At 42.8% G+C, this 144179-nt stretch overlaps 5 protein-coding genes and 1 long non-coding RNA gene across 9 annotated transcripts; 3 read left to right on the top strand and 3 right to left on the bottom strand.

Annotated features, from left to right (window-relative positions):
- Positions 1-16850: 16850 nt before the first annotated feature.
- Positions 16851-18271, bottom strand: LOC123995760 (troponin T, cardiac muscle isoforms-like). Its single transcript, XM_046299432.1, has one exon. It carries the CDS (start codon positions 18053-18055, stop codon positions 17201-17203), a length of 855 nt encoding a protein of 284 aa, XP_046155388.1. The 5' UTR covers positions 18056-18271; the 3' UTR covers positions 16851-17200.
- Positions 18272-40142: 21871 nt separating this feature from the next.
- Positions 40143-44143, top strand: LOC123994455 (40S ribosomal protein S16). 2 transcript variants are annotated; one of them, XM_046297060.1, is made up of 6 exons: positions 40143-40245; positions 40336-40387; positions 41275-41376; positions 43445-43541; positions 43676-43723; positions 43957-44143. In XM_046297060.1, the coding sequence occupies exons 2-6, from the start codon at positions 40340-40342 to the stop codon at positions 44100-44102; spliced, it is 441 nt and encodes a 146-aa protein (XP_046153016.1). In that variant the 5' UTR covers positions 40143-40245; positions 40336-40339; the 3' UTR covers positions 44103-44143. The 2 variants fall into 2 exon arrangements, with proteins under 2 accessions (XP_046153016.1, XP_046153015.1); XM_046297059.1 differs by lacking the exon at positions 40143-40245 and adding an exon at positions 41220-41222.
- Positions 44144-55363: 11220 nt separating this feature from the next.
- Positions 55364-65146, bottom strand: LOC123995858. 2 transcript variants are annotated; one of them, XR_006831900.1, is made up of 5 exons: positions 65087-65146; positions 60874-60985; positions 60580-60729; positions 57761-57792; positions 55364-55758 (listed from the first exon to the last, which is right to left on the bottom strand). It is a non-coding gene; the product is annotated as an uncharacterized LOC123995858 (long non-coding RNA). The 2 variants fall into 2 exon arrangements; XR_006831901.1 differs by lacking the exon at positions 57761-57792.
- A 15766-nt stretch (positions 65147-80912) lies between these two features.
- Positions 80913-82348, top strand: myf6 (myogenic factor 6). The gene is made up of 3 exons (XM_046299452.1): positions 80913-81461; positions 81660-81753; positions 81851-82348. The coding sequence occupies exons 1-3, from the start codon at positions 80949-80951 to the stop codon at positions 81958-81960; spliced, it is 717 nt and encodes a 238-aa protein (XP_046155408.1). The 5' UTR covers positions 80913-80948; the 3' UTR covers positions 81961-82348.
- Positions 82349-88870: 6522 nt separating this feature from the next.
- Positions 88871-91538, top strand: myf5 (myogenic factor 5). Its single transcript, XM_046299481.1, has 3 exons — positions 88871-89401; positions 90613-90688; positions 91036-91538. Exons 1-3 carry the CDS (start codon positions 88952-88954, stop codon positions 91227-91229), a joined length of 720 nt encoding a protein of 239 aa, XP_046155437.1. The 5' UTR covers positions 88871-88951; the 3' UTR covers positions 91230-91538.
- Positions 91539-103701: 12163 nt separating this feature from the next.
- Positions 103702-138390, bottom strand: LOC123994454 (protein lin-7 homolog A-like). 2 transcript variants are annotated; one of them, XM_046297057.1, is made up of 6 exons: positions 138208-138390; positions 124796-124914; positions 117558-117629; positions 112853-113062; positions 108184-108395; positions 103702-105661 (listed from the first exon to the last, which is right to left on the bottom strand). In XM_046297057.1, the coding sequence occupies exons 1-6, from the start codon at positions 138242-138244 to the stop codon at positions 105637-105639; spliced, it is 675 nt and encodes a 224-aa protein (XP_046153013.1). In that variant the 5' UTR covers positions 138245-138390; the 3' UTR covers positions 103702-105636. The 2 variants fall into 2 exon arrangements, with proteins under 2 accessions (XP_046153013.1, XP_046153014.1); XM_046297058.1 differs by having other exon boundaries at positions 108180-108395; positions 138208-138386.
- Between the last annotated feature and the right edge of the window lie 5789 nt (positions 138391-144179).

The following is a 144179-nucleotide window of genomic DNA, read 5'->3' as shown; positions in this document are numbered from 1 at the left end:
GGCCGAGACAGCCAGGAGGAAGGGAACAGTGCGAGTCATAGGATGCGTAAAGGGAGGAAAGTGGTGACAAAGAAGCAGAATGAGGAGACAGGAGGGAGAAGGATTTAGCAGAAGGGGGAGATGATAGAATAGAAGAGGACAGGGTAGTGGGAGAGAGAGAGCGAAGATTGCGATGGCACATGACCATCTGGGCAGGGGCTGAGTGGGTGGGGTTGGAGGAGAGAGAGTAGTGATCATTAATAGTGAACTGGAGGGGGTTGCAATGAGATTAGTAGGTGAACAGCCTCTAGTAAAGATGAGGTCAAGGATATTGCCTGCCTTGTGAGTGGGAGAGATCTGGGAAAGGGTGAGGTCAAAATAGGCAAGGAGGAGAAAGTAAGAGGTTGAAAGAAATTAATCGAAGGCAGACGTTGGGAGATTGAAGTGGCCCAGTGCGATGAGCCATCATCAGGAAATGACCTTATCAAGGTGTCAAGCTCATTGAGGAACTCTCCAGGGGCACCTGTTGGGTGATAGATGACAACAGTGTTACACTTGAGTGACAAGTGATAGTGACAGCATGGAATGCAAATGAGAACATGGACAGGTGAGTGAGGGAGGGAGGGAGAGAAGAGAAAATCTCCACCTAGGACAAATGAGTAACCTTATGCCACCACCACGCGCGACAACCGATGCTCTCCGACTATGAGAGAACACTTGGTCAAATGAAAAGAGAGCAGCTGGGTGATCCATGTCTCCGTCTGGGGGCAAAAAGTCTAGGGACTGAAGGGCAGCATAGAGTGAGATGAACTCTGCGTTCTTGACTGCAGATCAGCAGTTCTAACCAAACATTGCAAGAGACCAGGAATTATACATTGGTTGTGCTCGCAGGGTACACTAAATTAGAAGGGTTGCAGCCAAGGGTTGGGATGCATGTGTAAAGCCTACAGGAAGAGGAGTAAACAGGTATTGAAAACACACACATAGTTGACAAAGCTACAAAAGACATTTGATAATTTGAACCATACATTTGATAATCTGAACCATATATTTCATCGCTTGGAAGGAAGAAAAGCTGCAGTAATTTAACTTCCCAGCGGGAAGTCTAAAGTAAAATATAGTTTTGTATGGGTCTTTATATTTTGTATGCCTCAGTGTAATGTGAATAGCATAAACAAACATAAAAAATATAGGTTAGGTCAATGTGTAAATCACGACAAACTACAATCTCCCTTGATCAGTCTGACCAGACACAGTATTGAAGCTTCCTTACTCTTTCTCATCTCTTTCTGATGAGGATAATAAGTACACTGGGCAGAGATGTTTTGATCTCTCAGTAAGTGTACCTGATAGCTCAACTTCCTTTTGATCAACAACATGGATAAAAACAGGCTAAAGAGGGGTGGTTCCATTAGTCTCCTTGGTAATGAAAGCTACCAAGTAGCAGTGTTCTCTGGAGTGAGGTCCTTTACTTTACTAAAACCCCTGTTAGCATTTAGATGCATCGATAGTCAGCGTTGGCTAATAGCTCCACATTGGCCTATTGATGCAACATGTCATTAAAGCTTTGTCATTTCCTGAGCGTCTGATAGTTCCTGGCATTCACTCAGCAGGACTGCTGTTAGAAGAGGACTTGGAGGAGAGAGGACTGGAATAACGACAGCAAACCACCTGCTACATCAGCTTCAATTTAGGGGAAATTGCAGAGAATAAACTCATTGTGCCCTCAGATTGTTAATATTAACGAGGTAGACGGCGGGGGAAAGGAGTGTATTATCTAAATGATAAAGATACAATAGGGACGTGGCACGGTATGTCACCTGATGCTGTTCTCTCCAATAGGATGAGAAACAATACAACAAGCGGCCGTCTATTTCAGATCTGGTGATTTTCAATAAATGATTTCATAAAATATAATTCCAAATGCATCCATAGATAAACATTGCTGTTTGAATACAGTAAATCTGTGTTATGTCAAAACAGAGATTAGAATGCAATGCACACTGATTCACCAATGTCCAGGACCTATTAGTGATCTCACTGTTTTACTGATTACTGATCTCACCTATCTCACTCTTACTGACAGCTGTGGCTGCTTCGCTGTTGTCTGTGCCCAATAATGTTTGTACCATGTTGTGCTGCTGCCATATTGTGTTGCTACCATGTTGTTGTCATGTGTTGCTGCCATGCTATATTGTTGTTGTCAATGACGTGCCTACTGGGAGCGGAGTCAGATGCAGGAGAGCAGAGAGTTGTGAATAGGTCAAAAATGTGTTTAGGCAGGAGAAACCAAAAGACGGACGCCACTGCGTCGAAACCTCCATCCAATATGCCAAAGTGCAAAAATGCGCAAACAGTCACAATAATAATATACAAACAAATAAACATACCTTGTGAACATATATTGGGGAAAAACACACACCGGAAAATAGCAGTCAATAATTACACGTAGCATGAAACAATCACACACAAAGACATGAGGGGGAACAGAGGAATAAATACATGTAGTGAAAACCAGGTGTGCAGGGAACAAGACAAAATGAATGGATTAAAAAAAAATGGAGCGGCGATGGCTAGAAAGCCAGGAACGTCGACCGCAGCCCGAACAAGGAGGAGCCGACCTCGGTGCAAGTCGTGACAGTACCCCCCCCCCCTTTGACGCGCGGCTCGAGCGGCGTGCCGACACCGGCCACGGGGATAACCCGGAGGGCGAGGAGCAGGGCGATCCGGCCGACAACGGTGGAGTTCCCGCAGCAGTTCAAGGTCCAACACAACCGCCACCGGAGCCCAGCACCTCTCCTCCGGATTGTACCCCTCCCACTCCACGAGGTACTGAAGGCCCCTCGCCCGACGCCTCGAATCCAGGATGGAACGGACGGAGTACGCCGGGGCCCCCTCCAGAGGGGGCAGAGGAAGCTCTCGCACCTCAGACTCCTGGAGCGGAACAGCCACCACCGGCCTGAGGAGAGACACATGGAACGAGGGGTTAATATGGTAATTGGGTGGAAGCTGTAACCTGTAACATACCTCGTTCACTCTCCTCAGGACTTTGAATGGCCCCACAAACCGCAGACCCAGCTTCCGGCAGGGCAGGCAGAGGGGCAGGTTTCGGGTCGAGAGCCAGACCCTGTCCCCCGGTGCGAACACCGGGACCTCGCTGCGGTGACGTTCCACACTGGTCTTTTGGCGCAGCGCATCCTGCTGGAGGTGACCATGGGTGGCTTCCCATGTCTCCTCCGCGTGCCTGAACCAATCGTCCACCGCAGGATCCTCGGTCTGACTCTGATGCCACGGTGCCAGAACCGGCTGGTACCCCAATACACACTGAAAGGGGGAGAGGTTAGAGGAGGAGTGGCGGAGCGAGTTCTACGCAATCTCTGGCCAGGGCACGAAGGCCGCCCACTCCCCCGGCCGGTCCTGGCAATAGGACCGCAGAAACCTGTCCACATCCTGGTTGACTCTTTCCACCTGCCCATTACTCTCGGGGTGGAAATCCGAGGTGAGGCTGATCGAGAAGCCCAGACGCTCCATGAACGCCCTCCAGACTCTCGAAGTGAACTGGGGACCTCGATCAGACACTATATCCTCAGGCACCCCGTAGTGCCGGAAGACGTGTGTAAACAGGGCCTCTGCAATTTGTAGGGCCATAGGGAGACCGGGCAGAGGGAGGAGAGAACAGGACTTAGAGAAATGATCCACAACGACCAGGATCGTGGTGTTTCCCTGTGAGGGAGGAAGATCCGTTAGAAAATTCTCAGACAGGTGGGACCAAGGCCGTTGTGGAACGGGTAAGGGATGTAGCTTACCTCTGGGCAGGTGTCTAGGAGCCTAGCACTGGGCGCACACCGAGCAGAAGGAAACATAAACCCTCACGTCCCGAGCCAAGGTGGGCCACCAGTACTTCCCAGTCAGACAGTGCACAGTCCGACCAATCCCTGGATGACCAAAGGGTGATGTGTGGGCCCAATAGATCAATTGGTAACGGACAGCCGACAGAACGTACTGACGCCCGAAGAAGCGCACCCCGTGAATTGACTCAATCGCCGTGGTGATAAGAGGTAGCGAGCGGGTGACTGTACCTCACAGTGATCTGATTTAGGCCTTGGTAGTCAATACATGGGTGCAGAACTCCATCCTTCTTCTTCACAAAAAAGAAACTAGAGGGGGCGTGTGAAGTGGAGGACCGAATGTACCCCGGACGCAGGGATTTAGAGACATATGTCACCATAGCCACCGACTCCGCTTGCGACAGGGGATACACGTGACTCCTGGGAAGTGCAGCGTCTACCAGGAGATTTATCACACAATCCCTCCGTCGATGGGGTGGTAATTGAGTAGTCTTCTTTTTAAAGAAGGCGAGAGCCAAATCGGCATATTCTGGGGGAATGGGCACGTTGGAGACCTGGTCTGGAGACCTGGTTTTTCCACCATGGTAGCACCAACGGAAACCCCTACACACCTCTCGAGCACTCTCGCGATCACCCCGTGAGAGCCCTCTGTTGCCAGGAAATGATGACGAGCCAACCAGGGAAGGCCTAGTACAACGGGAAACGCAGGAGAGTCAATGAGGAAGAGACTGATTCTCTACTCGTGAACCCCCTGCATCTCCATGGCCAGGAAGATGGTGGCCTCCCTGATTAACCCAGACCCTAAAGGTCGACTATCCAGAGCTTGTACTGGGAAAGGTCTAACCACAGGAATAATGGGGATCCCTAAACTAAAAGGGCTAAAGCTCTGTCGATAAAGTTCCCAGCTGCACCTGAATCGACGAGCGCCTTATGCTGGGAATGCGGGGAAAACTCAGGAAAACAAACAGGTACAACCAGCTGAACAACAGAGGATTCTGGGTGAGAGTGGTGCAGACACACCTAGGGTGACGCCAGAGTGCCCTGCCTGCTGCCTCTACTCCCAGAGGGACCAACCCGGCACCGACCGGCAGTGTGCCCTCTGTGGCCACAGATGGTGCGAGTGAAGGCCCCTCCTCCAGCCTCCCTACGCGCAGCCCTTCCCAGCTCGATGGGCACCGGAGCGGGAGTGCTGGAAGATGGAACCAACAGAGCCCCCTCTGGACGTCCGCGGGTGACCAGCAGGTTATCCAACTGGATCCAACTGGATTATCCCTGCAGGCCAACTCCCGTCGGACGTCCTCGCACAGGCTGCATCGGTAGTGGACGATGATTCCATCCTGCTCCGGCGGCCAAGGTCCGGAATTCCAGTGCAAACTCCTGTGTGCTCCTCGTCCCCTGCCTCAAATGGAAGAGCCGCTCCTCCGCCGCTCTCCCTTCGGATGGATGGTCGAAGACGGCCCGGAAGCTGCAGGGAACTCCTTGAAGTGGTCCAACACCACGTCTCCTTCTCCCCATACGGTGTTTGCCCACTCCAGAGCTCTCCCCGAGAGGCATGAGACGAGGGCAGACACTCTCTCCCTTCCCGAGGGAGCTGGGTGAATGGTGGCCAGGTATAAGTCCAGTTCTAGGAGGAACTCCTGGCACTGTGCTGCAGTCCCGTCATACTCCCTGGGAAGGGAGAGACGCATCCCACTGGAACTGGATCCGGACGGGTCGACCCCAATTGCGCTGGTCTAGGCGCTGGAGAGACTTCCTGTCTCTTCCAGCGGTCCATGGTCTAGACAACACGATCCATCATGGCACCGAGTTGGTGCAGCATTGCTGAGTGTTCCTGGACACGCTCCTCGACTCCTCTGACCGCGGTACCTGCTCCTGCTAACTCCATGGTGGGTGTGAGATTCTGTCAATGGCGTGAGTACTGGGAGTGGAGTCAGATGCAGGAGAGCAGAGAGTTGTGAACAGGCGCACACTTTATTTCGTCAGGAGAAACCAACAGACAGATGCCACTGCGTCGAAACCTCCATCCAATATGCCAAAGTGCAAAAACGTGCAAACAGTCACAATAATAAAGTACAAACAAATAAACATACCTTGTGAATAATATATTGGGGAAAAACACACACCGGAAAATAGCGTGTCAAAAATGACACGTAGCAAGAAACAATCACACACAAAGACATGAGGGGGAACAGAGGAATAAATACATGTAGTGTGATTGGGGAATGAAAACCAGGTGTGCAGGGAACAAGACAAAACAAATTGATAAATGAAAAATAGAGCAGCGATGGCTAGAAAGCCGGTGGCATCGACCGCCGAACGCCTCCCGAACAAGGAGAGGAGCCGACCTCGGCAGAAGTCATGACAGTTGTCTTAGGTCTCTATGTAGTGTTGTGTTATCTCTCTTGTCGTGATGTGTTTTGTCCTATATTTTTATTTCATTTATTTGTATTTTTAATCCCAGCACCCGTCCCCGCAGGAGCCCCTTTTTCCTTTCGGTAGGCAGTCATTGTAAAAAATGATTTGTTCTTAACTGACTTGCCTAGTTAAAAAAAAATTTTTATAAGATAACTATTATATATTACTGTATATAAGAGGCAAAAGCTAGTAATGACTCTTCAGTAATAAAAAGCTCTCTATGTTGTGCAAAAATATCATTATTCTGGATGTACTCTGTGGTGGACGGCTGTTTGATTGACCAGTGAAACGGGACTAGAGGGTGAAAGGTGAACTGATAAATGACATTGGAGCAGTGACAGACAACTGGCAGTCTGCCCTCTTTTCTCAATTAGAAGAAAAAAAAACAGAACTCTACAGTGACATTATTATAAATGTGTCTTTTCTAACTTGTTTTATTATTGGAAGACATGGACATCACTTTATTTTTGTCCCCCACGATGAGGAGGGGAGGGGACTGTGTATCTGTCTGTCTTTTTGTTTTTTTTTTGTGTACGTATATGATGATTGCTCTGTGTTATTGTTGGTTTGGTCTGTATGGAAAATGTCAAATCAGATGTTTGAAAGAAAGGACCATCACAGGTAAAAGGGTTGATGATGGTTGATGCCAGACTGTTATATAAAGCCATCCCATTAAAACCCAACCAGCGTTTTATAGACGGCACTTGGGAATGGAAATTCTCAATGATCCGAGTTACGACCATCTTATATAACATGGTGTTTTGCACGGTAGTCATGACAACACAGAAGTAACAGAAGCAGGTATTTTGTTTCATTGCTGTTATAGCACTAATTTTATTATTGCAATAATGTGATATAATTCTGTATCTTGACATGTACCTTGAAGGCGGCTTAGTATTTTCCCAGACTGTTTCCCTACTTTATTACTTTCCCAGGTGTCAGTGCAATATGAATGATCTAGTCCACAAGGGTAGATATACACTGCCTTCAGAAAGTAGTCACGCCCCTCGACTTTTTCAACACTTTTTAATGTTACAGCCTGAATTTAAAATGGATTAAATTTAGTTGTTTTTGGTCACTGGCCTATACACAATCCCCATAACGTCCAAGTGTTTTAAGACATTTTTACAAATTAATAAAAAATGAAAAGCTGAAATGTCTTGAGTCAATAATTATTCAAACCCTTTGTTATGGCAAGCCCAATTAGTTTCGGGAGTAAAAATGTACTTAACAAGTCACATAATAAGTTGTATGGACTCACAATTATCTGTAAGGTCCCTCAGTCGAGCAGTGAATTTCAAACAAAGATTCAACCATAAAGACCAGGGAGGTTTTCCAATACCTTGCAAAGAAGGGCACCTGTTGGTAGATAGATCAACATAAACAAAGCAGACATTGAATATCCTTTTGAGTATGGTGATGTTATTCATTACTCTTTGGATGGTGTATCAATGCACCCATTCACTACAAAGATACAGGCATCCTTCCTAACTCAGTTGCCGGAGAGGAAGGAAACCGCTCCGGGATTTCACCATGAGGCTAATGGTGACTTTAAAACAGTTATAGAGTTAAATGGCTGTGATAAGAGAAAACTGAGGATGTATCAAAACCATTGTAGTTACTCCACAATACTAACCTAACTGTCAAAGTGAAAAGAAGGAAGCCTGTACAGAAAAAAATATTCCAAAACATGCATCCTGTTTGCAACAAGGCACTAAAGTAATACTGCAATTCACTTTTTGTCCTGAATACAAAGTGTTATGTTTGGGGCAAATCCAATACAACACATTACACATTACTGAGTACCACTCTCCTTATTTTCAAGCACAGTGGTGGCTGCATCATGTTATGGGTATGCTTGTCTTGTTAAGGACTGAGGAGTTTTTCAGGCAAAATCCTAGAGAAAAACCTGGTTCAGTCTGCTTTCCACCAGACACTGGGAGATGAATTAACCTTTCAGCAGGACAATAACCTAAAACACAAGGCCAAATCTACACTGGAGTTGCTTACCAAGAAGACAGTGAATGTTCCCAAATGGTGGAGTTACAGTTTTGATTTAAATCTACTCGAAAATCTATGACAAGACCTGAAAATGGTTGTCTAGCAATGATCAACAAGCAATTTGACAGATCTTGAAGAATTTAAAAAGAATAATGGGCAAATGTTGCACAATCCAGGTGTGGAAACCTCTTAAAGATTCTTAAAGACCCAAGAAAGACTCGCTGTAATCGCTGCCAAAGGCGATTCTGCAAAGACTCGGGGGTGTGAATACTTATGTAAATGAGCTATTTCTTTATATAATTTAAAAAATATATGTAATAACTTTGTCATTATGGGTATTGTGTGCAGATGGGTGAAAACAAATATAGATATTTAATCCATTTGAAAATAACAACTAAATGTGTATGAATGCACTGAAGGCAGTGTATATATAATATTCAGACTGGCAGACACAGGCTCATCGGTAGGAGAGACAGACACACTGCTGTTATCTGCTGAGGGATTTCCCCTGATTGCAGCTCATCTAGAACACAGCGTATTGATTTCCTATTAACACGACTCTCATATCCGTGGAAAGAGGCTGCTAGGCCTGATGATAAGGTGGGGAAAGGTGGTTAAGGAGGCGGACCGAAGTTATTAACTTCTTATTTCACCTGTATTCGTGACATTATCTTGTTTTTGGACAGTAATTGCTTCAATCTTGTATTTGTAATAAGCTTTGACAAAGATTTTATTGTACCTTTTGTATTTCTGAAGTTACATTTCAATATACATATATCATCCAGTGGATGAAAGCAACAAGAAAAAGCTGAACCGAGGGGCCTGTGGAGCTGTCAGTGTCAACCACGGCTGTTGAAACCCTTTTCTTCCACCAGCTACCGCAATCACAGGGAGGAAAGATGAAATGCTGTGGCGCAAACGTATTGATATAAGTGGCCCAAAATAGACGTTTTACCCCGCGGACAAGAGCACACTGAAATCAACTTTCATTACACTTCCCACCGCACTGATTTGCTTTGACACGAGCATCCAGTCCCATGTATAACCACGACATGTTAATTCATGTTTACTCCGGCGATGGGGATTCTGAACTACACGTCTTCAGAATGAGAGCTGCTCAAGTCTCAGCAGGGTGCCACGTATGGGCATTTGGAGACAGCAACAGAAACTGGCTGAACATTTTATAGTTGATTATGCACTGAATGCGGTTGTTATTAATTAAAGTATTCTCCTGTGTTGTGTACATTGGGGATAGGGTCAAATGGGATCAAATGGCATCCTGGGGTGAACAGGCCCCCATTAGAGAACCCAAACTATTTACTAGAAATAATTAAGAACATTTTATATCGAAAAAACAAAACAAATCTTTTCCTCCAATTCATCAATCTAGCTGGAGTATAGGTTATAATGTGCTACTATCCTAACTCCTAATTCAACTCTTGTTCTCTCTAAACAGTGTTTGGCCGTGACGCACACAGGTTTCTCTCTAGAGACCTCATCAGCCAAGGGAAAGACACAATGCCACCTGGCTGGTGTTCTGTGTACCCGTGTGCCTGAGGTACCCTGTTCCCTTGTCTCACAGTCAGTGCTTCACTAAAGCCTGTCTGAGAATGTGTCTGAGAATAGTAATTAAGGGACGTGGGAGGCCTTTTCTGTTTCTGTCGTTTAAATTGTAAACCTGAGCCATCACGGCCATCACTGTGTTATAACCGGCACAACAGGTGCAGTTTGGTGGTACACTCCTGTCACCGGCAAGTGATGATAACAGGATGGAGCTGGGATCAGAGCCCTCCACTTGTTGGGTTGATTTACATGCCGTGCAGAGATGGCGAGGCGGCATGAATCACCGGGAGAGACAGTGAGAGGACACGGTGGGAGGACATGAACGTGACCCTTAATGCAGCTGTTCATCGAGTCCATCGATTCTCGGAGAGTTACAGCTCACCTCCCGGCAGCTCACTTATCCACAAATGTCCGCAGCAACAGCTGTGCTGGGAAAACATCCCGAAAACACCACAAGCATGCAGATAAACTGACGCTGGCACTACTAGGGCACAAAAGATTCCAATGGATCCACACACTACTTACTGGGCTTAGCTAACAATGACTAGTAGATGGATAGCAATTATTCACTAATGGAAAACTATTTCTAAATGCAACTTTATCATGATGCATAACAACCACAAGTCGTACCCTGCATACCACAAGATATAGATATTTCAAAAATAATTTCTACTACAGGTTGCTATTCCTGAGCAAATCCCCTTGGGTCCTCTTCACACCAGAGTTCTAATTGCTTCCCTACATAGGGGTCCATTCATTGACGAGGCAGCCAGGTCGGTGGGCTCTGCCTTGTTCGGCTAACACCTGCGCTAGCCGAGCAGACAGCTGATGTCAGATAACCGGTATTGCAGAGGAGCTGTGTTTTCTATGAATGAGCTGCCAGACTCCCACTCCTCTAAAGTGATGAGTCATCCATCGGCCCTGTGTCCTACAGTTTGTCCGTGGGCTCAGCTGACGGTCCGCTGTTAGGTGTAATGAAATGGGTTTATATTTAGTGTACCCCCACATGCCAGGGCGCACACACACACAAACCAGAGGAGCTGGTGGGAGGGGCTATAGGATGAGAATAGTAATGGCTGGAATGGAATCAATAGAATGGTAACAAACACTTCAAACACACGTTTGACTTCGTTCCTGTCACGTGTGCTCCCTCTCCGGCCTCTAGGTCACCAGGCTCGTTATGGCGCACACCTGTCACCATCGTTATACTCATCACTCACCTGGACTCCATCACGTCTTTGATTACCTTCCCTATATATGTCACTCCCTTTGGTTCCTTCCCCAGGCGTCATTGTTTCTGTTTCATGTCTCATTTAGTTATTAAAACACTCACTCCCTGAACTTGCTTCCATACTCTCAGCTCACATCGTTACATTTCCATTGATTCCATTCCATTTCATTTCAACCATTATAATGAGCCTGTCCTCCTATAGCTTCTCCCACCAGCCTCCTCTGCTACATACACATCTACAAAAGTAGAAACAATGCAACAACACAACGTGCACTACATCCTCAGAGGTTTTAGGGCTCTGCCTTAATGAATGAGCTTAACCAAAAAATGCTCAATTCAGAATCTCTGGAACAGAATGTACTGTGCATCTGTTTGGTTTGCCACTTAAGTACCCCTCATTTGTGCACTTACACTGAGACTCACAGAGTGCTAAGTACTGTGTTAAAGCTGTTAGAGATTTTGCGTAAAGTTCACAGGGATTATCCATCATAGTACACACATGAGATCACCCCTATCATCATGCACATTATAAAGCCTCACTGTCTGCTCGGTTGAATTATAGCAGTACATTATTTCCCCCACCTGCAATACAAAGCCAGCTAACACTCCACTTGAATGTCCTCTGAAAGGCCTATGATGAGTTGGGGAAGTGGTCCTAATGGTATGCATGCTGGAGGAGTGACACCGGCTCTTTAAATGGCCAGAGGGATCAGGGCCAGAAAACTCAGAGGAGACTAGGGAGGCGTGGAAATGAATGTCCCTGTCGGAGGGGCTATCTTCTTCATACCGCTGGCTGGTAGCAGGTCCCACCTCAATTTGGAGCTGGGTGGAGATAAGCCCTAATGACACTGTCTCCCGGGCAGACTCATTTATCCACAGGCTAGAGAGAAGCCCCTCTGGCGCACACTGTTTGTGTCACTGCAGTATCTCTGTCTGTGTGTGTATAATGTACAATAAACCTTACATCCAGGTAACAACCCAACCCCATATACCTACCTCACAAGTCTCCTGATTAGTCACAATAATCTAGCAAATATAATTAGCTAGATAAGATTGTTACCTCAGTGCCTCCCTGTGGTTCTCCTAATAGCAACTAGTGGGCTCAAATCAAGCCTATATTGAGGATTCCATACACAGAGGAATGTTTGTGAGTACTTCAAACACAGGTTATTTGATTTGGGTTCAACTCGAGAAAATGTGTGTCTTTCCAAATCCACTGTAAAGAGTGGCTCCTTAGTGGATTCAGCCCACTGTTCAGTGGTTGTTGGGTCTCCATAGAGATGAAAAGATAGACTTATAAACGGCAAATGAAAGAGGGCATAGCTCAGACACATGCTGTGATCACAAGGTGTTTGAGGTTTCTCTCCTTCACCCGCATTTCAATCTCTGTCCATTTGAAATCGATGAGGCTACTTACTCTTAAAATCACTATAGGCCTGCTGATGTGTCCTTTAGTCTACCAGGGATAGTATGTACCACATTCCCCTTGAAATAACAGTTGAGTCACAGATGCAATAACACATCGGCTGTGTGAGTGGCACAGCTCATAATACTTTGTGTCTGAAATGTGGTGGGTAGCCCCGACTTTCTGAGATGCTTTCCTCACTTTACCTTTTCACCAGAGGACACAGACAGACAATAGACTCTTCTATTGCGCTAGGTGGTTGTTATGCACACTTAGCTCGACAGAAACATCGGTACAGACTGAAAAGTTCTGTTATTATAAGTAAACAAAAGGCTTCCGCGGATATTTAGCGCCAGCTCCCGATCCCCTGGAGCAGATGTGTTATTTCTCAATCAGTAACTACTTACAGGCTATCTAATCATGACTCCATTTAACCAATTAAAGGCCACTTTCCATTACTGACAATGGTAATCATTTAAAGGCAGCATGCAAAACCTGCAACACACGGGCCCTTAATGAAACTACAGGTGGATGTCTACAGTACAGTGGCATATGGCATCACCACAGCATGATATCCTTTCAACCGCCCGCCAACCTTCTCTTTCCAAGTCTAATCATGGATCAAGTCCACATTTAGAAAACAGATTTCCTGTTCATAACTAGTATCAACTAAATGCTTGCGATTCTCTGTGTGATCAAGAGATAGCCCTGCCTTATGACAAGGGTGTGTGTTGTATATGAGTGTGTTGTGTGGTGTTGTGTGTGTGTGTATGTATGTATGTGAGAGAGTGACAGCTGTCAGTCACTGTGTGCCCAGAGTGTCCTATTGCCTCCGCTGGGCCATAATGAGCAGGTGACCCTGCAGCTGCTGCCACTCCTCACACACACACACACACACACACACACACACATATGGATGCATGCTCACACACACGCACATACAAATCTAGCCTCTAATCACACAAACAGGGTCACATTTCAAGAGTGCATTCCAACACACTAACAGGAACATTTTAGGATTTGAAATGCTAACTGATGCAGAATAGCTCTGGTTAGAGCTATATTGTTTTGAAAATGCTCTTGAACAAGCATGCAAACTTTTGATTGGGAACCATTTGTCATTCTCTCAGTTGATGTGAGAATAATTGTTAAGCTAGTGTATAAGACAGTACATTTCATTTCTCATTATCCGTAATGGGCGAAGATAAATAATTAGCAGTTACAGCTTGTCAGTTGAACCCAAATACTACATGCATAATCCTTTAACCTAAACAAAGCACCTATAAATCATCATAAACATAACAATATTCAGCGACAATGGATGTTCATTCCATGAATTCAATGCTCACACACATCCCCACATGGGCTTGCTTGCTGACGGAGAGGCTAACTCAAACTGAATCTAGTAAGTAGATCAACTCCCTCTGAACTGATCCTGTCTGAGCTGTAGTCAGTCCAGACGTTTCTACACTTCCATCAATATCAACTTCCAGCCCTTTCAGCCGAGTGGGTAGGGAGGGGCCCTGATTGCAGAGTTGCCCTACCACACTGTCTCTATGGAAACCTGTTGGCATATAGCAACGCCTGGAAGGGTTTCATTTGTTCTTACGGGTTACAAGCAGCTCTCGGCAATAGTGAGGCCAACCTAAATGACAATCAAAACCACCCAGCAGAAATATTGTCCCCTATTGCAATTCCTGTTATGATGACACAGCTTTCATTTCAGTTCATTGATTTGTTGTTGCCAAGTGACAATTTGATTGTTTTTCAGAATAGTTCAGAAGTTGGGGGGAGAATTGCCAGTAGAAGCAGGTAATTGTGAAGCACAGAGATAAGGGTTCACAAGGGTAGAGGAAAATGGGAGGAAAGGAAACCTCTTACGGATGAGGTATGTACAGTACTTGTTACGTCAATGAGTGCCAAGCTATGCATCCTATAGACCGTGTAAAGAAAAGGAACAGTTGAAGTCAGAAGTTTACATACACCTTAGCCAAATACATTTAAACTCAGTTTTTCACAATTCCTTATATTTAATCCTGGTAAAGATTCCCTGTCTTAGGTCAGTTAGTATCACCACTTTACTTTAAGAATGTGAAATATCCGAATACTAGTAGAGAGAATGATTTATTTCAGCTTTCACTTCTTTCATCACATTCCCAGTGGGTCAGACGTTGACATACACTCAATTCGTATTTGGTAGCATTGCCTTTAAATAGTTTAACTTGGGTCAAACATTTCAGGTAGCCTTCTACAAGTTTCCCACAATAAGTGAATGTTTGCCCATTCCTCCTGACAGAGCTGATGTAACTGAGTCAGGTTTGTAGGCCTCCTTGCTCGCACACGCTTTTTCAGTTCTGCCCACAATTTTTATTATGGGAATGAGGTCAGGGCTTTATGGTGGCCACGCCAATACAGTGACTTTGTTGTCCTGAAGCCATTTTGCCACAACTTTGGAAGTATGCTTGGGCTCATTGTCAATTTGGAAGACCCATTTCCGACCAAGCTTTAACTTCCTGATTGATGTCTTGAGATGTTGCTTCAATATAGCCACAATTTCCCCCCTCATGATGCCATCTATGTTGTGAAGTACACCAGTGCCTCCTGCAGACAAGGACCCCGACAACATGATGCTGCCACCCCCGTGCTTCACGGTTGGGATGATGTTCTTCGGCTTGCAAGCATCCCCCTTTTTCCTCCAAACATAACGATGGTCATTATGGCCAAACAGTTCTATTTTTGTTTCATCACACCAGAGGACATTTCTCCAAAAAGTCTGCAGTTGCAAACCGTTGTCTGGCTTTTTTATGGCGGTTTTGGAGCAGTGGCGTCTTCCTTGCTGAGCGGCATTTCAGGTATATGTTGATATAGGCATCTTTTTACTGTGGATATAGATACTTTTGTACCTGTTTCCTCCAGCATCTTCACAAGGTCCTTTGCTGTTGTTCTAGGATTGATTTGCATTTTTCGCACCAAAGTACGTTAATCTCTAGGAGACAGAACGCATCTCCTTCCTGAGCGGTATTACGGCTGCATGGTCCCATGGTGATTATACTTGCGTACTATTGTTTGTACAGATGAACGTGGTACCTTTGGGCGTTTGGAAATTGCTCCCAAGGATGAACCAGACTAGTGGAGATCTACATTTTTTTCTGGGGTCTTTGCTGATTTCTTTTGATTTTTCCATGATGTCAAGCAAAGAGGCACTACTTTTGAAGGTAGAACTTGAAATACAGCCACAGGTTACACCTCCAATTGACTCAAATGTTGTCAATTAGCCTATCAGATGCTTCTAAAGCCATGACATCATTTTGTGGAATTTTCCAAGCTGTTTAAAGGCACAGTCAACTTAGTGTATGTAAACTTCTGACCCACTGGAATTGTGATACAGTGAAATAATTATAAGTGAAATAATGTCTGTAAACAATTGTTGGAAAAATGACTTGTGTCATGCACAAAATAGATGTCCTAACCGACTTGCCGAAACTATAGTTTGTTAACAAGAAATTTGTGGAGTGGTTGAAAAACAAGTTTTAATGACTCTACCTAAATGTATGTAAACTTCCGACTTCAACTGTACATTCACATGTTCAACTGCAAAACTTGTCACTTAGCGCCCTCTAGTGATTGTCCAGGCTACTGTCTCCAGTAAGTACAAAACAGCCAGCATACAACACAACTCCAGCCAAATAACATCTCAGTAGTGCAAATTCATCTGATAATAATATGTTTGTTAATACTGTTTAGCACCAAAAGTGGTTGAGTAAATTATACCGCCTCATATATTACATTGATATGTATTATCTACAGTACATCATTGCCAATGAGTACTATAGATAAATCCATTATGTCTCCTGTTGATTGAATGGGGATGGCCCCTGAGATTCCTGACTATAAACACCCAGCAATGGAATGACAGGCACAGTTAAGATGGTGGGCTCCATAGAAATAGAATTATGGATTATGGGTACACTCAATATGGCCGCCAGTCCACCCAACAGCCACCCATTGACTTGAATGGTGATACCGCTTATAGGAAGTTGAATTATATTTCTATGATGGGCTCATTTAACCCATAGTTAACTCCTTCTGGCCAAGACTGTGCAGGTCAATACAACTGCATTCCCCACCCTGAGCATGGCAGAGACTAAATGAGCTCTTTACAGTTCCATGTGTGCCACACCTGTCAGGGACGAGACACGTTTCAACCCTCAGAATTGGACCAAGACAAACAAATAAACATTCATGAGTTGTACTGTTAATGTAAAAAAAGAAACATTTTGCAATGTAGTACATTATCCTTTGTCTTGCATTTGACTGTTTCAGTAACCCTCACAGTAGAAAGAGAGGAATTTAACTAACCAGCTACAAAGACTGCTTAGATATAATAACGACCAAAACTGCATCAAACATTCACATTTTATTCGAATGATCAATCAAAACTGTATTAACATTATTCAAACATTTAGCTTTATCTGTGAATACGATATCAGTAATCATATTCCTCGTGAACCACATTAAATGTTTACATCAGACAACTATAGTCAACAAAGAAAGTTACAGCCTGTGCACAACCTGTGAATACATTATGTAGGCTGATCAGTTATAGACCTGCTTAGCTAACGTTATACTGTAGAAACCCCCAAACAAACAAACAAACAAGCAGGCCTATACCCAATAAAGCAGAAGCAGGTGATTGTACTTCAAACGGTCCAAAGACAGCTAGACTAATCTGATAATGTTGAGGTCATTGCTGTGTGACTAACGTAGCTTCTTCGCCCCGCGGGTCGCCTTGGCCACCTTGGAGCCCCTCTGGTGGTCGCTAACGCGGTTCCGCAGCACATTCACGTCGTACTTCTGCCTCTTCAGCTTCTCGGCCAGGTCAAACTTCTCAGCGTGTAGCTGGCGCAGCCACTGCCAGAGCTCGCGGGACTTCTCCGCCAGCCTCTCCTGGTTGAGGTGGTCGATGTTGAGGGGCTTGCGGCGTTCCAACAGAGCCTTGGTCTTCTTCTCGCGCCCCGTCAGCTTCTTGCCCTTCTTCACGTCCCCCTTCTGTATGTAGCCGCCGAACGCCTTATTGGAGAAGACGTTCTTCTTCCTGGCATCCTCCTCGGCGCGGAGCTTGGCCTCCTCTTCCCGTCGGGTCCGCTCCTCAGCAAGACGAGCTTGGCGCTCAATGTTCTGCTCGGCGCGCACACGCTGCTGCTCGGCACGGTCGGCACGGCGGCGCTCGATGCGGCTGCGGAGGGCTACCAGCTCTTCCTCCTCTTTCTGGCGGCTAGAGAAGTGCATCTCGATCAGGCTCTGCAGGTCATTGAAGTCCTTCTCTAGTCTCTTGCGGTGGAGGTCATCAAAGTCTAACTTCTCACCGTCGGGCAGCTTGGGAGGAGCGATGTTGGTAATGTACTTGGTCCGTGGCTTGGTCTCCCCCTCGCTCCCCTCAACGTGTTCCCTCTCCTCCTCCTCTACCTCGTCCTCCTTATCTGCCTCATCCTCCTCCTGCTCTTCTTCAGCCTCCTCTTCCACCTCAGGTGCCTCCTCTACTTCTTCCTCCTCCTCGTTCACCTCCTCTGCCTCCTCCTCGTATTCCTTCACAATATCCGCTGTGTCAGACATGATGTTAAAGCCTGCCTCTCAGACAGTCAAGGAAGAAAGACCAGTTGAGACACACACACACAATACTCAGAGACCAACTTGTGTCAAACAGTCAAGAGGGGAAGTGAAGTGAACTTTCGGGTGCGGTTGCTTGGGCTCTTTTAAAGCTTTACCCTGATCATGTGTCCAAACCCCACTGTCGAGGCAGAGATGTTCAGACAGATGGAATGGAGTCTATTTTCTCCTTCAACAAGTCTGCCCCCTCCCCTGAACCCTGACCCCAGACTCTCCCAATCATTCCTTTCTAAGGACAATCGGAGTGCCCTATTTCAGACTCACAACAGATGCACTCAGGTGCCACTCAAACCTGTGCTCTCCTTCAAGCCCACAATCGAATGTATGCATCACGGTCACAGCATGTTTGTTGTAGGTATCAAGTGAAATTCTTACTCATATACTATGGGGTTATTTATACACTTGGTCATCAAGAAGGAGAAAAAGAGTGACAGAGTATATATTAAGTACAGCATTACAAAAAAAGTCATATGTATTTATTGATAGTGGCCATTCATTATATATCTATAGATACAGTGACCATTCATTATATATATATAATGAATGGCCACTATATCAATAAATACATAATGAATGTCACTATATCAATAAATATATAATGGTCACTATATCTATAAATATATAATGAATGTCACTATATCAATAAATACATAATGAATGGTCACTATATAAATAAATATATAATGAATGTCACTATATCTATAAATATATAATGAATGTCACTATATATATAAATATATAATGAATGTCACTATATCAATAAATACATAATGAATGGTCACTATATCAATAAATACACAATGAGTGGTCACTATCTATAAATATAAAATGAATGGTCACTATATCTATAAATATATAATGAATGTCACTATATATATAAATATATAATGAATGTCACTATATCTATAAATATACAATGAGTGGTCACTATCTATAAATATAAAATGAATGGTCACTATATCTATAAATACATAAGAATGGTCACTGAATCAATAAATATATAATGAATGGTCACTGTATCAATAAATATATAATGAATGGTCACTGTATCAATAAATATATAATGAATGGTCACTGTATCAATAAATATATAATGAATGGTCACTGTATCAATAAATATATAATGAATGGTCACTGTATCAATAAATATATAATGAATGGTCACTGTATCAATAAATATATAATGAATGGTCACTGTATCAATAAATATATAATGAATGGTCACTGTATCAATAAATATATAATGAATGGTCACTGTATCAATAAATATATATTGAATGGTCACTGTATCAATAAATATATAATGAATGGTCACTATATCAATAAATATATAATGAATGGTCACTGTATCAATACATAATGAATGGTCACTGTATCAATACATAATGAATGGTCACTGTATCAATACATAATGAAGGGTCACTATATCAATAAATATATAATGAATGGTCACTGTATCAATAAATGTATATTGAATGGTCACTGTATCAATAAATGTATATTGAATGGTCACTGTATCAATACATAATGAATGGTCACTATATCAATAAATATATAATGAATGGTCACTGTATCAATACATAATGAATGGTCACTGTATCAATAAATATATAATGAATGGTCACTGTATCAATATATAATGAATGGTCACTGTATCAATACATAATGAATGGTCACTGTATCAATACATAATGAAGGGTCACTATATCAATAAATATATAATGAATGGTCACTGTATCAATACATAATGAATGGTCACTATATCAATAAATATATATTGAATGGTCACTGTATCAATACATAATGAAGGGTCACTATATCAATAAATATATAATGAATGGTCACTGTATCAATATATAATGAAGGGTCACTATATCAATAAATATATATTGAATGGTCACTGTATCAATACATAATGAATGGTCACTATATCAATAAATACATAATGAATGGTCACTGTATCAATACATAATGAATGGTCACTGTATCAATACATAATGAAGGGTCACTATATCAATAAATATATAATGAATGGTCGCTGTATCAATACATAATGAATGGTCACTGTATCAATACATAATGAATAGTCACTATATCAATAAATATATAATGAATGGTCACTGTATCAATACATAATGAATGGTCACTGTATCAATACATAATGAATAGTCACTATATCAATAAATATATAATGAATGGTCACCGTATCAATATATAATGAATGGTCACTGTATCAATACATAATGAAGGGTCACTATATCAATAAATATATAATGAATGGTCACCGTATCAATATATAATGAATGGTCACTGTATCAATACATAATGAAGGGTCACTGTATCAATACATAATGAAGGGTCACTATATCAATAAATATATAATGAATGGTCACTGTATCAATATATAATGAATGGTCACTGTATCAATATATAATGAATGGTCACTGTATCAATACATAATGAAGGGTCACTATATCAATAAATATATAATGAATGGTCACTGTATCAATATATAATGAATGATCACTGTATCAATACATAATGAAGGGTCACTGTATCAATACATAATGAAGGGTCACTATATCAATAAATATATAATGAATGGTCACTGTATCAATAAATATATAATGAATGGTCACTGTATCAATATATAATGAATGGTCACTGTATCAATATACAATGAATGGTCACTGTATCAATACATAATGAAGGGTCACTGTATCAATACATAATGAAGGGTCACTATATCAATAAATATATAATGAATGGTCACTGTATCAATAAATATATAATGAATGGTCACTGTATCAATAAATATATAATGAATGGTCACTGTATCAATATATAATGAATGGTCACTGTATCAATATACAATGAATGGTCACTGTATTAATACATAATGAAGGGTCACTATATCAATAAATATATAATGAATGGTCACTGTATCAATAAATATATAATGAATGGTCACTGTATCAATATATAATGAATGGTCACTGTATCAATACATAATGAATGGTCACTGTATCAATATACAATGAATGGTCACTATATCAATAAATATATAATGAATGGTCACTGTATCAATACATAATGAATGGTCACTGTATCAATAAATATATAATGAATGGTCACTGTATCAATACATAATGAATGGTCACTGTATCAATAAATATATAATGAATGGTCACTGTATCAATACATAATGAATGGTCACTGTATCAATACATAATGAATGGTCACTGTATCAATACATAATGAAGGGTCACTATATCAATAAATATATAATGAATGGTCACTGTATCAATAAATGTATATTGAATGGTCACTGTATCAATACATAATGAATGGTCACTATATCAATAAATATATAATGAATGGTCACTGTATCAATACATAATGAATGGTCACTGTATCAATAAATATATAATGAATGGTCACTGTATCAATATATAATGAATGGTCACTGTATCAATACATAATGAATGGTCACTGTATCAATACATAATGAAGGGTCACTATATCAATAAATATATAATGAATGGTCACTGTATCAATACATAATGAATGGTCACTATATCAATAAATATATAATGAATGGTCACTATCAATACATAATGAAGGGTCACTATATCAATAAATATATAATGAATGGTCACTGTATCAATATATAATGAAGGGTCACTATATCAATAAATATATATTGAATGGTCACTGTATCAATACATAATGAATGGTCACTATATCAATAAATATATATTGAATGGTCACTGTATCAATACATAATGAATGGTCACTGTATCAATACATAATGAAGGGTCACTATATCAATACATATATAATGAATGGTCACTGTATCAATATATAATGAATGGTCACTGTATCAATACATAATGAATAGTCACTATATCAATAAATATATAATGAATGGTCACTGTATCAATATATAATGAATGGTCACTGTATCAATACATAATGAATGGTCACTGTATCAATACATAATGAAGGGTCACTATATCAATAAATATATAATGAATGGTCACTGTATCAATAAATATATAATGAATGGTCACTGTATCAATATATAATGAATGGTCACTGTAGCAATACATAATGAATGGTCACTGTATCAATACATAATGAAGGGTCACTATATCAATAAATATATAATGAATGGTAACTGTATCAATACATAATGAAGGGTCACTATATCAATAAATATATAATGAATGGTCACTGTATCAATAAATATATATTGAATGGTCACTGTATCAATACATAATGAATGGTCACTATATCAATAAATATATAATGAATGGTCACTGTATCAATATATAATGAATGGTCACTGTATCAATACATAATGAATGGTCACTGTATCAATACATAATGAAGGGTCACTATATCAATAAATATATAATGAATGGTCACTGTATCAATACATAATGAAGGGTCACTATATCAATAAATATATAATTAATGGTCACTGTATCAATACATAATGAATGGTCACTATATCAATAAATATATAATGAATGGTCACTGTATCAATACATAATGAAGGGTCACTATATCAATAAATATATAATGAATGGTCACTGTATCAATAAATATATAATGAATGGTCACTGTATCAATACATAATGAATGGTCACTGTATCAATACATAATGAATGGTCACTGTATCAATACATAATGAAACGTCTCTTATATTCCACATATAGAGTGATATATCAAGCACATATATGGGTCATGCACCAAAGGTAGACCATTGAAAAGGCTTGTTGCTAGTTAAAGTAGCACTTCGTTGTTAGAATGTGAACACCAGACAATGTATTTGGGGTCACCTCACTTATGCCAATACGTCATAACCACCTCATCTTGACTGAAGTACATTCATCTAGAGCCTTGTTTTTCCACTGTGACTTACAGAGCTTACCGCTGAGCATATCCAAGAGCAAAGCACATCATTACAATATATGAACTACCTTTTGCAAGAACACCAAAGCTGTGTATAATATTTTCATATACCCTGAAGATTTACATCCTTCATACAACTATTTTAAATATGTTCACTTTGCTAATTGACACCTCAAATGTGTATCTCTGTCTTTGTACATCAATTTACCCTTAAAATACATTTTAATAAATAACAAAGAAACTATAAAGAAATACTTGACCACTCTTCCATTTACATGTTGCACTGTGTGAAAAAAATAAATATCTTCCAGTTTGCCAGCCAAAGACCACACTACCATAGGAAATACTTTGAGCACAAGCTTTCAACTGATCATCCTTGAGTTCTGACAGAAAACACCTGTCAAGGAAAGACGGGCCCTAAAAATACAACCTCCAACCAGAACAATTCCTAAACACTGTCTCGTCTCCACTTCGGAATGTAATTAAAACATTCTTGCAATGGAAGACTCCAGCTTTCAGGGTCGAGTGCATAACAAAGTCATTGCTTTTTTAATGTTTACTTCTCCGGCACTGACGGCAACAATAGAATATATAGTGTTCAGCACTTAAATATCCAGCCCTTGAGTAAGGAGTGCAAAAGGACAAATGTGGTTTTAGTATGAGATAATTGACAGGGATAAACAGGTGCTGTGTGTTGTCCATGGGTGTCCCCATGAACCCTGAGAATTCCAGTAAGTCACTGTGCTGTGGAAGATTGCTCCTCTTCGTGAATATGTAGCCTTTTCCTCAGAAGGGGACAGCAAAATGGCAGAGGATTTGGGGACAGAGAACGGAAAGATTTCGAAAGTGTCCCTGCACTCCACAGCCTAAGACTCACTCCTGAAGATTGCCAGCCATTACCCACAACTAAGAGTCACAGTATTAAGGCCAGTACGGAGCCTCATTAAAATAGTAATAGCATCAGAACAAGCATCGTGTGCAACACAGATGTCAGTTTAAATGGGAGAACATTTCCATCGTTTGTGGACTAAAGCCCTTCAATTTCTAGGGGAACACCCCAAGTCCTCCATACCTAACTATTTGCCAATTGACACATTTCAATGAACAAAAGAGGAACCCTCCATCCCAAAGAAAAAATGTGCCGAACAACCCTACTGACTGGTCAATTATGAGTAGCAGGTGGTGGTCTGATTTAAAATGAAGCCTTTTGGTCACTGATATCAAGGGAACAATTGTGTCTATCAATAGGAGCAAGGAGAAGCACAATTGACCAGGACTAGGCTATAAATAGCCACACTACTGCCTCCCCACTCTTCAGTATTAAGACTCGTGAAATGTGTCTTTTAATTTACAGTATTGTTAGTTGTGTTACAGTATTGTTCCTATTAAAATTAGAAGCTTACCTGTTTTTAAAACAGATTATTATCATCTATTTTGTAAGGCATTCCAGAGTAGTTCTTTGTCAGCCTCCAATTCAATTATATTATAAATAGACCCCATTTACGATTGTTGCATAGATCTGTCAGACCTAGTATGCTATATAGTATACTATATACTACATCTCCAACAGGTCAACCCAAAAAATTATTTGCACTAGACATTAGGGAAATGGTGCCCTCAAATGGTCAAACCATGTAGCTATTTTATACCAAAGTAATTGCTACATTCCAACACAGTACTGTATGACATAATAGGCCTACACAAATACAGTGATATTTTAGACTATCTTGAGGAATTGTTATTCAAATGATTAATGCTGTATCCTCTTATGTCTAATACAATCGCAGATGTCAAGGTACAGTTTTACCATTACAAACTCTTAACAAAACTGTGTCTGAAATGTTTTACATTAACAATAAAGACCATAACAAAAACGTATCAATTCCCATAGAAATCATCTTCACACTTGTGTATTGTAGTGCGCTGTGGACAGTTTAGATGCTAACTAGAACATGTAAACATAAAAAAAAGCAAGAGCACAAAAACAAAACATGGCCCTGTTTCTAACATCGAGAAACCCCTCATGTTACCCAATCAACACAATCCTTATCAAACCGCACCTTTCTGTTTCTCAACCTCAACGGACTCACACACTGGAGAATCCTGCAGTTCTTTACGGCTTACCTCTACTGGGTTTTGAATGGCCTCTCCACTACAAAAAAAACAGTGCCATGACTCTGCAAAGAATACGTAGTACCTTCAGAAAGTATTCATACCCCTTGACTTATTCCAAATTATTTTGTGTTACAGCCTGAATTCAAAATGTATTAAATGTATATATTTTATTACCCATCTACACACAATACCCCATTACGACAAGGTGAAAAAATCTTTTTTGAAGTTTTTGCAAATGTATTGAAAATGAAATACAGAAATATCTAATGTATGTAGTATTCACACCCCTGAGTCTTTCTGGGTTCATTTGCCCCTAATTATTTAAAAAAAAATGTTCAAGATCTGTCAAATTGGCTGCTATTGATGACTGCTAGACAACCATTTTCAGGTCTTGCCATAGATTTTCAAGTAGATTTTTAGTCAAAACTAACTCGGCTACTCGGGAACATCACTGTCTTCTTGATAATCAACTCCAGTGTAGATTTGTGTTTTAGGTTATTGTCCTGCTGAAAGGTGAATTAATCTCCCAGTGTCTGGTAGAAAGCAGACTGAACCAGATTTTCCTTCAGGATTGTATCTGTGCTTAGCTCTATTCTGTTACTTTTTTATCCTGACAAACTCCCCAGTCCTTAACAATTACAAGCATACTCATAACATGATGCAGCTACCACTATGCTTTAAAATATGGAGAGTGATACTCAGTAATGTGTTGTATTGCATTTGCCCCAAACATAACACTTTGTATTCAGGACAAAAATGTAATTCCATTGCACATTTTTGCAGTACTACTTTAGTGCCTTGTTGCAAACAGGATGCATGTTTTTGAATTTTTTATTATGTACATGATTTCTTCTTTTCACTCTGTCAATTAGGTTAGTATTGTGGATTAACTACAATGATGTTATCCATTCTCAATTTTCTCCTATCACAGCCATTTAACTCTGTAACTGTTTTAAAGTCACCATTGGCCTCATTGTGAAATCCCGGAGTGGTGTCCTTCCTCTATGGCGACTAAGTTAGGAAGGATGCCTGTACCTTTGTAGCGACTGGGTGTATTGATACACCATCCAAAGTGTAATTAATAACCAGCTCAAAGGGATATTACATTTCTGCTTTTAATTTTGTATTTTTTTTATCTAAATTTAATCCATTTTGAATTCAGGCTGTAACACCAAAATGTGGAACAAGTCAAGATGTGTGAATACTTTCTAAAGGCACTGTAAATATAATTTTAGACACAGCAGCAGAACATAATGATACTTGTCAATAAAGGTGTGTGTACACTGTTTGTCCTGAAGTTGCACAATGCTACCTCTCTCTCAGGGGTCCTCTGGAAAATAACGTCCAGAGAGATACAGTTCCAACGCAGAGGAAGAGGAGGAGGAAGGGGAGGAAAACCCACAAGGCTACTGGTACAATGGAGCGCTGATCAACTGCAAATAGGAAAAACAGAACCTTTACTTTCCAACAATCTACCCTTTCTTAAATATTATAAGTAACAATAATGGAACATAATTTTGTGTTGAAAACAGAGCTGGAGATATACACTGAGTGTACAAAACATTAGGAACATCTGTCCTTTCCACGACAGACTAACCAGGTGAAAGCTATGATCCCTTATTGATGTCACTTCTTAAACACACTCAAATAAGTGTATATGAAGGGGATGAGACAGGTTAAAGATGGATTTTTAAGCCTTGAGACAATTGGGACATGGCTTGTGTATGTGTGCCATTCAGAGGTTGAATGAGCAAGACAAAAGAAGTAACTGCCTTTAAAACGGGATACGGTAGTAGGTGCCAGGAGCACCGGTTTGAGTGTCAAGATCTGCAACGCTGCTGGGTTTTTCATGCTCAACAGTTTCCCATGTGCACTAAGAATGGTCTACCACCCAAAGGACATCCAGCCAACTTGACACAACTTTGGGAAGCATTGGAGTCAACATGGGCCAGCATCCGTGTGGAACGCTTTCGACACCTTGTATGTAGAGTCCATGCCCCAACGAATTGAGGCTATTCTGAGGGTAAAGGGGGGTGCAACTCAATATTAGGAAGGTGTCCCTAATGTTTTGTACGGTCAGTGTATGTTCAAGTTTTGCAGAATGTATGCTTCAAATAAATGAATAAATGTCAAGGCGGCTAAGTTACACACGTCATTACCTTTATGCACATATAGGAAACCAGATGCTGCTCCATATGAGTTGGACACCTCACAGCTGTACAGACCACTGAAGTCAGGGCCCACCTTCACTAACACCAACAAGCCCCCAGTCTCATTGAGATTTGATATATTCAGTCTAAGACAAATGTAGACGCATAGCAAAACATAGATGTTGACACTGATCCTTAGAAAATGGGTTGGGGGAAATGAAATACTGTGAACAACTGACCTCTTCCATGTGAACTCTGTTGGAGGGCGGTTGGCGTCTACTAAACACTGAAACGCCGGTGCCTGGGGTGCGCGCTCATTCATGATTTTGACCGAATTCTTTGTCTGTAGAACGGGCAAAAAGTTGTACCACATTATTTCTGTGCTGTTACTGTTGTGTCTAATATGGAGTAGAAACACTGCGGCTGTTGTCATTCAGAATACTCACAGTGTACATCTAGCTGGTAGGGGTCAGCTTCCTGCTGGCTCAGAGTGGTGTTGTTCACCAGGCACTGAACCTCCTGTTGGTGTAGGACTCTCCCTTCAGGTGGACCCTCACCGTGGCGGTGTCGTCTGGGTTCAGTGTAGTGTTGGTTGAGGTTGTCAGACTCAGTGGTTGTCTTGCACTGGCCGTGCTCCATTGTACCTCAGCGGGGGGCTTGGCGGTATCCGCTGTGCATGTGGCCAAGATGCTCTCCTGCCCCTCAGCAACCACGGGAAGTCTCCATAGCAACTGAAATCACAGGAGGAACTATTGGGGGGAAAAACACATTAAAACACATTGACAATATGAATGTACCTTTTTATATATTTTAAAACCTAACCCTTGAGTAGCAGGTAAAGGAACACCCTTAACATAATTGTATCAAATGATTCATTCCATTGGGGAAATACATGATACATAACCTCTTACTTTTGACATTGAGGTGGAGCTTTGCCTTGTACGGCCCACTGGGGAACACAGTGAAGATGCAGGTGTAGACGCCCTCATCAGTCAGGGACACATCCCCCAGTCGGACAGAGCCCACCAGTGCTGTGGTGTTCCCAATGAAGCCCACCCTATCCCCTCGCCCTTTGCCTTTGACATGTGATGGACCATAGCTAGGAGTGATGAGGAAGAAGTTGTAGTTGGCACGGTAACCCCTGGTACTCTTCTGCCATGAGATCTGGATGAGCTCGTCTGTCTCTAAGAGCTCACAGGTCAAGTCCATAGCTAGTCACTGTTGGGCGGCCATTGTAAGATATGACTCTGATACTTAAAGGAATATTAGCAAGATGCATAAGAGAGCAAATTCTCAGACTCTTCTTGATATTGTGGAGAACAAATGTTATGGGTTTGCTTTGCATCGTTCCTACACTCACCAACTCCCATCTGAGTCAGCATGAAAAATATGTTTGATTCTTCATTGGTAGGCTATCTCGTTTATGACAACTTCAAGTAAACATTCTAATCTGGTGGGGGGGGGGACAAAGTTTAGGCCTATGCATAAGCAAAATTAGAATGAAACGAGCCTGAGATGTAGACTAAGCGGCAAGATTACAACACCAGTAACCTAAACATGGGTCCAGGGGCGGAATGGAACAAGAAACCACGCCTACGCATTCTTTTCCTTGAGGCCCCCATTATTAGCTATATACTGAGAATAATAACATGCAGGCTAATAATTCAATGTTAAACTGATTGCAGCAATAGGCCGAGTTTATCATTACTCTGATTATCTTGATTCAGCATTGGATCATAATCGAAGTTTGCACAAGCCTAGAATTCTGAGCAATCTTACTAATTATTAGGACATGTAAACACCTTAAATCGGAGTTCTAGCAGTGTATTGGATCTGCGCATGTGCTAGCACCAGCTAACCTCTTTTGCGTGAGTAAAGTCGGTTCTGAAAAACTTATAAAGTATGCGTCTTAGAAATTGTTTTCACATTCAAACTTTATGTCCAAACTCAGATTGAAATAACCTTCCCAAAAAGAACATAGTCGCTGTGATAGAATCTTTATTTTGATTGCAGATGATTTTCAGCATTTATCATAGTCCCATCAGGTAGCCTGATTTCAGATATGTCCATGTAAACAGGATTATTATGGAAATCGTTCTTCTTGCAAAGCATGTAAACATTTGACTCAAACTAATATATTCATCTGCACACAAAAACAAGTTCACCAGGCCTATTTGGCTAAAAATGGACCAGCTCATCTGGCATTTGCCCAAAATGCCAAACGGCCAATCTCTCCATTATGTCTACTGGGAGAAGATTTAATAAAGTTCTGGAACTTCCGCTCACCATTGCTGTTAGCCTATATTTTGCCTTCGGTCAGAGCCGTGTCTATTGGTCTACTACAGGGTTCCCCAACTGGCGGTGGTTTTATTAGGCCCCCAAGTTTTGGTTTTGTAAACAAGTTGCAAGTTTGAAATTCCGAGGTTATTAGCCAAATATGATATCTGTTATGGATGCTTGCGGTCAATTTGCAGTCTACAAATGATTTGTAATTATGTTCTGGACCCGTGACCATCCACTCAATAAAGGTTTTTATGTGAATGAATCTACACTGAACAACATTACAATAGCAATATGCTACAATTTCAAAAAATTGAATGAGTAACAGTTCATATAAGGAAATCAGTCAATTGAAATGAATTCATTAGGCACTAATCTATGGATTTCACATGACTGGGAATACAGATATGCATCTGTTGGTCACAGATACCTTAAAAAAAGTAGGGCGTGGATCATAAAACCAGTCAGTATTTGGTGACCACCCTTTGCATCATGCAGCGTTTGCACACTGATGTCGGTGATAACGCAGAACTGCAGTCAGGTCAAGATCCTGGTGGAAATTCCTGCAGTCGTGCCAATTGCACGTTCCCTCAAAACTTGAGACATCTTTGGCATAGTGTTGTGTGACAGAACTGTAAATTTTAGAGTGGCCTTTTATTGTCCCCAGCACAAGGCATACCTGTGTAATGATCATGCTGTTTAATCAGCTTCTTGATATGCCACACGTGTCAGGTGGATGGATTATTTTGGAAAGGGAGAAATGCTCACTAACAAGGATGTAAACAAATTTGTCAACAACATTTGAGAGAAATCTGCTTTTTGTGCAGGTGAACAATTTCTGGGATATTTTATTTCAACTCATGAAACATGGGACCAACACTTACATGTTGCATTTATATTTTTGTTCAGTATAGTTGATAATCCCTGTGCTAAAGTGTAATTCCGATCCTGGCTGATATGTAGATTTGTATTTGATTGATAAAATATTTAAAAACTTCCGAAATAAATTAACAGAAATTATTAAATTAATTTCCATGACTTCTATCATTTTGCAAAACTTTTCCAGGCCTGGAAAAAGACATTTAAAAATGCCATTACTTTTCCAGGAATTTTATGACTGTACGAACCCTGAAAGATAATTTGTTCTACAACTCGTGTGGCATGATTGAATGATCATAATATATACAGTACCAGTCAAAAGTTTGGACACACCTACTCATTCAAGGGTTTTTCTTTCTTTTTTATATTTTATACATTGTAGAATAATAGTGAAGACTTCAAAACTATTAAATAACACATGAATTCATGTAGTAACCAAAAGTGTTCAATTCAAAACGTATTTTATATTTGAGATTCTTCAAAGTACCCAGCCTTTGCCTTGATGATAGCTTTGCACACGTTTGGCATTCTCTCAACCAGCTTCATGAGATAGTCACCTGGAATGCATTTAAATTAACAGGTGTGCCTGGTTAAAAGTTACATTTGTGTTATTTCTTTCCTTCTTAATGCGTGTAAGCCAATCAGTTGTGCTGTGACAAGTTAGGAGTGGTAAACAGAAGAGAAACAGGGGATAAGTTCATTAGAGTTAACTGCACCTCAGATTGCAGACCAAATTAATTCACAGAGTAACAGGCACATCTCAACATCAACTGTTCAGAGGAGACTGTGTGAATCAGGCCTTCATGGTCGAATTGCTGCAAAGAAACTAGAGGTCGACCGATTAATCGGAATGGCTGATTAATTAGGGCTGATTTCAAGTTTTCATAATAAATTGGAAATCTGTGTTTTTTTTACACCTTTATTTAATCATTATTTAACTAGGCAAGTCAGTTAAGAACACATTCTTATTTTCAATGACGGCCTAGGAACGGTGGGTTAACTGCCTCGTTCATGGGCAGAACGACAAATTTTCACCTTGTCAGCTCGGGGGATCCAATCTTGCAACCTTACAGTTAACTAGTCCAACGCAATAACGACCTGCCTCTCTCTCGTTGCACTCCACAAGGAGACTGCCTGTTACGCGAATGCAGTAAGTCAAGGTAAGTTGCTAGCTAGTTAAACTTATCTTATAAAAAACAATCAATCAATCATAATCACTAGTTAACTACACATGGTTGATGATATTACTAGATATTATCTAGCATGTCCTGCGTTGCATATCATCTGACTGAGCATACAAGTATCTAAGTATCTGACTGAGCGGTGGTAGGCTGAAGCAGGCACGTAAACATTCATTCAAACAGCACTTTCGGGCGTTTTGCCAGCAGCTCTTCGTTGTGCCTCAAACATTGCGCTGTTTATGACTTCAAGCCTATCAACTCCCGAGATGCGGCTGATGTAACCGAAGTGAAATGGCTAGCTAGATAGCGCGCGCCAATAGCATTTCAAACGTCACTCGCTCTGAGCCTTGGAGTGGTTGTTCCCCTTGCTCTGCATGGGTAATGCTGCTTCGAGGGTGGCTGTTGTCGTGTTCCTGGTTCGAGCCCAGGGAGGGGCGAGGAGAGGGACAGAAGCTATACTGTTACACTGGCAATACTAAAGTGCCTAGAAGAACATCCAAACATCCAACATCCATCCATGCATCTGTCCTCGTGCTCCTAGACCTTAGTGCTGCTTTTGATACCATCGATCACCACATTCTTTTGGAGAGATTGGAAACCCAAATTGGTCTACACGGACATGTTCTGGCCTGGTTTAGGTCTTATCTGTCGGAAAGATATCAGTTTGTCTCTGTGAATGGTTTGTCCTCTGACAAATCAACTGTACATTTCGGTGTTCCTCAAGGTTCTGTTTTAGGACCACTATTGTTTTCACTATATATTTTACCTCTTGGGGATGTTATTCGAAAACATAATGTAAACTTTCACTGCTATGCGGATGACACACAGCTGTACATTTCAATGAAACATGGTGAAGCACCAAAATTGCCCTCGCTAGAAGCATGTGTTTCAGACATAAGGAAGTGGATGGCTGCAAACTTTCTACTATTAAACTCGGACAAAACAGAGATGCTTGTTCTAGGTCCCAAGAAACAAAGAGATCTTCTGTTGAATCTGACAATTAATCTTAATGGTTGTACAGTCGTCTCAAATAAAACTGTGAAGGACCTCGGCGTTACTCTGGACCCTGATCTCTCTTTTGAAGAACACATCAAGACCATTTCGAGGATAGCTTTTTTCCATCTACGTAACATTGCAAAAATCAGAAACTTTCTGTCCAAAAATGATGCAGAAAAATTAATCCATGCTTTTGTCACTTCTAGGTTAGACTACTGCAATGCTCTATTTTCCGGCTACCCGGATAAAGCACTAAATAAACTTCAGTTAGTGCTAAATACGGCTGCTAGAATCCTGACTAGAACCAAAAAATTTGATCATATTACTCCAGTGCTAGCCTCTCTACACTGGCTTCCTGTCAAAGCAAGGGCTGATTTCAAGGTTTTACTACTAACCTACAAAGCATTACATGGGCTTGCTCCTACCTACCTCTCTGATTTGGTCCTGCCGTACATACCTATACGTACGCTACGGTCACAAGACGCAGGCCTCCTAATTGTCCCTAGAATTTCTAAGCAAACAGCTGGAGGCAGGGCTTTCTCCTATAGAGCTCCATTTTTATGGAACGGTCTGCCTACCCATGTCAGAGACGCAAACTCGGTCTCAACCTTTAAGTCTTTACTGAAGACTTATCTCTTCAGTGGGTCATATGATTGAGTGTAGTCTGGCCCAGGAGTGGGAAGGTGAACGGAAAGGCTCTGGAGCAACGAACCGCCCTTGCTGTCTCTGCCTGGCCGGTTCCCCTTTTTCCACTGGGATTCTCTGCCTCTAGCCCTGTTACGGGGCTGAGTCACTGGCTTGCTGGGGCTCTCTCGTGCCGTCCCTGGGGGGTGCGTCACCTGGGTGGGTTGATACACTGTTGTGGTCGGCCTGTCTGGGTCCCCCCTTGGGTTGTACCGTGTCGGAGATCTTTGTGGGCTATACTCGGCCTTGTCTCAGGATGGTAAGTTGGTGGTTGAAGATTTCCCTCTAGTGGTGTGGGGGCTGTGCTTTGGCAAAGTGGGTGGGGTTATATCCTTCCTGTTTGGCCCTGTCCGGGGTGTCCTCGGATGGGGCCACAGTGTCTCCTGACCCCTCCTGTCTCAGCCTCCAGTATTTATGCTGCAGTAGTTTATGTGTCGGGGGCTAGGGTCAGTTTGTTTATCTGGAGTACTTCTCCTGTCCTATTCGGTGTCCTGTGTAAATCTAAGTGTGCGTTCTCTAATTCTCTCCTTCTCTCTTTCTTTCTCTCTCTCGGAGGACCTGAGCCCTAGAACCATGCCCCAGGACTACCTGACATGATGACTCCTTGCTGTCCCCAGTCCACCTGGCCATGCTGCTGCTCCAGTTTCAACTGGCCTGGGCCCTAGGACCATGTCCCAGGACTACCTGACATGAGGACTCCTTGCTGTCCCCAGTCCACCTGGCCATGCTCCTGCTCCAGTTTCAACTGTTCTGCCTTACTATTATTCAACCATGCTGGTCATTTATGAACATTTGAACATCTTGGCCACGTTCTGTTATAATCTCCACCCGGCACAGCCGGAAGAGGACTGGCCACCCCACATATGCTCTCTCTAATTCTCTCTTTCTTTCTCTCTCTCGGAGGACCTGAGCCCTAGGACCGTGCCCCAGGACTACCTGACATGATGGCTCCTTGCTGTCCCCAGTCCACCTGACTGTGCTGCTGCTCCAGTTTCAACTGTTCTGCCTTATTATTATTTGACCATGCTGGTCATTTATGAACATTTGAACATCTTGGTCATGTTCTGTTATAATCTCTACCCGGCACAGCCAGAAGAGGACTGGCCACCCCACATAGCCCGGTTCCTCTCTAGGTTTCTTCCTAGGTTTTGGCCTTTCTAGGGAGTTTTTCCTAGCCACCGTGCTTTTACACCTGCATTGTTTGCTGTTTGGGGTTTTAGGCTGGGTTTCTGTACAGCACTTTGAGATATCAGCTGACGTACGAAGGGCTATATAAATAAATTTGATTTGATTTGATTTGATTTGAATAGGCAAAGGTTAATGAAATACAAATGGTATAGAGTTAAATAGTCCTATAATTCCAATAATAACTACAACCTAAAACTTCTTACTTTCTTATTGAAGACTCATGTTAAAAGGAACCACCAGCTTTCATATTTTCTCATGTTCTGAGCAAGGAACTTAAATGTTAGCTTTCTTACATAGCACATATTGCACTTTTACTTTCTTCTCCAACACTTTGTTTTTGCATTTGAGGCTAAATTGATTTTATTGATGTATTATATTAAAGTTAAAATAAGTGTACATTCAGTACTGTTGTAATTGTCATTATTACAAATAAATAATCAAATTAAGTAAAAATTGTCCGATTAAATGGTATCGGCGTCTTTAGTCCTCCAATAAATCGGTATCGGCGTTGAAAAATCATAATCGGTCGACCTCTAAATGAAACCACTACTAAAGCACACCAATAAGAAGATACTTTCTTGGGCCAAGTTACACGAGCAATGGACATTAGACCAGTGGAAATCTGTCCTTTGGTCTGACGAGTCCAAATTTGAGATGTTTGGTTCCAATCGCTGTGTCTTTGTGAGACGCAGAGTAGGTGAACGGATGATCACCGCATACACATGCACGGTTTCCCACTGTGAAGCATGGAGGAGAAGGTGTGATGTTGTGGGGGGGGTGCTTTGCTGGTGACACTGTCAGTGATTTATTTAGAATTCAAGGCACACAGCAATCTGCAGCGATATGCCATCCCATCTGGTATGCGCTTAGTGGGACTATCATTTATTTTTCAACAGGACAATGACCCAAGACACCTCCAGGCTGTGTAAGGGCTATTTGACCAAGAAATAGAGTGCTGCATCAGATGACCTGGCCTCCACAATCACCTGACCTCAACCCAATTGAGATGCTTTGGGATGAGTTGGACTGCAGAGTGAAGGAAAAGCAGCCAACAAGTGCTCAGCATATGTGGAAACGCCTTCAAGAATGTTGAAAAAGCATTCCAGGTGAAGCTGGTTGAGATAATGCCAAGTGTGCAAATTATTTTTTTACTTGTTTAACACTTTTTTGGTTACTACATGATTCCATATGTGTTATTTCATAGTGTTGATGTCTTCACTATTATTCTACAATGTAGAAAATAGTACAAATAAAGAAAAACCCTTGAATGAGTAGGTGTGTTAAAACGTTTGACTGGTATTCTATATTTTGTTTTACTGGACTGATGGCCCTGTGTAGCAGTGTGATGTTGTTCCCCTAGATTATGAACCAAGTTGCACACAAGGACCAATTCAAATAGGCCAGGTCAAGAGGGGATGTTAATAATTTGATGATAATAATTCAGTGTATTTTTTTTAGTTAATTACAGCTGCATAGCTAATGTTTTTCTTTGGTGTACAAACACTTTTTCATATCAATATTGTACATACATGTGATTGTAAAAGTTTTGTATATTTTGGTTTGGTTTGGCCACGCGATGGGCCAAACCAAAATATACAAAACTTTTACAATCACATGTATGTATTTCTGTATTTCCATGCCCCCTTATTGTTCTCTTTTGCCTGACCTTCAGCTAGCAAGGTGCCTGAGAGCTAGGACTGCACCAAGGGTTATCATAATGTGTGTTGTCTCTTCGTGTGCAGGGCAAATAAAAATAATTCAACGAGTAGACCTTCAGTTGTGGCAGTGTCCTAATTAAAAGTACACAATGCAGAACGAACCACCGTACAAACTGGTGCCGCAACCTGCCGACTGGACAGCCCAAGCGAACCACCGGAGCTGTGTATGTGGAGGAGATGCGCGATCTGCGCCTGCGCACATGTGTAGCATCTTGAGAAGTTGATGTCCATGGGTCAGAGCCCTTGACCTGTCCTTACACACAAGGAGCTGTGTGATAACCAGTCACTGGATCCTACCATCAGCAGAGTCGTGTTCTTTGTAGATAGAGGCCGGTGCCCATCTAGGAGAGAGCGAGTCCTTGAAGCTAAAGAAACAGTTTATACTCTAAGACAGTGGGGAAAACTCACCACGTGGTTAGGGATTCTGTATCGTGTCGCAAAACACCCAGTGAGTAAGTAGAAAATATTCCAGTATGTCGTACCTGTGTCTTTGAGAGGCCTTGTGTTGAAGGAAGTTCATGATGATGCTGGCCATCAGGGTCAGCAGCGCACATTGTGGCTCACGAGACAGCGGTTTTACTGGGAATCTATGGAGAAGGATGTCAAGGAATACATGGCCCACTGTAAGAGATGTGTGTTGAGTAAAGCACCTGAGCCTGAAGCAAGAGCTCCACTTGTCTCCATTGTGACAACGGTGCCTTTAGAACTTGTATGTATTGATTTCTGGACTGCAGAAGATTCAAACAATAAGTCTTGATGTGTTAGTAGTGACTGATCACTTTTACTAAGCTGGCCTGTGCGTATCCATGTCCAAACCTGTCTGCTAAGACTGTTGCTCGTGTTCTCTGGAATAATTTATTCTGCATTTATGAGTTCGCTGATTGTATTCATTCTGACAGGGGTGCTAACTTTGAGAGTTTCCTTATTACAGAATTACTTCAGTTATCTGGTGTTGAAAAGTCCCACACCACACCTTATCATCCCATGGGTAACGGTCAAGCAGAATGTCTGAATCACACACTGGGTGGGATTATTAGAGCTCTGCCAGTTAGGTCCAAGGCTAAATGGCCTCAGATGTTGAACACATTGACATTCTCCTATAACTGCACTGTTCACGAGACTACTGGGTTTCCGCCCTTCTTCTTGATGTTTGGACGCACCCCTAGGTTGCCAGTAGATGTTATGTTTGAAAGTGTGCTGTTGGATGGGGACACAGTAGATGTGGATAAGTATGTCCAGTCTCTGGGTGAGGATATGAGAGAGGCCATGACATTGGTCCAGCAGCATGCCAGTAAGCAACAAAAGAGACAAGCCGAGGTCTACAACAGACGGTCTAAGGGTCACTCGGTGCAGAAGGGAGACAGAGTTCTACTTGCTAACAAGGGGGAGAAGCACCTCATGCACCAATTAATGCTGTTAATCCTATGACCAGAGAAAGTTAAATAGTCCTCGATATTAAAAAAGACACGCCGCTACTAATAACAATACAAGCTTATCGAAACACTTTGCTATACTCATTCATTATAGCTGAAGTGCTGGTTGTAAGCGAGAGGAAGTAGGGAGAATGTTCAACACTAATGAGCCATAAAATGTGCAGTGTTGACAGTTAGGACTAACGACGTAAACATGAACATACTCATAAAAACTGCAGCTCTTTGCTGTAATCTTTGAGTCTCTCTCTAGTCAGTTTTAAAAGTTTTTAAAATGTCAAGTATCCATTTTGCTATTTGTTCGAGGCTTCTTTTTACAGTCTATGGCTCGAGGAAACTGAACAGACGCGGTGATCTGATCTCTGATTGGCCGGCGATAGGGCCACATAATCAAGTGCACCTACTGCCAACATCACAAAACCAAAAATAAACGCAAGGCTTTATCACAGTTTCTAAACCGAGGTGTAACATCTCCAGACTTCTGGAAACGCTTGCCAAGCAGACCAGGCCAGGGTTTGGGAAGTTAAACATTCGCCCTTCGTTTAAAAAAATAATCTAAAGACACAACCTATATTCGAGCCAGTGTCTTAAGTAGTTGAACATGTTATTACTCCAAACCCATGAAAGTGTCAAACTGACACATTTTCATCAACAACAACAACTTTATATTGAAGGAGTGCCTTTGATTTGACAGCAGTCCGGCACAAGACAAACGCTACTACACCTGATGATGTGTTTCGGCTCATTAGCAACATTGCATGATCGTGGATTTCAGGTGGCGGTGGGTTTTGCTATAGGGGAAGCAGTTTGCCTATCTTCGTACTGCTCTGCCTTTTGACTTTATCATTGGTTTTTCCCCCCAGAAATGTTTGGTGATCAACTAGGAATATGGATGCCCATTCCCGACAAAAAAAAATGTTATGTCGATCATGTCTAAAAACGGTTTGATACCAAGTTTAAATTTCGAAATACGTAAATCAAAATGTAAATATCTACTTAACGCTTGTGTCAATATTGTTTTTATTGAAACAAATGTTTATGCCAAATGCCAGTTCGCCAAACTGCTGATCTCTGCAACTTGGCCATCTAGAAATCCCTGATCAGCGTGTAGGTGATTTAATGGCACTGTTAGCTAGCTAACCTAATGCTACAAATGAATTTGAATCCGGTCTTTCTTTATACATCCCTGTTTGGATCAGTTGCAAAAACATTGACAACTTTGTATTTGTAGTCGACTTTGTTTTGAAGTTATCCTCGGTCACAGAAAAATCATGTAATTCTATTTTTAGGCCAAAAAAGCACTTAATGTTACCTTTTCTACAAGTGGTCTGTGCCAGGCGTTAGATTAAGAGCTTTTTCAAGTGAAATGGTTTTGGGAAACAGCTCGGAGATGTAACGATGCTCCTACAAAGCCTCTAATGATAAACTTGACCCTTTTTGGGAAACCCTTTTTGCGTTCCAAACACATAAGACAGACATTTCCCCTCAGCCCTCAAATTAGAGTTGACCGCCCTTGTCCGGAAATGTGCCATTCGTTCGTCCCATGGTTGTTTTCAGTGATCATGGAACTGTTGTGTGTGTGCTTTATATGCGCTACAGTCATTTGACTGCATTTCATTTCTTGGCTAGAAGACAAAGCATCCTAGCCATCCGACAATATCAGGTAAATCGAAAATTACTATGTATAAGTGAGGGAAAGTTGTATGCGCTAGATAGTTTCCAAAAGCTAACTAAACAAAAACAATTACGATACGTGTTTGTGCCATCATGTGCATTAGTAGCAACATTTCTCACTTGTTTACATTTGTTTTTACTTACACCTGTATGTTGACTTTTCCATATGGATGTTGGTTTTAAATTGTGACTGACTTTGTACATCCGTTAAGAAATCATCGCGAATTGAATTATGGGGCGTTTCAGCGTCCAGAGGGAACGGAGTTGTATGATCACGAACGAGGGCTAAGGGTCTTAGGTTGCTAATTTACCTTGCTTTGCTAATTGTTTGGACAGCAAAGACGGCCTCGGGGATTCCCCCATCGGCAAAAGGCGAGGGTAAATGGAGGAGGGTGTGTCTTAATGTGTTTGAAATGCAGCGCCTCTGTTGTGCGGAAAGTGGGAAACCAAAGAGTTAATCTACAATTTATTTCATCCTCTGAAAAACTTGTTCGTACAGTGGCCTCTTCTGGACATAAATATTTTTCAGTCAGACCGTATTTATATATTTTTAGGTATTTTTTTCTGACAGACAATGTTTAATTAATCAGCCATAATTAATTGCGACAATGTAAATTATTTGGGCCATGAATTTCTAATTGTGCAAAAATGTGAATTCATGGGCCAAATTGACATTATGAATTAATTAAACATGTAAAATACAAATATTTTACTTAAATTATCAAAATACGTGATACATTTTGTTGCTACAAAATAAAATTGAATTGTGGAGAAGTTTCAGACCAGATTATCGTCTTTTTCTCTCTGCCTGCAATTGTCGTAAATGCATTGCAAAGCCACAAACTGTCGTGCTACTGCCCCTGATTTTCGGTGTTTGAAACCCCCTTTCGGTCTTTTCGTACGGCACTAAAACTGAAGACGGTATGTTCCCGCTTGAGCTCAGTTACAAATGCAAAAACATAATCTATTAATTCTTTTTTGAAGGTAATCATTGTGATTTAATTGTTTCAGAAACATGCCGGCCAAAGGTCCTCTGCAATCTGTCCAGGTTTTCGGACGCAAAGTGAGTAAACTCTGAATTTATTCCACGTGTCGAGCCAACAAACTGACGTTAGCTAGCTAGTACAGCCATGTTAGCCAAATAGACCAGCAATTTGTATTTGACCCGCCCCCCCTCCACAAAATTATACATTTACATTTGGAAATGTAAGTGACCGTCAATTTGACAACTTTATTGTCAAGCGTCTAAATCTTCCTTGATTGCAGCCAGTGGCATATTGATATGAATGGCTACAAATGTTGCGGCCTGCTAGCTGCGTTAATCATTTAGCTAATTTTATGCCGGAAAGGATGTTCAGCTAAATCAACGCCAATTGTTTGATGTTGTGAGGTAGCTAACGTTTGTTCGCTGATTTTATTATGCCACAATACTGCATTAGTTAAACTAGAGTCGTGTTTATTTATTTTTTATTACATAGTCTTTAACTAATTGTACTGTATTTAGCGAGTTGCCATGACTTGGTCCACTCATCCCTCATGATGTACCTCAGTGTTTGGTTAATACATTGGCTGGCTAATTAGTTTTGCTTATAATAGTACTGTTAATCAGCAATCCCCTGAATGCTTTTTTGGGGGGTGTAAAACATTTGTTTGTAATGTTAATGTTCTCTGTTTAGCCACACCTGCTTCATGGAAAATAGCACGTGTAATTGGCGAAAACCTAGCAAATGGTTGTGAACATTACTGTATATTTTGGGGTGGTTCGTTTTGGGCCAGAAACTGAAAAGTTGCTGGCTCGAATCCCCGAACCGACAAGGTAGGGGGAAAAACTGTCGTTCTGCCCATAACAAGGCAGTTAACCCACTGTTCCCCGGTAGGCTGTCATTGTAAATAAGAATGTGTTCTTAACTGACTTGCCTAGTTAAATAAAGGTTACACATCTCTTTGCAGAAAACAGCCACCGCTGTTGCTCACTGCAAGAGGGGGAATGGCCTTATCAAGGTGAATGGCAGACCCCTTGAGATGATTGAGCCAGCCACACTCCAGTACAAGGTGAGTCCTTAAAGGCAGATTGAAATGGACTGTTGTTGAAAATAAGGGATTTGCTCTTCTGCTGGTATCTTTATGAGCAATGTCTTGACTTTTGATATTATCATAAAACAGTGTTGTATGGTGTGGCTATTATTAAGCTTTAGCTAATGCAGGCCTATGATAAGAAGGTGGTGCCCCAACTGACTGACAGGTGAACTTGAGGTGAGGAGCACTCAGGCCTACCAGTGTTGCCCAATGATCTAATTCTTTGTATAAAAAATATATTCTGTTTGAAAATTAATGCATAAGCCTCCTTTGCGTCTATCTGTAGATGCAGTAGCCTTTTGCCTTAAAGAAATGCATGTTGGTGTCGTAGCATGCCACTGGCATATCTCTCGCTGTCTTCTGGGGTTAGTCCTAGTTTTTTTTTAGGAATAACCCCAGTGTGTTATATGATGCCTATGCGTGCAAATCCCTGATTCATTTAGTGCTCTAATCTGCCAGCTGAACTGTGAAAGTAGCCTTAAAAACAATACAAAAAATAGTGTATAAGGTTTGGCATATGCTACAATCGAAACACAAGGAATGGTGTTTTCTCATTTGGCCAATATCCCTTGTTTATTGAAGGCGCTGGCTGTGCCAGGTCAGATCTGAATACATTTGGATGTCTGGTAAATTTAACCATTTTCCCTGGTATACTGTCCGGCTACACATTTTCATGAAGGAAACTGAAATCGCATTGTTTTTATGGAGATTTTAGAATATTCACTCCTGCGTTGTCTTTACTGTCTTGGCTATGTGACCCGTCCTGAGCCATCTGCAGCAGGTTTTCATCAAGGAACTCTGAACTTTGCTGAACTCTGAACTAGTCTCCCAGTATCTGCCGCTGAAAAACATCCCAACAGCATGATGCTGCCATAACCATGCTTTGCCATAGGGATGGTGCCAGGTTTCCTCCAGACGTGAGGCTTAGCATTAAGGCCAAAGAGTTCAATCTTGGTTTCAGACCAGATAATCTTTCTCGTGGTCTGAGTCTTTAGGTTCCTTTTTAGCAAACTCCAAGTGGACTGTCATGTGCCTTTTTACTGAGGAGTAGCTTCTGTATGGCCACTCTACTATAAGGCCTGATTGGTGGAGCACTGCAGAGATGGTTGTCCTTCTGGAGGGTTCTCCCATCTCCACAGAGGAACTCTAGATCTCTGTCAGTGACTATTGGGTTCTTGATCACCTCCCCTGACCATGGCCCTTCTCCACTGATTACTCAGTTTGACCAGGAGGCCAGCTCTAGGAACAGTCTTGGTGGTTCCAAACGTCTTCCATTTTAAGAATGATGGAGGCCACTGTGTTCTTTGCCATCTTCAATGCTGCAGATATTAGCTTTGTCATTATGGGATATTGTGTAGATTGCTGAGAATTTTATTTATCCATTTTAGAATAGGGCTGTAAATGTAACAAAATCTGGAAAAAGTCCATTTGTCTGAATACTTTCCAAAGGCACTCTATTTTAAATATTTATAAATATGGCTTCAAAATGTTTAGTCTGTTTACCTCTAGCTGATTGTTTGCAGCTGGCTCTGATCTTAGTGTAATGTGACTGGCAGGGAGAGAAGAGCTTGCCTGGTAGTCAGCGAACCCCCAACCTTCTAGCTCATAGACCTGTAGCATCGACTGTGCCACAAACCATGGTGAAGTGGCAGTCGATATCCACGTTTAGAAACACAGGGTTGTCATTTGCCGCAAACATTATTGAGTTAATTCGGGGGGGGGGGGGGGGGGGGGGGGTTGTTTATTTTACTGTACAAGTGGAGGGTCATGTGAGGGGGGAACACATTTTGTTGGTGAGGGGGTGCATTTTGACACCTTGAGTTGGACCAGTCCCCTTCTAGTGAATTTGTCCCTTAGGAAACAGTTGCTAACTATTTCATGTATGTGTAACGTGGCTTCTTATAGAGCTGCTGTTGGTTTACTAAGCCCAAGTTCAACATGGGTCTTCATTCAGCTAAATGGCTGGTTGTGTTTACTTTCTGCATGTGTGTCTGCAGGATATAGACATTGTGTGCGTCCTTGACAAAGTTTCTCTCTGTTGTAGCTGCTGGAGCCAGTGCTGTTGCTGGGCAAGGAGCGTTTTGCTGGAGTTGACATCCGAGTCAGAGTGAAGGGTGGTGGACATGTAGCACAGATCTACGGTGATTTGTTTTTACAACTGGAAGCTGCTCTACTTCACTTTAGCCAGATCATCTCAATAGAAACTGATGCCTTGATTTGAAATAACTGTACTTGACTGAATATGGCTGTCTTAAGCTGTGCCTTCTCCTTGCAGCTATTCGTCAGTCCATCTCCAAAGCCCTGGTCGCATACTACCAGAAATGTAAGAGAATAATTTTACTGTACACAAAATAATGCATAATCTTGTTTACAATGGAATATTGCCTCTGTTGATAAAATATTTGATTGTTATTTTGGACTAATTTTTGCAGGAAGCAATATTGCTATGTTGGGTTTTTATCCCTTTTGGATGATGGCGGGTGCATGATTGCTGCATTTCCATTTGGTCAAGAAAGATGGTTCACTAACTAACCCGCCCTGTTAATATCCCGCCAGATGTGGATGAGGCCTCCAAGAAGGAGATCAAGGACATCCTGATCCAGTATGACAGGACCCTGCTGGTTGCCGACCCTCGTCGCTGCGAGTCCAAGAAGTTCGGTGGACCAGGAGCCCGTGCCCGCTACCAGAAGTCTTACCGTTAACCTCTGTACATTTTCATGTAATAAAGTTGAGGGAGAAAATATTTATGGCCTGTTTCTTTAAACTTGCTTGATGTAATAGTTTCATTAATGACCATCCAGCACTACTTGTAAAGTGTTTTAACGGTAGACTGCGATAGGATGTAGATGCAGAAAGTAACCGGCATATGGGGTATATTTCCACAACCAAGAGCGTTGAAGCATGAGCCTCAGCTGTTTTGGTCCCGTGGCAACCACGCTGTGAACTGCGTGAAGTGAACCTGTGCAGATGGTGACCTATGAGGGCAGTCTTGCATCGCTTAATATCTGGTGCTGCTTCTGGCAATGCCATTTTATTGTCTACCTTTTTTAGTAGTTAAACACTAACCTCTTTGTTTCACCCAAATACATTCAATTAATTGCTAGACTAGAACTGGGTTGTTGAAATGGCTGAAGTGAATAAGCATAGCAGAAGTATGTTATGCTTGCTCTCATCCCACGTCTGCTGTGGGGAACCTTGAGCATCACTGCAAGCTTCCTGTCATCCCACGTCTTTTCAGCTTGGGGCCATTTCACTTTTATTTTACTAGGCAAGTCAGTTAAGAACAAATTATTATTTTCAATGACTGCCTAGGAACAGTGGGTTAACTGCCTGTTCAGGGGCAGAATGACAGATTTGTACCTTGTCAGCTCGGGGATTTGAACTTGCAACCTTCCGATTACTAGTACACTGCTCTAACCACTAGGCTACCCTGCCACCCCATTGTGTATTTCAGTCAAATCTTGAATTTGGAATTGTCATTCCAAAAATTATACTTAGTTCTAATCAATTTTAGAGGAGTGCATTTCAATGTCAGCATTATACTGGTCAAAACCATGAGTCTGTTCAGCTGTTGACAAAGCAAAGGACATACACTGAAGAAAAATATAAACGCAACAAAAACCATGAGTCTGTTCAGCTGTTGACAAAGCAAAGGACTTACACTGAAGAAAAATATAAACGCAACATGGTAAGTGTTGGTCTCATGATTCATGAGCTTAAATATAAGATCCCAGAATGTTCCATACCTACAGGCTCTCATTTTGTGCACAATTTTGTTTACATCCCTGTAGTGAGCATTTCTCCTTTACCAAGATAATCCATCCACCAGAAGGGTGGTGTGTATCAAGAGACTGATTAAACAGCATGATCATTACACAGGTGCACCTTGTGCTGGGGACAAACTGCCACTCTAAAATGCCGTTTTGTCACAACCCAATGCTACAGATGTCTCAAGTTTTGAGTGCAATTGGCGTGCTGACTGCAGAAATTTCCACCAGAGCTATTGCCTGAGAATTTGTTAATTTCTATACCATAAGCTGCCTCCAATATTTTAGAGAATCTTCACCTACCGGATCATCTTGAGACCAGCCACCTGGACAGCTGATGATACCGGTACACTTCTGTCTTATAAAGCCCTTTTGTGGGGTTCTGATTGGCTGTGCCTGACTCCCCTGTGAGTGGGCCTATGCCCTCCCAGGTCCACCCATGGCTGCCCACTGCCCAGTCATGTGAAATCTGTAGATTAGGCCCTAATGCATTTATTTCAATTGATTTACTTCTATGAACTGTAACTCAGTAAAATTGTTGCAGTTTGTGTTTTATATTTTTGTTCTGTGTACTTTTATTGTAAACATGTCTATTGTAGGCTCCCGGGTGGGGGCAGTGGTCTAAGACACTGCATCTCAGTGCTAGAGTTGTCACTACAGACCCTGTTTTGATTCCAGGCTGAATCACAATCGGACGTGATTGGGAGTCCCATAGAGCGGCCCACAGTTGGCCCAGCGTCGTCTTGGTTTAGGCCGTCATTGTAAATAAGAATTTGTTCTTTAACTGACTTGCCTAGTTAAATACATTCATTTTGAATGGACCAAGTTGTCTTGTTCTGCGTTCAGTGCTCAGTTTGTTTTTCTTCTCCTCCACATAGTCCTAGATTGAACAACGGCCTACCTCCAGTATATGGGGTACATATACCCCCGTCTGTAACATGTTTCTAGATTTGATACTCGTTTTTAGATTTGATACTAGTTCCTATTGTACTTGTGGAATGGATTGGACAGAAGCAGATTTGTTGGATACCTAACTTAAATTTCTCTGATTTCAACTGCTCCCTTTTCACCAGAAGAGGGTGCTGTGTGACAAAGTACGAATCCAATCACACAAACATGTTAACAGCTCAAAACCGAGGCAAAGCTTTGCCTGTTCCACACAGCACAACGTTCTTCTGTTCATTAAACTCAATTTCTCTGATCATTGATTCACTCAACTTATTTTCCTCAGTGTGAGCCTCTCACGGGGAAACTATCAGCTATCCATAAGGAGTTTTGGTGATGGAAAAATGTATCAATCAAGAGATCAGAGTATTGTTGCTCCTAAAAGTCAGTTAAATTGTCTTATTTTATATAGTCTCCACTATGGTCAACAGATAAACAGAAATGAGTTGACCATGGAGTTCTCTGTCTGGTGATGAACAAAGACCACCACAGCCACAAACATTGTGCCTGTGCAGATAAAACATACTCACTTTGGAAGGAGCAGCGTACTGCATGTGGGATTGTTTGTTTCCCCTGCCCAAGGTGTTATTAGGTCCTTCGGGTTTTGTTCATTAACACATTTGCAGGAGAAGCTGTAACATCTGTGGCTGGTTGACCATGAAGCACAACAGAGCAAAAGGCATGTGGTCTTGGTCTCGTTTTTCCTTGTTTTTCCTGATTTAAATATAGCTGGTAAACATACCGAAGGTGTAGGCCTACCTCTCTGTTTTCAGTCACTGGTTATGATACATCCTGTGCAGTCTTTTTACTGAACCATAAATAGTTTGTTCTACTGCTGCCTCCATTTAAAGTGTATACCAACCAGTGCAGATGCCCAGGTGAGCGGTGCTGAGCTGAGCCCCAGATGTGCTGTCTCTGTCTAGGCAATGAGCAGGCCTTTTTACTGCACTCCAATAATCAACCCAGCAGGGAGACCCACTGCCACTGTTGTTTACTCTCTGCTCCTGGATCCCTGGCCCTAACCTGGCCTCTACGGCCCTATCTGGCCCTGGTCGTTGACATCAGCACAGCGAGAACCCGCGGTAATATACAGTAGCTGTTAACTAGCCTAACTACCCTACTCAACAAATTGGATGCAGTCTATCACGGTGCAATCCGTTTTGTCACCAAAGCCCCATATACTACCCACCATTGCGACCTGTACGCTCTCGTTGGCTGGCCCATGCTTCATACTCGTCGCCAAACCCACTGGCTCCATGTCATCTACAAGACCATGGTAGGTAAAGTCCCCCCTTATCTCAGCTCGCTGGTCACCATAGCATCTCCCACCTGTAGCACACGCTCCAGCAGGTATATCTCTCTAGTCACCCCCAAAACCAATTCTTTCTTTGGCCGCCTCTCCTTCCAGTTCTCTGCTGCCAATGACTGGAACGAACTACAAAAATCTCTGAAACTGGAAACACTTATCTCCCTCACTAGCTTTAAGCACCAACTGTCAGAGCAGCTCACAGATTACTGCACATGTACATAGCCCACCTATAATTTAGCCCAAATAACTACCTCTTTCCCTACTGTATTTAATTAATTAATTAATTTTGCTCCTTTGCACTCCATTATTTTTATTTATACTTTGCACATTCTTCCATTGCAAATCTACCATTCCAGTGTTTTACTTGCTATATTGTATTTACTTTGCCACCATGGCCTTTTTTGCCTTTACCTCCCTTATCTCACCTCATTTGCTCACATCATATATAGACTTGTTTATACTGTATTATTGACTGTATGTTTGTTTTACTCCATGTATAACTCTGTGTCGTTGTATGTGTCGAACTGCTTTGCTTTATCTTGGCCAGGTCGCAATTGTAAATGAGAACTTGTTCTCAACTTGCCTACCTGGTTAAATAAAGGTGAAATAAAATAAAAAAATAAAGCAAATAAAAACTCCTTTTGGGATTGGGATGCAATGGCAATTATAGAATATTTACTTTGAGAGTTGTAGAATATGTAATGATATTTAATCATTAAACTTGTTATGTAAAAACCTTTGGTGTGTGTCCAAATGATGTCATTTACTTATTTTATATAGTCTCCACTATGGTCAACAGATAAACAGAAATGAGATGACCATGGAGTTCTCTGTCTGGTGATGAACAAAGACCACAGCCACAAATATTGTGCCTTTTGCTCTGTTGCTCTGTTGAGGTACAGTGTGGACCACATTGGGGTACTAAACACTTGTACACACACTGGTGCACCTGGATTTCCTCTGTTCACACCTCATTTTGCCTCCGCTAATCACACAAACAATAGAGGTGTTGGTCCAGGATGCATTTTGTCATCACACTACCCCCCCCCCCGTACACACACTTTCTCTATCAGTGGCCTACTTTGAAGAGAGAGGATAGTCATTAGCATCCCCCCCCCTTTAAGGGTTCTTTGCCCTGGGTGAGTAAATAACAATTGATCGAGCAGGGTGTCAGAGAGCCTGGGATAACAGGACAGTAGCTCGTACAAACAGATGCTGGGTTGGCTGGAGAGGAAATATAGCTTAGCCAAGCAACACGCCACTGTTTGGGCTTGGGTGTGTTATTGAGGGACGCTCCCTCCCTAGCTCCAATCGCTCTCTCCCTAGCTCCTATCGCTCCCTCCCTAGCTCCAATCGCTCTCTCCCTAGCCCCTATCAGACTGTCGCTGGGAGAGGGAGAGAAGTAGCAGGGGATGGCAGGTAGCCTAGAGGTTAAGAACATTGGGCCAGTAATCAAAAGGTGGGCAAGGCACTTAACCATAATTGCTCCTGTAAGTTGCTCTGGATAAATGACTAAAATATACAAGAGGAGAGGGGAGGCTTTATTCAGCCTGGGTACAACAGCCCTGGACACTGTTATTTTCTGGGTGGAACAGACAAAGCAGATGTCCTTTTTTCTGTTAGAGCAGGCTATTGTGATTCGGTAAGCCGTGTCGGATCATACCTGTGTGGAGCTTCCTGAAACACAGGCATGGAAAATGTTCACAGGCATGGAACATTTTTGCAATGATTAGCTTTTTTTTTACAGGCCCAGTAGAGCAGAGTAGTTGGCATTTTCTTTTGGCCTTGGCTTTTGTGAAGGAACACAGTATTTTGTGATAAACAAAATAAGCACTTGGCTGAAATGGCAGCAACCACCTGTGGTTGAATAGCATTTGCCCCCACAGACCTGCCTGAGCCCTGGCCTCCATCAGCAAAAAGCTGTGTTTTCTATTGTAGCTCCCTTCATATGGTTCCTTACTCCACTCGCCTTCACCCAGAGTCGCCGACCAATCCTTTTTAGTGGGCTTTTGAACAATAGAGCCAGAACAGAATGTTGAGCCGATGATTGATTCATCTCCACTGTTTTGTTCCAGACACAGAGTCCTGCCCTCCCATGCTCACACCAGCACATCAGGGTTGTTTTTGGGTCTGAAACCAGCCAGAATCAGGCCCGGAGTTATTGACCCTGAGCAATTAGTCACACTTTGGCTCGCCAGCATTGACTCATTCCCAATGTATTTACCCCTAGACTTGAACTAAAGTGGAATTAGTCCCACTGAACTCACACCGCTCAGCTTTTGTCTCCCATTAACGGCCCTCTCTATCGCTCCCTCCCTCTCTCAAACACACATACACACATGGTTTGGGCAGTGTGGTGGCACTGAACGTGGCCTTGGAGTGGAGCCCCATGTGTAACGAGACAGGGGGTCAGGTTGTGTTCCCCAGAGTGTGAACCCCTGACACCCGACCCAGGCTGAGGGTCACAGGGTTCCCCGTACACCCAGAATCATCCCCCATCCCCTGGGCTGGCGGGACAGAGAGGTCTGGACCTGTGATGATCCCCAAAAGCGCCAGGGCTCTTGAGGGGTCAGACAGCCTGCTCACGCCCTCTGTAGACATAACATATTGACTGGACTACACTCCACACTGCCACCAGTACCACACTAAGACAAGAGCTTTAAGTACAGAGAAACTGGAAAACACTGATCTGAAAGAATTGCTGTTTTTAACACAAACATTATGACAGTAGCATGCTCACATAATGATTGAGGATAATGGGAACACATGGGAGAAATCATCAGAATGGTATTTAGGGTTAACTGCAGAATGTCCTCATGGTGTGCTGTTGTGCCTACAGTACTGTACCAAGTGTGGTCCCTGCAGGTCCTGAGGCTCTGTGTTTATCAGGCTCTGGGCAGATAAGGGACATGCTTAATTAAACGCCCTAAAGGCTGTTGAAAGGCACCGGACGCTGCCAGCAGGAGAGGACTTGACATCCGAGTGTCCGTCTTTCACTGAGGTGGTTGTTCAACCAGGAGAGGGGGGGGCTAGGCGTGACGGGGCCCAGTTACAGCACCATGCCTGCCAGAGTCATCACAGAGCTGGGGATGGAGGGAGGAGGAGGGGAGATTTGTGGTGTAAAATGTAATGGCTTATCCAGATACTCTGCCAGCTCCTAGCCTCGCTCTCTCTCTCACTCTGTCGCTCCCCCCTCCTCTCTCTCTGTCTCTTGCTCTCTCCCTCTCTCTGTCTCTCTCTCACTTTGGCCTCGGTGTCCATGGCTCCAAGACTAGAAGAGAGCCCTGCGCCCCAGAGACCAATGGCCCCTCTTCTCCCCTCCTGCATACACACACAGACATACACATTCCTGGAGAAAGGGATGGGAGCGTGACAATCGGGAAACAACGGCTGTTAGTTACAGAAAATGCATTACACTGTGGGCTGGGGGAGAGGAGCGGAGGAGAGGAAGTGCTGGGATTAGGCAGTTTGGAGACTGAGAACGGCCCATTTTTACCATCCGGTAAACTGCTCAGATTTATAAGATCTCTGGGGACGCTGATGCCCCATCCTTGTCAGCTCCTGATTTAAAAATAAGCCTAAATCGGCGCATGGCAGTTGTCGGTAGGCCATGTGTAGGTCAGAACTATCATTCACAGGAAAAATAAAGAAAACTTAAATTCTCATCAGGTTGTAAAGGTGTTTGAATAACAATTGTTTGAATATGACATTTCAGACCCTCTACTAAAAACTTTAGTGTGTCTCAACAAGTAAATTAAGGTTGTGTTTGGATTACAATTATGTTAACAAGTCTTGCCCCTTTTACCAAGCTCTACGTGCAACTGGCCCCTCTGCCCACTTCGCTTCATTTCATTGAATGGGGTTCCGTTGTTTCATTGCCCCCAACGCGTTCAAAAGATCAGATGTTTTTGACTGAAAAGCCCTATACGGATTGACCATGCACTTAATGCTTCCAGTAGGATGCACAGACAGCTAGTTTGCATGCCCTGCCGAAGGACCCTATAATGCGGAATAGGTGGTTGGGAGTCCGTTGGTCCCCAGTGGTGGCGAGTATACCGATAGCTAGTCTGCTGGTTATGTGTCTGGTTTTGTATATTTTGAGACTCGTTATCACTATCATCGCTAGCATAGCGTTAGCCTACCTCAATACAATGCAGATTTGCATTGTAAAACATTTCAAAAAACGAAATTAGTAAGAAAACCTTTTTTCATGATTGTAATGTCGCCACATTGACTTTAGACAGCTAACTAAGATTGAAGACACCACTACATTTTAGCATGCTAACATTAGCATTACTAGCTATTTTTGACAAACTTTGCTAGTAACAGTAATGACATCTCTCTAAAGTAAATTTGACAACATCATAATATGGCAAAGTTGTTTCCTACAAATTATTTTCATACTTTAGCAATGTCATCGTATTTCCATGCATTTCTAAGTTAGTGGAATTTAGATGAAACACTGTTTCAGAAACAGTCACATTAGACTCCGAGGTGCAACCCATGTCTAGGGGAGAAATACATATTGTGGTACCAGACAACTCATTTCTGACTACAGCAGTGTACAAACTAGCAGCAACAAACTCAAACCAACCCAGGGATATAGCAAAACATGTCACAGTTGGTTGCATAGTGTGACAGCGTCTTCGGCCTGAATCTAATAGAATCCTGAGCCAGTCAGTCTACATCTGTAAAACATAGAATCAGCTTCACATCTGAAGTTAAATAGAAAGGTGAATGCAGGGATCAGGTTGGTTCCATCAAGCTAATCATAACCACCATTGATAATGTAATCAGTGTGTTTGTGTGTGATCGATCAGTATCTTTTGATAAGGGGCGAGGAGCTGATATACGCTGCTATGCCTGTCAATGGGGCGCTGCCGGGCAAAAGACCTCACCTCCAGCCGCACTTCTTGTCTGCTCACCAGTGGTCGTACATGGGGAGAACAGATTTAGGTACGCTATGTCTGACCTGTTCAGATATCACCTATCCCTAACTGCCATTGGTAATAGAACAGTGATTGTGTGTATGTGTTCACAGAGACATGAGCTGCTGGCACTTAACACACGAGGCGATTACAAATAATACAGCTGTGTGTTCACAGAAACATGAGCTGCTGGCACTTAACACACGAGGCGATTACAAATAATACAGCTGTGTGTTCACAGAAACATGAGCTGCTGGCACTTAACACACGAGGCGATTACAAATAATACAGCTGTGTGTTCACAGAAACATGAGCTGCTGGCACTTAACACACGAGGCGATTACAAATAATACAGCTGTGTGTTCACAGAAACATGAGCTGCTGGCACTTAACACACGAGGCGATTAAATCAAATCAAATCAAATTTATTTATATAGCCCTTCGTACATCAGCTGATATCTCAAAGTGCTGTACAGAAACCCAGCCTAAAACCCCAAACAGCAAACAATGCAGGTGTAAAAGCACGGTGGCTAGGAAAAACTCCCTAGAAAGGCCAAAACCTAGGAAGAAACCTAGAGAGGAACCGGGCTATGTGGGGTGGCCAGTCCTCTTCTGGCTGTGCCGGGTAGAGATTATAACAGAAAATGACCAAGATGTTCAAATGTTCATAAATGACCAGCATGGTCAAATAATAATAAGGCAGAACAGTTGAAACTGGAGCAGCAGCACAGTCAGGTGGACTGGGGACAGCAAGGAGCCATCATGTCAGGTAGTCCTGGGGCACGGTCCTAGGGCTCAGGTCCAGCATGGTTGAATAATAGTAAGGCAGAACAGTTGAAACTGGAGCAGGAGCATGGCCAGGTGGACTGGGGACAGCAAGGAGTCCTCATGTCAGGTAGTCCTGGGACATGGTCCTAGGGCCCAGGCCAGTTGAAACTGGAGCAGCAGCATGGCCAGGTGGACTGGGGACAGCAAGGAGTCATCATGTCAGGTAGTCCTGGGGCATGGTTCTAGGGCTCAGGTCCTCCGAGAGAGAGAAAGAAGGAGAGAAGGAGAGAATTAGAGAACGCACACTTAGATTTACACAGGACACCGAATAGGACAGGAGAAGTACTCCAGATAAACAAACTGACCCTAGCCCCCCGACACATAAACTACTGCAGCATAAATACTGGAGGCTGAGACAGGAGGGGTCAGGAGACACTGTGGCCCCATCCGAGGACACCCCGGACAGGGCCAAACAGGAAGGATATAACCCCACCCACTTTGCCAAAGCACAGCCCCCACACCACTAGAGGGAAATCTTCAACCACCAACTTACCATCCTGAGACAAGGCCGAGTATAGCCCACAAAGATCTCCGACACGGTACAACCCAAGGGGGGAAACCCAGACAGGCCGACCACAACAGTGAATCAACCCACCCAGGTGACGCACCCCCCCAGGGACGGCACGAGAGAGCCCCAGCAAGCCAGTGACTCAGCCCCCGTAACAGGTTTAGAGGCAGAGAATCCCAGTGGAAAAAGGGGAACCGGCCAGGCAGAGACAGCAAGGGCGGTTCGTTGCTCCAGAGCCTTTCCGTTCACCTTCCCACTCCTGGGCCAGACTACACTCAATCATATGACCCACTGAAGAGATGAGTCTTCAGTAAAGACTTAAAGGTTGAGACCGAGTTTGCGTCTCTGACATGGGTAGGCAGACCGTTCCATAAAAACGGAGCTCTATAGGAGAAAGCCCTGCCTCCAGCTGTTTGCTTAGAAATTCTAGGGACAATTAGGAGGCCTGCGTCTTGTGACCGTAGCGTACGTATAGGTATGTACGGCAGGACCAAATCAGAGAGGTAGGTAGGAGCAAGCCCATGTAATGCTTTGTAGGTTAGCAGTAAAACCTTGAAATCAGCCCTTGCTTTGACAGGAAGCCAGTGTAGAGAGGCTAGCACTGGAGTAATATGATCAAATTTTTTGGTTCTAGTCAGGATTCTAGCAGCCGTATTTAGCACTAACTGAAGTTTATTTAGTGCTTTATCCGGGTAGCCGGAAAATAGAGCATTGCAGTAGTCTAACCTAGAAGTGACAAAAGCATGGATTAATTTTTCTGCATCATTTTTGGACAGAAAGTTTCTGATTTTTGCAATGTTACGTAGATGGAAAAAAGCTGTCCTCGAAATGGTCTTGATATGTTCTTCAAAAGAGAGATCAGGGTCCAGAGTAACGCCGAGGTCCTTCACAGTTTTATTTGAGACGACTGTACAACCATTAAGATTAATTGTCATTACAAATAATACAGCTGTGTGTTCACAGAGACATGAGCTGCTGGCACTTAACACACGAGGCGATTACAAATAATACAGCTGTGTGTTCACAGAAACATGTATGGAGTCAGTACATGGAGACTTGCAAGAATGATGTGATGAAGTCTACACTGATAAATGTGCTTGATACTGATGTCCCTGAATGAAGAGAGACCTGGCATTAACATTTTACTATAAACAACTTTTACTTGTCAGTCAATATTGGGTGGGAGAAAATGTGTGTATTCTGCACCAGGATCTGGAAACTCCTGTAGTATACGGGACACCACACAGGAAGGCATGGCCACTCTGACATGTTTGCCAAAGCAGCCCCATTTACCAGACAAAATGCCAACAGGCATAGTATCTGTATCAGCTGGGAATAACGATGAAAGGTGAAAGGTGCACATTGTTATATTAGCAGAACATAATATAACAATATAGTATGGGGGGGGGGGTTGACAGATGGGTGTGTCTTGATGGTGGCAATGACACACCCAAGCAACACCCACATCAAACCACACCCCCAAGTTTGGCTTCTGTCATGGCCGCCAGCATTTAGGAAAAAGGAAAAAAACGCGGCCAAATCAGTGGGTGCATTTTCCCTTTAAAGACATCCTCCAGTGATTTAAAAAAACTTTCATGTTGTGATATCCAAAGAATAAATCAAGTAAAGTACACACACTAAAAGGTCAAAAAAGGGGTGGGGACTCAAGTGTGAGTGTTAGTTCATGAAAGTGTTTTTTTATTTAATGTATTCAGTCTTTTCTATATGAAGTGAACTCATCTCTTTCACCATCTTCCTCTGGCCCTCACAGCAATAAATAACACCACTTTCTCTGTTTCCCTCTCTCCCTACGTCCCAAAACAGCTACTGTTCAACTGATGTATGTCTTTTACTGTGACAGGCCCTCAACCACCGGATGTAGTATCTCCTGTGATCACCCCAGGCCTCGGAAGACCTCTTCAACTACAACAGGAAGCAGTCATACGACCGGGTCACGACCCCTCTTTATAACACCATGAGTCAAGCGGAGCCCACCCTGTGAGCCGCAGTGGAAGGTTCCGGTCTCACCGAGGAGCAAGGTGTGGAAGGATTGTCAGGGGAGGAGAGGGAGACCTAGTCAGCGCGTCAGAATGAGGAAAAGAAAGAGAGAGAGAGAGAGGAGGAGGAGGAGAAGAAGAGGAAACATCTGTCAGATAGCAGCCGTGTAACATCATTACACACAAGGCCCACCGGCTCACCTAACACAGCCACAGCTGGGTCTAATACAGCCTCCATCCACAGGGGAAACTACTGTGTGACCCGCCATAGTCAGAACTATGTACACATCCAGCCAGGAGGCACCAGGGAGGGGATGAGGTGATGCCTAAGCCCACAATCGAGACTCATTGGGGAAGTGTCTGTGCCAGAGCCCCAAGCTTCTCGCCTGATCATGTGGCTGACATTCAAATGTTTTTCTTTGCCCGCACTTCATTTTTTGCATTTTTTTGTATTTGAACAAGAGGAGAGAGGCAGTGACTGAGGAGTGTGAGAGAAAGATACTGAGAGAGAGAGAGAGAGAGAGAGAGAGAGAGAGAGAGAGAGAGAGAGAGAGAGAGAGCAGTGACTGAGGAGTGTGAGAGAAAGATACTGAGAGAGAGAGAGAGAGAAAACACATTTAACTGTGTTTTCTTTTAACAAGCGAGATTTACACTCATTAAACTCTTCTATGGAGAATTGGTGAATGGTGAATGATATAACGTTGCTGTGTGATGTTGATGTATTTCTCACTGGCCTTATCACACGCCGGGTAATTCTAGAACTATCTGCTCCTTTACAGCAAAAGGCATCCTTTTTAACAAATGAGCCAGGTTTCTTTTGTTGGATTTATGCCTTGCCAAACTCTGGGATTTGTCCCTGTGCCAGCTGTTTTCTTAGCTGAGGTAAATCTCGATAAATCAATAGGAGTTAATCTGCTGAGAAGACTGTGTGCTGGCCTGTTTAAAAGGCCACTTCATCTCTATTGGTTCCAGAGCATGAATCAAGCCCTCAATGAAGAATCAACCGAGAAGTGACATTCAGATAGCAGGCTCAGTGTTCCCGAGCAATGATATGGGAAACAGAGAAGTCCCATATTTTAAAGGGGTATGGTATAGTGCTGGACCCAATATCCCAGGTATGCATCATTTTTTCAGGAGGTCGTTTCAACTCTGACATAAAACCATTCTTCCTCTAGCACTGTCTCAATTAGGCAGATGGTCTATGTGTCTGTATGGTAAGCTGATCGGAATGCTATGTTATTTGACATGTAACCCTAGCTTCACCTCCACAGTGAACGAGGATGGTTTGAGGTGATATAGAGCAGGAGGTGCAAATCATTTCTATGATCGCTCGTGTGTCATGCAGGGTAAGGCCTTGGAATTCCATGCATTCTGGTTTCATACTGAAAGATTTCACCTTCCGTACATTGGCAAAATGTCACATAACCTGTCGCTGGGGGTGAGGTAAGACCAGTCTGAGTTCAGAATGGACTCCTTCAGATGTCTCCTCTCTATTGCAACATATTCAAAGACAGTCTTCGTACTGTAGAGAAAGGTCACAGGTGCTGATTTGACCTTGTGTGCATCAATCACTCCTCCATACTGTATGTCAGGGGCAGAGGGAGGAAGGGATTGGAGGAGGGCGGGACTGTGGCCCAGTGGGGTGTATGTATATAGGCTGATCTAGCTGAAATCTGATGAGGAGCAGGGAAGAAAGAGAGAAAGAGGAGGAGGAGAGGATTTCAGGTTCTCGGGGCTTGAACCCAGCACGACCCCAGTGTGTTGACACAGGTTGCCCTCCTGCCCCTTTAACCCCACACCAACACCACCACTCTCCCACCCCCATACAAATCTTAGGGAATTATGGAATAGGGTCCCTCATTGATCAAGCCAAATTGTTACCCAGTTTCAGTTGCAGCATAAGGAGACAGTTATCATTCAATCTAGTTGTATGCTGATTAAATGATAAAATAAGATAATAATAATAATATGTTTCATTTTCATTCATCATGTTCGTTTTGTTTGGTCAAATCAATGGGGTAATATTACAAAGAGACTGAAGGTAGACATAGAAGATGGTTGAGTTTGATATACACTACCGTTCAGAAGCTTGGGGTCACTTAGAAATGTCCTTGTTTTTGAAAGAAAAGCACATTTTTTTGTCCATTAAAATCACATCAAATTGATCAGAAATACAGTGTAGACATTGTTAATGTTGTAAATGACTGTTGTAGCTTAATGGAATATCTACATAGGCGTACAGAGGCCCATTATCAGCAACCACCACTCCTGTGATCCAATTGCACATTGTGTTAGCTAATCTAAATTTATCATTTTTAAAAGCTAATTGATCATTTCAAAATCAGTTTTTTTTTAGCACAGCTCAAAACTGTTGTCCTGATTAAAGAAGCAATAAAACTGGCATTCTTTAGACTAGTTGGAGCATCAGCATTTGAACAGTAGTGTAGGTTCTCTCAGATCGTGGTCCTCTACTACCACCTGATCCTCTGGGACCATGGTGGTAGCTACCCACTGGGCACAGACATCAGTTCAACGTCTAGTTTTGATTTACATTTGGTTGAGTTATCAACTAATGTGAATTCATGAAATCAACAAAAAATGTCACCATGTCATTGGATTTAGGTAAAAAGGTGAAATTCCCTTACTTTGATGACTTTTTTCAAAATTCTATCAGTTTACCCATTTTTGGGGTTGAAATTACGTGGAGCAACATTGATTCAACCAGTTTTTGCCCAGTGGGTAGTATGTGAGAAGAGGCTAGCTGTGTGGCAGTCAGAAACCTCTCATCAGGAGGTTGTTATTGAATCCAGGTCCCCTGGGGTCCACACAGTGAGATGACATCACAGGGTCTCCGTTCAATAACAACATCTACACGACCCTCCTTGAGTCTGTTTGTTGTGACGCACGTATGAGTGACGGGTCACTTGGAATAAAAGTACAATGATTCCACAGGAACCTTAAGATCTTAAACCATGACCACCTCTTTTTAGAAAACGTAACTCAAGACCTGAAGTTAGAATCGGCAAAGATACAATTGCACTTATCTGATGTATTTGACAATAAAAAATATTTAAATTGCCCATTCTCCATTCCTACACAGACCACATATGTCCAGTGTGGAGAGGCACATTCTTCTGTGGTGTTCCTCTGAAAGGCGTAGGCCCAAAAAAGTGATGATATACAAGCAGTCCGTCTGGGGCCTCGGTGTGTCCGAACTGAGAGCACAACAGGGGCACTGCAGACCTCTCCAATCCCTCCTATGTCTCATCCTCTCCTTGACCCTCATTACTTCTTCATGTGAGAACCGTGAAGAGATGACTAAAACACAAGCATTCCCCCCCCAAATGAACTCCTCACTCACTAAGAATGTCAACTGACCAGGGTGCTACAAATCACTTTAGCTCTGTCTCATAAAAACAATGTCTGAACCCGGAAAATGAACTCACGCAGACTGAGGACTGTTGTCTTTCCTCGCTGGCACTGGCAGTGTGTTGATGCACTATTTAAGCGATGTATAAGTCATAGCTTAACGTTACCGGGTTTGTGTTTTGATAATTCGGTTGGAGCCAGGGAAGAGGTTCTTTCTAGTGTGTTGGAGCCAGGGCCTGTGATCAGTGGGCACGCTGATTAGCGAGTTAGGGAGGTTGGCTACAGATGGACCCTAGCTCGCGCTACGGTTTCAGCGCACCACTGTTGTAAACTGTGGGTGGGCATGGGGATAAAACAGCCAAGGTTAAGCGTTGTTTATGCTAGGTGTCTGTGGTTTAACATTCACCACAGGGGTGTGCAGCGCCCTTATGTCTCCGTTAGCAGTAAGATGCTAGAACCACCTACATTGAAGCTAATATCCAAGTTACCATCAAAACTTTTGTTTATTCAGATTTCCCCCCTCTTAGAATAAGGTAAATATTCATATACAAAACAAGTAAGTTATTATGGCACAGGCTTGTTGCATGCTGTTGTCCCTCGTAACTCTGAGTCGTTGCGATCTTTGCCTAATCCACCTCGACAGGGTAGTCTGCTGGAGGTCTCTGGATGGCCTCCCGGGCTGGAAGTGTGGTGTGTGTGTGCGGGGGTGGGGTGGGGGGGGGGGGTGCTCCACCTGTCTCCCTGCCCCGAGCACTGAGGGTCAGCCTAGAGCCTGAGTGGTGGTCCTCCACCCCATCAACGCTAAACAGTGTGAAACAACAGACGAACTGCAGCACCACCCAGGCAAATGTCAGCTACAACAAGTGCTGGCTTTACAAACGACCTGCCACACACCCAGGATCCTGTTGTGTGGTCTCATATGAAAATACTCTGAGTATACCAAGCATTCCTAATACCCCCCCACCCCCCCCCCCCCCATTTTGCCCTCACAACAGCCTCAACTTGTTGGGGCATGGAATAGAGGCTTAAAAACCAATCTTTAACCTGTCTCCTCCCCTTGATCTATATTTATTTATTTAACTTCATCTACACTGATTGAAGGGGATTTAACAAGTGACATCAATAAGGAATCATGTCTTTCACCTGGATTCACCTTGTCAGTCTATGTCATGGAAAGAGCAGGTGCATCTATGTTGCAGTCTATCATAGTAACTGTGATCTTAGATGAACACACCCCAGCAAAGTAAAGTCAAATTTGTAATATTCATCGTACTTTAAAGATTCACATCTGAAGTTTGCAGGGGTCCTGTGACTAGGTGTCACATTCCTGACAATGCCGTTACAGATGCTTGGATACATAGCCATTGGTTGCCACATACTGGCAGTAGGTATCAGACCAATAGTGCAACCAAGCATCCCATGCCTCAAAAATGGACCATAATAGTATTTCATTGGCATGTGGTCTCATGTTTTGGTGATGTGTGTTGTTTGTATTATGACATGATGAGATGTCAGATAAGCATCTTACCCGGGGGTCCAACATGTAATGCCAGGATGTTCAAGTGACACGGTCACCTCTCTGAGAAGTTCGTGAAAGTGCATGCGTGCGTGTTTTGCTTGTGTGTGTGTGTGAGCACAAGTGAGAATATGTGTATGAATGTGTGTCTGTCAGTGTGCTCTGTGAAAATGGTGAAATCCATTGACAGGGGAGAAGAGAAGAGAGAGGGGGGGGGGGTTAGTAGGCAATGTTCTGATTCCGGAATCCTTGCTCTCCCCTCGCTACCGTTCCACACATAAATCAGGGGAGCGTGACTAAACCCACCGGTAACAGGAGCCGGGCCGGCGCTCCCCCGTGGATCCAGGGCCTGCACATCAGCATTTCAGCACGCCCTGCAGTAAGGCCCCGCCGAAGCCCCACGGGCCCCCGGAAACCCCTGGAAACCAAACAGTGAGGTCAGCATTGGGCTCAGAGAGAAAGAACACAGAGAGAGAGAGAGAACACAGAGATCCAGGGCCTGCAGGGCCACAGCCAGAGAGACTGAACCTGGGATTAAGTCATTAAGGACAGCCATCACCTTAAGCCACCGCTGGGGATCCTCTGTGAAGCTGCTGTAAAAAGATACTCTCTGTTCTCATGTATTGATTTTATCTCTGCAGAGAATTGGCTGTGACTTTCTTCTGTTTGCTCAGATGCAAGGAATATTCTTGGAGGAGTGCTGGTGCTTGAATCAGATTTTTTTGAAGATTTCTGCTACATTGCAAAACAACATTAAAACACACTTAAGTATCTTCATGTGTGAATTTCCGTTTGATAGATGACTGCTTCGGTGGAAGAACAAAATAATAAAAGAGTTGTGAACGTGCCGAGAATTATGCTTTTCCATTGTCTCTCCTCTGCACCCTGTACTGGACCCAGTATTCACTATCATAGCACTGGGAATGAAGCTTTTCCATTGTCTCTCCTCTGCACCCTGTACTGGACCCAGTATTCACTATCATAGCACTGGGAATGAAGCTTTTCCATTGTCTCTCCTCTGCACCCTGTACTGGACCCAGTATTCACTATCATAGCACTGGGAATTAAGCTTTTCCATTGTCTCTCCTCTGCACCCTGTACTGGACTCAATCCCAGTATTCACTATCATAGCACTGGGAATGAAGCTTTTCCATTGTCTCTCCTCTGCACCCTGTACTGGACTCAATCCCAGTATTCACTATCATAGCACTGGGAATGAAGCTTTTCCATTGTCTCTCCTCTGCACCCTGTACTGGACTCAATCCCAGTATTCACTATCATAGCACTGGGAATGAGGCTTTTCCATTGTCTCTCCTCTGCACCTTGGACTCAATCCCAGTATTCACTATCATAGCACTGGGAATGAGGCTTTTCCATTGTCTCTCCTCTGCACCCTGTACTGGACTCAATCCTAGTATTCACTATCATAGCACTGGGAATGAGGCTTTTCCATTGTCTCTCCTCTGCACCCTGTACTAGACCCAGTATTCACTATCATAGCACTGGGAATGAAGCTTTTCCATTGTCTCTCCTCTGCACCCTGTACTGGACCCAGTCCCAGTATTCACTATCATAGCACTGGGAATGAAGCTTTTCCATTGTCTCTCCTCTGCACCCTGTACTGGACCCAGTATTCACTATCATAGCACTGGGAATGAAGCTTTTCCATTGTCTCTCCTCTGCACCCTGTACTGGACCCAGTATTCACTATCATAGCACTGGGAATGAGGCTTTTCCATTGTCTCTCCTCTGCACCCTGTACTGGACCCAGTATTCACTATCATAGCACTGGGAATGAGGCTTTTCCATTGTCTCTCCTCTGCACCCTGTACTGGACCCAGTATTCACTATCATAGCACTGGGAATGAAGCTTTTCCATTGTCTCTCCTCTGCACCCTGTACTGGACCCAGTCCCAGTATTCACTATCATAGCACTGGGAATGAGGCTTTTCCATTGTCTCTCCTCTGCACCCTGTACTGGACCCAGTATTCACTATCATAGCACTGGGAATGAAGCTTTTCCATTGTCTCTCCTCTGCACCCTGTACTGGACCCAGTATTCACTATCATAACACTGGGAATGAAGCTTTTCCATTGTCTCTCCTCTGCACCCTGTACTGGACCCAGTATTCACTATCATAGCACTGGGAATGAGGCTTTTCCATTGTCTCTCCTCTGCACCCTGTACTGGACCCAGTATTCACTATCATAGCACTGGGAATGAAGCTTTTCCATTGTCTCTCCTCTGCACCCTGTACTGGACCCAGTCCCAGTATTCACTATCATAGCACTGGGAATGATGCTTTTCCATTGTCTCTCCTCTGCACCCTGTACTGGACCCAATCCCAGTATTCACTATCATAGCACTGGGAATGATGCTTTTCCATTGTCTCTCCTCTGCACCCTGTACTGGACCCAATCCCAGTATTCACTATCATAGCACTGGGAATGAGGCTTTTCCATTGTCTCTCCTCTGCACCCTGTACTGGACCCAGTCCCAGTATTAACTATCATAGCAGTCCTATTATCACCTGTCCATATATTTCCTTGTCGTTAATTTTCCTACACACCCTCCTGCACTTAAATTATACACAGGTATGTAACACTATATCTAATAACATCCACCACAGTAACACTAGAGCTTTTACAGTATTAAAACAGGTGGGGGTGACATCCAGGATGAGTGGAATGTGGGTGTGATGGTGCAGTGTGTTTTTGTGTGTGTGTGTGTGTGTGTGTGTGTGTGTGTGTGTGTGTGTGTGTGTGTGTGTGTGTGTGTGTGTGTGTGTGTGTGTGTGTGCGTGCGTGCGTGCGTGCGTGCGTGCGTGCGTGCGTGCGTGCGTGTGTGTGTGTCTCTAGGACAGCTAAGAGATGGGATAGCTGATCCATCCTATCCTCTCCTTATTTGTTTTCAGACTTGTTTACAAGAGGTCCTTCTTGCAGCACGTGGAGAACCTGTATGTCAACAATAACACTCACCATCCAGGAGGACCTGTCTGCCAACAACAACACTCACCATCCAGGAGAACCTGTATGCCAACAACAACACTCACCATCCAGGAGGACCTGTCTGCCAACAACAACACTCACCATCCAGGAGGACCTGTCTGCCAACAACAACACTCACCATCCAGGAGGACCTGTCTGCCAACAACAACACTCACCATCCAGGAGGACCTGTCTGCCAACAACAACACTCACCATCCAGGAGGACCTGTCTGCCAACAACAACACTCACCATCCAGGAGGACCTGTCTGCCAACAACAACACTCACCATCCAGGAGGACCTGTCTGCCAACAACAACACTCACCATCCAGGAGAACCTGTATGCCAACAACAACACTCACCATCCAGGAGAACCTGTCTGCCAACAACAACACTCACCATCCAGGAGGACCTGTCTGCCAACAACAACACTCACCATCCAGGAGGACCTGTCTGCCAACAACAACACTCACCATCCAGGAGGACCTGTCTGCCAACAACAACACTCACCATCCAGGAGGACCTGTCTGCCAACAACAACACTCACCATCCAGGAGGACCTGTCTGCCAACAACAACACTCACCATCCAGGAGGACCTGTCTGCCAACAACAACACTCACCATCCAGGAGGACCTGTCTGCCAACAACAACACTCACCATCCAGGAGAACCTGTCTGCCAACAACAACACTCACCATCCAGGAGGACCTGTCTGCCAACAACAACACTCACCACCAGGGAGGAATGCCTACCATGCCTGCTGCAGTTGGCCCTGGCTACAACACAGCATACCTCCCACAGACACACACGTGGTCAGACAGATGGACGGACAGACAGACGGACACACCGCCAGTGCAGGCAAGCACACACATGCAAGCCTGCACACACACACATACATACACACACTCCCCTCACTCACTCGCCATGCCATCATCAATACCCAATTACCACGTCCTGTGTTTGGACAGTAAACTTAGATCATGCAGGTTGGCTCCCTAGGCCCTTCCAGAGCAACCTGTTGAGTGTAATTCATGTGAGTGTCAAATGTGGGAATCCAGGGATACTCTTACTATTGGTGGACCACACATCTGGATGGGCTGGGCTTCAGCACTTAGCCATTTATCACCATTATATGGATCAATTATAACTCAGATTACATTTATAGCCATCACAAGGTAGAGCAGACCAGCATACCAGACTTTTTAGACGGGGATTTAGAGGGATCAACATCTTAGCGCAGGGTCATTTATACTTATAGACAAGTTGGTGTGCACAAGCAGCGCAATTATAGGGCAAAACAGATGGGGTTGGTTTAGAATGTTGACAGCATGCAAACTAAATTTAGTCTCCAATGTTTATTGAAAACATAAATACAAATGCACAATGAGCACTTGTCTCTCAAATACATCATTCCAGTTATTGGTTATACGTATAGCTAACACATTTTTGCCATATTAGCATTGACATGAAATCAGCCAAAACACCTCAGAACAAGACATGGAATCAAGAACAAGATGAACCGAGCCACTTACGATTCCCCACATGGCAGTTTCTTGTCATTGTTGCAAGCAGTCTGGCCATCTAGAATCACAACAACACGCTGACTTCTGCCCCATTGGGGGGTGTGTATTGATTTTGTGACGTTGTCAGTTAACCCACCTATTGGGAACTGGTCACATGTCACAGAGAGACAAATAAATCTATAAATCATGGTAAAAGTGAATAATTAACTTCCTCGTTTGATATTCATGTCATGCTTCACACCATTTTATATTTTGGTAATGGAGGCTCAAAATCAGAATTGAACAAATGTTTAAGAAGAGAATTTGGTCCAACTTAAAGATGTAATCTTCAAAGCCAGAATGCTTAGTTTGCCTTTGGGACACTGTAGAAGTCAGTCGACTCCAAATTAATGGAATACCCTGAGTGAAATATATATATTTTTTAAAGGGTTTTCTGTTTCAAAGACTTCCAACACTGCTTTAGGAGACATGACTTTGTTCTTTACCAACAGTGGCTTTATGGCTATCATATTCTAGCATCCATTCAACTAAAGCTTCATTTCTCCAACTAGCTGTTGTTTTAATGACATGGACCCAATATAACCAATTACACAAGACAGCGGTAGCCCTCTCCTCAGTCTTTAACACTGACATCTGTCAATATCCTATTAGTTTCTCTTGGAGCCTGTGAGTTTATTCTACAAAGCCTGTTGTTGCTTTTTATCCCATGCCTACATTAGGGCTGATTTTCATTGTAACCAAAACGGTATACTGGGTTACTGACTTCTAGAAGAAACTAATATTGGGGGCCATTGTCTCGGTGGTTGCTATGGTGACCGTCACACGTTCTCTGGTGATTGGATTTATTTCGGTCTTATCGCTGGCTACATCATCACCCCCCCCCCCCCCCCCCCCGGCAGAGTGATATTAATGATAGCAATGTCTCACCAGATCATTTACAGCCGTTTACATCGAAGCACCCAAGTCTCAGTAAAGTGCTCTGCTGGTGCCCTTTCTTTGAAAACTTTCTCAGTACCGTTCATGACATATTCGTTTTATGTGTTTTACACATATCGTCTCAACTGTAAGAGAGGCCAGGGTGGGGGTAGGGGGTTAACGTTTTGCCCCTCTGTCCAGATAAGGGGTCTCGTCTAGGGGTCAAGGCCAGCACCCAATGACCCCCCCCCTCTAAGTCCACATGAGTGACCGTGTCTGGATACACACAAGCCACTGGCTAACACCCACAATCCATCACTCTGCTGAATGAGGACAGAATGAATCCCCAAGGAATGTGATTTGTCCATACTAAATCAGTATTGTCTGTCAAGTGACAAGCTGTTGAGTCCTGTCCACACTGTTGAAGGAGACACAACCTGTGATGTGGATTGTAAAAAGACATGTAACACATGTCCTCCGTCCAGTAGCCTATTCTGTTCTGTTGCTTGTTATTGTTAGCCTCCATCTTCAGGGAACAAGTCTATGAGCCAGTCCATCAGTAACACACCGTTTGTGTGGGTCTGTAATGATCAGTCCATGGCCAGGTTGCAACACTCTCATGATTCAGCCTCATAATGTAATGATGTTGATTGTGAGGTCATAGAGAGTTAGCTAGCAGCGTGTAGAGCCTGCGCCAGCCTCTCTCCCTCGCTAATTGATGCACTTCAGCCGCTGGGCTCTTTCAACTGAATCCCCCGCGTCCACCCGGGAGAATGCAGATGGCATCATTATTTCCCCCTCTGCTTTGAAACTCAAGCCCCCGATGATGACCCAGAGCTCTTGGCGCTGCCACGGCCGCCAGTGAGAGGACCCGTCTGTTTGCTTTGCATTAAGAAACCGTGTGCCCTGGCCCTGCGTCGCTGGCTGCACCACTGTTGTTGCTTTCTAGTACACTTGACATGGGTCTGCGTTTGAGGGAGCCAGCCACCGTGGCTTAGGATTGTTGTTGGGAAGAGATGCTATCATCAGTAGCCACAGACGGGGCAGTAGCCCTGAGAGTCCCTGGGGGACGCTGCATCATAGCTGGGCTGGGTCAGGGAGGAGAGCCCATGTTTGTGTAGTGCTTTAGCCCCTGTGTGATAGCAGAGATGACTGGCGGTACTCCAGCTCTGGCTCCACTCTCTCGTATGAGCTGGGCAGGGCAGCTGTTACACCCTGATCCTGCCTATTCCCCTCCATTCAGAACCAGCATTAGGCTTTAAGACTAGTCCCCACACAACTGCAGCCTGGTATCTGTGCAGACCGGATTCTGAGCCTCCTAGGGGGACAGATGGGCAGGGGTTGTATCTGGGGTGAAATACATCCAGGGCTTGAGGCCATTTAGAAGAGGAGAGAACGGACTTCTACAAACATGTCCTGTCAATGAGAAGCGCTGCAACCAACGTGTCTCTGGTTTCTGTCTCCCCTGGCAACGTGAGGACAACGTATTTTAATGACAACACCTCACGGGACAGGTTTGTGATGCCGTTGACGATGTATTTGAATTATGAAACTAGGAAACTGTAAACGGTCAATGGATGAAGAGGATCGAAGGTGTATTTAAACATTATAACATCTAACTTCTACCTCACACGTCCTGGTTTACATACTGTATCCTCATTGTGAGATGGGGCCTCTTTCCCAAACATTAACGAGCCTAGTCACCAAGCCGATGGGGCTGATGACTTGGAGGTCAAAGGTTCATGACCTCAGGTGAGGCACTGTCATCGTGTCCATGACCAGGCTACTTAACCTCTCATTGACTAAGTCAAATCCCAGGTGTGACCGTGTGAGACTGCTGGGTAATATACAGTGTGTCAGTCACGCTGGGTTCTGGCTTCCTCTAAAACAGCCCAATGATTGTGTAGTCTGTCTGAGCCAGGAGGTCCGGTCAAGCAGGGAGAGAGGGGTCGGCGAGGGATGAAGTCCCCAAAGTTCATGTTAATTTTCAGGCCTGTTTATGACCCCTGTGTCAGCACCCCTCCGGATCTCTCCTTCTCACCAACTGACTGACACTCAGAGAACATACAGACCATGTGGAAACATCTTGTTAATGCCTTGACCAGCAAGGACATAAAGAGAGGGAGAGAGAGAGAGGGAGTGGGGAGGGAGGGTCGGGCCAATACAGAGAGAGAAAGGGAAAGAGAAGGGAGAGAGGGAGAGCGAGAAAAAGCGGATTTGACCAATGTAGAAAAAGAGAGAGAGCGGATTGGACCAACGGCGAGTGTAAACGTCCCACCCCAGTCATTAGTTGAGCTCTCTGCAGATTTCTCATAAATTTCCACATTAGCTGGAATGTGCCAACAGGCCCAGCTCTGGGTATTGTCATGTGTATTTATATCCACCTGTAAGGCTATCTCCTCCATGTCTTTGGTGAGGGGGCTAATACTGGGCTTATTGACCATGTTGCATAAGGAGGAAGAGGACAGCGGCACGAGGTTACTGTTAACAGCTCAACAAATGCACTAGAATATTCCAGTAACGTGACCTGGTGAAATGGAAGCATGCCTTGACAGTTGAAAGTTTCAAATCACGTTGCAGAAAGTGTGAAAATGTGAGTGCGTGCGTCCCTTAAGTAACAGTCATGTTTTCCTGTTATATGATATTCTCTCTCAGTACTCTGGGCACGTAGTGGGGGCTTTCCTGACATGTCGAGGAAGAGGCCTGTCGATGTACCTGGTCAATTATTAACCTCTGAAGAAGATGGAGTCTCTGAATGCCATGCGAGGTGAGCATTTCCCTGTACACAACACACCATACTGTAGGTTCAAGTTTATCATAGGTCAGAGAGTGGCCATGACAGACCAGGAGTAATGTTGCCCATAGACACTGATCTTGGGTCAGTATTGCATTTCCCCCACTATGGGTTAAGGTTAGGATTGGGGGAGGGGTAGTTGATCCTAGATCTGTACCAAGAGGAAACTTCACTCTGGAGCGAGTGACCAACAGTCAACTCTGGACTCAGTACATTATCTCTGTTACGTCGAGTGATGCAACACCATGCTCAGTTACAGGGCAGTTATTGGATTTTAATTCCAGAAATAGTCCGTTGACCGATTGAGGTTGAACTACAGGAGCAAAACCACCTGAAATGTCACAATGTCATCAGTTCAAAAACACAGCTTTGTAACCTTTTCACAGGATTTTCCTGAAGATTTGTTGACTTGATCGCCCCTGTTGCTTCTCTGGGTCTTGAGATTCCCGCAGTCCCTCTCGACTCCTCTCTGTATCCGTCCCCCTCCACCAGGAAAGCTAGACCCTCCCTCCCTGCGCTTTGGGTTTCTTGGCAGCGTATCCCGTGACTCTCCCTGACAGCTGAAACGTCACCCCCTTGACACTGGCGGTGATTTATGGGCATTTGCAGGATACAGGGTAGCCCTGGGGAGAGCAGGACACCGGGGTGACACCACAGTGCCAGGCCTGAGAGGATCAAGTCCCTATCTACACCATCAACATCATCTAGCAGAGAACTCTGTCTGGCACCATTTGGTCTCCGATAGACAATGAGCGGAGACTATGGAGAGAACTCAGACCTTTATGGAGGCTAGTGAAGTATCTCTGTCCTCCTGTCCTCTCCAGCCACCAAGCCACATCTGTTCCGTCCTGAGGAACAGACAGACAGGAGGCCACTGGACATGTAAATGACTGTTGCACAAGTAACTGAAACGGGTCTGTGTCCCATTATCCGCACTTGCATACTACAGTGTGTGAACCAATATCTTAAGATGAACGGACTAACTGTAAGTCGTTCTGGATAAGAACATTTGCTAAATGACTAAAATGTCAATGTGAAGTCAACTACAGGTGTCACGAATATTACAGAAGGTGACTCCCCTTCTTGTTCGGGTGGCGCTCGGCGGTCGTCGTCGCCGGTCTACTAGCTATCGCCGATCCGTTGTTCTGTGTTCGTTTAGTTTTGTCTAATTGGTAGCACCTGTTTCTAGTTTGATTGTTAGGATAGGGTATATATAGTCTGTTTAGCCCGCTTCTGTTTCGTGCGGGCTTGTTCGTCTGTTTTGTTGGTTGAGTGTATTTTGTTGTATTTTGGGTTACACGCTGTCCGGTTATATTTCTGTTCATTTGTGTTTTCACTTTGTACATGTTGTGTTTCAGGACATTAAAGCGTGTTGTTTTTCCCACATCTTTGCTCTCTGCGCCTGACTCCACACCTCTTCACTCATAACTGTGACAGAAGCCCGCACCGCGATATGGAGTCAGCAGGAGCAGCGACCACTCCTCTTCCCACTATGGAGGAGAGAGTCCAACATCACACATCCATCCTCCATCGCCTAGGATCAGCGATGGAACGGATGATGGAGAGGATGGATCGTTGGGAGAGGAATGGTTTCCCTACTACTCCACCGACCCTCCCACCAGCAACTCTACCATCTGCCCCATCTGGATCCGGTTCCAGCGCTCTGCTCATGACGCCTCCGAGGAAATACGATGGAACAGCGACAGGGTGCCAGGGATTCCTGCTGCAATTAGACCTCTACCTGTCCACCGTTCGACCGGCCCCCTGAGAGGAGGAGAGAGTAGGGGTCCTCATCACCTGCCTGTCTGGTAGAGCCCTGGAGTGGGCTAATGCGGTCTGGAACGGGCCCGACTCGGCAAGAGACAACTACTCAGAGTTCATCCGCCATTTCAGGGCCGTGTTCGATCACCCTCCAGAGGGTCGTGCGGCAGGTGAGAGATTGTTCCATCTGAGACAGGGGAAGAGGAGCGCGCAGGACTTCGTGCTGGAGTTCCGGACCTTGGCTGCGGGAGCAGGGTGGAACGACAGGGCCCTGATAGACCATTACAGGTGTAGCCTGAGAGAGGACGTCCGTAGGGAGCTGGCCTGTCGGGATACTACACTTGGCCTGGATGGACTGATAGACCTGTCGATCCGGTTGGACCATCTGCTAGCTGCTCGTGGACGTTCTGAAAGGGTCTTGTCAGTTCTACCTCCTGATCCTCCTGCCCCTATTCCGATGGAGTTAGGAGGTACCGCATCAAGGGAGATCGGAGGAGGAAGCTCCTCCTGTACCAGTTGTGGCCGGAGAGGGCACACGTCTGGTCGGTGCTGGAGGAATTCATCTGGGAATCATGAGGGCAGGCAGAATACTCATCGGTCACCCCAGGTGAGTAAGCACCACACTCTCCCAGAGTTTCCTGTTGGTCACATGTTTCTATTAATTTGTTTCCTAAATTATTCTCCTTCTCTCCAGCATAAGGCACTGGTAGATTCAAGCGCAGCTGGAAACTTTATAGATCGCGGACTCGCTCAGAGGTTGAGGATTCCGTTAGTTAAAGTAAACCCCCTTTTTCCCGTGCACTCTTTAGATAGTCGACCATTAGGGTCAGGGCTGGTGAAGAAAGCCACAATTTCGTTGGAGATGATTACGCAGAGGAATCACAAGGAGCGAATTAGTTTGTTCCTTATCTATTCACCTGCGTTTCCAGTTATTCCGGGGATTCCCTGGTTGGCTATTCATAATCCTACGATTTCGTGGAAACAGGGAACTCTACAGGGGTGGTCTGATGAGTGTTCAGGCAGGTGTGTAGGGGTTTCCATCGGTGCTACAACGGTGGAGAGTCCAGACCAGGTTTCCACCGTGCGCATTCCAGCTGAGTATGATGATTTGGCTATCGTTTTCTGTAAAAAGAAAGCGACCCAATTACCACCCCATAGGCAGGGGGATTGCGTGATAAATCTCCAGGTTAACGCTGCACTTCCCAGGAGTCATGTGTATCCTTTGTCTCAGGAGGAGAAGGTGGCTATGGAAAATTATATCACCGAGGCTAAGAAACTCGGGCCAGCGGAGCGGAATTATGTTGTGGGGGATAGGGAGTTGTTGGCTATGGTTAAGGCCCTGAAGGTGTGGAGACATTGGCTTGAGGGCGCTAAGCACCCTTTCCTTATCTGGACTGACCATCGTAACCTGGAGTATATCCGATCAGCTAGGAGAATGAATCCTCGTCAGGCAAGGTGGGCCATGTTTTTCACCAGATTTAATTTCACTGTCTCATATAGACCAGGTTCCCTCAACACTAAGGCTGACACGCTGTCAAGACTTTACGACACTGAGGACAGGTCCATCGATCCTACTCCCATCATTCCGGCAGCTAAGCTGGTGGCACCGGTAGTATGGGATGTGGACGCGGACATCGAGCGGGCACTAAGGGGGGAACCTACGCCTCCACAGTGTCCGGAGGGTCGTAGGTACGTGCCGCTGGCTGTTCGTGATCAATTGATTCGATGGGCTCATTGTCTACCCTCGTCGGGTCACCCAGGTGTTTATAGGACCGTGAGAGGTCTTGAGAGGAAGTACTGGTGGCCCACTTTGAGGAGGGATGTGCGATTCTATGTTTCCTCCTGTTCGGTGTGCGCCCAGAGTAAGGCTCCTAGACACCTGCCAAGAGGTAAATTACAACCTCTTCCCATTCCACAACGGCCATGGACCCATCTTTCGGTGGATTAGTTTGACTCCACACCTCTTCACTCATAACTGTGACAACAGGGTCTGAACATAGTTTTTATTCACCCAATTATCTGGAAACAGCTCAGCAAGATATATTTTGTTTATTGTCTTTGCATGTACATTGATAAAGGATACTAGAGTCTCGTGGCTCAACTAACATCATGTTGATTGAAACTCCTACTTGTGTTTTAGATGCGGGAATTGTGATTTGTTTTTGTTTTTCTAGAATGGAAATGTTACAGTTTCACTCAACCAAGAAAGTTTTAACTTGTATTAAGGCCTCCCAAGTGGCGCAGTGGTCTAAGACAATGAGTCACTACAGACCCGGGTTCTATCCCGGGCTGTATTGCAGCCGGCCGCGGCCGGGAGATCCATGAGGTGGCGCACAATTGGCCCAGCGTCGTTCGGGTTAGGGGAAGGTTTGGCTGGCCGGGATGTCCTTGTCCTTGTCCCATCGCGCTCTAGCGACTCCTTGTGGCGGGCCGGGCGCATGCACGCTGACTTTGGTCGCCAGCTGTATTGAGTTTCCTCCGACACATTGGTGCTTCTGGGTTCCGGGTTAAGCGAGCAGTGTGTCAAGAAACGGCTTGGCAGTGTCGTGTTTCGGAGGATGCATGGCTCTCAAGCTTTGCCTCTCCCGAATCCGTAGGGGAGTTGCAAAGATGAGACAAGACTAACTACCAATTGGGGAGAAAAAATGGGTAAAAGTAAAATCATGATTTGTATGGTAATTAAAACCTCTTAAGAAAGCTGCGAATTTTCAGCTTTTTGTTAAAAATCGCGCAACATTTCAGCGCCCTGCTACTCATGCCAGGAATATAGTATATGCATATGATTAGTATGTGTGGATAGAAAACACTCAGACATTTCTAAAACTGGTTGAATCACGGCTGTGACTATAACAGAACGTGCGTTTCATCGAAAAGTGCAGGAAAATCTGATCACTGAAAATGGAAAAATATATCCATGCGCAACTTCAATCAATTGTTAAAAGTGACCCCCATTAAATGGAGCCGAGGTTTCAATACCTACAGCTTCCACACGATGTCAACAGTCTTGTCATTTGCCTACTATTTTTTTCTTGGTCAAACAGACACAGGGCAGAGCAGTTCTTCCGGTCTCCGACCGGATATTTTGGTTGAGATTTACCCGGACATTATTTCCAGACGCACAGCTATAGAATATAATTCGCCTCGTGATCAATTTGATCGCTTATTAACGTTTACTAATACCTAAAGTTGCATTACAAAAGTATTTCGAAGTGTTTTGTGAAAGTTTATCGTCGACTTTTTTAATTAAAAAAAAATGTCGTTACGTTAAAAAACGCTATTTTTTCCGTTGATCACACACTCTTCATAGATCGATATCTAGGCTATATATATGGACCGATTTAATCGGAAAAAAAGACCCAATAGTGATTATGGGACATCTAGGAGTGCCAACAAAGAAGATGGTCAAAGGTAATGAATGTTTTATATTTTATTGTGCGGTTTGTGTAGCGCCGACTATGCTAATTATTTTGTTTACGTCCCCTGCGGGTCTTTTGGGGTGTTACATGCTATCAGATAATAGCTTCTCATGCTTTCGTCGAAAAGCATTTTACAAATCTGACTTGGTGGATAGATTCACAACGAGTGTAGCTTTAATTCACTACCTTGAATGTGTATTTTAATGAAAGTTTAATGACAGTTTGAGTTTTATCAAAAACTATAGGTGGCGCTCTGAAACTCCGCTGAGTGATGTTCCTGCCAGGGAACTGTATTCTGTACATCCTTAAGAAGTTTTAACAGTCAAATGAATGATGTGAAATTATGTGGAATCAGCTAATTTTCCCCAGCTGAAAAGTACGTTCCCCTTTTACAAAATGGCGTTTTCAAATTGGTATTATTGTGTGCAGTCTATCTTGTCACGGCTCCTCCTCTGCATTGCAGGGGTGGTTCCTCCTGCAGGCAGAGGAGGGTCGTTAGTGATTGGAGTCACCTGGGATCAGAGTATTTAAACTGTCACTAATCACCTTTCTCTCTCTCCGCTCCTCCAGGTATGAACCTGTTTTGTTTGTTATTTTGTAGTTTTGCATAGTTTTCACTCAGTCATTCACACACACAGTTTCACAAATCCATACACTTTACATTATGATACTTCCACACCTCATTTCTTTTTCTTAGTTTAGGGTTAATCGTTTTGTTTACAATAAAGATCATTTTAAAAATTGGCCTAGACCTGTTGTTCGCGTCCCTCATTTTTGCCACAGGCTATGAGCCGGCCTGTGACAATCTCTTCAGAGAAACTGTCCTCAAGTACAAGACAGAAACCAATATGATCTGGTGATCTGTCAGCAAGAAACCAATCAAATCTATATTGGCTTCCACATGTGACTGCTCCCCCAGACCCTTGTAAACAAAACGGAATGGACATACATGTCATGAACTGCTCACCATGTACTGTATATCCAGTGATCGAGACGACAGCTCTTCCTCTACTACTTCTTGTGGAAATGTATCACGTCTTCATTTACATCATTCACTTTCACATCTTCTCTGAAATTGAGTTAATTTCATCCACACAATCCATTCTTCTCCTTCAAACATACTTATCATCTATTGTGAAGTGGATCTGCAGCTTCTCCTTGACCATGACCTTCAGCTCAGACTCCCTGGGGTTGTGTGAAAGAAGGCCTGACCTGACTGCAGTAGAATAGTCCCATTGAACAGGCCAGAACCAACCGGCCTATTGTCCTGGATGGGCAGCTGCTGATCCCAGGAGGATGTTGGAATGATCAACGAACCCCGAAACCCCAGCAGGATTAGGAGCGCTCCCTAAAGTGTAAGTTACTGGGAGGGATGAGTACATTTACAGGCTGGAAGAGAGCTGTAGAACAATAGAATAGTGTAGTGGATGAGGCATGGATTGATGGTTGGTCTTTAACAGGGTTAACTTTCATTCCTCTAAGGTTATTCGAATGCTAAGGTAAAGGTCACGGATACAATATGTAGAAGAAATTGTGTATTTGATCGGCAATATTTCAATTGAAATCAACTTTAATTTGGGTAATTTACATCAGGGATATCTTATCCAAATGGGTTTAGAAGAGATGACTTGACATGGGCCAGAGAGATGTCTCACTGACTGACACAGGGATTCCAGAGCCCTGACTTGAAAAGAGTCCCTAGTTCTCAGGCTTCCACAACAAGGTAACTGGAGCCGAGGCACAGTGTGACATCCATGGGACATCCATAAGGCTTAACCAAGTGTGGTTGCACAACAGTATAGGACACACTGATCTGGAATGTACTCAATGCACTGCTTATCATACAGTGTGATATCACACACACACACTACCGTTCAAAAGTTTGAGGTTACTTAGAAATGTCCTTGTTTTGAAAGAAAAGCACTTTTTTTGTCCATTAACTTAACATCAAATTATTCAGAAATACAGTGTAGACATTGTACCTGGAAATGGCAGATTTTCTATGGACTATCTACATAGGTGTACAGAGGCCCATTACCAGCAACCATCACTGCTGATATCCAATGGCACGTTGTTAGCTAATCAAAGTTTAGAATTTTAAAAGACTAATTGATCATTAGAAAATCCTTTTGTAATTGTTAGCACAGCTGAAAACTGTTGTCCTGATTAAAGAAGCAATAAAACTGTCCTTCTTTAGACTAGTTGAGTATCTGGAGCATCAGCATTTGTGGGTTTGATTACAGGCTCAAAATGGCCAGAAACAAAGAGCTTTCTTCTGAAACTCGTCAGTCTATTCTTGTTCTGAGAAATGAAGGCTATCCCATGCGAGAAATTGCCAAGAAACGGAAGATCTCGTACAAACCTGTGTACTACTCCCTTCACAGAACAGAGCAAACTGTCTCTAACCAGAATAGAAAGAGTGGGAGGCCCCGGTGCACAACTGAGCAAGACAAGTACATGGAGTGTGTAGTTTGAGAAACAGACGCGTCACAAGTCCCCAACTGGCAGCTTCATTAAATAGTACCCACAAAACACAAGTCTCAAGGTCAACAGTGAAGAGGCGACTCTGGGATGCTGGCCTTCTAAGCAGAGTTGCAAAGAAAAAGCCATATCTCAGACTGGCAAATAAAAGAAAAGATTAAGATGGGCAAAATAATCACTGGACACTTTAATAAATGGATCACTAGTCACTTTTAAACATGTCAATATGTCAATTCATATTGCCACTTTAATAATGTTTGCATATCTTACATTACTCATTTCACACTGTAACGGTTTTCTTCGGACCAAAGCGCAGCGCGGTTAGAGTTCAACAAGTTTAATAAAGACCATAAACGTGAACACTACAAAATACCAAAACAACAAATGTGAAAAAACAAAACAGTCCTATCTGGTACAAAGACAGAAGACAACCACCCACAAAACCCAACACAAAACAGGCTACCTAAATATGGTTCCCAATCAGAGACAATGACTAACACCTGCCTCTGAGAACCATATCAGGCCAAACATAGTAATGGGAAAACTAGACACACAACATAGAGTGCCCACTCAGCTCACATCCTGACCAACACTAAAACAAAGGAAACACAAAAGAACTATGGTCAGAACGTGACACACATGTACAGTTGAAGTCAGAAGTTTATATACACTTCGGTTGGAGTAATTAAAGCTATTTTTTCAACCAGTAGACAAATATCTTGATAACAAACTATAGTTTTGGCAAGTCGGTTTGAACATCTACTTTGAGCATGACACAAATAATTGTTCCAACAATTGTTTACAGACAGATTATTTCACAAATCCAGTGGGTCAGAAGATTACATACACTACGTTGACTGTGGCTTTAAACAGCTCGGAAAATTCCATACAATTGTGTCATGGCTTTAGAAGCTTCTGATAGGCTAATTGACATCATTTGAGTCAATTGGAGGTGTACCTGTGGATGTATTTCAATGCCTACCTTCAAACGCAGTGTCTCTTTGCATGACATCATGGGAAAATCAAAAGAAATCAGCCAAGACCTCAGAAAATAAATTGTAGACCTCCACAAGTCTGGTTCATTCTTGGGAGCAAATTCGAAATGCCTGAAGGTACCACTTTCATCAGTACAAACAATAGTACCCAAGTATAAACACCATGGGACCACGCAGCAGTCATACCACTCAGGAAGGAGACACGTTCTATCTCCTAGAGATGAACGCACTTTGGTGCGAAAAGTGCAAATGAATCCCAGAACAACAACAAAGGACCTTGTGAAGATGCTGGAGGAAACCGGTACAAATGTATCTATATCCACAGTAAAACGAGTCCGATATCGACATAACCTGAAAGGTCGCTCAGCAAGGAAGAAGCCACTGCTTCAAAACTACTCTAAAAAAGACAGACTACGGTTTGCAACTGCACATTAGTGATCTGTCTTTTTTTATGGTGGTTTTGGAGCCGTGGCTTCTTCCTTGCTGCGCGTCCTTTCAGGTTATGTCGACATAGGACAAGTTTTACTGTGGATATAGATACTTTTGTACCTGTTTCCTACAGCATCTTCACAAGGTCCTTTGCTGTTGTTCTGGGATTGAATTGCACTTTTCACACCAAAGTATGTTCATCACTAGGAGACAGAATGAATCTCCTTGATGAGTGGTATGACTGCTGCGTGGTCCCATGGTGTTTATACTTGGGTACTATTGTTTGTACAGATGCACATGGTATCTTCAGGTGTTTGGAAATTGCTCCCAAGGGTGAACCAGACTTTTTCGAGGTCTACAATTGTTTTCTGAGGTCTTGGCTGATTTCTTTTGATTTTCCCATGATGTCAAGCAACGAGGCACTGAGTTTGAAGGTAGGCCTTGAAATACATCCACAGGTACAAATGTCAATTAGCCTATCAGAAGATCCTGAAGCCATGACATAATGTTCTGGAATTTTCCAAGCTGTTTAAAGGCACAGTCAACTTCTGTATGTAGACTTCTGACCTCCTGGAATTGTGATAAGGTGAAATAATCTGTCTGTTAACAATTGTTGGAAAAATGACTTGTGTCATGCACAAAGTACAGTAGATGTCCTAACCGACTTGCCAAAACTATAGTTTTTTTAACAAGAGATTTGTTGAGTGGTTGAAAAACAAGTTTTAGTGACTCCAATCTAAGTGTACGTAAACTTCTGACTTCAACTCTGCTGTATTTTATACTATCTACTGCAACTTGCCGCTCAGCCATCGCTCATCCATATACTTACATGTACATATTCTCATTCACACCTTTAGATGTGTGTGTATTAGGTAGTTGTTGGGAATTGTTAGAATACTTGTTAGATATTACTGCACTGTTGGAACTAGAAGCACAAGCATTTCGCTACACTCAAATTAACATTTGCTAACCATGTGTATGTGAGCAATAAAATTAGATTTGAAGAACACAGAGACTGGACAGAGGAACTCTGCCTAGAAGGCCAGCATCCCAGAGTCGCCTCTTCACTGTTGACGTTGAGACTTGTGTTTTGCGGTTACTATTTAAGGAAGCTGCCAGAAACCACAAATGCTGATGCTCCAGATTGTTACGGCTTTCTTCCGTCGAAGGAGAGTCGGACCAAAATGCAGCATGGTTAGTTCGATACATCTTTAATAATGATGAAACACGAACAATACAAAAACAAAAAACGGAATGTGAAAACCTATACAGCCTATCTGGTGACAACTAACACAGAGACAGAAACAATCACCCACAAAATACTCAAAGAATATGGCTGCCTAAATATGGTGCCCAATCAGAGACAACGATAATCACCTGACTCTGATTGAGAACCGCCTCAGGCAGCCATAGACTATGCTAGACACCCCACAAAAACCCCATGACAAAAACGCACCACAATAACCCATGTCACACCCTGGCCTGACCAAATAAATGAAGACAAACATACATACTTCGACCAGGGCGTGACACAGATACTCAACTAGTCTAGTCTTATTGCATCTTTAATCAGAACAACAGATTTCAGCTGTGCTAACATAATTGCTAAATAATTTTCTAATAATCAATTAGCCTTTTAAAAGATAAACTTGGATTAGCTAACACAACGTGCCATTTGATCACAGGAGTGATGGTTGCTGATAATGGGCCTCTGTACGCCTATGTAGATTTTCCATTAAAAATCTGGCGTTTCCAGCTATAACAGTCATTTACAAGATTAACAATATCTACACTGTGTTTCTGATCAATTTGATGTTCTTTTAATGAACAGAAAATGTGCTTTTCTTTCAAAAACAAGGACATTTCTAAGTGACCACAAACTTTTGAATGGTAGTGTACATAGACACACACACACATACATGCACGGCACACACACACATAATAGTTTCATAAATGTTCAGGTAACCCCAACGCTAATACTATAAATGGTAAACATAGGCCAAAAGGGTGACAAAAATATACTTGGCTAATTTCTTGGCACATGTCATGGATACCGTATCTCTGGGCAGAAACAGGAGCCCCCAGCGACCACTAGTATCCCAGCTGAGAAGCAGACTTTGCAGATCGTAGAAGAAAAAAAATTCAAAGGCCACATTGCACCACTGAGAAGACTTTCATCTATTTTATGGATTTAAGATGAATGAGTCCCAGATCTATTTATACTGCCTAGATATCACACGTGTCATTTTGACTGCACATTCATATCTATTTATGATTGGACATGGCACAAGTTACAACTGCACTTAACCATTCTTGCTGTCTAGGATATGTTTCTTTGAAATGTCATAATCTATATTGTAGAATTTCAGCCTACAGTAGGTTGGGAAATGAGCTTAAAAGTTGAAAGGGACAGCGGAGTCAATCACCACCTTCCGGAGACACCTGAAACCCCACCTCTTTAAGGAATACCTAGGATAGGATAAGTAATCCCTCTCACCCCCCCTTAAGTTTTAGATGCACTATTGTAAAGTGACTGTTCCACTGGATGTCATAGGGTGAATGCACCAATTTGTAAGTCGCTCTGGATAAGAGCGTCTGCTAAATGACTTAAATGTAAATGTAAATGTAAATAAGACTAGTCAACAACGAATATACTTTATTATTATTATTAGTTATGAACATAATGTTTTTGGAACTTTGCAAGTCAGTTGAGGGCCAATATATGTTCCACTTAGGGGAGCCAACTTCTTGGGGAGGGCCTGAAGATTACATTGACAGTTATCTTGCAGGTTGAGAATGTTACCGTTTCACTGTGAAACAGATATTGAAAACACCTGTCGTTAGTTTGAAGTGCCGTTTTAACTTTCATTGAGAGGTGTTAACGCTTATTTATTTTCTACACAAACTCGCTTGGTAGTAAAAAACCCCATTGAGAAAAAAAGGTTGATGCACTGCGACAGCTAAGCGTTGGATAGAGTTTCAGTTTCTATATATAAGCCTGGTGACTTGTGTCACTGGGCTATTTAAATGCCATGCAGTGTCCCACTGTCAAAACATAGGCCGTACGAGGGTACAACAGTATGGTGGACCTTTTTGAGACCAACACTTATTTCTTCAACGATCTGCGCTATCTCGAGGGAGATCATGGACCATTGCAGCACTTGGACATGGCGGGGGTGTCCCCTTTGTACCACGGGAATGTCAGCCCGTTGTCGCCTGGGGGGGATCCGTCCGAGACTGGATGTGACAGCAGCGGAGAGGAGCATGTCCTCGCACCCCCTGGTCTTCAGCCACACTGCGAGGGACAGTGCCTCATCTGGGCTTGTAAGGTTTGTAAAAGAAAGTCTGCACCAACCGACAGGCGCAAAGCGGCCACTCTCAGGGAAAGAAGGCGGCTCAAGAAGATCAATGAAGCATTTGATGCGTTGAAGAAAAAGACCGTGCCCAATCCGAACCAGCGGCTGCCCAAAGTGGAGATTTTACGCAGCGCCATAAACTACATCGAGCAATTGCAGGACCTGTTGCATACACTGGATGAGCAAGAAAAAACGCCTCAAAATGGCTCATATAACTATAACGTGAAAGAACACCATGTAAGCTTCATTTGAGTAGTATTTGCATCTGCATTTTTTTTATGTCACATTATGCATACAATAATTTGCTTTACACTTAAAGGGAACATTTCCACAATGAGAAATATCTTACTGTGCATTATACTTGTAGGCCTACTACTTTGTATAATAACACGTGTGTTAGTAGACACTTAAGCTAATGCATGTGTGTACATGAAGGCGTCCAATAAGGACTACCACTGGAAGAAGAACTGTCAAAACTGGCAGACCTCAGCTGATCATTCCAATGCACCAATGACGAATCAGAGAGAAGGTTGGAACCAATTATGAATAGTAAATTAAATCTAAATTGCTCTTTTGCAACTCATCAACTGATTGTACATCTTATATATTTGATTTCTATATTTCAGGCTTCACGGAGTCTTCAGCGTCCACCAGCCTTCTTCGCCTGTCATCAATCGTTGACAGTATATCAAGTGAAGAGAAACCGACTTGCAACGAAGAAGTCTCAGAAAAATAAATCATGATTTATTGGAATTTTGTAGCCTGTACAAGCGACGTCAGCATTTCATATTTCCATTGTCTATTTCGAAATTATTTTCACTTCTTTATTCATATGTTTTAGTTTCCATTTACTTATTCATTTTTGCAAATTAACGGGCATTTTGTAGTCAATGTTTTCTTTTAAATTGTATGAATGGTCAATATTTTCTTTCTAAGGTATGACAACAATGGAACTATAATATTTTATTTCCAAATGGACATTTGATAATTGTAAATATTTTATAATATATTAACAACTTAATTTATTTTATATATAAAAGGCAGAAACACAACCTCAAGAGATTCATTGTTGTATTTGAGTATTTCTATATGAACTGACCAACAAATAAATTGTAAGCATTGTATCTTACAAGGCATCTACACGTTTTGTTCATCACTATCTATGCACTTCATTATTTATTTTAAATACTTGTCAGGTATTTTAAGGCAATTTTAGTTTTTACACATTTTGATATAAAAACAAATTACATTTTGTACACTATATCGCCTTGACACATGTAGTATAATATAGTATCACGAAAACTATGCATTTAAAACCTCAGGTATTCAATTTGGAATTATCCTATGTCATACCAGTTTTTTAAATTAGACTTGACTCCAAATACTATAGATTCATTTATGCTGTATTGCTACTTAAGGTAGGTCATACTGAGTTCAACCTCTTTGCAGGTCATGTCATTCTTATTATGTGACAATCTTTCAGCCATACCTTTCAGGTCTCATAATGATATCCGAGAATATCCCTAATGTCCCCACTAACCCACTTGATCATGTGGAATTTGAATAGAGATATGACACTGTACATGCAAGCATCAGCCACGAGTTCCCCCAGTACTCATGGGTATTAGAAGACCATAAAATCCAACGGGACCTGAAATAGCCTGGACTCCTTTCTTTGTTCCAGCTGGCAGAGAGCTAGCCTGGGCTCCTTTCTTTGTTCCAGCTGGCAGAGAGCTAGCCTGGTCCACTTCAGTAGCGTTACATTGACGTTTTAGTCATTTAGCAGACGCTCTTATGCAGAGTGAATTACAATTAGTGTGTCCATTTTAGGATAGCTAGGTGAGACAACTACATTTCACAGTCGTAGCAAGTATATTTTCCCTCATAAAGTAGTTAGCAAAGTCGGTGCTAGTCGGAAATTAATGTATTAGAAAAATATATATGATTAAATATTATTACTATTGTTATTTTACAATTATTATTATTTTGTCACCTCTAAACTCAGATATGCTTCGACATGGAAACTTGGCCAGGCGGCAACGGTGCAAAGCCCTCGGTGATAATGCAGCCATCTACTAGGTCCTAATTCATGATCACTTGTTTGATCATGCACATTAGCACAACGTTTACACATAGTTTATACGGGACTCCCTGAATGTATGTTTGATAGGGTGATCTCTTGCTCCTACATGTTGACATGGGGAGTCCTACCTGTTTATGATCCCACAGTGCATTGCTGTGCTGACCTAACCCTGCATCACAGTGAGCACTGCTCCTCTCCCTCTCAGGTCTCTGTGGCTGACACACTGCCCTGCTGACCCCTGTGTGTCCAGCCTGGTGTCATAGACTAGTCATAACATAATGTTAGCCACAACAAATTGGAATTTGTAACATATCAGAAGAATTGTAAATTCAAAACATAACTTGTCATATGACATGTAATACGTAAAATATCATCCTAATTTCAGCGTACCAGATGTTTTGTTTACTATGTTACATCCACCCGAGTCCAGGTTGTTCTGTCTGCCTTTCCCTCAGCCCTCACACTAATGTAAGCATACACACACACACACCTCACACTGACTCATGACCCCAAGCACACACACAACTTATTAGTGACTCATCCAACAGTCATTTGAAAAAGAGGCCATAGTAGAGATGCACTAGGGTCTCTGTGGGGTGTTGTTTTTGTATTGCAGCTGAGTACATTCAAATGGATTAACTTTACAGTCTTTGTATAAAGGCGTAAAAGGCTTTAGGGTAGGGTACGTTTTGGGGGATTTCTCAAAACAGCAGATTGCATATCCAATGTACCAACCTTTATCCAAATCACAATGTCAAACCACCCACGCTCCTATTTCTAGTGGGATTAAACATAGATTTAATGAGCACTTCAGTGATGCCTGATACAGTAAGTACTGTCAAAGGATATAGGGCCTGTACTTCAAAGTCCCTTCACATCTTTCCTTTTACTTCTGACTCTCTCACTGAACCAAACTGAAACTAGATAGCTCCAACAGTAATGTTGTTTTAATGGGTTCGAAGCAGCTTTCTCACAGTGACTTTGTGAGCCTGTTTCCCAGTGTCCATGAGAATTGTCCAGCGTCTTCCTTCCAAATGAGTTCTAAGGCTCTCCTAGATCCCACCAAATGACCTTGTCAATCTACTGTTTGTTTTTGGATAATATCGTTGATATGTTTGACCAAAATCTACCACCTGCTCAACATTGAGACCTAAACCTTGGGAAAATAGCAATTACCACCTTTCTTTGGGACCTGTTATTTTAAGATTTAGATGCGAATTGATCAGTCTGGGGTTTAATAGATGTGATTCCTATGCTAATGTCTATGATTACTGTCTTATTTATGTATAATACAGTCTTTATAAGTTAGGTGTTAGAGATTCAATTGTTTAATCCTCTCTCTGCATGTTTAAAATGGAGGATAATTGCAGTATGATGTTTTATCACCATTTGACTTGTTAGTAGACAACATCGGTCTGCAATTTTACAGAGATTTCCTTGTCATTTATGATGCTATCGAAATGGATTTTGCTGTGAAGGATGTGTTTAAAAAGTCAAGGCCGATGAAAGGGGAGATTTTATAGGGGAGGATCAGCCTTTGGGAGAAATGCCTTGATTTATCTGGCTTTCCTAGAATATCCTGCTATGAAATGATTCCCTGCAACATTGTAGTTGGCAGCACACTGCAGCTCCCTGCCAGACAAGTGGTGTTGCCAATCAAAAACCCTCGTCATGTGATATGATCTAATGCACTCACTAAAGTAACTGTCCAGTGAAAGTCTCACTTTTAAAAGTTCATATTCTGTTAACTCATACCCAAATCATCTTACTCATACCCAAATAACTCATACCCAAATAATTGTTGACTCATCCAATACTCGCATTTGTGGCCAAAGCCTAAATTGGACAAACAAAAAAACACTTCAACAACCCCACCTCAAACTTCTATCTCAAACAGACCATATAAAAAATGCTTGCTATTTCCTCATGGAGTATGATGTCATACTTCTGAGGAGGATGAGCTGGCCAATCAGTGGTCTAAAGGAGGATGAGTTGGCCAATCGGAGGTCTACTTGCATTAATATTTTTAATGCTCACATTAATATTTTTAATGACCGGTATATGCCCAAAACATTCTATTGCTGAGGTACACCCACACCATTCCAACACAGTAAAGATGATTTTTTAACATACATAATTACACTTTTTGGAAGGAAAACTATTTCACTCATATTGTAACCAAAAGTTGGTCATATTTCATAGAAATCTGGAAACACTAGACAGTTACTTTAAGAAATGGGCTTCCCACCATATATAAAAACAAACATTGGTTAACTGGAAAAGTGAAATACTATACATGAAGGATTATATAAAGTGTGATTTAAATGATTGTATCAGTCTGAAACATGTTGTTCATCAGACAAAATTGAGATGATTTGTCACCATACTCCACATCTTTCAGAAATATAACAAAAATACGGGTCCATCTATGGCATATAGAATCTGTGGTAAATAAACCTTTATGGAACATTTGATATATGACCCCTATGGAGACCGGATAAGAGGGGCACAACATCACATGAAATCAAAGCTTAAGCAAGTTTAGAAGAAATAAGGGTTTCACGTGAGGGGAAAGGGACATTAAATCCCAGCTAATGCCCTACACTTAACTCTGCCTCTGACCCCCGACAACAACTCCGGAATAGAGGCGATAAAAAACAAACCCCCTAGTTCCCAAGAGACACCACTAGCACTGCTGATCACAGAGTCAGAGTGAGTGTGTACAACGACTGAAGCAGCGCATAGGCTTCTGCTAGATGTATCGCCACTAACACCATATGCTGGTGCAATCGTATCCTATAGGCTCAATTAACTGTCGGTTGTTGCCAGGTTTTCTCGTTGTCCATATTGTTGGGGTTGTTCACAGTCAATATAGCCTTTGATCTCAACCGCAGCATCGAGGGCCAGGCTCATGCCAATGTCTTCTTCAGCTGTGCGCAATACAAACTCGGACCGCAATTCAGTGGCAGGTACTAGAGTGTTTTCTTAGGTGTGCGCGGTTCCCAGAGATAGAGGAGGACAAACGTTTTGACACGTTGTGAGAAATATCCACATTGTATCCGTGTAGGGTGTCAACAAACACAACGCTCGAATAATTACTCCGACGACTGAAACAGGCAGCTCATCATGGCTATTCATCAGTGTTTGTTCTAGCTAGTTTCTCATGCGTTATTAGGTTATGCACATGTTGTTCGGGCGCAAGCCGCCTCTTTCGAGATGCAGCTTAAATAATGAATATAGCATGCTTATTAACATGTATTACAAGCCGAATATTTTAAAAGTTAACACAATTGTAATGCCAGATTTCTAATTTTATTGAGTAAAATGTATCAAGGATACAATGCGATACAGGTCTTTTAAGAGGGGCCTCAAAACTATACATTATTAGACATTGAGACCTTTCCAGGTGCAACAATTACAGTGCTGTGAAAAAGTATTTGCCTCCTTCCTGTTTTTTGTTTTTTTTTGCACATTTGTCACACTTGAATGTTTCAGATCATCAAATAATTATTAATATTACACAAAGATAACCCAAGTAAACACAAAATGCAATTTGTAAGTGATCACTTTCTTTATTAAGGGAAAAAGCTATCCGAACCTTCGTGGCCCAATATGACAAAGTAATTGCCCCTCCTTGTTAAATCATGAATTTACTGTGGTTAATCACATTTTTTGCAAAGCTGAGTTCAATTTCACTAGCCACAGCCTGGCCTGATTACTGATGAAAATGACAAAGGGAGCGCAGCGACGACTCATCAAAGAGGTCACAAAAGAACCCACTACAACATCTAAAGAACTGCAGGCCTCACTTGTTTCAGCTAAGGTCAGTGTTCATGACTCAACCATAAGAAAGAGACTGGGCAAAAATGGCATCCATGGCAGAGTTCCAAGGCGAAAACCACTGCTGACCAAAAATAACATAAAGGCTCGTCTCACGTTTGGCAAAAAAAAACATCTTGATGATCCGCAAGACTTTTGGGAAAATATTCTGTGGACTGACGAGACAAAAGTTGAACTTTTTGGAAGGTGTTACATCTGGCGTAAAAGTAACACAACATTTCAGAAATAGAACATCATACCAACAGTCAAATATGGTGGTGGTGGTGTGATGGTCTGGAGCTGCTTTGCTGCTTCAGGACCTGGACGACTTGTTGTGATTGATGGAACCATGAATTCTTCCCTCTACCAAAAAATCCTGAAGGAGAATGTCCGGCCATCAGTTCGTGACCTCAAGCTGAAGCGCACCAGGGTTCTGCAGCAGGACAATGATCCAAACCACACCAGCAAGTCCACCTCTGAATGGCTTAAAAAAACAAAATGACGGTTTTGGAGTGGCCGAGTCAAAGTCCGCACTTGAATCCGATTGAGATGCTGTGGCATGACCTTAAAAAGGTGGTTCATGCTCAAAAACCCTCCAATGTGGCTGAATTAAAACAATTCTGCAAAGAAGAGTGGGCCAAAATTCATCCACAGCGATGTGAAAGACTCATGGCCAGTTATCGCAAACGCTTGATTGCAGTTGTTGCTGCTGAGGGTGGAACAACCAGTTATTAGGTTTTGGGGGCAATTAATTTTTCACATAGGACCATGAAGGTTCGGATAGCTTTTTCCCTTAAGTAAAATCATCACTTAAAACTGCGTTTTGTGTTTACTTGGGTAAACATCTTTGTGTAATATTTAAATTTGTTTGATCTGAAACATTTAAGTGTGACATATGTGCAAAAAAAAAAAAGAAATCAGGAAGGAGGAAAATACTTTATCACAGCACTGTATATGTACATGTTTAAATGTATAGGCCTATCTGTTTGGAATATAATTTGACATGGCTATAATTAGAAAACTAGGTCTTGCAAATTATTCACGAATTGAAGCCCTCGTGTTAATTGCTCAATTACCTATTTTAATGAGCTGTAACAAACAACACCCCGTGTATGACACCTTCAATGATGAGTTAGGACCGGTTAGAGGAGTTACCGCAGCAATGTGAATGATCGGGATTTGAAATGTTACACCTCCCTTTGCAGCTGGGCTGCATCTGTAACGCTGCTATTTGTCTCAAGCATAAAATTGGCCTGCGAACTCTTGTACATGGTTCACCTCGTTGCTATTGGTCAGTTACAGAAAACTAAACTAATCTCCATTATTATCACACATATGTGTAAGATTTTGAATGTTGGCTCATTGCAATATTAGTAGTGTATATAATTACAAATGGGTATAGAAAACATAGTATTTTGTCGGATCTGAGAGGTAAAGTTATTCTCCTCTTTACCTGTTCAACTATTGGTGTTCACCAACCATTACTTTTACTCAGAATAGGTCTGTTTCTTACAGAAAAGGGCCATGTAGTGGTGTAATGAGTGGGAAAACACCAGTGAGTGCAGATGTGGGGAACTGCAGGGTACTGGGGGTGAGGGAGCGGGTGGGGTGGAGAGCTGAGCTAACCCCAGTCTGCCTGGGCCAATGGGGCATGGTAATTAGATCTGGCCAATGTGGGCCTTGGGCTGTGGACTGGGGGCATATAAGGGGGGCCCCATGGCAGCAGCCCCCTCATATCACTCAGAGGTCTCCTCTCTCACCCCACTGCTCTCCCAAAGCAGAGAGTTATTTCCCTCCTTTCTTCAACCACAACAACAGCCCAGCCATGGATGTCTTCTCCCCATCCCAGGTCTTCTATGACAGCGCCTGTGCCTCCTCGCCAGAGGACCTGGACTTCGGCCCAGGGGAACTGGACGGCTCAGAGGAGGACGAGCACGTCCGGGTCCCTGGGACTCCTCACCAGGCGGGTCACTGCCTTCAGTGGGCCTGCAAGGCCTGCAAGCGTAAGTCCAGCACAGTGGACCGGCGGCGGGCTGCCACCATGAGGGAACGACGGCGGCTGAAAAAGGTGAACCACGGCTTCGAGGCTCTGAGGCGCTGCACCTCAGCCAACCCCAGCCAGAGGCTGCCTAAGGTGGAGATCCTGCGCAACGCCATCCAGTACATCGAGAGCCTCCAGGAGCTGCTCCATGAGCATGTGGAGAACTACTACGGCCTTCCTGGTGAGAGCAGCTCAGAGCCTGGGAGCCCCTCGTCCAGCTGCTCCGACAGCATGGTGAGACTGAGACCAGACACACACGGACTCATATACAGCTTCACTCACTGTCTCCTCATCTCTGTGCGTGCAGCACACAGAGGTTTTATCAGGTCCTGCTAGTTCAGTGTCTGCTGAAACGCTTTCCCTCTTTGGACTAATTCAGAGTTTTCTATTTGCATGGTGGATCACATTCCTGTTAGCCTCTGCCTTGTTGCATCTCCCAAGATCTTGAGTTAAAAAGCTTTTGTTTGGGACTCTAGCTTAGTAGCTTAATTCCCGATGTCTCTGAGCATGCATATTGTAATACTAATTTGCATTTAGAGTATCTCCCTGGATCTGAAGGGGAACAGGCTCACTTCAAATGTAGAATGTTTATTGAATAGACTTGCACTGATTGTGCTGTTGGGGGATCCCAATTACAATGTTCCCTTTTCATCTTCTTTGGCTGCTTCATTAATGTAAACATCTCTTTTGCACTGTTATATATGCATGATGCATTACGTTTCACGTGCAAATGCTGTCCTTTTTTTATTGGTGTGTTTGGTGCATGTACATTACCCCAGTGCATGCATGATACTTTCTCAGTTGGCCAGTCAAGATTAGACTCAGCTCTACAAAACAGTGGTTAGAAGGTGATGCAATGTTAAATAATAGAATGGATCTTTATGATGGCGGATGGAGTAATGGCTTTCCCACCATTGTACACGTTATAGCCTAATAAACCCTGCTAAATCCACCTTACTGAAGTCTGGCAGGAAAGACTGTGCTTTTCTGCATTCCATCCAGACTGCATGTTCTCCTCCACTGCCAGGATTTTCTGCAGATTTACTGGGAGAAAGTGTCATCTTGCACAAACTGGTGTTGCTTCCACTGATACAATCGATTCGCCACGGCTAGAGCCCGGGCAGATCATGGGAGTAGCCTGCAACTTTGGCCCTGAGGTGGCTGTGAAATAAAGAACCCTAGCCAGACAGGCAGGAACACTGTGGATTTATCAGTCTGGCAAGATGACCAACAATTACATTATTTACCTATATTTTATTATTATTTCACATTTGTATGTTCTTATCTTAGTAGCTTTCTTTATTGTGCACCATTTACAAACCTCAGTTGAGGAAAATGCATTTCAGACACTTCAAAATGTCTGAAACGTAGAAAGGGGAATAATATCACGTGCTTTGTCATGACTGCTGTGCTAACGTCAGTTTGCTCTGTTTGTTTCCTTGTAGGTTGACTGTAACAGTCCTGTTGTGTGGCCTCAGATGAACACAAGCTATGGCAATAACTACAGTTACATTAAGAATGGTAAGACACATTGATTAATATGTTTTTTTTTTTTGTTATGTCATATAAAACTAGAGACATTGTCCAATGAATATATGTAATGGACTTATGTTAGGCTATGGTCTGGCTACCACCTGTGTATGCTGAGTATTGTAAAACTTGCCAGGTTTACATTCATTCGTTTTGATTCGTACCATAAAGACACAAATTATGTTCCAAGTTACGTGAATAATTCTGCCTTTCCATTTAAGTTCACCATACACATAAATTGACTCAATTGGACATGGTAGTTAACTGATCTCATCCATAAGATGAGCTATCTTCATTGTCTTGACTGACCTTGTCCTTCCCCTGTTTGTCCTGTCTAGTGAGCTCTGGAGAGAGAGGTGCTGGTGCCTCCAGCCTGGCCTGCCTGTCTAGCATAGTAGATCGCCTCTCCTCGGTGGATGCCAGTACCCCAGCAGGGCTCAGAGATATGCTTACCTTCTCGCCCTCCAGCACAGACTCCCAGCCTTGTACTCCAGAAAGCCCCGGGACCAGACCTGTGTACCACGTATTGTGAAGATGACCTGCATTAGAATAGGAATAATCTGATGATCTTCAACCGCATACCGCTTTGACTTCCTATTTCGGTGATGGCTGAGATCGATCAACACCTGCCAACTTTTGTATTGTAAATAAGATTGTAAATATGTACTGTAAATGTTCATTTATTTTAAACAATATTATACCAAATGTAACATATTTAATTGATCCTTTTCATGTGTCTGTCCTAATATAGACCTATGCATCATTGAAACAAGTTGTATTTAAGCTATTGCATTTGTTAGCTTCATGTTTCTCATGATCAATAAACGTTTAATAAACGAGTTCCCACATCTGTTGGTGTAAATGTTGTTTAATCCATCAAATACAGAAGAGAGAGTAGCTTGCATTCCATTCCTGGTCAGAGTGTTGGTGTGGTGGGTGGAGATGGGAAGGGGAGGAGAGAGGGTTTGTGTACCTGTTTTTTCTTCAGTAACAAATGTTTCTCATTGTTAACACCCCTAACTACAACCTAAACACTATCGCTTTGAACAAATGGCCTGAGCGTAACACTTGAAATTGTGTGTAAATGAAGGGGTTACTAGTGTCATATGTTGCGTCTCATCAAAGCCTATAGCTCATAAAATCAAAGCGTTACAGTCTTTTTCCAGTTGTATTGTGACCACATTAGGCTAAAAGGATTTCCCACATTTATAACACATTTATAACACATTTATAACACATTTATAATAGAAGAACACAGTGAAATCGAATGTGTCACTGCAGTTTTTTTTTGACATGGGTTTGAGAGCAACCAACAGATTATGTAAATCCTATATCACTTGCCCTATGGCAGCACAGCACACAGTCACGCCCATGTGAAAACATAGAAACCTGTCTCGTTGTGACACAACCTTTGAGAGATACACAAGTCTTCATGTTTATGACAAGCACCTTCCTATTGTGACACCAGAGGGAGAGACTCAGTGGCGAGTGGGCCATAATGGTAGTTAAACACTAGCTCTGCCTCTGTGGCATTATGCTAGATGGCTCTGTGGCATAGCAGGCATACCAGCGAGGGCTTCTATTTCAGTAAGCCACACCGCTGGCTACGAAGCTCCCCGCGCATTGAAGTAATTTTCCATGGCTAAACCTTGGATATATTCATAAATCACTCATGCACCAGACATGTGACGTCATGAGATGACAAGAGATATAATCTTTGTTTCCACATCAACAGATAGTATGACAGAGGTTACAGCAGGGGGGGATTTGCATCAAGTACTTTATTATTAGAATATCATTAATCTATTTCCATTTGATTCCTCTTCCAACCGGGACAATGTAAGGACTAAACGTAGCCTGACACAAATCACTCTAATGTGAAGTACTCTGGTATTTCTCACAATATCCAAAGCCATTATTTGCAGTACTGAGTATACACTATCACCACAAGAGGGAGGTATTTCTAATACTTGAGTATGAGATGTCACTTGTCATGCTCACATGACTCAAGAACTTTTCAAATTGCTTATCTAATAAGTAGGCTGTGATATTGTTTGTGTCATACTCCAGTTAAACAATAACTACCTGACAAATTGATACAGATATAGGATCTTAATTTTACTCAGTTTATTACAGCAGGAAAATAATTCTGCAGCAACAGGAAATTAATTATTATGTGGATTATAATTAAACGACATTTTTGTAGGGGTTGACACATTTTTCACAAGGGAAAATCAAGTCTGAGATTTTATAGTGTAAATTACAAAGTCAGGAGTCTTATTAAACCTCATATGTAGTACAAGTTTTACATTTCCTGAATTGCAGGAAAGTTCTCCTGGAACAGGGTGATCCAATTAAATTTGACAGACATTGTGCTCTTTTAATTGGACATGTTGGGATGAAAGGTGGACAGTTAACAATTCAATTTCTTTGTAGGCTCCTTCAAAACTCCAAAACCCACGTGCTCAAGTGGAGCCAATGTTGTCCTCATGCTCACTGCAAATCCCTCCTTTAAATTATGAGACGGCTATGAGGAGGTTAGCTAGCTGCCAGACTCTTACATTAAATATATTTAACAATATTAAGTGAATAATCACATCAATATAATATAATTAGCCTGGTGCCAGACTCTTACATTAAACATCATTTAACATGAAGTGATTCATAAACACATCAATATAATTAGCCTGGTGCCAGACTCTTACGTTAAACATCATTTAACATTAAGTGATTCATAAACACATCAATATAATTAGCCTGGTGCCAGACTCTTACATTAAACATCATTTAACATTAAGTGATTCATAAACACATCAATATAATTCAAACGGTTTTGTCATTATGAAGGCTAACTATTGCCCTTGCCTTTATTTAACTAGGCAAGTCAGTTAAGAACAAAGCCTTATTTTCAATGACGGCCTAGGAACAGTGGGTTAAGTGCCTGTTCATGGGCAGAACGACAGATTTTTACCTTGAAAGCTCAGGGATTTGAACTTGCAATCTTCCAGTTACTAGTCCAACGCTCTAACCGCTAGGCTACCCTGCCGCCCCACCTTTTAGTGAGTAATCTAGACTCACTAAAATCATCACTCTCTAAATCATGTTGATTTATCCCACTGGGCACAGATGTCCATTCAACGTCTATTCTACATTGTTTAACCAACGTTGATTCAACCAGTGTGTGCCCAGTGGGATTTAAGGCTATAGCTAGTTGTCTAGTTAATAATAGTATACACCCCTCAAATTCAAATCTGGACCTCAAACCATAAAAAAGTCCCCTCTAATCAGTGACTGATTTAAACTTGGGACACCAGGTTAAGGTTAAATAAATAAATACTACACAGCAGGATCAATCAATCAATCAAATGTATTTATAAAGCCCTTCTTACATCAGCTGATGTCACAAAGTGCTGTACAGAAACCCAGCCTAAAACCCCAAAGAGCAAGCAATGCAGGTGTAGAAGCACGGTGGCTAGGAAAAACTCCTTAGAAAGGCCAGAACATAGGAAGAAACCTAGAGAGGAACCAGGCTATGAGGGGTGGCCAGTCCTCTTCTGGCTGTGCCGGATGGAGATTATAACAGAACATGGATGTTCAGATGTTCAAATGTTCATAGATGACCAGCAGGGTCAAATAATAATAATCACAGTGATTGTAGAGGGTGCAACAGGTCAGCACCTTAGGAGTAAATGTCAGTTGGCTTTTCATAGCCAATCATTCAGAGTATCGATACCACTCTTGCTGTCTCTAGGGAGTTGAAAACAGCAGGTCTGGGACAAGGTAGCACGTCCAGTCAACAGGTCAGGGTTCCATAGCCGCAGGCAGAACAGTTGAAACTGGAGCAGCAGTACGACCAGGTGGACTGGGGACAGCAAGGAGTCATCAGGCCTGGTAGGCCTGAGGCATGGTCCTAGGGCTCAGGTCCTCCACGAGAAAGAGAGAGAGAGAAAAAGAGAGAGGGAATTAGAGAGAGCATACAGGACACTGGATAAGACAGGAGAAATACTCCAGATATAACAGACTGACCCTAGCCCCCGACACATAAACGATTGCAGCATAAATACTGGAGGCTGGGACAGGAGGAGTCGGGAGACACTGTGGCCCAGTCCGACGGTACCCCCGGACAGGGCCAAACAGGCAGGATATAACCCCACCCACAAAGCACAGCCCCCCCACCACTAGAGGGATATCATCAACCACCAACTTACTATCCAGAGACAAGGCCAAGTATAGGCCACGAAGATCTCTCCCACGGCATGAACCCAAGGTGGGGTGCCAACCCGTACAGGAAGATCACGTCAGTGACTCGACCAACTCAAGTGACGCACCCCTCCTAGGGATGGCATGGAAAAGCACCAGTAAGCCAATGACTCAGCCGCTGTAATATGGTTTGAGGCAGAGAATCCCAGTGGAGAAAGGGGAACCGGCCAGGCAGAGACAGCAAGGGTGGTTCGTTGCTCCAGTGCCTTTCCGTTCACCTTCACACTCCTGGGCCAGACTACACTCAATCATAGGACCTACTGAAGAGATGAGTCTTCAACAAAGACGTAAAGGTCAAGACCGAGTCTGCGTCTCTCACATGGATAGGCAGACCATTCCATAAAAATTGAGCTCTATATGAGAAGGCCCTGCCTCCAGCTGTTTGCTTAGAAATTCTAGGGACATTAAGGAGGATGCAAGATTAATTGTCAGATTCAACAGAAGATCTCTTTGTTTCTTGGGACCTTGAACTATCTCTGTTTTGTCAGAGTTTAATAGTAGAACATTTGCCGCCATCCACTTCCTTATGTCTGAAACACAGGCTTCCAGGGAGGGCAATTTTGGGGCTTCACCATGTTTCATTGAAATGTACAGCTGTGTGTCGTCCACATAGCAGTGAAAGTTAACATTATGTTTCCGAATGACATCACCAAGAGCTAAACTATATAGTGAAAACAATAGTGGTCCTAAAATGGAGCCTTGAGGAACGCCGAAATGTACAGTTGATTTGTCAGAGGACAAACCATCTACAGAGACAAACTGATATCTTTCTGACAGATAAGATCTAAACCAGGCCAGAACCTGTCCATGTAGAACAATTTGGGTTTCCAATCTCTCCAAAAGAATGTTGTGATAGATGGTATCAAAAGCAGCACTAAAGTCTAGAAGCACGAGGACATATACAGAGCCTCGGTCTGATGCCATTAAAATGTCATTTACCACCTTCACAAGTGCAGTCTCAGTGCTATGATGCGGTCTAAAACCAGACTGAAGCGTTTCGTATGCATTGTTTGTCTTCAGGAAGGCAGTGAGTTGCTGTGTAACAGCACATTGTTTTTAGAGGAATGGGAGATTCAATATGCCAATAGTTTTTAATATTTTCTGGGTCAAGGTTTGGCTTTTTCAAGAGAGGCTTTATTACTGCCACTTTTAGTGAGTTTGGTACACATCTGATGGATAGTGTGAGCGTACCAAGTAATTAGGCATCACTCTAAAGCGGGAAGGTGGAATAAACGAGTCAGGAGTAGGTTTTTCTGATTGAACACGGTTCTCTATTGAGGGTATTTTGTCAACAAAACCATTAACATAATCAATGAAAATTCTTCCAAGGAAAAATCACATATTCTCCAGATGAAACAAGAACACAATAGGATAATCTTTAAACTACAACAAACATAAATCACGGGTTTGTCACCGTCTTATTGGTTCTTTCAGCACAGCTTCTCTCTCTCTCAGTGGCCATCTTCCAGAGATAGTTTTCCTCCCTTCTCTGCTGGTTCCATACTCTCTTTTATAGGGGAAGGAGAGTATCTCATTAGTACCGTCAGCTGTGCTTAATTGACTCTGGTTACCTTGTCTCCCATGCTTTGTTGGGCTACTATCCATGAGCCCAGCCTGCCCTCTAGTGGTCCTTCCACAATAGAGAGACATTTCTTATGATCAACATAGGAAGGCCAAGCACAGGAAGCAGCTCTTTCACTAGTTTAGTGGGAATAGGGTCCAGATGGCAACTTGAAGATTTAGAGGCCATGATTATTTTCATCAATGTGTCAAGAGATATAGTATTAAAAAACTTGAGTGTCTCCCTTGATCCTTGGTCCTGGCAGTGTTGTGCAGACTCAGGACAACTGAGCTTTGGAGGAATACACAGATTTAAAGAGGAGTCCGTAATTTGCTTTCTAATCATCATAATCTTTTCCTCAAAGAAGTTCATGAACTTGTCACTACTGAAGTGAAAGCCATCCTCTTTTGGGGATGCTGCGTTTTAGTTAGCTTTACGCAAGGCTAAATTGAGTTCCTCAGTTCGGTAGTTAACTGACTTTTGTACTCTGACATCCTTGGGTAGGTGGAGGGAGTTTGGAAGGGCATCAAGGAATCTTTGGGTTGTCTGAGAATTTATAACACAGCTTTTGATGATCCTTGATCTGAGCAGGATCTGAGCAGATTATTTGTTGCGATTGCAAACGTAATAAAATGGTGGTCCGATATTCCAGGATTATGAGGAAAAACATTAAGATCCACAATTATTCCATGGGACAAAACTGGGTCCAGAGTATGACTGTGGCAGTGCGTAGGTCCGGAGACATGTTGGACAAAACCCACTGAGTCGATGATGTCTCCGAAAGCCTTTTGGAGTGGGTCTGTGGACTTTTCCATGTGAATATTAAAGCCACCAAAACTCAGTGAGGAATGCTGTATATGGCCCAGGAGGCCTGTAAACAGTAGCTATAAAACGTGATTGAGTAGGCTGCATAGATTTCATGACTAGAAGCTCAAAAGACGAAAGCGCAGTATTTTTTTTTTTTGTAAATTGAAATTTGCTATCGTAAATGTCAGTAACACCTTCACCTTTGTGGGATGCGTGGAGGATATGGTCACTAGTGTAACCAGGAGGTGAGGCCTCATTTAGCACAGGAGATTCATCAGGCTTAAGCCATGTTTCAGTCAGGCCAATCACCTCAAGATTATGATCAGTGATTAGTTCATTGACTATAACTGCCTTGGAAGTGAGGGATCTAACATTAAGTAGCCCTATTTTGAGATGTGAGATATCACAATCTCTTTCAATAATGACATGAATGGAGGAGGTCTTCATTCCAGTGAGATTGCTAAAGCGAACACCGCCATGTTTAGTTTTGCCCAACCTAGGTCGAGGCACAGACACGGTCTCAATGGGGATAGCTGAGCTGACTACACTGACTGTGCTAGTGGCAGGCTCCACTAAGCTGGCAGGCTGGCTAACAGCCTGCTGCCTGGCCTGCACCCTATCTCATCTATCTCATCTCAATGAGTTAGCCAGCAATTTTTTGGGGGAAGGATAAGCTTGAAATGGGCCTGGTCTAATTGACTCCTCAACTAAAAACACATCTAAGTTTAGCTTTCTTAATGAACCAGAAAATCAGTAGTTATTTCTGATTGTTTATCAAAGTCAGATGACTAACTCACTGATCCTACTTTGTGGTGTACCGCTCAGGGGGGTGCAATTAACTATGCGGTCATTAACAGAAAAAAACAGCAGTAGTCCGGACTTCGTAAGATAAGACTTGAATAGGTCGATTTGGGTCGGAATACCCCTGGTCTATACTATTAGCCTGGCTGACGCGCGACCCACGTGACTACACAGTGAGGTGTGTAAGACCTCCAGACCTGGTGCCAGACAGACTACTATACTATAGGCTTCAGTCTAATCTTCTGTATAGGAGACTTTATCATCATTTATGTTAACACTACATAACCGTTGTAGTCTATCCTACAGATAGTATCCTACAGATAGTATCCTACAGATAGTACCCTACAGATAGTATCCTACAGATAGTATCCTACAGATAGTATCCTACAGATAGTATCCTACAGATAGTACCCTACAGATAGTATCCTACAGATAGTATCCTACAGATAGTACCCTACAGATAGTATCCTACAGATAGTATCCTACAGATAGTATCCTACAGATAGTATCCTACAGATAGTATCCTACAGATAGTATCCTACAGATAGTATCCTACAGATAGTACCCTACAGATAGTATCCTACAGATAGTATCCTACAGATAGTATCCTACAGATAGTATCCTACAGATAGTACCCTACAGATAGTATCCTACAGATAGTATCCTACAGATAGTATCCTACAGATAGTACAGATAGTATCCTACAGATAGTATCCTACAGATAGTATCCTACAGATAGTATCCTACAGATAGTGCCCTACAGATAGTATCCTACAGATAGTACCCTACAGATAGTATCCTACAGATAGTATCCTACAGATAGTACCCTACAGATAGTATCCTACAGATAGTATCCTACAGATAGTATCCTACAGATAGTATCCTACAGATAGTACCCTACAGATAGTATCCTACAGATAGTATCCTACAGATAGTATCCTACAGATAGTACCCTACAGATAGTATCCTACAGATAGTATCCTACAGATAGTACCCTACAGATAGTACCCTACAGATAATATCCTACAGATAGTATCCTACAGATAGTATCCTACAGATAGTATCCTACAGATAGTATCCTACAGATAGTACCCTACAGATAGTACCCTACAGATAGTATCCTACAGATAGTACCCTACAGATAGTATCCTACAGATAGTATCCTACAGATAGTACCCTACAGATAGTACCCTACAGATAGTACCCTACAGATAGTACCCTACAGATAGTATCCTACAGATAGTATCCTACAGATAGTATCCTACAGATAGTATCCTACAGATAGTATCCTACAGATAGTACCCTACAGATAGTATCCTACAGATAGTATCCTACAGATAGTATCCTACAGATAGTATCCTTGGCCCTTTCTTCTTCATTTGCTTCCATGGGGAATCATACAAAGTATTGTTTTATCACCTACCTCCAAATGTCTGTGGCACAAAAGCAGTGTTTTCTGCCTCTAGGTTGCCACGGCAGACCAACAGGGTATCACATCACACGCAGTGCCCCTACACTATAGAGTCCCCCCCACCTGCATCTGGAAGTATGTTGTCACGGAGACAGAGAGGACGGGATTTCACCTGGTTATGAAGTAAGTGGTGTGTTCCAGCATTACACAGAAACACATCAATTCACACCAGCCATATCAGTGTGAATACCTTACAGTGTTATACAGTGAATACATATGCTGGCTATGCTGTTATTCATTTGCATTAGATTCATTAGATGCAATCTGATTCATTTAAAGCACATATGTCAGAGTCAAGGCCCGCGGGCCACATCCGGCCCGCGAGAAGGTTTTTTACGGCCCCTGGGATGATCTTGATTTATTATTAGAACCGGCCCGCAGACCGCAGATATCTTTTACACGCACCAATACTACATTTCCCACAATGCAACGGTGATAGTAGGCTGCTTCATTTCAATATTTATTGGCACAGCAGTTGTCAGCATCACAGTAAAATTAACTTTCAGATACCCATCAAAAATGGCAAAACGGAAGGTGGACACTGAGAACCGGGGTTTCAAACAAGGTGGGAGTAGGAGTATTTGTTCACGGAGGTAGCTGGAAAACCTGTGTGTCTTCTGTGTGGAGAAAGTGTGGCGGTACTGAAAGAGTATAATCTGAGACGACATTATGAAACGAAACACGCGGACAAAAACAAGAATATGGACATGGAACAAAGGCTACAAAAGGCAGAGGAATTAAAACGAGGCCTCAAATCTCGACAGGCTCTGTTCAAAAAGCCAAATCACAAGGCCAGGCTGCTGTCAAGGCCAGTTTTATTTTGGCAGAAGAGATCGCTAAATCAGCCCGGCCATTTACGGAGGGGGATTTCATCAAAAACTGCATGATTAAAGTTTGTGACGAAGTTTGCCCAGAAAAAAGGCAACTCTTTTTAAATGTGAGTCTGAGCAGAAACACCATTGCCGAGAGAGTAGACCAGTTGTCCATCAATCTAAAAGAGCAGCTTGTGAAAAAGGGAAAAGATTTCATTGCATATTCCTTGGCTGTGGATGAGAGCACCGACATTTCTGACATTGCCCAGTTGTCAATTTTCATCCGCGGAGTGGACTCCAGCCTAAGCGTGACAGAGGAGTTTTTGGCTTTACGTCCTATGCATGGCACAACTACGGGGCATGATTTGTATGAAGAGGTGTCAAGATGTGTAAATGAGATGGAGCTGCCTTGGGAAAAACTCGTGGGTTTGACAACCGACGGAGCACCTGCGATGTGTGGACACAGGAGCGGACTGGTGGAGAAAGATACGGGAAAAGATGCAAGAGGAAAAGCGACAGGTGAGCTGACAGCTTATCATTGTATCATACACCAGGAAGCGTTGTGCGGTAAAGCCTTGAAAATGGAGCATGTAATGAGCATCATCACGCGCACAGTTAACTTTATCAGAGCCAAAGGTTTGAATCACCGCCAGTTCAAGGCATTTCTGACGGAGTTAGAAACGGAGCATGGTGATTTGCCTTATCACACAGAGGTGCGATGGCTAAGCCAGGGAAAGGTGCTTCAAAGATGTTTCGAGCTTCGTGAGGAGATTTGTCTGTTCTTGGACAGCAAAGGGAAAGACACAACACAACTCCGAGACGAAATGTTTCTGTGTGAAATGGCTTTTCTGTGTGACATTACGAGTCATCTGAATGCAATGAACTTGCAGCTGCAGGGTCGGGATCGTGTCATCTCTGATATGTACAGTACAGTGAAGGCATTTAAAACCAAACGGACTCTGTGGGAGACGCAGATGCGGAAAGAAAATTTGAGCCACTTTCCCAGCTGCCAGACCATGAAAGAGAAGCGCTCTACCAGTGCGTTTCCGAGCGCACAGTTGGCTGATAAAATAGGTATGCTTGCCGCTGACTTTCGACGCCGATTTGCTGACTTTGAAGCACAAAAAAGCAGGTTGGAACTGCTCGGTAACCCATTTGCTGTTGACGTGGAAAGCTCACCACCAAACCTCCAAATGGAGTTGATTGACCTCCAATGCAATGATGCACTGAGGGCAAAATATGCGGCAGTGGGTGCTGCGGAGTTCGCCCGTTTCCTCCCCGACACAATGCCCCAGCTGCGCATCCAGGCTGCTCAAACGTTGTCTATGTTTGGCAGCACATACCTGTGTGAACAACTGTTTTCTTTGATGAACTTGAACAAAACATCACACAGAAGTCGACTTACTGCTGAACACCTCCACTCAATTCTGAGGATTTCCTCAGCTCAGAGCCTTACCCCGAACATTGATGAACTTGTGGAAAAGATGGGACACCACCAAGTATCACCCTCAACCTCAAACAAGTGAACATTACTGTGCAATCACATATTTAAAGTTTTTACTCAGTTCAAGTTTAAAAGTTAAAGTTTAATATTTGTTTTCACTGCATGTTACTTCTCCTTAAACAAAGTGTTGTTTTTGATTAATAGATTTTTGCACTTTATTTTATTGTATTTCAATCCAATTATATTTTAAAAATATTTCAGTTGAGTGGATGATAGAAAATTGCTATTATTGTTTTTTTCTTTGAAGTAAATTTAGCCCACTTTTGCTAAAATAGAAAATATAGGCTACTGATGGTGCCTTGAATACCGGTTTCTTTCATTTAATGTTCATGTTATGGGGATTTTTATATAAAGGAAATTTGTCTTTTGTGTCTGTTGAAAATTAAAGATTACTGACAGAGCCATAAGAAAATATTGCTTTATTTATCTGATCATATTGGAATATATTTGTTAGGTTTTCAGTAGGTTCAATTAGGTTCACTAGACTATATGCGTCATTTAAAACTTTTTCAATGAACATTCGAACAGTCCGGCCCTCGGCTTGTAGCTAAATTTTTTATTTGGCCCTCCGTCCATTTGACTTTGACACCCCTGATTTAAAGGCTGTGCTAATGGAAATGACTTGTAGCCAGGAGTCATATGTCCAGAAAGATGAGATTAGATGCATATAATGCAATGTCATTCCCGAGGGCTCAAATGTCAGTAACCACGACATGGCCCAGTCTCTGTAGTTTATACATTCTCCAACATAAGCCCTCTAGACTATATGAAGGTCTCTGTAGTGTGTAGCCTACTGATTGATGAATTCAAGCTGAGATCTATTCATTTTACTGAATAAGAATGACAGATATGAACACATTTCACTGATCTCTCATCAGTGATGCCTAATTATGAGTTTTGGTTTCCAGCCTCACTACTTAGTTCATTAGCGCCGTGGAATGAGAAAAGAGGTGATTAAATAGATAGATGGATTGCGAGGATGAGTCATGTTTGTGAATTAGACATTCCTGATGGAAATATTCCTTTGATTCTATCTGAGGGAGGTAGAATTAAGCAATAAGTTCAGAGGAGGTGTAGTATATGACCAATATACCATGGCTAAGGGCTGTTCTTAGGCACAATGCAACGCAGTGTCTGGAAACTGCCTTTAGCCGTGGTATATTGGTCATATATCACAAACCCCAGAGGTGCCTTACTGCTAATATAAACTGGTTACCAACGTAATTAGAGCAGTAAAAATGTTTTGTCATAATCGTGGTATAAGGTCTACAGCTTCAGCCAAGTTTATAATAGCACACACAGCCTGTTTTGTCTAGTGGTGTAAAAAAGACATGTTCCCTTTGACAAACACAATAGTAGGCCGATACACACTATGTTCTATATAGTCAGTGTAGGCAAGCAAATCCACATCCTCAGCTTGAGTTTCCTTCCTCCATCTTACAAGGACCACTGAGCTCCGGCATTACTTTCAGTGTCTGCCTTCTGTATTGACGTCCATTGGCGATTGGGTTTATATTCAGATGCTTCAATTCAAGGGGGAATTATAATGTAAAAGGGTCATCCACAGGCATTTCATCTCAGTACAGTGGAAGGCAGTGTCAGAACCAGTGACCCCATCACTGAGAGACCCCAATTGCTTTGGAAGAGTGCTACACTGCTGCCCTGTAACTCCCGTTCACAGCTCAAACAGACATTGGTCAGGAGTTAGCTGTAGCATGCTTCCCCTTACCCCAGATTTCAGACAAGCACAATAGACACAGTAGAAGAAGAAGCAGTTTGGGGTCAATGAAGTCATCAATGTACACACGCACATATATTTATTTATACAAATATAATATGTATAACAATTGCATATCACCTGGTGTTGTCTTTTTTTTCTGTATAATCAGGAAGTACAGTACGTCCAGTCAGGAAGTACAGTACGTTGAATCAGGAAGTACAGTACGTCGAATCAGGAAGTACAGTACGTTGAATCAGGAAGTACAGTACGTCCAGTCAGGAAGTACAGTACGTCCAGCCTAAAAAATGCAAGTCGGCAATAAGAAAGAGAATAAGTAAATGTACAAAAAGGATCTGTCAGAGGCTAAAGATGAACTGCTCAAAAGTTGAGGGACTAAACACGTTCACAGCCCAATCTGGTTGGACTATCAGGATGGCACATTGTACACAGTATGGATGTTAAATGATCTTGCACTACTTCAATACCCACCCACAAAGGAACTCGGCCTATATAGAACATACATACTAGAGTTTGCTACTAGGAAAACCATCCAATGTATTGTTTGTCTGACAGTACTACAGATACAAGACCACTTTTGAAACAGTGTTGATCATCGACTGGTTTTCTAATAGCTTTCAATGAATCCACAGTGCAACTTGTTATACTTAGATATGGTTACTTGCTATGAGAATACTACGTCAGACGATAGGTAGAGGGTTGAAGGAGAGAGTTTAAAACAGAGGTCCCTTAGTGATAAGACGACTAGAACATTCCACAGTCTCTTACTCACAATGATTGTCAAAATGTAAAGGTGACGACGCAGATCCAGGAGAATGAGTCCATTAACCATACTATTCTGGTACGAATTATACACTGGGCTATAGGTCTTGTACAATTCAATATTTTAAATAATCATCTGCATGTTAACAAACACACACATACCTTAATGAAATGACTATGCAAAACTCAGATTGTAAACAATAAAATAGATTGGTTTAAAAAATAAAGACAATTGTACCATTTGAATAACCCGCCAGGTCATTAATATACATATAAATGTGTTTGACATTCCTCATATAAATGAAATTATATTGATATATGTAGTTTTGATTTCATATGATTACTCTATATACTCTCTGTATATATTCTTTTGATGGGAGAAGATGACTAACAATCATTAAACGGCTGACTTGAGAGCTGAAAGTCAAGATATGAAATTTCACGATAATTGTACTTGTATTCAATTGTATGAATACAATTATCTCTGTGTATTCATCCACTTTACATACCTCTCTTTTAACAGCCGTTTGATTTTAATGTCAGGAGCTGCCTTATGACACACAGTGCATAAGATACAGTTGACCTAGTATTACATTGTTAACTTTTGTATCTTTCCCACATACTGTATATCTCTAATCGTTACTCTTATGTGAAATGTAAAACCAACGAAAGTCTGTTATTGCTAAATCTACAAGTTTCCATACAAAATATTTTCTCGCTGCAATATGTATAAGGTTAAAAAAAAAGAGTTTACATTTATCCAAAGCAGGACAAGTTTGAGACAAAAAAAGCAATGTTCATTCACACACGGACAAGTACAGTATAGAAGAAACCATAGAAATATCATTGTTCAAAGCTATAGCAAAACCAAAGTCAGGAAACAAGTGAAATGAATTCAAAACAGATAACAAAAAGAAGTAAACTATCACAAATGACAAGGAGCATTGTGGAGGATTACAACTTTCAACTGTTAGAGGACAACTTCAAATGAACACAAACAAAATATGGGTTTCAGTGCTAGCCTCCAATCTCTCATGTCACAAGCACCGTTGTTTACATTTCAGAACACATATCTTTCAGTTTTGCTTCATTCTGTTGGTAGTACATTGAAGGGGGAGAGAGAGTCTTCACTGCTTAACAGTATCATATTCTCCTCTACCAGGTGGTTCCTTCGGGATCCTCAGCACATAGAGATGGACTCAGAACCTTCCTTTCAGTGTCCCTCACTTCTTCTTCTTTTGGAACAGCCTGTGAGAGGGACAGGTGTGAGAAAAGCTGAGAGCACTTTGACAGGTCGGTAAAGTGAGATGCTAATGTCATATTCTGGTCCAATAAGTTACAAAAAGTGTAGTGTACTCTGCTGTGAATTGCGAAAAGCCCATTGAACTGTGAAAAGCCAATTAAAAATGATTGTGAATGAACCTTTTACTGCATTGGGCTAAATCAGGGTCACACAGAGTGTTTCTTGGTAGTCTTAAACAAATCTACTTTGAAACAAAAGCATACACTTCTCACACATGGTTATGGACTTTAAAAAAGAAGCCACCTGTAGCATGTCAGATAAAGAGTTTAAATGTATTACATTTTGAGTTTGCATCCCAATATTACACTTTAGATACATCAAAGAAGACTGAAATATAACAAAACTATTTGACATAAAAACACAGGATTTTCAGTCAGGTTCTAGAATGTTTATTAATTATGAAAAATATGAATAACATTCCACCTATGAGGCCATTAGGTCATTTGACAGCAGGAAATGGCTACATGTCTGTGGAATTCCCACTACTACTGAGAACAGAAATATAGCAGAGCCTATTGTGTCCCCGGGTCTTGGTCAGCCTGGCCAGGTATGTGAGAGAGAGACAGAATGGCCGGGCAGCGAATCAGAGAGGAAGGCTACATGACGAACAGATTCCATGGTGCTTTCCACCTAGCAGGCGGCGCGTGTCGCTTGCTTGGCCACCGGCCTCTTGGCCCCTGTGGCAAAGCCCTGTAGTCAGCATGCCAGGGTTGATACAACATGATCCCTGCTCAGTCCCCACTCCATGCCTCTACTGCACAGGTCTACAAGCTCGCACATACCTCCCCGAGCTAAACGAGGGCTACATGAGGAGGGTTACTATCAAACCATCAGTGCCACTGAGGATCCCTTAGCCTGCAGGTGGTGTTAAGTCTTTTGCGATGTGGCCCAGACAGGCTTAGTATTACTACTGCCTATTTTCAGAGTTGTACTTATTTTAGCTTTATCACCTCCAGCAATCCAAGCAATGACGGGCTATATTTGTATACCACAAGTCTGCCTCAACTTTGCACTGATGCAGTCAACTCTGCTCTGTGGTATGTGTTGTAAAACATGTAGCATCCCATGAGCGTGAGCTCTTATTTGCTCAGCTATATCTAAAATAACTCACAAGCCACACGGCTGAATTACTGACACAACGGTTATGACTGTACAGGGGATTGCAACTGCTTAGTTAACAAACACCCTGACATAGGTTAAGAGCTCATTCCAGGACCTTAATGTGTGCTGCAAGCAATGTTTAATGAAAAAATTGAAACGCTTGATGTAATCCTCTGTAACTTTTACCCAAAGGACAAGGCCTGGTATCATTGTGCAGTAGGAGCCTCTCTGACAGGAGCCTCTCTGGTGCTCTCTCTGGGTATAAAGAGCCCAATGGGTTTTAAAGAACCACTGAACATGCCGATTGGCACTTCTGTTTTTCTTTTGCATCATTAGAAAAACAAGATTTTAGTCTTAGAGGTTTGTTTCCAGACCGATTCCACGCTTGGTTAATGATGTTTTGTCCCGCATGAGACACTGTAGACGCAGAAGCCTATTTCACTTCCTCAAAATCCCAAGAATGAATTGAAGATAACTCAAGAAATCTGTAATTCAATTTGGTCGTTTTTGCCAACTATGTTTAAGTTGCGCAATTTTACATTTCACTAAGGTGTTTGTTGCAGTATTTCTCAAGTAAAAAATGCACAACATGTTGTCTTATGTAAACAAAGCCAGGCTGCTGGGCAGGTCTGTCTCACTGTATGCTATTGAATAGAGAGCAATCACTGCAGCTGTTCACCCCATGTTAATAGGCAAATGTACTTAGTCTAATCCTTCATTTGCCTGTTGTGACACACAATTGTTCCAAACACTTTGTAGTCAATTTGGACACTAGAATAACTGTTTCTGACTCATATCGATGCCACATTGACAGTTTTCAAAGGCATTCGTTGCGTTTTAAATGCTGTTGCTCTTTCAATGGTGCAATGTGTATCTCCAGACAATGCCAGCCTCCGTCAGTTCACCCTATTCCCCAAAAACCTTTGAGGTGCTAAAGAGTCCCGTGTGGCTCAGTTGGTAGAACATGGCGCTTGCAACGCCATGGTTGTGGGTTTGATTCTCACTGGGGAACAAGTGTGAAAATGTACGCACACAAATTGCTCTGGATAAGTGTGTCTGCTAAATGACTGAAATGTAAAATCCCTGTGTCAGATCCTTAAAACAGTTTCAATCTAAATGAAATCATAGAATGGTAAATATATGGCAAGTTTAGAGGACTGGTCTTCTTACTGTACCAGCTGTTTTCTTCATCCGTGTGGTTCAACTCCTTCTCCTCTGTGGTCCCAGATCTGGTTTGTGCTGTCTTGCCAACACCTACAGTCCTTTTTGGTGTGACAATGCCCATAGGAGTCGGCATGACAGTACAAATAGATCTAGCACCAGGCTACGGTCCCCCACCCTTAAAGCAATGAAAGGCCTCACCTACGACATATGGTTCTGCTGGGTAGTGAGGTTCTGCTGCTGCTGAGCCTGCATGAGGAGCTGCTGCTGCTGGCGGCGGCGGGCCGTGCGGAGCTTCTCAAAGCGCGCCTCCATCTCTTCAAGGACTTTGGGGGTGTAGCGTACCACCAGCTTCACACTGTCCTTGGCAGCCTTCAGAAGCTCCACCGCCTTCTCGTGGTGCTCCCCCTCCACACTCTGGGGAGATACAGTGAAAGAGAATGAGAGAGAGAAGAGACTCAGCACATTTAAGAAATGTGGTGGCAATGTGTTAGTGTTGTAGTGATATGGTCTCTGAAGTCTGCCTCAGTTTCTTAATTGGCATGGACAGAGAATTAAAGAAACTTTGCCAATACTTTTATGTTAGCAACAATGACACAGTTACACAGCAGCAGCTTCAGTTTCTAAATGGTTACAACCAATTAGGTTTGAACTGGAAGTCAAATGTATTTTTACTTAGTTCAACAAGCATTGCATATTGGTATAATTAGTACTTCATCCTCAAGCCCAGAGTAATATACAGTACCAAGCAACATGTTGGACACACCTACTCATTCAAGGGTTTTTCTTTCTCTTTACTATTTTCAACAAAAATAATAAAGACATCAAAACTATGAAATAACACATATGGAAGCAAAAACGTGTTAATTAAAAAATATATATTTTATATTTGAGTAGCCACCCTTTGCCTTGATGACAGCTTTGGCATTCTCCCAACCAGCTTCATGAGATTGGAATATAGAAGAGAGCCCTATTTGGTAAAAGACCAAGTCCATATGATGGCAAGAATAGCTCAAATAAAGTGGAGAGAAATGGCAGTCAATAATTATTTTAAGACATGAGGGTCAGTCAACCCGGAAAATGTCAAAAACCATAGAGCGTTACTGTCACGACTTCTGCCGAAGTTGGTCCCTCTCCTTGTTCGGGCGGCGTTCGGCGGTCGAAGTCACCGACCTTCTAGCCATCGCTGATCCTCTTTTCATTTTCCTTCGGTTTTCTCTTGTCTTCCATCACACCTGGTTCCAATTCCCATCAATCACATGTTGTGTATTTAACCCTCTGTTCCCCCTCATGTCCGTGTGGGTGATTGTTTATTGTAAGTGCTTGTGCACGTCTGTCCTGGTGTGCGTCGGGTTATGTACCCATTTGTTGACTGTTATGTTTTCCGGTGGGTTTTGTTATTAAACTGCACCGTTTGAAAACACAGTTTTTGTTCTCCTGCGTCTGACTTCTCTGCCGCCAGTACGCCCCCCGTACAGCTACGATGAAACTGGCTCTCATGAGGACCGCCACAGGAAAGGAAGACCCAGAGTTACCTCTGCTGCAGAGGATACGTTCATTAGAGTTAACTGCACCTCAGCTTGCAGTCCAAATAAATTCTTCACAGAGTTCAAGTAATAGACACATCTCAACATCAACTGTTCAGAGGAGACTGCGTGAATCAGGCCTTCATGGTCAAATTGCTGCAAAGAAACCACTATTAAAGTACACCAATAAGAAGAAGAGACTTGCTTTGGGCAAGAAACATGAGCAATGGACATTAGACCAGTGGAAATCTGTCGTTTGGTCTGACGAGTCCACATTTGACATTTTTGGTTCCAGTAGGGGAAGGGATTATCTCTGCATGTGTGGTTCCCACCGGGAAGCATGGAGGAAGAGGTGTGATGGTGCTTTGCTGGTGACACCGCAAGTGATTTATTTGGAATTCAAAGCACACTTACCCAGCATGGCTACAACAGCATTCTGCAGCAATACGCCATCCCATCTGGTTTGTGCTTAGTGGAACTATCATTTGTTTTTCAACAGGAAAATGGCCCAACACATCTCCAGGTTGTGTAAGGGTTTTCTGACCAAGAAGGAAAGTGATGGAGTGCTGCATCAGATGATCTGGCCTCCACAATGACCCGACCTCAACCCAATTGAGATGGTTTGGGATGAGTTGGACTGCAGAGTGAAGGAAAAGCAGTCAATGAGCGCTCAGCAACAGACCCCGCCCTGTGCAACTGGGTCCTGGACTTTCTGGCGGGCAGTGGTGTAAGTAGGAAACAACATCTCCACCCTGCTGATCCTCAACACTGGGGCCCCACAAGGGTGCGTTCTCAGCCATCTCCTGTAATCCCTGTTCACATGACTGCGTGGCCATGCACGCTTCCAACTCAATCATCAAGTTTGCAGACGACACTACAGTGGTAGGCTTGATTACAATGACAAGACGGCCTACATGGAGGAGGTGACGGCCCTCGGAGTGTGGTGTCAGGAAAATAACTTCTCATTCAATGTCAACAAAACAAAGGAGATGACCCCCCCCCCCCCCATCCACATCGATTGCACAGTAGTGGAGAAGGTGGAAAGTTTAAAGTTCCTTGGCGTACACATCACGGACACACTGAAATAGTCCACCCATACAGACAGCGTTGTGAATAAGGCGCAACAGCGCCTCTTCAACCTCAGGAGGCTGAAGAAATTTGTCTTGTCACCAAAAAAAACTCACAAACTTTTACCAATGCACAATCGAGAGCATCCTGTCGGGCTGTATCACCACCTGGCACGGCAACTGCACGGCCCACAACCACAGGGCTCTCCAGAGGGTGGTGCGGTCTGTACTAAGCAATGTAGGTGTCTTGGAGGGCAAACTACCTGCCCTCCAAGACACCTAGAGCACCCAATGTCACAGGAAGTCCAAAAAGATAAATCAAGGACAACAACCACCCGAGCCACTGCCTGTTCACCCCGCTAACATCCAGAAGACGAGGTCAGTATAGATGCATCAAAGCTGGGACAGAGAGACTGAAAAACAGCATCTATCTCAAGGCCATCAGATTGTTAAACAGCCATCACTAACATAGAAAGGCTGCTGTCAACATTTTTGCATGCCCAATTTTTCAGTTTTTGATTTGTTAAAAAAGTTTGAAATATCCAATAAATGTCGTTCCACTTCATGATTGTGTCCCACTTGTTGTTGATTCTTCACAAAAATATACAGTTTTATATCTTTATGTTTGAAGCATGAAATGTGGCAAAAGGTCACAAAGTTCAAGGGGGCCGAATACCTTCGCAAGGCACTGTATATACTGTTCTATACCATCTACTGCATCTTGCCTATGCCTATCATTAGTCACTTTAAATAATGGCACCTTAATAATGTTTACATATCCTACATCACTCATCTCATATGTATATACTGCTCTATACCATCTACTGCATCTTGCCTATGCTGCACGGCCATCGCTCATCCATATATTTATATGTACATATTCTTATTCATCCCTTACATTTGTGTGTATACGGTAGTTGTTGTGAATTTGTTAGATTACTTGTTAGATATTACTGCATTGTCAGAACTAGAAGCACAAGCATTTCGCTACACTCACATTAACATCTGCTAACCATGTGTATGTGACCAATAAGATTTGATTTGATGTTTTGGAACTCCTTCAAGGCTATTGAAAAAGCATTCCAGGTGAAGCTGGTTGAGAGAATGCCAAGGGTGTGCAAAGCTGTCGTCAAAGCAAAGGGTGGCTACTTTGAAGAATCTAAAATATATTTTAATTTGTTTAACACTTTTTGGCTAATACATGATTCCATATGTGTTATTTCATAGTTTGATGTCTCCACAATTATGTAGAAAATAGTAAAGAAAAACCTTTAAATGAGTAGGTGTGTCCAAACATTTGACGGGCACTGTATATTTTCACATCACAAATCTGGATGTTATGTCAATCCTTTATGAAGCTTGCTTTTTTACATTTTAAAATATATTTTTCTCCCAATTTCATGGTATCCAATTGGTAGTAGTTACAGTCTTGTCTCATCGCTGCAACTCCCATACGGACTCGGGAGAGGCAAAGGTCGAGAGCCATGCGTCCTCCGAAACACAACCCAGCGCAACCAAGCCGCACTGCTTCGTGACACAATGCACATCCAACCCAGAAGCCAGCCGCACCAATGTGTCAGAGAAAACACCGTACACCTGGCGACCTGGTCAGCGTGCACTGTGCCCGGCACGCCACAGGAGTCGCTAGTGCGAGATGAGACAGGAATATCCCAGCCGGACGATGCTGGGCCAATTGTGCGCCGCCCATGGGCCTCCCGGTCGCAGCCTCGGCTCGAACCCAGAGTCTCTGGTGGCACTTTTATGTCCAAACACATCCTGACATTACCATGCAAATTGATTTTCATTTGATGGTGTAAATGGACAGTTACGGAACAGGATTCAGCAAGGAGTGACTTTGAAAGGCTAAACCGCTAAGCCGTGTGAAGCTTGGAACACTTTGCTCATGGTGACATTGGCTGCTTCTAAAAAACTGTCTCTTTGTAATAGCTTTTGTTGTTGCCCGTTGCTTTAGTCGTAGATAGCGCTCCTGTATCTTGGACGCTGGTTCACTATCAGCCTATTTTTATTTAGGTCTTCAGAAAACCAATCACTCTGCTTCACCCAATCCATATTGTGACAGTTTGACTCAAGGTTTAGACAAAATGCTTCCCGGCTCGGATGTCAAGCAAGATGAGAAAATGAATACCTGGAAATATTAACTACAGCACACAACTGTGATTGGGACTCGTAATATACAAGACACAAATTCACAGAATATCATAAATAGGGTACAGAGTTATGTGACTAGACCTAGCGGTAATCGTAAATAATCTATACATACCACGCCATTGACAGACAGGAGCTGGTCCCCTCGCTTCAGTCCCCCATGCCTCTCAGCCAAGCCCCCTGGAATGATGCGGGAGATATAGATGGGAGAGTTCTGCTCCTTGCCACCCATCACATTGAAGCCCAGCCCCTCCTCCGTCTTGGGCAGCTCCACCACTCGGGGGTGAGAGTGACCCTCGCTGGCCGCAAAGGCTGCAACTGTGGCCTGCAGAGAGAGACAGAAGAGAGGATAACGATCAGACCATTATTGGTGTGTTCAGCACTAACTCCATGCCCTATACCACCCTATTCTGTCTACCACACAAATAGATAAGATAATGAAGATACTAAGTGCATGAACTGGGATTGCATTTCCAAACAGCCAGATAAGTGTACAGACTTAAATTCGCTCTGTGGGTGGGACCTTCTGACTTCTCTCTCTAAACAGGGCTTAGAGACATCCAGTAGGACTAAAATAACAAAGTGAGAGCCAAGGCGATGATGGTGATGTATTGTATAGCCATGTGAGATGTTTTCTGGCTCTGTAAGAACATGGATTAGCACATATCTGTCGCCGTTGGAGAAGAAGACGCAAGATAACTCACCCCAACTAACTAAATGTCTGTGAGCCTGCTTTACTAAATTCCACTGGCTTGGGATGGCTTTCAAGTTCTAGACAAATCTTCTTCTCGCCTTGTCGTCTGAAACAAAGTGTGCAGGAGCTTGTTAGCCCAGCCTGGGAAAGGAACAGCAGATGTACATCGCCACAGGTGCCGGTCTGTCAAGTCTGTCTCAATATTATTATTAAGCAATACTTTCTCAGGAAACTGCCGGGGAAAAAGGCCTCTGTTTCAAAGCTTGACATATGTGGATCCAAAGTTTTCCCTAGCAGGTGAAAGCCCAAAGCTTTTGAGATGCTCCACTTTTCCGCCCCCCTTCCATCTCTCTCTCCCACTGTGAGGTAAAGAAGCACTGTGCTCAGTATGCCACCATCACCTCTCTGGCTAACGGCATAACGACCTTCACAAGTTTATCTCCCTTCCTGGGAGGAAGAAACTAGGTGGCATACGGCTGCCTCCTCCAAACTCAAAAAGTGTCCGAACCAAAGAAAAATGAAAGCTTACTGGGAAATTAGTAAGTAATGTCACAGTACATATGGAAATGACTTCATTTCAACAAAATGTTATTATCAACAGCCATCAGTTCAGCTCAGTCTTTTCTCTGGAGCACCATAGACTAATTGGTCTCCCATCTCTGGAAGATAAAAGATAAGAACCTCAGGCCAGGAATTACAGTCTGGAATTGATTCAATTAACGGTACTAAACTGAATCAAGTGCTCATGTTCTCAGGTGAAACACATTGTAATTGGTAAACGCTCAACAGCAACAGTTCACCAAAGGCATCTAAAATAACATCTTGCTAATGCCTCAACATTGCTGGTGTATCAAGGATCCCTACTTTTCAATAGGACTATAACACATTTTTTAGGCCCCCAATTTCCTACTTATTAAAGTGGTTCATGTGAAATGCCCTGAGTGCTGCCCTCCAGATCTTTGGTCAGCGATGTACTTGAGATGTACTTGGAGACGAGGCTGATGAAACAAGCACCGGCTCAGCTAAACGGAAACTCTCAAGAGGGCGGCACTTTCAAAAGCAGCGCACCATCTCATTTCGATGTCATCGATTGAAATCACTCCCGTGGGCGTGGAAGCCAGTGAACGGACTTTGCTCTGTGTTAATTGCTGCTCCGCTGGTGGCTACATTTAATATGCGTTTGAAAAGACTGGTGATGGACAAGGACAAAGCTGAAAGAAACTTCATGCTGTTGTCATTGCTTTCTTGTGGGAACAGTGTCATAAGGACAATCTTGTGTGCTTTAACACTGTGAAGTACAAGCCCTTTCATGAATTGCAGAGTAGTTTGATTCGACCGATCTACATTCTCTCTTTCAAAACAGCCTTTGAATAAGCTTTGGAGAAAAAAAGACTTCTTTATGAGTATGTACATTATAATGTTGAACAGAGACTTTGAATATTCCACAAATAATGGATATTTGAAGGGAAATGAAAAGGACACGTCACTGTAACAGCAGTGTACCATCAACCTCAACACCATTTTGATCTGAGCAGGGTTGAAAGAGTATTTTGATATTCCATCAACATCAGACACAGTGGTGTCCTTCAATAGGCCAGTAGGACTGAAGTCGGAAGTTTACATAATGAAATAAACAAGTTTACATGTTGAAATAATTCAAACTTGTTTTTCAACCACTCCACACATTTCTTGTTAACAAATTATAGTTTTGGCAAGTCAGTTAGGGCATATACTTTTTGCATGACACAAGTCATGTTTCCAACAATTGTTCACTTATAATTCACTGTATCACAATTCCAGTGGGTCAGAAGTTTACATACACTAAGTTGACTGTGCCTTTAAACAGCTTGGAAAATTCCAGGAAATTATGTCATGGCTTTAGAAGCTTCTGATAGGCTAATTGACATAATTTGAGTTAATTGGAGGTGTACCAGTGGATGTATTTCAAGGCCTACCTTCAAACTCCGTGCCTCTTCGCTTGACATCATGGGAAAATCAAAAGAAATCAGCCAAAACCTCAGAGAAAAAAATGTAGACCTCCACAAGTCTGGTTCATCCTTGGGAGCAATTTCCAAACGCCTGAAGGTACCACGTTCATCTGTACAAACAATAGTACGCAAGTATAAACACCATGGGACAAAGCAGTCGTCATACCGCTCAGGAAGGAAACGCGTTCGATCTCCTAGAGATGAACGTACTTTGGTGTGAAATGTGCAAATCAATCCCAGAACAACAACAAAGGACCTTGTGAAGATGCTGGAGGAAACCGGTACAAAAGTATCTATATCCACAGTAAAACAAGTTGTATATCGACATAACCTGAAAGGCAGCTCAGCAAGGAAGAAGGCACTGCTCCCAAACCACCAATAAAAAAGCCAGACAACGGTGTGCAACTGAACATAGGGACAAAGATCATACTTTTTGGAGAAATGTCCTCTGGTCTGATTAAACAAAAATAGAACAGTTTGGCCATAATGACCATTGTTATGTTTGGAGGAAAAAGGGGGAGGCTTGCAAGCCGAAGAACACCATTCCAACCGTGAAGCACGGGGGTGGCAGAATCGTGTTGTGGGGGTGCTTTGCTGCAGGAGGGACTGGTGCACTTCACAAAATAGATGGCATCATGAGGTAGGAAAATGATGTGGATATATAATAGCAACATCTCAAGACATCAGTCAGGAAGTTAAAGCTTGGTCACAAATGGGTCTTGTGGCTTATTTATTTATTTAACGAGGCAAGTCAGTTAAGAACAAATTCTTATGTTCAATGACGGCCTAGGAACAGTGGGTTAACTGCCTGTTCAGGGGCAGAACGACAGATTTGTACCTTGTCAGCTTGGGGGTTTGAACTTGCAACCTTCTGGTTACTAGTCCAACACTCTAACCACTAGGCTACCAACAAAGTCAAGATATTGGAGTGGCTATCACAAAGCCCTGACCTCAATCTTATAGAAAATGTGTGGGCAGAACTGAAAAAGCGTGTGCGAGCAAGGAGGCCTACAAACCTGACTCAGTTACACCAGCTCTGTCAGGAGGAATGGGCCAAAATTCACCCAACTTATTGTGGGAAGCTTGTGGAAGGATACTTGAAACGTTTGTCCTAAGTTAAACAATTTAAAGGCAAAGCTACCAAATACTAAATGAGTGTATGTAAACTTCTGACCCACTGGGAATGTGATGAAAGCAATAAAAGCTGAAATAAATCATTCTCTCTACTATTATTCTGACATTTCACATTCTTAAAATAAAGTGGTGATCCTAACTGACCTAAGACAGGGAATCTTTACTAGGATGAAATGTCAGGAATTGTGAAAAACTGAGTTTAAATGTTTACATTTCAGGAATTGAGTTTAAATGTATTTGGCTAAGGTGTACGTAAACTTCCGACTTTAACTGTATGTCCTTGTATACCTTTCATCCAAGATGGAAATTCACAACACAATCCAGTCTGATGAAAGTCATTAAAAAAGGTTACCCTGTTTACTACTCCTTTAGAAAGGGACTGAACCACAGTCAAAGTTTTACAGAGCATTTGCGATTGAAGAGATGACGTTTCGCTGACAAAAAAAAGCGCCCTTTTGGAATTGTATTCCACACCAGCCCTAGTTATCTACTCATCCTGCTTGCCCAGTGCTGTCAATCAATCTGTGTCCCACTCCTCTGTGTGCCCAGGCCGTGTAAGAAGATGGGGGCAGCAGTCTCTGGAAGGAGCAGCCAACTGTATCAGTCAGTGTGCGTACCTCCCTACGTTGCCCCATCTCTTCTTCACTCACTCTCTGATGTATTGGTGACACTGGGAAAGAGGACTGTGATGCACTCCTCTCTCTCATCTCACCCTCCCTCTTTTCCTGTCCCCCTTTTACTGTTAGATGTCTGTTTTATTCTCCTCCACAAAAGAAGCTCTCCTCAGAAGGAATATGAATGAGCGGAGGAGGGACTCATTGGTGGAACCTCTCAAGTGTTTACATCCAAGGTCTGCTAATGAGTCATTCATTGTGCACCAAACCTGCTCCACTCTTTGATCATCTGATGGAGACATGGGTGTTTATGTATCTAGGCTACATTGTACAGTATCTTTCAGCCTCAAGTTTGGTCAGTACAGTCTGAGATTAGAGTATGTTGCTCACCTTCGCTGTAGCCCGTGCCTGGTACTCCAGACACCCATTGACTGTGATTGTTTCATGCATGTACTGGTACACCTGAAAGAGAAAAATGGACAAACCATGAGTGTATTTTCTCAGTACTTTTGAATTTTCTGTAACATTTCTCCAAGTCTCTTGCACGTTCAATCCATGTCGTAGGCTACCAGACTTGGTAGTTGGCAGGGTTAGGTTTTTGATTTTCTATTTAAACCTGTATTTTGAGAGTGTTTATTCTTGCAAATACCTTTGTAGATTATGTAGATGTTCATTGGATTTCTTCATCCACCTGGATCCACCTTTCACTGTTAATAAACTGCACACTATTTGGATCCTGCTGCCTCCCGCTACTTACTGCCCTTAAGGCTGCTCAAACATCTGGTCCCTACGACAATTAGCATAAGCAAACCGTGGTGCATCAGTAAGTACAAGATACTCATAGGACACTGTGGTGTGGCGCTACTACCCCTTTTGGTTTTCTCTCAAGTGGGTAACACATGGCACTGAGTAAATAAACTGAAGAGAGTGGAGTTTGGAACGGAGTAGTGAGTGGAGCTAAGACTCTTGGTACTGTAGGTGAATTTCCACTAAGGATTTCCCCCCTCAGATTTGTCTGTTTCCAGCTCCACCGCCCGGCCCCTGGTACTCATTGGGCCATGGCCTCAGTGGACTTGTCCTGACTTGGGGCCAAGGCAAGGACACTGGGGCTTTTCACATTATTTTTCGGGCATTACTTAAAATGATAAACGCAACATGCAACAATTTCAGCGATTTTACTGAGTTAAAGTTCATATAAGGAAATGAGTCAATTGAAATAAATTCATTAGGTCCTAATCTATGGATTTCACATGACTGGGTAGGGGTGCAGCCATGGGTGGAGCTGGGAGGGAACTTGGGAGCCAGGCCCACCCACTGGGGAGGCAGGACCTGCCAATCAGAATGAGTTTTTCCTCACAAAAAGGCTTTTTACAGACAGAAATACTCCTCAGCTTCATCAACTGTCCAGGTGTCTGGTCTCAGACGATCCCACAGGTGAAGAAGCCGGATGTGGAGGTCCTGGGTCACACGCGGCCTGCGGTGTGAGACGTACAGCCAAATTCTCAAAACAACGTTGGAGGCGGCTTATGGTAGCGAAATGAACATTACAATTTCTGGCAACAGTTCTGATGGACATTCCTGCAGTCAGCATGCCAATTGCATGCTCCCTCAAAACTTGAGACATCTGTGGTATTGTGTTGTGTGACAAAACTGGCCATTTTAGAGTGGCCTTTTATTGTCCACAGCACAAGGTTCACCTGTGTAATGGTCATGCTGTTTAATCAGCTTCTGATATGCCAAACATGTCAGATGGATGGATTATCTTGGCAAAGGAGAAATGCTCAGTAACAGGGATGTAAACAGGGATGTAAACATAAACAATTTGAGAGAAACAAGCTTTTTGTGCATATGAAACATTTCTGGGATCTTTTATTTCAGCTCATGAAACATTGGTTGTGTTTCTATTTTTGTTCAGTAATACATAACAATGGCTAACTGTGAACAATGTTTAACACCTTCTCACAAAGCAACTGTTTTGATTATGCAGAGGTTGTTGACTCCGCTCTTCACAAGTCCTCACTGTTGGCCCTAGCTTTGGAAACACGATGTCCTTAGTACAACTTAACCTCTTGAACCTCTGGGGGCAGTATTTCATTTTTGGATGAAAAATGTTCCCGTTTTAAACAAGATATTTTGTCACGAAAAGATGCTCGACTATGCATATAATTGACAGCTTTGGAAAGAAAACACTCGGACGTTTCCAAAACTGCAACGATATTGTCTGTGAGTGCCACAGAACTAATGCTACAGGCGAAACCAAGATGAAACTTCAAACAGGAAGTGAGCCAGATCAGGCGCTGTGTTCCAATGTCTCCTTATATGGCTGTGAATGTGCCAGGAACGAGCCTACACTTTCTGTCGTTTCCCCAAGGTGTCTGCAGCATTGTGACGTATTTATAGGCATATCATTGGAAGATTGACCATAAGAGACTACATTTACCAGGTGTCCGCCTGGTGTCCTCCGTCGAAATTGGTGCGTAATCTCCAGCTGCATGTATTTTTCGATGTGATTCAGATGAGAAACCAAACTGCCACGAATGACTTATCATCAAATAGATATGTGAAAAACACCTTGTGGATTGATTCTAAACAACGTTTGCCATGTTTCTGTCGATATTATGGAGTTAATTTGGAAAAAAGTTTGCGTTTTAATGACTGAATTTTCTGGGGGTTTTCTCAGCCAAACGTGATGAACAAAACGGAGCGATTTCTCCGAAACAAATAATGTTTTTGGAAAAACTGAACATTTGCTATCTAACTGAGAGTCTCCTCATTGAAACATCCAAAGTTCTTCAAAGGTAAATTATTTTATTTGAATGCTTTTCTTGTTTTTGTGAAAATGTTGCCTGCTGAATGCTAGGCTTAATGCTATGCTAGCTATCAATACGCTTACACAAATGCTTGTTTTGCTATGGTTGAAAAGCATATTTTGAAAATCTGAGATGACAGTGTTGTTAACAAAAGGCTAAGCTTGAGAGCCAATATATTTATTTCATTTCATTTGTGATTTTCATGAATAGTTAAAGTTGCGCTATGGTAATGAGCTTGAGGCTATAATTACGATCCCGGATCCGGGATTGCTCGTCGCAACAGGTTAAGGGTGTATACACTAGTGGAACTCTGGTGTTACAGTCAAAAAGCAGTACTTTATTTTTCAGCTGAGCAACTCTTTGAAAGCCAATATTGAAAACCATCTTGGGACCTTATTCCAGGACACCTCTTCCACATCTACAGTGTGTTCTAACCTCCTCTAAAGAGGAGTCAGCATTACGAGCCAATGGAAAGCTTTCAGGTGTAAAAGAGCTATTTTGAGTTGTTTCTATACAGGACATACTGTATCGACACCATTTACAATAACACCCCCAGCGTATAGTATGACATTATCACACCTTCTTCTGGTGATCCAACAGAAACAACTCGAAACATTACGAATGCTCTGACTAGTGTTGCAGTGTTGAACATTACATGAGACATTATGGGGCCTACATCCCCATACGGGGTCATGTAATTGTTTGATGTGACTCATATGAGCCCTCATCCTTTGTGTGTTTTAGCCAAGAGCCTTGCGACTGGTCCATTCTATAAACATTTTGTCAGTGCACCGTTTGTCATCTAAAGATACAGCATCCATCCATCCCTGTGAGCTTGATTGAAATACACTGAAGATGTATGGACTGTTGTGTATTCAAGGTCTCAGTGGATGCCTTGCTGTGAGTCAGGAGAATCGTGTCTAGGAAACACGTGAACAACAATAAAAGCTATTTCAATTTGTAATTTGCTTAACTATATGCACAAACATCCACGAGTTGAAGTGCAAATTGGATGTTCCACTAACTACTGCTGAATTACTCAACAAGCAAACCAAATTAAATTGGAACGTCTCAAACCCTTCTTAAAGAACAACATTGACTTTTTCATGTGCAGTGAATTGTATTGTTTTTCTCTGGAATGGAAACTAATAGGGATTTTACTCATCAGCTCACACCTCGGTATGTCTCGACACAAGGAGAGCATGTGTTTTCTGGGCTCAACCATCATTCAATATTTCTGTATGATGAGCTAAGGCACTTGCCTCTTTGCGACTTCAAAGTGCTTCATCTGTGTTTCAACAATAAAACAAGTGGTTTCGTGTCGCCTGGGTATATCTGACTGATGAAAAACAAAGTCTGTTGGTTAATATGAAAATGAAAGAAGAACCGCAATCCAACAACAAAATAAATGCATTGGATTTTGTTTTGAGCAAGCAGTTCACATACAAAAATAAGATATTTGAGCTTTTTAGGTTTACCTTTATGAACCCAGTTGAACTCAGTCTGACAACACTGTTAATGAATGAACATAACCTTCTGTTCTGATAATTCATTGGGGGAAAATAATCTCCAATAGCATAAAGAAAACAGTCACAACATGGAACAAATTGCTTTGTTCTTTTCACTGTTTCACTTTTCACCAGGGAACAAACAGATTCAAAGTGAGGTAGAAAGAGAGTGAGAGAGAAAGAGAGAGAGAGAGAGACAGAGTGAGAAACAGGCAGAGAGAGAGATGGAGAGAGTGAGAGAGAGAGATTTGAAAGACTTGCACTCCTGAAGGCATCATTTCTATCTCATTCCCCCTCCTGTTGCTATGCATCCATCTTTACCTCTGAACACTACTTTCTTCCTGTCCCTCCTGAATATACTCTCCCTTTCTCTCTTCCCCCTCTCTCTCCTGACTCTCCGGTACACTGGGTGTTTACCACGGCAGGCATTCATTAACCCAGATCTATCTAACCTCTGTGGAAGGCTCATTGTGCTTGATGGGCTGGGGGATCCCAGTCTTACCGTCAGCCTTACGAGGACGCCACAATGATTGGCTTGGGGCTACCAGTCTTACCGTCAGCCTTACGAGGACGCCACAATGATGGGCTGGGGGCTACCAGTCTTACCGTCAGCCTTACGAGGACGCCACAATGACGGGCTGGGGCTACCAGTCTTACCGTCAGCCTTACGAGGACGCCACAATGCCTGATAGTGGAGAGAGCTGCCCGGAGGGTGCCTGGCACGACGCGTGTAACCATGGCTCCCCGAGCAAAATGGGGAAGGATGAGACGGAGAGAGAGCTTGAAGAGCTCTCCTTCTCCTCTCTCTAGCTGACTGAGTTTAAAGGGGTCCTTTGGTAGAAGCAAAATGGCATTTAATAACTGTTCATTCACAGACCTCCCTCACTCTGTCAGCATGACACAAAGAGAGAATATTAAACGCACAGAGATAATTAAATGAAGTGGCTTTCAGCCTTCAGCTCACAGTAAATGTAGTAAGAGACTAAAGGTCTGCCCTCAATGGAGCGGCACACAAATCCTTTCCTTTATATGAATTCAAAGTGAGACCCGTGTTCATATGCCCTGTTCCATTATCATCCGGCTACTACAACTCTATGATCACATAATTGATTCTGTTCATTGGAACAGACTATGCTTTTTTTGCAAGGAAAAATTACCTGCATTGTCATGATTCGATTTCATGTGTGGTTGAATCGTTTGCTCGGGCCTGTCGGACGATTTTCATCAGGACCAGTTCTTGATATGCATAGCGCTTTTAGTCAAGCCAACAGAGTGGCTGGAAATCCTCATAAACTCCATCATTTCCAGCTGGTTAGCGCTCCCAGTCGTCTTCCCTGGTGTCCTTCCCTTTCCATTTGCAAAGCAGATTGACTCTGACAACTCATTCAGGGACATTCCCTGAGCTCTGAGATGTCATTGATAGACAAGGCTGGGAAGAGCAACGCTCCTCCTCACTCCATCTCTCTGTAATTGTGGGTCTTTCACCTTAGCAGGCATTTCCATCCCACATCAATTTCCCCTATCAACAGTTAGCCAGTTAACCCCCTCACCCATAGCTAGGCTGATTCATGTGGCTGTAAATACTATTGACACTGTGAAGAAGGTTCTCAACCGGCTCACCTCTGTGACTTTCTACAGTAGAGACATGATCAAGCTACCCTGGTCTGTGGGATTATGTGTCTGCTCATCAGACCATGAAATGAACTTCACAAGCAGATATGAGATGAGGGGAACAAATCTAATCGCTCAATTATAATACCTGGTGGCCCCAGCTCAACGCAGAATAGGTCATCTGCATTAATGAAATTACACGCAGGTGAATCCCAATACCGAGCAACTATACATGGCTCTGACACAACCCTTAATCTTCCTGTAATAGCTGTGGAGGAAATGATTTAATGACTATGTTGTTATAATTGAACATACTATGCTGTTTTTACGTGGAGAATTGTCCTTTGTTATACATTAGTATTTTATACATTAGTATTTTTCTGATACAGGCTTGTCTTGTGTGACTTAGTCATTTGTCTGGGCGTACAGATAAGAGCCGTTTAGGTGTGACTGCAGTATGTGACATTCTGTTTTAACAATCTACGGAACCTAGACGTGTGCAAACAACATGCAGGACGGAACAGACAACGGTGACACTGTTGAGTGGATGTTATTGATTGCTTCATTTTTGCAAATCTAATAATAAAGTTGTTTTGAAGAATACAGTCTCTCTCCTTTTGGTTAGAATCCCCACGACGTGGCTCAACTACAAAGATTTCCCATCTGCAGACATATTCCAGAGACAGAACAGGGGCCAGATGAGGTCAAATGTGATTACATTACGATTAACTCGCCAATGTAGCTCAAAAAGGCTCAGCAGTCTAGTCCTGCTATGTCAGGGTATTAAGAGCGAGCCGCAGGGAAGTGTTTTTTACGATGCTCGTCACTATCCATTGTCCGGGAAAAATGTGCGTAGAATCATTTGCATGTGTAATAAAAGTGAATACAGGGGTTGTGACCGCATGTTGGATTGTAAACACATGCAACACAGCACATATGGCAAGGTATTGCTCAATTCACATAAATGCCATGTTCTCTGCTCTTCCATAGAGACATGGGAGTATTTATTATCTTGGGAGGCTGTTAAACCACTGACATGAACGCCACAGCTGTTGAATGTTGCTGATAACGACCACTCATCTTCACTCCCCAGCTCCTCTAGCAGTCAGACCTCTACGAGAAAGAGCCATTCTGCACCGTGGCAAAGTGTCAGCTCACACAAGAACGTAATTGACTGGAAACTATGGCCGGTCAGCCTCTGCAACCAATCCAAGCGGATCCTCTCTAGTTTCCCTGGTGACTGGATGTGTTGTTGGTGGTTGAAGTGTTTCGCTCGCTCTTTCCCTCTCAATGGCCAGCTGTTGTAAAAGAGTCTGTAGGGTGCTGCCTAGCTGCTACTCCTGGCAGAGACATGACGCCTCCCCCACCACCAGGCAGCACCAGGCTCCAGTGTCTTTGCCTGACTCCCAGGCCAGGCTTCTCTCATCCTGCTGTCCAATGAAAGGGCCAGCCCACCCTGACATTTCCTCTAGTAGATTACATTTCCTACTAGATGACCTCAGTCTGAGAATTGATGGCCCTCTTACTCTTCAGTCTGTGTGTCTGAGCTGACCATGTCTGGGAAAACACCCCTAAAAGTCTGCATTGTTGTGTAGCCACATTTATTCATTAAAATAACCATCAGTCACCTGTGGTCAATTTCCCTGTGTTGGCAGGAGCAAAAGGACCCTGGGGCCGTGGTGCAGGGGAATCGACTCACCTCTCTAATGGCTGTGCAGAACTCACTCTGCAACACCAACTTCAGGGACTGCAGCTTGTGACCCGGGACGTCTCCGGACTCCTGTAGCTTCTCCAGCAGCTCAATCGCCCTGGCTACATCTGACAGAGAGAGAGAGAGAGAGAGAGAGGCAGAGAGAAAGGAAGAGGCAGAGAGAGAGGAAAAGGTAGAGAGCGGTGGAGAAAGTCAGAGAGAGAGCGAGAGAGGGGGTAAGAAGGGAAGAAAAATGCCCCATTGAATTACATTAACAGCAGAGCCTTGAAAAAGAAGTCCGGAGCGAATCGATAGAGAGGATAATGGCAAAAAACTGAGTCAGGGCCAAGGGGATCAAGAGAGAGAGAGAGAGAAAGCAATCCCAGCGTAGTTTGTATTAGGCCTGCTCCATGCATGAGAAAATGGGGGGCGGACTTCAAGGTAGAGCAACGTTCCGTTCAAAGCGAGCGAATCCTGGCATGAGCGGGCACCGCGGTCATTAGATCCTTTTAAAACAAACCCATGATGCCCTAAGTTAAAGACTTTGACTCCTATGTCTAGTAAACTCTCCACTCCTAATTATCATTCCCTGAAAAAATCCAGCATAAAACAGATTATTTTCAGGAAAAAAATGATAGAAATGAGAGTACATGCTGTAAGGGGAGAGGAGGGATTTGATGCTCAGCCTAATCGTTGGGTCAGTTGTTTTAGAAGAAACAAAATAAAAAGCAGTTGGTGGTTAATGTGCATCTGTCAACCCTTTATCCCTTCAGCATGTGCAAAAACCAAACTACACAGTTTGCAACCAGCGAGTCACTGGAAAATGATCAAACCACTTGTAATCGACTACAGATATTCTATTTTTCATACCTAGCTTGATGTCGAACACAGTGACACAGTCCCACTCAGAAGAAATAGCAAGATTATGTTTTGGAGCTGATAATATAGGATAGATGTTAAAAATCTAAAAATGTCAAATCGTTAAGTGAGTCTACTTTATTAATCAAAGAAATATCCAACTATATGTAGCTCAACTATATGTAGACTATATACATTCTTTGAATAGCAAATGTATACAGAGGCTAAGGTCAAGGATTCTGAACAATTTTAAACACCATTACCCTGGTGTTGAACTAGCGCCACGCTCTGTACAACACCAATAGAGAGAGGTAAACAACCAACGATGTTTACAAACATCACACCGAACCCAGGGAGGCTGGACTGAGGGATGACAATCTAGTTTAACCCGGTGCGGCAGAGAGGAGGCAGAAAAGCTATTACTGTTTACAGACCTAGGGCGATCTAGGTAAGAGGAGGGAGAACTGCATACACAGAACCTGTGGTTGTTTAGGCAGGTTTGTTTTGTGCCAATATTTAAGCAGTCAAACAAGGGCACAACATTTACTGTTAGTACACAAGTATACATGGAGAAAGAACATGATACCCAGAGTACCAGCGTGGATTACATTAAACCAGAAGAAATGGTGGGGTCGATTTCCATCAGGATTGGTTACTGCAAGCCACAAAGTGTTGTCAGGGAGATCTTTAAAGGGCATTCATCACCCTAATTCCACGACTCCACTCAGCATCTTCTGTAATGATGGCCAAGTGTCAGCCAAGATAATATCGCATAGAATGTTCTATAGGATGTGCAAAAAATATATGTTTTATTGTCACGTACACCAGATAGGTGCAGTGAAATGTATTTTTTTACAGGGTCAGCCATAGCAAATTAAGGTTTATGTGCCTTGCTCAAGGGCACATCGACTGATTTTATTTCACCTTGTCGGCTCAGGTATTGTTAGGGATTTCCTCCTCTTCTTCCGAAGAGGAGAGGCAAAAAGGATCAGAGGATCAATACGCGGCGTGGTAAGTGTCCATGGTTCTTTTAATACGAAATAGTACACATGAACAACTGAATACAAAACCATGGAAAACCTAACCACCCTTATCTGGTACAAACAAACACAGAGACAGGAACAATCACCCACAAAACACTCAAAGAATATGGCTGACTAAATATGGTTCCCAATCAGAGACAACGATAAACACCTGCCTCTGATTGAGAACCACTCCAGGCAGCCATAGACTATTCTAGACAACCCCACTGACCACAATCCCATGACCTACAAAAAAAACCAAGACAAAACACACCACATAAATAACCCACGTCACACCCTGGCCTGACCAAAATAATAAAGAAAACACAAAATACTAAGACCAGGGAGTGACAGGTATTCGAACCAGCGACTTTTCAGTTACTGGCCGAGCACTCAAAGCTTAGGCTGAGACTCGGTGTGGGTGGTGTAGTCCACCCTAGAGGCAGGTTGTTGCCTGAAATGTCAGACTTGGTCAAGAACCCGAAACTACAGGGAGACGAGAGCAGAATTACAGCTGGTCCATAGGGAGTCGAACACAGGAAAGGGGACACTTTTCTCTAAACCTGTGAGTGTGTATGGAGGGATAACACAGTATTCATTACTACTTTACATTACCCCTGCAACAGAGCTCTGCAATAGTAATGTAGCTAATGTACAGAATTTCCATCAGATTTAATAAGCGTCCAATGAGTCCGTAAGTAAGGTGAATGAGGTTGTACAATATTTTGCACGATATCTGTAAAAAAGAGAGTTAGCATTTCACTAATGAGTGGCCAGTAATTTGCTGGTATTATTCCAAGCAGCCTGGTTAGTTTTATGAGTGTTTATTTCTCATTATAGCGAGGTCAGGGCCAGATCAGGAGAGATTTTGCCTTCTCTCATTTGCCCATTACCACCAATTTCTTCATCCTCGTCAAGGTCTCTGATGAGGCCTCCAACATCGAGCAACGCTTCAACGATTAAGATTTCTAAAACATTTTTGTTTATAGATGGGATTTCTCGGGAGGTCAGTTTTTGTACTTTGACACAGATCAAAAACAATAGTTGGGAGTCTCCACCTGTTCAGCACCACTTTCAAGTAGTTTGGCTTTCAACTTCGGTCTGGGGAATTAAATAAATGCATTCTTTGAAATAAACTGGGTTATAGGCTAAGAAGCTATTTTGTAAAAGTAAAGCAAACCGCGTTTGGTTGCTAAAGGGAAGGATTTCGACCGGGTATCAAGTTGTTTGAAAGGAGAAAGAGAAGAAGATCTGGCAGTCCGGAAAGGAAATGTTTTAGGTTACAAGCAATCAAAGGCAGTAATTTAGACCTTCATTTGAATATCAAAAATATTACAAATACCGTAACGAGGCCATATGTGTCATGCCCCATCTCCCCTATTCAGACTGTCCAGTGTCTATGACCAGTCAGCCAACACCCCAGCAGTGAATAGGGATTGTTGCTACCAGATGTGACAGTTGTTATCCCCCTAAACCAGAGATGAGGGCTAGACTACAGCAGAGCCTCTCCTGCTCCTAGAGTTATTACAGGTAATCGGTCATAAAAGCCTCCCCTCTCCAACAGTCGTCAAACCCACTGGCTACAGGTCATCTACAAGTCTCTGCTAGGTAAAGCCCCGCCTTATCTCAGCTCACTGGTCACCATAGCAGCACCCACTCGTGGCACGCGCTCCAGCAGGTATATCTCACTGGTCACCCCCAAAGCCAATTCCTCCTTTGGTCGTCTTTCCTTCCAGTTCTCTGCTGCCCATGACTGGAACGAATTGCAAAAATCTCTGAAGCTGGAGACTCACATCTCCCTCATTAGCTTTAAGCACCAGCTGTCAGAGCATATTACAGATCACTGCACCTGTACATAGCCCATCTGTAAACAGCCCATCTATCTACCTACCTCATCCAAATCAAATCAAATCAAATCAAATCAAATTTTATTTGTCACATACACATGGTTAGCAGATGTTAATGCGAGTGTAGCGAAATGCTTGTGCTTCTAGTTCCGACAATGCAGTGATAACCAACAAGTAATCTAACTAACAATTCCAAAACTACTGTCTTATACACAGTGTAAGGGGATAAGGAACATGTACATAAGGATATATGAATGAGTGATGGTACAGAGCAGCATACAGTAGATGGTATCGAGTACAGTATATACATATGAGATGAGTGTGTAGACAAAGTAAACAAAGTGGCATAGTTAAAGTGGCTAGTGATACATGTGTTACATAAGGATGCAGTCGATGTTGTAGAGTACAGTATATACATATGCATATGAGATGAATAATGTAGGGTAAGTAACATTATATAAGGTAGCATTGTTTAAAGTGGCTAGTGATATATTTACATCATTTCCATCAATTCCCATTATTAAAATGGCTGTAGTTGGGTCAGTGTCAATGACAGTGTGTTGGCAGCAGCCACTCAATGTTAGTGGTGGCTATTTAACAGTCTGATGGCCTTGAGATAGAAGCTGTTTTTCAGTCTCTCGGTCCCAGCTTTGAGTATCCCCATACTGATATTTATTTATTTATTTATTTAGCTCCTTTGCACCCCAGTAACTCTACCTGCACATTCATCTTCTGCCGATCTACCATTCCAGTGATTAATTGCTATATTGTAATTACTTCACCATCATGGCCTATTTATTTCCTTAACTTAGCTCATTTGCACTCACTGTATATAGACTATTTGTTTTATTTTGTTCTACTGTATTATTGACTGTATGTTTTGTTTATTCCATGTGTAACTCTGTGTTACATTTACATTTACATTTAAGTCATTTAGCAGACGCTCTTATCCAGAGCGACTTTTGTTGTATGTGTCGAATTGCTACGCTTTATCTTGGCCAGGTCGCAGTTGCAAATGAGAACTTATTCTCAACTAGCCTCCCTGGTTAAATAAAGGTCAAATAAAAATAAAATAAATAAATAAAAAGTTGCATTTCATTTGCTGCATCGTGACACATATCATGCCCATCATCCACCCTGCTTCCCTTGGTCTGCTAGCTCATCCACTCTACAAGCACTGTCGTGTCGATTTGTTTCAATAAGTAGATGGCTATTTGTGGACAGAATGTCTTGGACAGACCGTGGATAGTGTCGTGTGATAATTGGTGTAGAACATGCAGCAGTAATAGAACACCATCCAGTCCTGTGAGGAGCTGCCTACGTCAGGCATTTCTGCTGGAATCCTGTATTTTGTCTACGGTGTGAGGAGTGAGACATCAAATGGTTTCCTCTGTGTGTGATCTAAGGGGTATAAACCCCCAGGGTATAAGATTTGCTTGGCAGCCCTGGGTGATTTGCTGGTTCAATAACTATGGGAATCCAGGTACAGAGTTATGTCACATCCACATAGCTTTGTCTGCAACGACTCCCAAATAAGACACGTTATAATGACGCATCACATCAAATCCCTGTGTGGTGCATTCAGCCACATCACCTAGGAGACCAAGTGAGACCAAGTCCTTACTAATCTGACCTTATAGTTGGCTATGTGGACACACACAGACCAGTAAAACCATGGTCATATTGAGCTACACCACCACTAGCATCAACGTTATACCCTGACTACACCGCTCGTGTCGCGTGTGCGAGCGTTGCAAAATAAATTTAGAAATCTATATTATTCAATTATTGCACACACACACACTGCTCGCGCATGCCAACAAGCATCTGCGTTGCCAAGGGCTAAAATCTGGCCCAGTTCTACTTGTGACGCAGATTGCGATGCAAGTCCTGCCTCTCCCATCTCCTCATTGGTTTATAGAAGCAGGTACCCACATGCCATCTCCTCATTGGTTATACCCACATGGGTGACTGAAAGACGAACGAGGTCGGTGGCGGTAATGCACCTAATTTATGAAAGCTGCCAATTGCAATATAAAGTCCAGAGAAGAAAAGGCCTGGAAGGAGGAGAGATGACTAGAAACAATTCGGTTGACCATTTAATGTGTGGATTAGTTGTTGGAGTAGAGGACCTTGTGCATTTCAGGTCAAATTACAACTCAATGTTTATATCCCAGGACAAATTAGCTAGCAACAGCAAGCTAGCTAAATAGGACAAATTAGCTAGAAAGTGTAAGCTAGCTAAATTGCCATAAACGTGTAACGCTTTTCGACCTGTCCCCAAATTAATGTAATTGGTTCAGAGTTTGTTTTGATATTTTAGCCTGCGTGTCGTGATCACGTTTGGTGTGGGGGGGACAAAATTAATTAATGCACGATGGCGCACACGCGCAGCCGGTTTGGGTTCCGTGTTGCTGTCCCTCAGCCTACAATGCTAATAAAAAGGAAAACTGCTCTGTAAGAGTAGCTCTACACACCACTAAGAATACCATCACCGCCCACATGGCGTGGCCTGTTACCAAGCCGGAGCCACTCCATGAATAACTACTGTACATCTGGAGGGTAACACACAGTCAGCCAACACCAACCTGGCCTGCCTTACTAACTAACACTCCAACCCATCTGAGAGAGGAACTTGAGAGTATGCATGGATCTGGCCCCGTCTCTCTCTCTCTCTCTCTCTATTCCACTTCATTAAAAGAACGTGGCTCAGTGAAGCCCCAGGATAGGATACCAGTCCTGTAGGCCTACAGATCTCCTCTCTTTGGATTTCCTCACTCCACTGAGATGGATTTATTTGAAACCAATGGAAATCAGTGGCGGGAATCCACTCAACTACTAAGTCATTAGCATCCTCCTCGTCATTCCTCTTCTCCACACGCCAATGAGATGGATTCACTCAACTACTAAGTCATTAGCATTCTCCTCGTTGTTCCTCTTCTCCACACTCCAATGAGATGGATTCACTCAACTACTAAGTCATTAGCATTCTCCTCGTTGTTCCTCTTCTCCACACTCCAATGAGATGGATTCACTAAACTACTAAGTCATTAGCATTCTCCTCGTCGTTCCTCTTCTCCACACTCCAATGAGATGGATTCACTCAACTACTAAGTCATTAGCATTCTCCTCGTTGTTCCTCTTCTCCACACTCCAATGAGATGGATTCACTCAACTACTAAGTCATTAGCATCCCCCTCGTCGTTCCTCTTCTCCACACTCCAATGAGATGGATTCACTCAACTACTAAGTCATTAGCATTCTCCTCGTCGTTCCTCTTCTCCATACTCCAATGAGATGGATTCACTCAACTACTAAGTCATTAGCATTCTCCTCGTCGTTCCTCTTCTCCATACTCCAATGAGATGGATTCACTCAACTACTAAGTCATTAGCATTCTCCTCGTCGTTCCTCTTCTCCATACTCCAATGAGATGGATTCACTCAACTACTAAGTCATTAGCATTCTCCTCGTCGTTCCTCTTCTCCAGACTCCAATGAGATGGATTCACTAAACTACTAAGTCATTAGCATTCTCCTCGTCGTTCCTCTTCTCCATACTCCAATGAGATGGATTCACTCAACTACTAAGTCATTAGCATTCTCCTAGTCGTTCCTCTTCTCCACACTCCAATGAGATGGATTCACTCAACTACTAAGTCATTAGCATTCTCCTCGTCGTTCCTCTTCTCCATACTCCAATGAGATGGATTCACTAAACTACTAAGTCATTAGCATCCTCCTCGTCGTTCCTCTTCTCCACACTCCAATGAGATGGATTCACTAAACGACTAAGTCATTAGCATTCTCCTTGTCGTTCCTCTTCTCCATACTCCAATGAGATGGATTCACTAAACTACTAAGTCATTAGCATCCTCCTCGTCGTTCCTCTTCTCCACACTCCAATGAGATGGATTCACTAAACTACCAAATCATTAGCATTCTCCTCGTCGTTCCTCTTCTCCACACTCCAATGAGACTTCAGTCCCCTTGGCGCTTCACCAACTCTAGAGATGGACTCAAGGGGTCCAGATGTGTGCAACATCTGTGGGACTCAACCCTCCTCCACGAAATGAAAATATTCACAGAGCAGTTACTGTATGTTCAGCTTTAACGCCGACACACAACGGCAAATCAATGTTGCCATTAGATCATCTGCAAGTCATGTTTGCAAAAAATAAAAAATCCACTTGACACATATTTTCAAGGGAAGACAGAGGTGTCCAGGTGATACTGCTGCTCTTATTGGAGGTGTCATTAAGGATGGGAGCAAGAGATGAAAAACAATGGTTGTTAAAAGTTAAACATACAACTCCTAATTTTCATTTATTCAATCTGTGAAGTTGGAGAGGCATGTTTCTTGCCTCAGTATTCTATAACTAAATAAAGTATGAAACACCAGTACATTGCTATGCATTGAGTAGTCAGGAACGTTGATGCTACTAGCCAAACATCTGACCTAGTTTAACTTCTCTTTGCCACACAGCAGTGAGAACCCATTACTATTGCCTGATTGGTTGAGCTGAAAGTAACGAGACGTGTTCTTTGGAGCGGTCACATAGGACTCTCATCTACCATTTTCTATTTCAACAATCACTCCTGACTGGTTAATGACACATTTCTCTATTTGAAAGGTTTATCATCCGTCTCCAATTACAACAGAGAGTGAAGCAAACTGACTGTTTACTGAAATCACTGTGGCCAACTTGAACCAAAATGATACTGTGCGTCCTTCAGTGTACGTATGAATACATTCCTAATGGGCCGATGTATGTGTCCCTAACAGTAATAAAGACAGAAGTAAAAGCAATAGGACAAAGGCCAATATAAATCATATCTGAATTCTTTGTGGGAAAGAATTCTTGAGGCACACAACAAATCAAAGATTTATGCTCATTCTAATTCATGTTCTAAGGCAACGATGAAGGTGTTTTAGAGAGTGTCCAACTTTGGGAGAGAAATATTCTTGAAAGTGCTGTTGAAGTGTTACTGAAAGCAGTGTCCTCTAAAGAGCCATTTCCAAGAGGAATCAATTAATTAATAGTGCGTATCTAAGAAGCTATTAGTCCACTACAGTCTGTTTCTGTGACTGAAAATGTAAAGACGTTTAGTGGTTAATCTGTTTCTGTGACTGACAATGTAAAGACGTTTAGTGGTAAATCTGTTTCTGTGACTGACAATGTAAAGACGTTTTGTGATGAATCTGTTTCTGTGACTGAAAATGTAAAGACGTTTTGTGATGAATCTGTTTCTGTGACTGACAATCTCAAGACATTTAGTGATACATCTATAATATACAGTACTGTGCTGTGTGTTACCTTGAGATTTCCTAAAAATCAAATCAATGACGGACGACCACAGAAATGATGGTATTATGTTGATCAAATACAATGTTCAAACTATAAACAGCATGGTGTCTAAAACAATCACCAGTTCCAGAATGAGTCAGCCTTTCAAATACACAGAGTTCCCTTTCTGCTCTGCTTTGATGACTGGATCTACTAATGCAGCCACCACTCTGGATGTGTCATAAATACATGTGAAGACCACAACAAGCAGCAACAATGCTGCTGTGCTGAAACACACCAGGTCTGTGCTGTCCTGCCTTAGCCACGGCTTATTTCACTCTTCCTGGGGTCCAAGCCTTTCCACGCCGCAGTATTAAACAATGAGTGCTTCACTGCATTCTAAACTTGAGTAAGAGTCTAAACATGATTTTGAGCTGTTTGCAAAACTGGGCAGTGCTCCAATATACTCACATAATTGCCCTGTTGATAATAGAGGGCATAGCTGAATAGAATATTTTTTCCAATATCTGCACGTGCTGTGCGGTGTAAATAAGCATGTCCAATTAACTCAGCTGGCTCATTAAGACTTGGGGCTGATGAAAACAGAGACTGCAACGCAGGTGCATCTTCTCCATCTCTACTGGGACATCTAAGGTCCTAATAGAGAATCTTTTCATAGCTGATTGATTCAAGACTATTCTGAGCTATTCCTCACTCCCACATGTAATGTTTCCCAGAGCAGTGCCCTAACACTGTCACTACCAGAATGGCTGAATTACACATGCCAGAATAAATTGCCCCGGAGAGGCCATGCCATCTGCCACTTCCCAGTTTGACCCGCGTATCCTTTGTGCCATTGGCAACCACACTGAAATTACCACACAAAAAACCTCTACTGTGCTCATTCTCTGGATGAGTAGAGGAACAGGCCAGCAGGGGCTTGCCAGACACAAGGCCAGCTCCTCAACAGGACATCTTTTTAAATTGCGTTCACCTCACTTTATCAATCCATCCCATAAACCGAGTGAATTAACACTAAACGGCCCTGCCGTGACATTCCTGACTATAGAGGGAAAATAAATCACTCTTAGGCTAATGAGCCCTGATGGGGACCGTCTAAGGCAGAAGCAGATAACACTGAACTTTGTTTTTTTTCTCCCTTCCTCTGACTGATTACCTGGCAGATGTCCATCCCAAACAAATGAAATGTCATTTCAATGGGATTCTAATGAGAGCTTACCTAGAGCTGTGTCATTATAAACAGCTCTCCGTTGATGAAATTGCTGAGCTGGCTGTTCACCTCACCTGTAATCCCTCCTCTCTGTTATCACCCAAAGCAAGGTACAAGAGGAAGGTGGCTGCGCAACAATAAACAAACCCAGTGACCTCTGCAAGCAAAGCAAAGCCTGTCTGCAGTATGGTGAGACAACATGCTTAGGGCCCTGAGCAGGCTACAGTGTGTTGCCCTTTCTCCCCTGTGAATAGACTCAAACAAAGGATCAGCGATAACTTGCAAGGAAATGTGTGGTTGTTCTATATTTATTACGGCAATAAACCATGCACGGAGAGCATCAAACAAGTATTGACTTCCAGATTTCAAGCTTCTGCTCTCCCTCGATGTTTGGCCTCTTAGTAAATCCACTGTAATTTCACACAGCACAGAAACCTGTTTGACCATCTGTGTCTTTCCATCACTGCTCAATCAGCAAATAGATAGGAATTCTGCTCACAAAGGCCTCAAATGCATCTCCATCTGAAAATATGTGGCAGAAAGAACACTAGCACATTTCACTGTGATTACTGTACAGCCTCAGCCTGACTGATATTATTAGGGTTTCATGGCACACGGTTGATGAGAACTCTCTCAGTATCTCTATCCATTTCAATAGTCTTGGCATGCCTGGAGCCGGTTAGTGTTTGAATGAGATTCAATCATTGAAGGAGAACTTTGGTGTCATGAGCAGGGAGGTTCCAACACAGGCTGTTTCTCCACAGGACAGTGGTGTTTGAGTCATTTCCTGAGACAATAGCAGGAAGTGCAGTCATGACCTCAAAGCACACTGAGTTTCCCGCCTCTTTGTGTGTTTGTGACAAATTCCTAACACATCCTGCTTTCAGCAAAAAAACAGGCTTTTTTCAAGATAAATGAGTGTTTCTTCACTATTGGCAACAGCGACAAAGGACAAAGACTATGACAGCTCCTGTAAAGCTATCATTATGATCCCCTACATGATCACTGCTGCGGGGCTGTGGCCACTTAATGTTGCTGTGCAGAGCATGTGGATACAGCAGCCACCCGAATGTTCTCTCTGAAATGATAGGGGCTCTGACTCACTAGTCTACCTATGCAAACAAAATGGAAAAGGTTGAATAACCTATACTGGCATTTATATTTCAGTTTAACTGGGGATTTTTAAAAAACTTCTCCAATGTGTCATATAATGAATGACCTGTTTATCAATAGAATCTCAATGCCAGAAATGTTCCTTCCCCTAATTACTGAGTTCTTTGAACTGATGATGGTGGGAGGAAACTGGGCAGAGCTTCTTGTTTATCATTTTGCCCTGTACCATGTTTTTGCCCTTGCACCCACAGCTCATATACAGTATGTGAAGGCGTTTGACTCATATAGAGCCCCTTTCAGTTGCTGCAGTCACGCAATAATGAATCCAATTGCCACTGAGCATTGAATGAACCGTAAATCATTCAAAATGAGCCAATTTTTATAAAAATGGGAATAAAACCGTTATATTATCCATTATTCCTTGGGTATAAAGACAGGTCACTCGCTGAGGATCCTCGGTCGGTTTACATCCATTCCATCCTTCATGATAACAACCAGGCTCGGTTACTCATGCGCAATGCTGTGTTCAACACAACGTAGAGCGGTCACCATTTGTCATTTTCCAATTTAGACAGATGTTTATATCCTCTTGCCTTCTACATTCCTGTGAGTTGTTTATTCCACGGCGTTTACAGCTGTTCCTACTGTCACTGACTGTTGTGGCAATCATTCAAAGTGGGCCCATGCCCATTACTTTTCCCAGATGTATCATCTTTCTCTATTTTTAACACCACCCCCTTTCATTTGTGTCATGCAGCCACACTAATGCATTTCACCACCAGATTCGTTTTAAGCACTCTATAGGCTACACAGTTACAGACTAAAACGTAGTCTACACATTCAGTGGCGGTCCTAGACCAGTTCAACTGGGGGGGGGCCAAGCTGGAGCCAGTTGTACTGTTAGAGGGGCCAGCTACACTAAACGTTATTGTTGTCATCGTTTTCTTCACTAAATTGCAGGCATTAGCAGGCAAAAGACCATGTTCATAATCATAATCGTTGCCACAGAACAATAGCAAAAATGTGTTATGTAAAAATGATTTCATACTCCACATTTAGGGGGAACCACAAGGGGGTCCAAAATTGTTGTCACAGCCCCCCCCCCCCACCCCCATCCGCCACTGTACACATTTAATTTGATTTCCCCATAGTCCCCATTTTGAATATCAACATTAAAGAATAGCCAGGAGTTATCAGAAAAAAAGGTAGGCTACATGGAACCAATGGAAATCTCGGTGGTGGTTGAATGATGACATCGGAATGATGCGCTCATAAAATTACATTTTATCACATGACCTGCAATCATGCTGTGACACATCTGTTATCATTGGACAGGCAGGCTACCGTAGAAAAGCAATATCACCTGAAGTCCGCGTGCAAGTAGGCCTATTACGAATCCAAATATGACGTAGGCTATTGGTAGACGACGTTGTGGACTCAACTTTCCTTTTAGAATAATGCCGCGGGTGAATTCCTTTTCACTGCCGACAACAGGTATGCTATGGGGTGAAGACCTGTACCCCTTATTACTGTCCAAGTTACCATTGGATTCAAGACAAATATAAACCGATTCAAAAAGCTGTGTGTTATCTATTCTTACGCCTACCCATCCAAAAGGTGTCGGATATCCACAGAAGTAAGGATTTGCGCGTGATTGGATCCCTGCGCCCAATAAATGATTTCTCCCAATCACGAAGTGAAGAATACAGCGAGATAATATTCTACTGAATGTTACATAACAGAGATAAATCCACTCTATTCATATGCAGTGGGATGTTATACTGTGCGTTGATAACACATTTGTTATAATATTGCTGAACAGTATATTTAATTAAGCCGTTTTATCCAATATTGCAGAGTGCGTATCAAACGGTCCAGGCATTTTATTCCCAGCAAATAACGGAATCCAGCGAGAGAGAAATATAAACTGACGAATGTCAAATTGAAATAATAGCATATAGTAGTTTCAACTTAAATGTGGTCCGCCAATGCATCGTTCGCTCAAGTTTCGGGAACCATAAATAATTCACCAAGAAAGCAAATCCGATGGTTGTGCGTCTTACCTCGATCCAGAGTGAGCGGTTGGACCTCTGTCGCCATGACTGCTGTTATGGGGAGATAGAGCGACTACGGTAGCTGCAGCATCTGAAGCAACTCAAGCTAAACGGGCGAGTGAGAGCACAGAGCTCGTCGGTGGGAGTGGCTGGGAGGGAGAGGGGATCACCTCCCGCGCCGCTGCTCCATCGGACTGACCCAATGGTCCTGTCAAACCGAACAACCGCGGGATTAATATCTTTATGCAAATAATTGAGAGTGGATGGGACTGGATTGACATATAGCCCAATTGAATAGCTGATATGAACATTTTGATATTGAATTATTCACGGACAATTTCATAGGCAGGGGTGCAAATGGCAGGGGATTCTTGTTGTCCTGCAGCCTCATGCTGATATCGTAGTCGACAGTAACCACAAAGTGATAAACGGGTTTCAGTGATGGCGTGGAACTGCAGATGGTGTAGGGTTTATAGATTAATCCCCATGTTTATAGTACTGTAGAAAGGAGACCCATGCATAGACAGGAACTGGCTCTGGGCTGGGCTCTCTCTGTATCACTGTTGCCTTTGCTAATGCCTGTTGCAGCTACAGCTTAAAGCTTTGGCAAATCTACTGTATGACCTGTAGCAGTGTGGCCACAACCCAAGGAAAATGGAATTACTGCCCTCTCCATAGAGGTTGTGCTCAATCCCATGCCCATGGGTACATCCTCTAGAATGGAGGAAGCAAGACTGAAACAAGATGACATATCACACTGTAGGCTACAGCATTTCATGGGTCTGTACATTTTCAGTTGGAAATGCTATTATAGATTTAAAGCAAATGAGGGACATTTTTCAAGATGTACAGTTGAAGTCGGAAGTTTACATACACCTTAAACAAATACATTTAAACTCAGTTTTTCACAATTCCTGACATTCAATCCTAGAACAATTCCCTGTCTTAGGTCAGTTAGGATCCCTACTTCATTTTAAGAATATGAAATGTCAGAATAATAGTAGAGAGAATTATTTATTTCAGTTTTTATTTCTTTCATCAGATTTCCAGTGGGTCAGAAGTTAACATACACTCAATTAGTATTTGGCAGCATTGCCTTTTAATTGTTAAACTTGGGTCAAACGTTTCGGGTAGCCTTCCACAAGCTTCCCACAATAAGTTGGGTGAATTTTGGCCCATTACTCCTGACAGAGCTGGTGTAACTGAGTCAGGTTTGTAGGTCTCCTTGCTCACACACACTTCTTCAGTTCTACCCACACATTTTCTATGGGATTGAAGTCAGGGCTTTGTGATGGCCATTTAAATACCTTGACTTTGTTGTCCTTAAGCAATTTTGCCACAACTTTGAAAGTAATTAGCATATCAGAAGCTTCTAAAGCCATGACATCATTTTCTGGAATTTCCCAAGCTATTTAATGACTCAGTCAACTTAGTGTATGTAAACTTCTGACCCACTGGAATTGTGATACAGTGAATTATAAGTGAAATAATCTGTCTGTAAACAATTGTTGGAAGAATTACTTGTGTCTTGCTTGAAGTCCGAACCGATTTGCCAAAACTATAGTTTGTTATCAAGAAATTTGTGGAGTGGTTGAAAAACGAGTTTTAATGACTCCAACCTAAGTGTATGTAAACTTCCCACTTCAACTGTATTTAGCTGGCTGACTTTTCGGTGCACAATTAGTTATAAACTAGACAACAATGTTTAAGTTTCAAATTATTTCATTTCTTTTTTAATTACATCTAGGCTCCTCTCAGCAAAGCCTACTTATACATTGGAAAATCAATGATCTCACTTTCAGGTAGATTTCCATTCTAATGTGGGAAAGTGTAACAATGGAAGAGAATATGACTCTGCAGCCTACTGTGTACCGCTGTGCCATTTTTCAAGATTGCATTTCAACAACCCATTCCATACTGTATCCTTCATATTAAAGTACTTTCAGCTTGCACTTGTAATCAACTCCACACAGACCATATGTGCTGGCGAATCACAACCGCACAGCAGCTCCACCCAGCTGCATGCAGATGCAAATTGTATTCGGGTGGTAAGTGGTGAGATGGAGGGAGGGCTTAAGGCCAGTGAGAAAAAGGACACTGGAAGATTATGCACACACATCCATACGGGTTGCTGCGCTAGCATGTGGAAAACATTTCTGGTTTTAAAAAGAGGAGGGGATTAGACTGCAGTGCTCTTAAGACCCTGCAACTGAAAGTGAATTGATGACACTTTCTAGAGAGCGAGAGAGAGAGAGAGAGAGAGAGAGAGAGAGAGAGAGAGAGAGAGAGAGAGAGAGAGAGAGAGAGAGAGAGAGAGCATTTAAGGAAGTCAGGAACAAACAAATACCATTGCTTATGCGCAGACTGCAACAAGAGAGGTAAGAGGTAAAAGGCAGCTCAAGGTTGGCAGAGATGATCTGTTCAAGCCCCATTTCAAAGGAATGATACATTGCTATTATGGTTGTTGAGGCTGAAACGAGCAGGTAACAACATCAGTGACAACACAATACACTGAAGCTGACGGATGCCATCCTCTTCCTGCTATAATCTGCAACAGGGAAACGGGGATAATTGATCCAGTAGATGGATGCATGGATCTCCTGACTCCTGTCCAGGCAATAATTTCTTATCTAGTACTCATTAAAAACAGCAGAGTAATCAATTTGACAAGAGGACACCTTCTAATCTTGTTGCTGTATTCACAAGTATCCGTGACATGTTGCACAGGGAAACATTGGCACCAGGGAAACATTGGCAAGTAGATTTTTTGGGGTGAACTAGCCTACATTGTTTTTGGTCGGCTCTGGCTACGTTTGTGATGGCAAGCGGTACCGGAGCACTAAGTCTGGGTCCAGAAGGCTTCTAGACAGCTTCTACCCCCAAGCCATAAGACTGCTGAACAGTTGATCAAATGGCCACCCTGACTATTTATATTGATCCCCCCCCTTTTTATGCTGCTGCAACTCACTGTTTATTATCTATGTATAGTCACTTTACCCCTACCTACATGTACAGTACATATTACCTCAATTAACCTGTACCGCCACACATTGACCCTCTGTATATTGCCTCGTTATTGTTATTTTATTGTGTTACTTAAAATTGTTTTTGTTTATTTAATAAATATTTTCTTAACTCTTGTTTTTCTTCAAACTGCATTGTTGGTTACGGGCTTGTAAGTAAGCATTTCGGCGCATGTGACAAATAAAACATTTGATTTGACATTCTGCTTTGCCATCGTGGTGTTCCGGACTGTTCAAATCCATCCAACGGGCAGCTGTTGACAGCTGATCAAAGAGAGCAGTGAGGAAATCAGTGTGAACATGTGGGTGTTGTGCTGGCACTTTATGTCAGCCCTTCTGGAAAACATATCCTATTCCCTATGGAGAGGGAGGGAAATGCCATCTACATATCCTGTATAGTGGTACTATGACAGACACACGAGACATTTACCTTATGCACTCAACAACTTTCATTCAACCAGCCAGGTCTCGGCAGAAAAGGCAGGTAACACGTCCAGGTGCCAAATGAGAATAAATCAAACGTGATCTAGTACTAGAGGTTAAGATCGTTCGGCCAGTAACCAAAAGGTCATTGGTTCGAATCCCTGGGTTTGAGCTCCAACATGCAGGACTTGCAAGACTTGAGCAAGGCACTTAACCTTAATTGCTCCTGGAAGTCACTCTGGTTAAGAGGGTCTGCTAAATGAATAACATTTAAAAATGTCAAATGAAGTTTGTATTTCTGATCTCTGAGAAGCCAAAATGTGTCAGGATAAACTGGCAACCATCCAACACAGTCACATCAAGTCAGTCATGTGATTGAAACTGTGAGGAAACAGTTCAGAAGTAGCTACTTCAAAATGACTTCTGACAAATGACTTAGATTAATGAAACTAAACATCTACTGCTTTGCTACATTAAACCCAGTCACACAGTAGGGTATAAAATTACAATCACTGTAATTACACTAAATATCGTCTCATAAATCCACTTTTATGCTGTCATATTGTAACATTCGGTTTAAAATCAATCATAGTACGATAAAATAACAATTATGTAGACTTATACATAGGCTTCAACCTGCCCTTAATGAGTAGCCAGTGAGTGGACAGTGCGTTTCGGTCCCATACAAGCTCACACTGACTCCTCATATCTAACAGAGTGGGAGAGAGGTGAATGGAAGAGCCCTTATGATTAAACCCAGTGCAGCCCCTGTTTACAGGAGATCATTGAGTGTCCACTGCCCGCCGGAGCCCCGTGCCCCGTGCTCTGTGCCCCGTGCCCCGTGCCCCGTGCCCCGTGCTCTGTGCCAGACACAGAATGTAAATGAAACATATCCTGCTAGCAGCACATGCACTACAATAGGAAGAAGTATTGCTTTATCGCTTGGTACTGGGATTTACAGAGCCCTTCAGGTTGGACAAGTTAATCAGTGGCTGATCAGAAACCTGTACAAATCCATTATCATGTTGAGCCATGCAGACAAACCAGCTACAGAGAGTTTACTGCACTAAGGCCAGGCACCACAAGCTGAAATGACATTTTTGCATCTAACTATTAATTTTCAGATTTGTTGGTATATTGGTCCATTAATATTAGTATTTTCAAAAAAGTAAACATACCATTTGAAAAAAACTGGATTAAAATGTATATTTGTAATACTACTGTCATCAACATTTGAATGAATTTTAACCACTTTAAATTGGACATACAGTATATCACAAAAGTGAGTACACCCCTCACATTTTTGTAAATATTTGAGTATATCTTTCCATGTGACAACACTGAAGAAATGACACTTTCCTGCAATGTAAAGTAGTGTGTGTACAGCTTGTATAACAGTGTAAATTTGCTGTCCCCTCAAAATAACTCAACACACAGCCATTAATGTCTAAACCGCTGGCAACAAAAGTGAGTACACCCCTAAGAGAAAATGTCCAAATTGAGCCCAATTAGCCATTTTCCCTCCCCGGTGTCATGTGACTCGTTAGTGTTACAAGGTCTCAGGTGTGAATGGGGAGCAGGTGTGTTAAATTTGGTGTCATCGCTCTCACACTCCCTCATACTGACTGGTCACTGGAAGTTCAACATAGCACCTCATGGCAAAGAACTCTCTGAGAATCTGAAAAAAATATTTTTTGCTCTACATAAAAGATGGCCTGGGCTATAAGAAGATTGCCAAGACCCTGAAACTGAGCTGCAGCATGGTGGCCAAGACCATACAGCGGTTTAACTGGACAGGTTCCACTCAGAACAGGCCTCGCCATGGTCGACCAAAGAAGTTGAGTGCATGTGCTCAGCGTCATATCCAGAGGTTGTCTTTGGGAAATAGACATATGAGTGCTGCCAGCATTGCTGCAGAGGTTGAAGGGGTGGGGGGTCAGCCTGTCAGTGCTCAGACCATACGCCATACACTGCATCAAATTGGTCTGCATGGCTGTCGTCCCAGAAGGAAGCCTCTTCTAAAGATGATGCAAAAGAAAGCCCATAAACAGTTTGCTGAAGACAAGCAGACTAAGGACATGGATTACTGGAACCATGTCCTGTGGTCTGATGAGACCAAGATAAACTTATTTTGTTCAGATGGTGTCAAGCGTGTGTGGCGGCAACCAGGTGAGGAGTACAAAGACAAGTGTGTCTTGCCTACAGTCAAGCATGGTGGTGGGAGTGTCATGGTCTGGGGCTGCATGAGTGTGGCCAGCACTGGGGAGCTACAGTTCATTGAGGGAACCATGAATGCCAACATGTACTGTGACATACTGAAGCAGAGCATGATCCCCTCCCTTTGGAGACTGGGCCGCAGGGCAGTATTCCAACATGATAACGACCCCAAACACACCTCCAAGACGACCACTGCCTTGCTAAAGAAGCTGAGGGTAAAGGTGATGGACTGGCCAAGCATGTATTCAGACCTAAACCCTATTGAGTATTTGTGGGGCATCCTCAAACAGAAGGTGAAGGTGTGCAAGGTCTCTAACA

This window comes from Oncorhynchus gorbuscha, linkage group LG14, assembly GCF_021184085.1.
Source record: "Oncorhynchus gorbuscha isolate QuinsamMale2020 ecotype Even-year linkage group LG14, OgorEven_v1.0, whole genome shotgun sequence".
Lineage (NCBI taxonomy): Eukaryota > Metazoa > Chordata > Actinopteri > Salmoniformes > Salmonidae > Oncorhynchus > Oncorhynchus gorbuscha.
This window is presented reverse-complemented; position numbering and strand designations above follow the sequence as displayed.

Bases quoted from the DNA above. Each gene is read 5' to 3' on its own strand.
- LOC123994455 (XM_046297059.1), top strand. From the start codon at position 40,340: ATGCCGGCCAAAGGTCCTCTGCAATCTGTCCAGGTTTTCGGACGCAAA. The intron at 41,377-43,444 runs GTGAGTCCTTAA...TCTCTGTTGTAG, and splicing joins CAGCCACACTCCAGTACAAG to CTGCTGGAGCCAGTGCTGTT. The intron at 43,542-43,675 runs GTGATTTGTTTT...TTCTCCTTGCAG, and splicing joins ACATGTAGCACAGATCTACG to CTATTCGTCAGTCCATCTCC.
- LOC123994454 (XM_046297057.1), bottom strand. From the start codon at position 138,244: ATGGCGACAGAGGTCCAACCGCTCACTCTGGATCGAG. The intron at 124,915-138,207 runs GTAAGACGCACA...TCTCTCTGTCAG, and splicing joins ACCGCTCACTCTGGATCGAG to ATGTAGCCAGGGCGATTGAG. The intron at 117,630-124,795 runs GTGAGTCGATTC...TTTCTCTTTCAG, and splicing joins TCTGCACAGCCATTAGAGAG to GTGTACCAGTACATGCATGA.
- myf6 (XM_046299452.1), top strand. From the start codon at position 80,949: ATGGTGGACCTTTTTGAGACCAACACTTATTTCTTCAACGATCTGCGC. The intron at 81,462-81,659 runs GTAAGCTTCATT...GTGTACATGAAG, and splicing joins ATAACGTGAAAGAACACCAT to GCGTCCAATAAGGACTACCA. The intron at 81,754-81,850 runs GTTGGAACCAAT...TCTATATTTCAG, and splicing joins AATGACGAATCAGAGAGAAG to GCTTCACGGAGTCTTCAGCG.
- LOC123995760 (XM_046299432.1), bottom strand. From the start codon at position 18,055: ATGTCTGACACAGCGGATATTGTGAAGGAATACGAGGAGGAGGCAGAG.
- myf5 (XM_046299481.1), top strand. From the start codon at position 88,952: ATGGATGTCTTCTCCCCATCCCAGGTCTTCTATGACAGCGCCTGTGCC. The intron at 89,402-90,612 runs GTGAGACTGAGA...GTTTCCTTGTAG, and splicing joins CCAGCTGCTCCGACAGCATG to GTTGACTGTAACAGTCCTGT. The intron at 90,689-91,035 runs GTAAGACACATT...TGTCCTGTCTAG, and splicing joins CTACAGTTACATTAAGAATG to TGAGCTCTGGAGAGAGAGGT.